Source organism: Bufo bufo, chromosome 8 (assembly GCF_905171765.1).
Source record: "Bufo bufo chromosome 8, aBufBuf1.1, whole genome shotgun sequence".
In the NCBI taxonomy this organism is placed as follows: domain Eukaryota; kingdom Metazoa; phylum Chordata; class Amphibia; order Anura; family Bufonidae; genus Bufo; species Bufo bufo.
Window position 1 is genome coordinate 170,402,231 of NC_053396.1, and position 144,179 is coordinate 170,546,409.

Genomic DNA, 144,179 nt, shown 5'->3' on the forward strand with positions numbered 1-144,179 from the left:
GGCTCAAGGAATCGAGAGAGTTTTCCTTCCCACCAGAAAGGGCGACCATAGGAGGAAATTATTGAATCGAGAGGCATACTGGATTTTCCAGCTGGGTTCAAGACAACCTCAAGGTCTTAACAAAAGGCATGATTTAATCCTACACTATTAGGGGAGTCTTTTTTCTTTCTTTTTTGTGCCTAGATGTTTTATCATTCTATACCTTTATATAGTGCACCTATAGTTTTGCCATTGTTCCTTTATATTTGTATTGACTGCATACCTGTACAGGTTTGTCTGTCAGCATCTGTGATTTTAATTCTCTTTGTATATGTTTAAAATGATTAGACATATTGCACCATGTGTGTTGCTTCTTATGATCATGTGATCGATTGATTGCATGGCCAGCTGTGTCAGTTGCTCATATGGTACGGTTTCATTAGAAGTTCGATATGTCCTGAGGAAGGACCGATATTTGTTTGTGGTCTGAAACGTGTAACCAAACTATTCCTGTTTTTGTCGAAGATTTTAATGCACAATAAAGCTACAATTTTTTCCACCATTCTTGAGCTGGATTTTCCTATTTTTCTTGAATCCACTATTATGCATCCGGGTGTGTCATCTGTGCTTGACTGGTGAAGGGGAAGGTGAGAGCTGCTGTGTGCTTAATGTAATAATAAATATAGGACCAGGCACTCAAATATGGAATCAAACCAAGGTATCTAATTTATTGATAAATACACCTAAAATGGCAGTAAAAATAAATAAATATTAAAATATAACATTAAAATCTAGTGTTCATAGACAGGTTGTTAACATGATAACAGATCACAAGTTCGCAACAGAAACTGAACGCAAGCTGAGCCACAAACGCATCCTGTCTATGCGGTCACATGATAGCAAACCTTGGAAATGTTAAGAATAACTCCCAAAATGGTGACATGGCTTCAAGAATATTATATATACCACAGTTTATATTGAAAAATGAAAAGCTTTGATTCTATAAAAATCTCATGTGCACAGTATAATTTCATAGTTGTCAAGAAGTAACATCAAATAAAAATGTATATATAGATTTATACATGTGCCAATAACGCTCCATTCCCAAAACAGGATTACCACACGGATGAGTATAACTCCAGTCACACCCAACCATGTAGAGAGGTTAACATGGAAGTCAGACCTGCTGTTCAGGATGACAGACAACACTATGTTAGAACCTAAATCCTGATTAAAACAAACAAAAAAATAATAAAATAATAACATTTAATTAGGGTCCTCAATCAGTCCTGTACAATGTGAACTGCAGAAGACCTTTTGAAAAGGGAAGCCTAGATGCGATCCCCACCTAATTTTAGTAAGAACCACACCAGGGCCGTCCAAAACCCAAGTAAAGCAAAATTATAACAGATAAAATAAAATAAATTAAAAAAAAACTATTTTTTGGGTGAATGAAGCGTAACACTGCATGATTGTATTTTATTAAAAAGAATATATATATATATATATATATATATAGAAGCATGCACACCAGTTTACGAGAATTCTAATACTCGATAGTTGATAAAGTCAAAGGGCGAATAAGTGGTCCATGATGGTAGTCCTCAGCAAGACCAGGACAGACAGCAGCAGCAGGTAATTGTTAGAGGTATAGTAAAAGGCCTACACCTAGCTAGACCAAACTCAGCAGGAGCAGGACAGACTGCCGCAGGTAAATAGTAACGCTGTAGTGTAATGCATACACATAGTTGGGCCTAACTCAGCAGGAACAGAACAGACAGCAGCAGGGAAATGGTAACGCTGTAGTATAGGGCATACACATAGCTGGGCCTAACTCAGTAATATCAGGACAGACAGCAGCAGCTTGAAAATAGTAACACTGTAGTGTCAGGCGTACACATATTTGGGCGTAAATGAGCAGGAACAGAACAGACAGCAGCAGGGAAATAGTAACGCTGTAGTATAAAGCATACACATAGCTAGGCCTAAGGCTACTTTCACACGAGCGTTCGGGTGTCCGCTCGTGCGCTCCGTTTGAAGGGGCTCACGAGCGGCCCCGAACGCATCCGTCTGGCCCTAATGCATTCTCAGTGGAGGCGGATCCACTGAGAATGCATCCGCCTGCCAGCGCTCAGCCTCCGCTCCGCTCAGTGAGCGGACACCTGAACGCTGCTTGCAGCGTTCGGGTGTCCGCCTGGCCGTGCGGAGGCGAGCGGATCCGTCCAGACTTATAATGGAAGTCAATGGGGACGGATCCGCTTGAAGATGACACTATATGGCTCAATCTTCAAGCGGATCCGTTCCCCATTGACTTTCAATGTAAAGTCTGAACGGATCCGCTCAGGCTACTTTCTGACTTAGAAAATTTTCTAAGTTATAATGCAGACGGATCCGTTCTGAACGGATGCAAACGTCTGCATTATCGGAGCGGATCCGTCTGATGAAACATCAGACGGATCCGCTCCGAATGCTAGTGTGAAAGTAGCCTAACTCAGCAGGAACAGAACAGACAGCAGCAGGGAAATAGTAACGCTGTAGTATAGGGCATACACATAGCTGGGCCTAACTCAGTAATATCAGGACAGACAGTAGCAGCTTGAAAATGGTAACACTGTAGTGTCAGGCGTACACATATTTGGGCGTAAATCATCAGGAACAGAACAGACAGCAGCAGGGAAATGGTAATGCTGTAGGACAAGGCCGACACATAACTCATCAAGATCAGGACAGACAGCAGCAGCAGATAAAGATAACGGTGGAGTATAAGTCCTACACATAACTTAACATGATCAGGACAGACAGCAGCAGCAGGCACATATTAATGCTTGAGTCTAAGGCCTACACATAGCTTGGCCTAATTCAGCAGGAACAGACAGCAGCAGGTTCTTTGCAGCAGGAATGTGTTCCCAGAAATGGGCCCCACCAGACATGGGCAACAACAGCAATAAACTTAGACACCTCTGAAAGCAGCAGCAGGTTCTTTGTTTGCAGCAGAAATGTGTCCCCATGAATAGGCCCCCACAACACCTGGGCAACAACAAAAATAAACTTAGACACCTCTTATAGCAGCAGGTTCATTGTCTAGAGCAGTAATGTGCTTCCGTGCATACAAAAAGCTATATTTCCCTTTGACAAAATTGTTTATCGATTGTATTTTAAGTTTGTACAGCCCACAATAAATTAGTACAACATTAGCTCCACACGCTGCCTGCACCGGTCTGCTCTCAGTTTCCATATCGGGCACATCGAGTCTAGAGAAGAACACTGCGGTAATGCAGCCTGCCGCCCCGTGTGCTGATTCCTCCAAGCCAGAGGGCAGCAGGACTGGCATGGTTTAGCAGCGGCTCTGTCATCCTGCTTTTGTCTGTGAAGAGGCATGGCTACCGCGGTTCGCATGACCCATACATGATCAGCGCCACACACATGCAGTGCTCCTCCAGCCATCGGCAGCACCCAGCCATCCTCTGCCCATCAGAGCATAGAAGCCAGTGAGGAACAAGCTTGCCTCAGCCCGGGTGTGGATGTGTCCCCGGCTCTGCCGCCAGGATCAGTTCCCCTCCCCTCGGTGATAACTCAGTCACGGTCCCTGGCTGCTTGCGGGGTCCTCGGCAGCTGCCCCCAGTGCGCAGCCCAGATAATCGATCGCAGGTCATGCTACAGAATAAGCCTTTAGCTGGGATGCTTGGCTACACACGGGGGGTAGTGTCACACAGCCCGGGGCAAACTTCACCAGGAAGGGGCTGACAGGCATCGGGGAGCACCTACACTGTCATCCAGCAGAGCGGATTTTGGAGTCTGTTTTGAAGGCACCATGTGCTCTCGAGTTACATCGAACAGCCGGTAAACTTACCCCACAAAACAAATGCAGCTTTGCTTCATCTTTGTGGACTTGACATAGAAATTCATATTCCTTTGAGTTCATGAAAAATGTACAGTAATCCGGTCCTATACAATGCAGAGGTCTGGAGGGGTAGAATAATGCAGGGCTTCCAGGGAGAGATGGGGTAGATAGATAAATACATGTTGTCCATCATATTAAAATATATCTATCTACCCCATCTTTCCCTGGAAGCCCTAAAACTTTCTCCCCCTACAGACATCTGCATTGTAGAGGACCGGATTTTCACAGACAAAAGACGATGACACTAATTACTACACACACAAAACCCTAAAATACTAACCCTAAAACACAGAAAAAGATGTTTTTATTTTTTATTTTCTTTTTGTTTTTCACAGACAAAGGATGCTTACACTAATCACTACCCACACGAAACCCTAAAACACTAACTCTAAAATACAGAAAAATTGTTTTTTTTTGTTTTTATTTCAAAGACAAAAGACGATGACACTAATCACTACCCACACAAAACACTAAAACACTAACCCTAAAACACAGAAAAAGACTCTTTTTTTGTTATCTTTGTGTTATTTTTTTTTTGCAGACAAAGTACGCTGACACTAATCAATACCGACACGAAACACTAAAACACAGAAACAAACTTTTGTTTCACAGATGAAACAGACAGCAAAAGCCGTGCTCCATTGGGAGGTTGCAGGTGAGAGCTGCAGTAACTTTCCTTCACTTCATTGACAAGTATCCTGGACAGCGTGCAGTCCCTGTACTGTTGCTATTATATTGAGGAATTAACTTCCTTGATACTGGGTGTGATATTGCGATCCGTGGATGAATATGAGGATCGGCTGAGAAAAATTGACAATATCTTCAACACACCAGATAACCCTGAGCTTGGCGAGATGGATCTTATCAAATCAAAATTACATCATTGGAGAGACTTTTAACTAAGGAATTGCATATGTGGTAGGATCTGACCTCCTTGAAAAGGTATTTAGATAAGAATATGATACCTTGGGGTTTACGCACAGTATATTAACTTTAAATTGATGCGGTTAATTGTTACCCATGAGGAGGCCTCATTAAAGGAAATCTATGATGAAATTAAAACAACAAGAAGGAATTGTTTTGAATTTGAACCGAACTTCATCAGTATGGATTTGAAATTGAAAGAGAGTCTCAATGAATTGGAGAAGAGCCTTATGGACTTTAAGCAAGGAAAATTCAACAGAGACCTTTTGCACTAATTAGCACTAATACAGTGTATACGTGGTCCAATGTGAGATCAGGTACCCCCCATTTTATTTTGAAGAGGTTAAATCGATCAAGAGGTAAAAGGGACTCTAGGGCAGTGATGGCGAACCTATGGCACGGGTGCCAGAGGCGGCACTCAGAGCCCTCTCTGTGGGCACCCGCACTGTGAAAAAGTCTATGGTGTACCAATATGCCTTAGACAATTCCTGCCATTCATCAGCGCAGGACGCACTATGAACAGCACAGGCAGGGCACTGAATGTAGGCAGGCTTTAATAGCTAAATGATAAAGTACATGGAATATATGCTATATTGAACTATAGTATTCAGGTTAAATTGCCGTGTTGGCACTTTACGATAAATAAGTGGGTTTTGGGTTGCAGTTTGGGCACTCGGTCTCTAAAAGGTTCGACATCACTGCTCTAGGGTATCTTTCAGTTCAATAGAGGCTGACTCTCATTATTCGGTTTCTAATTTGGTGGGAGATCCGGGAGTCTCCGATACTTCTATGGGAGAAGGATCAGCAGGTCATGGGCCAAAAGTACAGGACATTACAAGTCATAAGTAGAGTTGAGCGGACACCTGGATGTTTGGGTTCGGCAGGTTCGGCTGAACTTGAAAAAAAAGTTCGGGTTCGGGACCTGAACTTGACCCGAACTTGACCCCAAACCCCATTGAAGTCAATGGGGACCCAAACTTTTGGGCACTAAAATGGCTCTAAAATAGTCCTGGAAAGGGCTAGAGGGCTGCAAAGGCATCAAAATGTGCTTAAGAGCATGGCAACTGTTCTGCAAAAAAATGTGGATAGGGAAATGACTTAAAATAACATAAAATACAGAAAAATTAAAAATAACAATCGGGATCTAGGAGTAGGAGGTTGAGGAGGCGGTGGATGGGTGGATGTGGCGGTATAGGTTGACGTGGCGGTGTAGGTGGAAGCGGCGGTGAAGGAGGAATAGGTAGCCAACATTGATTTGTGTTATTTTTTATTTTTAAATTGGGGTATCCCCCAAAATATTGGGACATATAACAAAATAAATCTAAGAATAAGTGCACTTGAGTACAAGAATGGATGGTTGAGGCTGGTATAAATGTCTATTCTACAAGGTACGGAGAAGTCCTGTGGGATCCATGCCTGGTTCATTTTATTAAATGTAAGCTTGTCGACATTAACTGCGGCCTGTAATAATGCTCTCTGCTGTGCTAAACACACGTTCACACTATACACTGGCTGCAGGGCAGGTCAGCACCTTTAAGGCTGACAAAGCTTTTCCACATTTTAGCCATGCTAACCCTGCCTTCTCAGGTGCTGGTGGTGCCCCAGCTGCGTTGGCGACCTCTTCCCCCTCCTCTGCCTTCGCCTTGTGCTTCCACTGTGCCCCCGCTGTCAGGTGAGAATGCTATCATCAGCGTGCGCTTGTAGTCGCGCATCTTCCGATCAGTAACAGATGTTTTCACTAAATTTAGTTCCCTGTCAGCAATGCAGAGCAGGGGTTCATTCACGGCAAAAGGGGGTTCATGCCACCCAGCAATACATCAGAGGATTTGGAGAGATTTAGGCCCCTGTCACTCAGGCACAGCAGGGGTTCATTCACGGCAAAAGGGGGTTCTTGTCACCCAGCAATAGAACAGAGGATTTTGAGAGATTTAGGTCCCTGTCACCCAGGCAAAGCAGGGGTTCATTCACGGCAAAATGGGGTTCATGTCACCCTGCAATACAACAGAGGATTTTGAGAGATTTAGGCCCATGTCACCCAGGCACAGCAGGGGTTTATTCACGACAAAAGAGGGTTCATGTCACCCAGCAATACAACAGAGGAGTTTGAGAGATTTAGGCCCCTGTCACCCAGGCACAGCAGGGGTTCATTCACGGCAAAAGCGGGTTCATGTCACCCTGCAATACAACAGAGGATTTTGAGAGATTTAGGCCCATGTCACCCAGGCACAGCAGGGGTTTATTCACGACAAAAGAGGGTTCATGTCACCCAGCAATACAACAGAAGAGTTTGAGAGATTTAGGCCCCTGTCACCCACGCACAGCAGGGGTTCATTCACGGTAAAAGGGGTATCTTGTCACGCAGCAATAGAACAGAGGTTTTTGAGAGATTTAGGCCCATGTCACCCAGGCACAGCAGGGGTTCATTCACGGCAAAAGGGCGTTCATGTCACCCAGCAATACAACAGAGGATTTTGAGAGATTTAGGCTCCTGTCACCCAGGCACAGCAGGGGTTCATTCACGGCAAAAGGGGGTTCATATCACCCAGCAATAGAACTGACGATTTTGAGAGATTTAGGCCCCTGTCGGCCAGGCACAGCAGGGGTTCTTTCACGGAAAAAGGGGGATCTTGTCACCCAGCAATAGAACAGAGGATTTTCAGAGATTTAGGCCCATGTCACCCAGGCACAGCAGGGGTTCATTCACGGCAAAAGGGGGTTCTTGTCACCCAGCAATACAACAGAGGATTTTGAGAGATTTAGGCCCCTGTCACCCAGGCACAGCAGGGGTTTGTATACGCCAAAAATGGTAAAATGTCACCGGACAATTGAAAATAAGAATTTTTTCCATTTAGGGCACTAAAATTGGCACTTTTGTTAATTAAAATGGCTCTAAAATAGTCCTTGAAAAGGCTAGAGGGATGTAAAAGGCAGTAAAATGTGCTTAAGAGCATGGCAACTGCTCTGCAAACAAATGTGGATAGGGAAATAACTTAAAATGAAATAAAATAACTAAAAATTGCAAATTATTAACCTGCAACTCAGAGAAGGAGGTGGATATGGAGTCGGAGGTTGAGGAGGCAGTGAATGTGGTGTTGTAGGTGGAGGCAGCAATGGAGGAGGAGGAGGTAGCCAACAATGTTTTTTTTTTTTTTTTATTGGGGTAGGTAGCCCCCAAAATATTGGGACAAATAAAAAAAAAAGAAAACAAAGAATCATTGCACTTGACTTGAGTATAAGAATGTATGTTTGATGGTGGTATAAATGCCTATTCTGCACAAGGTACAGACAAGTCTTGTGGGATCCAAGCCTGGTTCATTTTAATGAACGTGAGCTTGTCCACGTTGGCTGTGGACAGGCGGCTGCGTCTGTCTGTAATGATGCCTCCCGCTGTGCTAAATACACGTTCAGAGAGTACACTGGCTGCAGGGCAGGCCAGCACATCCAAGGCATACAGGGCAAGCTCTGGCCATGTGGACAATTTGGAGACCGAGAAGTTGAATGGGGCAGAACCATCAGTCAGTACGTGTAGGCGTGTGCACAGGTACTGTTCCACCATGTTGTTTAAATGCTGCCTCCTGCTAACACGCTCCATATCAGCAGTTGGGGCCGGTTGTTGCGGCGAGGTGACAAAACTTTTCCACATGTCGGCCATGCTAACCTTGCCTTCTGAGGTGCTGGCGCTGACACAGCTGCGTTGGCGACCTCTTCCTCCTCCCCTGCCTTCGCCTTGTGCTTCCACTTGTCCCCCGGCGTCAGTCGGGAATGCTCTCAGAAGCGCGTCTACCAGCGTGCGCCTGTAGTCGCGCATCTTCTGATCACGCTCCAGTGAGGGAATTAAGGACGGCACATTGTCTTTGTAACGGCGATCCAGCAGGGTGGCCACCCAGTAGTCAGCACACGTTAAAATGTGGGCAACTCTGCAGTCGTTGCGCAGGCACTGCAGCATGTAGTCGCTCATGTGTGCCAGGCTGCCCAGAGGTAAGGACAAGCTGTCCTCTGTGGTAGGAGTATCATCTGCATCCTCCGTATCCCCCCAGCCATGCACCAGTGATGCTATGAACCTGCTTTATCCCCATCCTCCTCCTCCTCCTCCTTCTCATTCTCCTTATCCTCGTCCTCCAGTAGTGGGCCCTGGCTGGCCAAATTTGTACCTGGCCTCTGCTGTTGCAAAAATCCTCTTTCTGAGCCACTTCTAAAAGACTGGCCTGAAAGTGTTAGAGATGAGCCCTCTTCCTCCTCCTCGTCCTGGGCCACATCCTCTTCCATCATCGCCCTAAGTGTTTTCTCAAGGAGACATAAAAGTGGTATTGTAAGGCTGATAACGGCGTCATCACCACTGGCCATGTTGGTGGAGTACTCGAAACAGCGCAACAGGGCACACAGGTCTCGCATGGAGGCCCAGTCATTGGTGGTGAAGTGGTGCTGTTCCGCAGTGCGACTCACCCGTGCGTGCTGCAGCTGAAACTCCACTTTGGCCTGCTGCTGCTCGCACAGTCTCTCCAGTATGTGCAAGGTGGAGTTCCACCTGGTGGGCACGTCGCATATGAGGCGGTGAGAGGGAAGGCCAAAGTTACGCTGTAGAGCAGACAGCCGAGCGGCGGCAGGATGAGAAGGCTGGAAGCGCGCACAGACGGCCCGCACTTTATGCAGCAGCTTAGACATGTCGGGGTAGTTGTGAATGAATTTCTGCACCACCAAATTCAGCACATGCGCCAGGCAAGGGCTAGTCCCAGAGCTGCAACGAGATTTCGCCCATTATCGCACACCACCAGGCCGGGCTTGAGGCTCACTGGCAGCAACCACTCGTCGGTCTGTTGTTCTATACCCCGCCACAACTCCTGCGCGGTGTGGGGCCTGTCCCCAAACACATTAGTTTCAGAACGGCCTGCAGACGTTTACCCCTGGCTGTGCTGAAGTTGGTGGTGAAGGTCTGTCGCTGACCGGAGGAGGAGGTTGTAGAAGAGGAGGAGGAAGCCTAATAGGAAGAGGAGGCAACAGGCGGCAAAGAATGATGCCCTGCGATCCTTGGCGGGGGAAGGACGTGCGCCAAACAGCTCTCCGCCTGGGGCCCAACCGCCACTACATTTACCCAGTGTGCAGTTAGGGAGATATAGCGTCCCTGGCCGTGCTTACTGGTCAAATAAATGTATAGGTTTTATAACATCAAATAAAAATTTCTATGCTATGCAGTCTGGATCCGCTGCCCTCGATAGATTCCAGTAACTAGTGGAGAATGATCTCTGCTTTTTGAAAAATAATATTAGACAAAAATGTCATAATAGGAACCTATCTAGGGAAGAATATACAGCTCTATTGAATCTATCGAACATGAAGGATGTTGTTATAGATTGGGTTGATAAGGGGGGAGCAGTGGTGTTGCTAGATAGTGAGGTATACAAGATGCAAATCAACAGTATGTTGAAATATAATAATGCCTATTCATTATTGGCAACAAACCCCCTCCCCACTATCAGACTAAATTGTACAACATCCTTCAGGAAGGAGTTCATTTGGGTATTCTGTCTGAGAAAGAGAAGGAATTTATATATGTGGAATGCCCTACTACACCTATTTTTTATGCTCTCCCTAAGGTGCACAAGAAGGGTTTTCCTCCACTCTTAAGACCTATTGAGGCGGGGATAGGATCATACTCCGAACGACTTTCGGAGTGGGCTGATTCCCTACTGCAACCCCTTGTGCCCCTTATACCGGGATATCTTAAAGATACTTGCAACGTCCTTTAGAATTTTCATCAGTTTAAATGGCAAAAAGAATATATGTGGGTTACTGCCGACATTACTTCATTATATACCAATATTCCACACGATTTGGCTATTTTAGCTCTAAAATGGATTTTTGGATTTGTACAGCAATTACACCCTGGAACTCTGGGATTTTTTATGTATTTGTATTGATTAATCATAATTTTTTTATGTTTAATGGTTTATATTATTTACAATTATCCGGAGTTTCCATGGGTGCTAAATTTTCTCCTTCTGTTGCCAATGTGTTTATGGCATGGTGGGAGAGCTGCTATTTGTTTTCGGACAGTAACCCATATTTAACATCTGTGAAATGGTATGGGTGCTTTATTGATGACATGTTGTGGGTATGGCAGGGTGATGCAGAGGACTTGGCTCCTTTTGTGGAGTATTTAAATAATTGTGTTTCCTCTATTAAACTTTCCATGGTCAGTGATCCCCTTTCGGTTGTATTTTTGGATCTTTCACTGCGGGGGGATCCAGGTAATAATGCAGTTTATACCTGCAGTTATCGTAAAATTAATGCGGGGAACACCTTGCTCCATGCATCATCTTGTCATCCCCCTCATGTCGCCAGGAATATTCCTAGAGGGGAGATGTTGAGGGCCCGACGGAATTGTTCTACTCTTGACTAGGGTTGAGCGAACCCGAACCCGGGTTCGTACTGAACTTTAGGATTTTTGGACCCCGGACCCGAACCCGAACATTTCAGTAAAAGTTTGGGTTCGGGTATGGTGTTCGGCGATTTCTTAGCGCTTTTTGAAAGGCTGCAGGGCAGCCAATCAACAAGCGTTTTACTCTCTGACCTTAGAAGCCATTACAGCCATGCCTACTGATTACATGGCTATGACTGGCCAGTGCAGCATGTGACCCAGCCTCTATATAAGCTTGAGTCACGTAGTGCTGCATGTCACTCTGCTGTTACCAGTGTAGGGAGAGGATGCTGCTGGTGATTTCAGGGAGAGAATAGGAGAGAATCTTTGTTCAGAACTGGAGTTTAACTCAGCGATCTACATACATTTAGTTGTGTGGGTGCAATGCACAATCTTTTTACCCTGCCCTGAGCCCAGTGACAGAAAAAATTACTTTTATCTGTCTGTTAGTTAGGTGGGCGGCGGTGGCGGCCATTTTATGCAAGCTCAGTGCACCAGCACTGCATCTGAGCTTTTGTGACAATTCAAAGCTTGAAATAATGCACTAATAATATGGTTTTAAAAAATCACCCTTTTTTGGCAATATACAACATCTGGTGCATTTGCAGGATTAGTCAGTGTGCAATTTAAGCTAGAAATACAGCCATAATTTTCTGGGTTTTTAAAAACACACTTTTTTGCCAAAATACACAATTTTACAGATCTGCACGTGTAAAATTCAAGTTTAATATATACAGCTTTCATATTCTGTTACTAAAAAACACACTTTTTTGGCAATATACAACACCTGGATCAGTCAGTGTGCAATTTAAGCTAGAAATACAGCCATCATTTTCTGGGTTTTTAAAAACACCCTTTTTTTGGCAAAATCCACTATTTTACAGATCTGCACATGTGAAATTCAAGTTTAATATATACAGCTTTCATATTCTGTTAAAAAACACACTTTTTAGGCAATATACAACATCTGGATTAGTCAGTGTGCAATTTAAGCTAGAAATACAGCCATAATTTTCTGGTTTTTAAAAACACCCTTTTTTTTGGCAAAATCCACTATTTTACAGATCTGTACGTGTGGAATTCAAGTTTAATATATACAGCTTTCATATTCTGTTACAAAAAACACACACTTTTTAGGCAATATACAACATCTGGATTAGTCAGTGTGCAATTTAAGCTAGAAATACAGCCATAATTTTCTGGACTTTTAAAAACACCCATTTTTGGCAAAATCCACTATTTTACAGCCTTTGCAGCATCAGCACGTGTGAAATTCAAGGGTTATATACAGCTTTCATATTCATTTAGCAAAAAAAAACAATTTTTTTTTTGCAATATCCAACATCTGGATTAGTCAGTGTCCAATTTAATCTAGAAATACAGCCATAATTTTCTGGGTTTTTAAAAACACACTTTTTTGCCAAAATACCCAATTTTACAGCCCTTGCAGCATCAGCATGTGTGAAATTCAAGGGTTATATACTGCTGTCATATCCAGTTATTAAAAAAACACCCAGTTTGGGCAAAAAACTTAAATTGCGGCCTAGTCTGGATCAGTACGTGTGAGATACACCCTTTAGATACTGTGGTTCTATTCAGTTATTTGAAATACAGCCATTTTGGGAAAACAAATTTAATTGCGGCCTAGTCTGGGTCAGTCGGTGTGAGATACACCATTTAGATACTGTGGTTATATTCTATTAATAAAACACCCTTTTTTGGGCAAAATACACAATTTTTCTGGCCTTGCAGCATCAGCACGTGTGAAATTCAAGGGTTATATACTGCTGTCATATTCAGTTATTAAACAAACACCTGTTTTGGGCAAAAAAGTTTATTTTGCAGCCTTTGCTGCATATGTCATTGTGAGATACACCCTTTACATTCTGTGGTTCTATTAAGTTATTTGAAATACAGCCATTTTGGGCAAACAAATTGAATTGCGGCCTAGTCTGGATCAGTTGGTGTGAGGTACACCATTTATATACTGTTGTTATATTCTTCTATTAATAAAACACCCTTTTTTGGGCAAAATACACAATTTTTTGGGCCTTGCACCATCAGCACATGGGAAATTCAAGGGTTATATACTGCTGTCATATTAAGTTATTAAACAAACACCCGTTTTGGGCAAAAAAGATAATTTTGCAGCCTTTGCTGCATATGTCATTGTGAGATACACCCTTTACATACTGTGGTTCTATTCAGTCATTAAACAAACACCCATTTTGGGCACAAATCTTTAATTGCGGCCTAGTCTGGTTCAGGGCGTGTGAGATACACCCTTTATATACTGTGGTTCTAATCAGTCATTAAACAAACACCCATTTTGGGCACAAATCTTTAATTGCGGCCTAGTCTGGATCAGTGCGTGTGAGATACACCCTTTACATATTGTGGTTCTATTCAGTCATTAAACAAACACCCATTTTGGGCACAAATCTTTAATTGCGGCCTAGTCTGGATCAGGGCGTGTGAGATACACCCTTTACATACTGTGGTTCTATTCTGCTATTAATTAAACACCCATTTAGGGCAAGATCCTCAATTTGAGAAATATGAGGAGAGCGTCAAATAAGCGACGTGGCCCTGGTCATGGTGCTGCTGGTGGAGCTCTTGTTGCAGGGAGAGGACGTGGTCGATCTGTGCCACCTACACGCACAAGTGAAACCCCTTCCTCAGGTGCGAGTAGGCGACAGAACCTGCAGCGGTATTTGGTCGGGCCTAATGCGGCTCTACGAATGGTGAGGCCTGAACAAGTACAGGCGATGGTAGATTGGGTTGCTGACAGTGCCTCCAGTTCCTTTACATTGTCTCCCACCCAGTCTCCTTCTGAAAGATCAGAGTTGGCACCTGCAGTCGATGTCCATCAGTCTTTCACCTCAGCCCCTTGCAAATCAACCAAGCAGTGTCAGCCCCAAGTCATGCAGCAGTCTCTTCTGCTTTTTGATGACTCTGTTAGCAGGCTTCCCAGGGCCATCCACCTATCCCTGCCCCAGAAATGGAAGAGATTGAGTGTAAGGATGCCCAGCCACTTATGTTTCAAGATGAGTACATGGGAGGACGATCGCAGCACGTCTCGGATGATGACGAAACACAGGTGCCAACTGCTGGGGCTTTTAAAAGTGTGCAAACCAAAAAAGGAGGGCAGGGGTGAAGACTGGGTGGAAGATGATGTGGAGGACGATGAAGTCCTCGACCCCACATGGAATCAAGGTCATGCGAGTGACCTATGTAGTTCGGAGGAAGAGGTGGTGGTCACACAGAGCCACCAGCACAGCAGAAGAGGGAGAAGGGTGCAAAAGCAGAGTGGCTGTCCTCTAGACAGTACGCCTGCTACTGCCCACCGCAGCAAGGGACCGAGCACACCAAAGCCAGCTCCAAGGAGTTCCCTGGCATGGCAGTTCTTCAGACAATGTGCTGACGACAAGACACGAGTGGTTTGCACGCTGTGCAATCAGAGCCTGAAGCGAGGCATAAGCGTTCTCAACCTGAGCACAACCTGCATGACCAGGCATTTAAGTGCTAAGCACAAGATGCAGTGGAGTAGACACCTCAAAAACCAAGAAAGGTCTCTGGCTCTTCCTGCTTCCTCTTCTGCTGCAGTCGCAGCCTCTTCATCCACCTCTGGAGTGACAGTGCCACCTGCCACCCCGCAAACAGAGGATCTGCCAGCAACACCACCACCTGGGTCACCAAGCATCTCCACAATGTCCCACGGAAGCGTTCAGCTCTCCATCTCCCAAACACTGGAGAGGAAGAGGAAGTACCCCCTACCCACCCGCGATCCCTAGCCCTAAATGCCAGCATTTCTAAATTACTGGCCTTTAAAATGCTGTCATTCCGTCTGGTGGAGACAGATAGTTTTAAAGGCCTTATGGCAGTGGCTGTCCCACTATACGTCGTGCCTAGCCACCACTACTTTTCTAGACGAGCCATCCCTTCCCTGCGCAACCAAGTCGGGGACAAATCAGGTGTGCACTGCGCAACACCATCTGTGGCAAGGTGCACCTCACTACGGATATGTGGACCAGTAAGCACGGTCAGGGACGTTATATCTCCATAACAGCCCACTGGGTAAATGCAGTGGCGGCTGGGCCTGAGGCGGATAGCAGTTTGGCGCATGTCCTTCCACCACCGAGGATTTCAGGGCGCTTCAGTTTGCCTCCTGTTGCTTCCTCCTCCTACTCCGCTTCCTCATCCTCTACCAGCTCCTCGTCCGGTCAGCGTAACACCTTCACCACCAACTTCAGCACAGCCAGGGGTAAACGACAGCAGGCAGTTTTAAAACTTATCTGTTTGGGGGAAAAAACCCACACCGCGCAGGAGTTGTGGACGGGCCTTGAACAACAGATCGATGAGTGGTTGGTGAAAGTGAGCCTCACGCCCGGCCTGGTGGTGTGCGATAATGGGCCAAATCTCGTAGCAGCTCTGGGACTAGCTGGTTTGACGCACATTCATTGCTTGGCGCATGTGCTGAATTTGGTGATGCAGAGATTCCTTAAAAATTACTTAAATCCTTAAATAAGATATGTCAGAGCTGCTGCATAAAGTGCGGGACGTCTGTGCGCGCTTTTGGCGTTCTCACCCTGCTGCTGCTCGCCTGTCAGCGCTGCAGCGTAACTTCAGCCTTCCCGTTTACCGCCTTAAATGCGACATGCCCACAAGGTGGAACTCCACCTTGCACTTGCTGGCCAAACTGTGCGAGCAGCAGCAGGCGATAGTGGAGTTTCAGCTGCAGCACGCACTGGTGAGTCACTCTGCGGAACAGCACCACTTCTCCACCAATGACTGGGCCTCCATGCGAGACCTGTGTTCCTTGTTGCGCTGTTTTGAGTACTCGAGTATTACTGGGTGGCCACGCTGCTGGATCCTCGTTACAAGGACAACGTACCATCCTTAATTCCGTCAGTGGAGTGTGATCGTAAGATGCCCGAGTACAAGCGCACGCTGGTAGACGCGCTGCTGGTGGCATTCCCACCGGACAGCGGGGGCACAGGGGAAGCACATGGCAAGGCAAAGGAAGAGGAAGAGGTCGCCAACGCAGCTGAGGCACCGCCAGCGCCTCAGCTGCGTTGGCGACCTCTTCCTTTGCCTTCGCCGTGTGCTTCCCCTGTGCCCCCGCTGTCCGGTGGGAATGCCACCAGCAGCGCGTCTACCAGCGTGCGCTTGTACTCGGGCATCTTACGATCACACTCCACTGATGGAATTAAGGATGGTACGTTGTCCTTGTAACGAGGATATTTTGCATTCTTTTGGAGTGTACCCTAATAAAAAATAAAAATTTCAAATTAAAACTAAAAACCAGTGTTGGCTACCTCGTCCTCCTCCACCGCCACTTCCACCTACACCGCTACGTCCACCGCCTCCTCAAACTCCTACTCCATATGGAACGCCACCTCATAAATATATGCCGTATATTCCGGCGTATAAGACGACTTTCTAACACTAGAAATTATTTTCAAAAGTCGGGGGTCGTCTTATACACCGGGTATACTCAGATCCGATGGTATATTCTAACCCCCAGGCGTTCCCATGGTGACGGGGACACTTGCCTGGGGGTTAGAATATACAGGGACCTGCCGCTCACAGGAGTATATTTATAAACCATAATCAGTAACTTTAACTTTAATTATCGCTCATTTCTTTACTAGGATACCTTACTCTCAGCTCCGATAATAGCAGGCAGTGCGGGCGGCGCTCACTCACTGATGTCACGTGTCTGCTCCTCCCACTAGGCGGCGCAGGCACATGACGTCAGTGAGTGCCTGCTGTTACCGGAGCTGAGAGTAAGGTATCCTAGTAAAGAGATGAGCGATAATTAAAGTTAAAGGGACACTGACAGGCCTTCTGAGCATAATTAGCTCTTTATATGCCCCCCTAGGTCTTATAATAAGTTCCCAATTCATATAAGTATTATCCCTGTGCGCATTATAAAACGTTAAAAATAATCTTTATAATCACCTGTCCTTTCTGCCCAAGGGGCGTTCTTTGTGCCGCATTTGTGCCCAGCCGCGTCCCAACTGCCGGATCCTTAGACACGCCCATCTCATTAGTATTCACTTCGCTGGGCGGTATTTTCCAGTCCCCGACATTCGGAGATCCTGCGCATGCGCCCGGCACCCTCGCTCGCTGGGATCACATTGCGCCAAGTGAATACTAATGAGATGGGCGTGTCTAAGGATCCGGCAGTTGGGACGCGGCTGGGCACAAATGCGGCACAAAGAACGCCCCTTGGGCAGAAAGGACAGGTGATTATAAAGATTATTTTTAACGTTTTATAATGCGCACAGGGATAATACTTATATGAATTGGGAACTTATTATAAGACCTAGGGGGGCATATAAAGAGCTAATTATGCTCAGAAGGCCTGTCAGTGTCCCTTTAAAGTTACGGATTACAGTTTATAAATGTACTCCTGTGAGCGTCGGGGATCTGTGGATGGCACTGTTTAGGGGGGGGGGATCTGTGGATGGCACTGTTTAGGGGGGATCTGTGGATGGCACTGTTTAGAGGGGATCTGTGGATGGCACTGTTTAGGGGAGCGGGATCTGTGGATGGCAATGTTTAGGGGGGATCTGTGGATGGCACTGTTTGGGGGGGGTTCTGTGGATGGCACTGTTTAGGGGGGATCTGTGGATGGCACTGTTTAGGGGGGATCTGTGGATGGCACTGTTATGGGGAGGGGGATCTGTGGATGACACTGTCATGGGGTAGATCTGTGGATGACACATATAGCATAAGATGCTATATAGTGTCATCCATAGATCCCCCCCATATCAGTGTCATCCACTGATCCCCCTCCCCATAACAGTGCCATCCACAGTTCCCTGGACTGGAGAAGCTCGTCTTAAAGACAGGGAGGGCTGGGCATTCAGGGGTAGTCTTATACGGCGAGTATAGCCCAAAACCTTTATTTTAAATGGAAAAGTTGGGGGTCGTCTTATACGCCCGGTCGTCTTATACGCCGGACTATACGGTATATATTTTTTTATTTGTACGGATTTTATTTTATTTTATGTTATTTCACTACTTTGTCTGTTACATTTTCGGGGTGAAATTCACAAATTTTTAGGCTTGATGTACCACTGCTGTACCTACAGTAGTAGACAGGTAAAAAAATATAAAAAATTTGTCAGTTACATTTTCGGGTGAAATTCACCAATTTTTGGGTGTGATGTACCACTGCTATACCTAGATTATTGCAAATAGGTTACACAGAACATAGACATACACATAAACAGTAATTAAATATACTATGTTAAATAAACCCGCCGAAAAGCGCGTCGGGGTTACGTGGCTCTCCTGATGTGTATATCTCCATATCATGGGTATGTAGATATGCTATATTGTTGTGGACTTTGAGGGATGCGTTCATTGGCTCTAGGTGCTCAGCTATACCCACTTGGGTTATCCACATGTGGATGTTTACTGTGCACCTGAGCCAGATTCGTATGTATTTGGAGTTTTAAGCTGTCACCATAGTTACAATTGTGATACTTGACCATTGATATGGTGACTTCTTATGCACTTGCACTTCAACTTTTTGCTGGCTGTTATATGGTCCCATATTTTGGAGCCATTACACATCCACATGTCGCGGTGTAATCTGCAACCACTTATTGATATGGTGTTTTGCCACTCAATATTTGCACTTTAGCATCTTGAAGGGGTTTTGCCCCTATATTGAATATCTGTGGTTGCAGTTATACATACAGAAATCAGTGAGGTACTACACTTCTTTTTTCTACCTCCTTTTGTATATTGCATACTCCAATCCCCCCCCTCTCTATGTCTCATTTGTGTTAATACGCCTCCTCAGATGTAGACATTTTTTATCTGTTGTCTCATGTCTCGTTTATGTGTCAGTTATTCAATAAAGGATTTATTTTTGATGATATACCCGTTTAATCTCAGTTTATTCTTGTTGGTTGGTGCATTGCTATACCTAGTAGACAGGTTAAAAAAAAATTGGTCTGTTATATTTTCGGGTGAAATTCACCAATGTTTGCGTGTGATGTACCACTGCTATACCTAGTTGACAGCTTAATACATTTCAATAATTTTTCTTTTACATTTTCGGGTAACAATAAAAAAAAAAATTATGTCATAGACCCCTGCACTACCAAGTAGACAGGTCAATAAATTTCTGTAATTTTTGTTACATTCTTGGGTTGACATTTTACATTTTTGGACGTGAATAAACCCCTGCTCTGCATAGGTGACAGGGAATAAAATTTCAGAAATTCTTCTTAAATTGCGCCACCTTTCATTCAATGCTTAAACTACAGTATAACAAGTTGTCCCACATTTGCGCTTCAAGAATTTGTCCCACATTTGCGCTTTAATAATTTGTCCCACATTTGCACTTGATTAATTTGTTTGCGCTTTAACAGCTTTTTCCACATTTTCGCTTGATCCCAAAAAAATGTAATCCATTTATCTCCCTTGGATGCGGTCTCTCTTTCTCACGCTGCCTCTCCAGCGTGGAACCCTGATTCGCCGATAACCGTGATCAACATGATAGGCTCAGAAAAGAACATCGAAAGTTGATAGAGAAGATATCCAAATGGATGGTTGATGTCACAAGGGACACCTCTGCATAGGTAACAGGAACATAAATTTAAAAAAATCGTCTGTTACATTGTCAGGTGACATTTTTCTAATTTTGCCGGATAGAAACCCCTGCTCTGCATAGGTGACAGGGAATAAAATTTAAGAAATTCTTCATTAATTGATGTGCGCCACCTCCTTTTATTCAATGCTTAATCTTTAACAAGTTGTCCCACATTTGCACCTGAATAACTTTTCCCACATTTGCACCTGAAAAACTTTTCCCACATTTGCGCTTCAGTAATTTGTCCCACATTTGCACCTCAATAACTTTTCCCATATTTCCGCTCGATCCAAAAAAAAATTAATACATTTATCTCCAATGAATGGTGGATGTCACTGGGGCACCTCTGTATAAGTGACAGGAACATAAATTAAAAAAAATTGTCTGTTACATTGTCAGGTGACATTTTTCAAATTTTGCCGGATAGAAACCCCTGCTCTGCATAGTTGAAAGGGAATAACATTTAATAAATTCTTCATTAACCACTTGCCATCTGGGCCATTTGCCCCCTTCCTGACCAGGCCTAATTTTGCAAAACTGACATATCTCACTTTATGTGTTAATAACTTTGGAACGCCTTTACCTTTCCAAGTCATTCAGAGATTGTTTTCTTGTGACACATTGTACTTCATGATAATCATTAATTTGAGTCAATATATTTCACCTTTATTTATGAAAAAATCCCAAATTTACCAAAAATTTTGAAAAATTTGCAATTTTCTAAATTTTTATTTCTCTGCTTTTAAAACAGAAAGTGATACCTCATAAAATATTTATTACTTAACATTCCCCATATGTCTACTTTATGTTGGCATCATTTTTGAAGTGTCATTTTATTTTTTTAGGACGTTAGAAGGCTTAGAAGTTTAAAAGCAATTCTTCAAATTTTTAAGAAAATTGCCAAAACCCACTTTTTAAGGACCAGTTCAGGTCTGAAGTCACTTTGTGGGGCCTACATAGTGGATACCCCCATAAATGACCCCATTGTAGAAACTACACCCCTCAAGTTACTAAAAAACCGATTTTACAAACTTTGTTAACCCTTTAGGCGTTCCACAAGAATTAAAGGAAAATGGAGATCAAATTTTTAAATTTCACTTTTTTGGCAGATTTTCCATTTTAATCTAAATTTTTCTTTAACAGCCAAACAAAACTCAATATTTATTACCCAGATTCTGCGGTTTACATAAACACCCCACATGTGGTCATAAACTGCTGTATGGGCACACGGCAGGGCGCAGAAGAAAAGGAACTCCACATGGTTTTTAGATGCCATGTCCCATTTGAAGCCCCCTGATGCACCCTTACAGTAGAAACTCCCAAGAAGTGATCCCATTTTGGAAACTAGGGGATAAGGTGCCAGTTTAATTGCTACTATTTTTGGGTACATATGATTTTTTGATCATTCATTATAACACTTTATATGGCAAGGTGACCAAAAAATTGGTGGTTTTAGCACAGTCTCTATTTATTTATTTTTACAGTGTTCACCTGAGGGGTTCAGTCAAGTAACATTTTTATAGAGCAGATTGTTATGGACGTGGCGATACCTAATATGTATACTTTTTCTTGATTAATAAAGTTTTACACAATAATAGCATTTTTGAAACAGAAAATATATGTTTTAATGTGTCCATGTTCTAAGAGCTATAGTTTTTTTATTTTTTGAGAGATTTTCTTATGTAGGGGCTCATTTTTTGCGGGATGAGGTGACGGTTTTATTGGTGCATTTTTGTGGGACATACACGTTTTTGATCACTTGGTGTTGCACTTTTTGTGATATAAGGTGACAAAAATTGCTCGTTTTGACTTTTTTTTTTTTTATGGTGTTCACCCGAGGGGTTAGGTCATGTGATATTTTGATAGAGCTGGTTTTTACGGACGCGGCAATACCAAATATGTCTATTTTATTTTATTTTTTCTATTTTTAACATTTTTTTTTATTCCTTACTTGGGGAATTTTTTTTTTTACATGTGAAACATTTTTTTTTATTTTATTTTTTCAACCCTTTATTTTTTTATTTTTTATTTTACACTTTTCGTCCCCCATAAGGTCATACAAGACCTCTGGGGGACATTTACTTCACTTTTTCTTTTTTTTCACTGTTGATTTCTCCTGTAACTGGGGCTGACATAGTAGCCCCAGTTACAGGAGAAATACACCCCCCTCACACAGCTCCTGCACTCTCCGGTCACGGCGGTCACACGACCGCCGGGCCGGAACAGGAAGCGCATATCGCTTCCTGCTCTGCATACACAGCGCTCGGTGAGCGCTGTGTATGCAGCGATCCAGAAGGCAGGGACACCTGGGCACTGTCCCTGCCTTCTCTCTGGGTTGCCCTGCTGTCACTGACAGCGGGCAACCCGATCAGCAGCTGCGCGATTAGCGTGCAGCTGGAATTTCTGAACGAACGTTCTGGAACGTTTATTCAGAAATAGAGATCCACCTCCCGGACGTTTATATTCTATGGGCGGACGGGAGGTGATTAATTGATGCGCGCCACATCCTTTCATTCAATGCTTAAACTTTAAAAAGTTGTCCCACATTTACGCTTTAATACTTTAATACAATTTCCGCTCTATAATTTTTAATTTGAAACAATTAATCCTCCCTTGGATGTGGTCTCTCTTTCTCACGCTTCCTCTCCGGCGTGGAACCCTGATTCGCCGATAACCGTGATCAACATGGTAGGCTCAGAAAATAACATCGAAAGTTGATAGAGAAGATATCAAATTGGATCGTGAACATCACGGGGACGTGCGACATGGTGGGGCAGTAAGTGTGCACATGCCTACACGAACTGACTGACTGGGGTCCGCCCCTGCAACTTCTGGGTCTCCAAATTGGGCACATGGCCTGAGCTTGCCCTTTACCCCTTGGAAGTGCTGGCCTGCCCTGCAGCCAGTGTATTGTCTGAATGTGTGCTTAGCACCACTGGAGGGGGTTATCACAGGTTATATTTCCCAATGTTTTGGGGTGTACCCTAATTTAAAAAAATAAAAATAAATTTAAAACCAAAAAGCAGTGTAGCCTACCTCCTCCTCCTCCACTGACGCTTTCACATACACTGCCACATCCACCGCCTTCTCAACCCCCTACTCCATATGGACCTCGTCCTCCTAGATCAAGATTATTATTTTTTATTTTTACGTATTTTATGTTATTTAAAGTCATTTCCCTATCCACATTTGTTTAAAGAGCACTTGCCATGCTCCTAACCAGATTTTGATGCCATTTTCAGCCCTCTAGCCCTTTCCATGACATTTTTACAGCCATTTTAGTGCTCAAAAGTTCGGGTTCCCATTGATTTCAATGGGGTTCGGGGTCAAGTTTGGGTCCCGAACTCAAACTTTTTTGTGAAGTTCGGCCGAACCCGTCAAACCCGAACATCCAGGTGTCCGCTCAACTCTACTCTTGAGCTTTTTTCTAAGGAAGCTTCTGACATTACAGCAAGATTGCAGACCAGGGGATATCCAGTGGAGAGTATCCGTGTAGCTAGAGAATTTGCTAGACAAAAAGACAGGGACTCTCTTTTGTTTACTCAAACCAGAAATAATAAACAAATTAAACAAAGAAAATATAAGGCCAGAAAACGGAACCAATTTTATGCACAGGGTTTAAATGAACCAGTGACTTTTGTCACCAATTACAGCAAAGAATATCCCCTTATCTGCAATATATTACGCAAACACTTCCCAGTCATAGGCTATGATGAAGGTTGGGTAGATGTATATGTCACACCGGTGACAGGTTTTATAAGGTCTAAAAGATTATCTGCACATCAGTGATCTGACAGCCTCTTTTGGTTTTGGTTTCATTTTGTCTGTGTGTTGCTTGTTGTATGTCCACACCTCCTGTTCAGGTGTGGATCATGTGACCTTTACCTCCCCGTATTTAGTCTGACTTTACCCATCACTCCTTGCTCTGGATAGCTTCATTTGGTTTTTGGAAGAGCTGGAGTGTGGTTCTTGTTGAAGTCCTGTTCATCCATCATCCATCAGCCTCAGAAGTTAAGTGTTCCGCTTGTTGTATTTTGTATTCCCCCCCACCTTTGTTGTTTACTAGGCCTCAGCGAGATGCTGGTTCCTTCACCAGGGAATGAGCGGGTTGTCTCTGCCCTGTCATTACCATTAGGGCATCCGAGGGCCACCAGGGTTTTCTAGGTTCCTGTGTATGGGCATCTCTACCATCAAGAGGTGCCCATACGGATAGGAGTTAGGGCCAGGAGCAGGGTTTTATAGGTGGTGACCCTTTTCCTTCCCTAGCGGTGAGGCCTAGTGTCTTTTCCCTTCCTTCTGGATGTCTTTTGGTGTTCTCCCCTACTACATCCGTGACAGTATAGCAAAAAAAGCACCTTCTATTGGACAAAAAGTGAGTCCTTGTTTATTCCTTGATAATGCTCCCTGCCAAGCAGTTTGGCTTAGTACGAAGGGTAATTTTAAATGTGGAAGTAAGAGGTGCATTTGCTGTTTACATATGTCAGTTAGTAAAAATATTGTCTCTACGTCTAATGGTAGTACGTATGATTTGCGACAATTCATTAATTGTAATACTGAATATGTTGTCTATGTCATTACCTGTCGAGATTGCGCGTTGCAATATGTGGGATGCACCACAAATCAGCTTAAGGTCAGAATACGGAAACATTTGAACGACATCCCACATTTCTCAATGCGCAATGTATCAGCAGCGACATTACATTTTGCATCCGTTCACAAAGGGGATACCTCTGCGTTTTTTTGTGCAGGATATTGAAAGAGTTACTATACCGATTAGGGGTGGAGATCGCAGACAGAAACTCTTCAGCAGGGAAATCTACTGGATGTTCAATCTGGGAACATGTATACCGAATGGATTAAATAAAAAACATGATTTAACTTTACAATATAAATAATTTCCTTTATATGTATCGGGCCTCTGTTCCACTTGGCTGAAGTCTCCTCCTTCCTGTTGAACCCTATTTACCGTCTGGTGTGGGTCTACGGTGGAGGTGATTATTCAATCAAGTGGGAGTGTCATGTCAGTGTATAAAACTTGGGTTTTAAGTTTGTTTGTTTGTCTTGATGAAGGGCTAAAGATGTAATAGCCCAAAACACGTCACAGCAATTTGTCCTATTTGATGTCTGGATTTTAATGGAAGTCGATTAAAGTACATTTTATGTGGAGCTGGATTCCCTTTGTTTTCATTATATTCCGTACCTGACGAGTCCAGGTCTGATTTTCCGTGCTCCATTTGGAGGTTGCAGGTGAGAGCTGCAGTAATTTTCCTTCACTTCACAGACAGCAAAATCCTACACTATACTATATCTCTATCTAACCTACACTACACCCTGCACTGAACCCTATCAGCTACACTATTCACTCACTAACCTACACTGACTATCTACCACTAACTATATTATATATATGAGCTAACTATATAATGTCCCTAACACCCTACACTGGAACCTATCAGCTACACTATTCACTCACTAACCTACACTATCTAACACCATCTGGATTATATATATGAGGTATCAGAAGTCACAGGAATTCAGCACAGCACAAAGATCACACTGCTCTCTCTTTCACAACTGCATGAAACAGCACAAAATGGCTGTGGGGAAGTTCTATTTTATAGTAAGGAGTAGGCAACTTTCCTATTGGTTGCTAGGGAAGTTGCTAAGTTCTTCCAGCCTTCTGATTGGCCCACAAGCTAGAATCAGGAAGGAATCATGTGTACTGTGGTAAAAAAAACGAATATTCGAATTTACGAATATATAGCGATATATTCTAAATGTTCGCGAAATCTCAAAGTGCCGATATTCACGATTAAAATTTGCTATTCGAATATTCGCGTTCAACACTAGTCTTCTCACCTCCAAGATGTTTAAAGACTTTTGGTAAAAGAGGAGGGGATGCAACACAATGGTAGACATGGCCATGTAGCAGCTTTTTTTCGAGATGTGTTATAATCACTTTTTAAATGAGTTACTTTTTTAATGAAATAATAATACTTCTCACTTTCCACATCTGATATATGTGGTTTGATATATTGTGAATAACATATGGGCCTATTACATTCTGTTTTTATTTACCTTTATTAACTTTTTACATGGTGTCCCAGATTTTTGGGAATTAGGGTTGTACTAATATGTGGCTATAATCTTTTTTTTTCAATAGGTTTTTATTAAAATTGTTCATCAGTTTTGTTCTACAGCCTTCATTTCCAGAGTATAGGCAGACTATTGACTTCTGCTTTACAAAGAATTCATCAGGGAGCTACTGTGACAACTCGATCTGCAGCCCTTACCTCAGCTCATAAACACTCATTATAGCTAAATTCTTATCAAACTGATAACAATATGGTTTAAATGAGTGTTTGTGAGCTGACAGGACTTTAGAGAAGAGGGCTACAGAGCAACTCCCTGACGGAGTTGCTGTGAAGCAGAAGGAAATGGTTTGTACTGTATATATACTGAAAGTGAAGGCTTTCATAAAGGCTTTAATAAGACCAATTAAAAATGTTTTTAGCCCTAAATGAGTAAAATATAATCATAAAAAATGCACACAAAGATATGACCTTTAAGATAAGAAAAATTACCTTCTCTTGTTTTGCCATCTTTTGGAACAATGCTATAGAAATATATTTACACAAACAAAGGATAACTGAGACTAGACGGGTATAGTAGCAAAATATACATATACTTTATTAAACAATACATAAAAAAGTTTATTATATGTGATGTGTCACATCAGATAAAAAAGTGGACTACACCTGAGGGGACATAACATAGTTTCATAAATTCATGTATAATAGTCAGTTTTATGTTATAGAATCATACCCTTAAACCACATAATATTAACCACACAAATTACTGCTTTATAATTTGGAAAATATAAATTAATATATCTAAATCAACTGCCTTTGCTATCTTGTCTCATATCGAGCGAAACATGTTTTTTGGATGTTAAAAAAATCCTACTGGGAGATCAAGCTTGAAGAAGATTTTGAAGATCACTTCCTTTGGGTTTATAGTGTCTTCTTATTAAAGGAACACCTGAGGGTAGACTTATACACTGTGTTATGAACATAGGGTGGAGTATGACTATTTTTGGTCTTCTTTGAATGTTAGTGTCAAGTTATGCCCCCTGGGGCTTACACTAGGCGTACCACAGTGTATCAGTCTTGCCTAGAGTATTCTTTCATTGCTATCTGCTCTTACATCTCAGCCTTTCACTGTATGTGACTAGATACGTTGGTTAAATCATCTCATTTCAAGCATTATAGCACTTTATGGCTCCTCTCTGTATTTTGTACAAAACATTTGTTGACGTCTTCATAAAAATGGCCCCAAATCAAGTGTCCACCACATTTCATGATTATGCTTCCTCTGCCAAGTAAACCACTGCCTGTCTATCATGTATAATCTTCCTCTAAAGTTATTGCTTACTGATGTAATTAATTTGCATTCCATTGCCATCTCTATGCAGTGGTTGAAACAAATCTTTCCTGCAACCATTGCTGTGTTAATATTTCATTGTGTGCCATACAATCAATATCAAGCATTTCTGGTCAAAACACAACAAGTGGTGGAGTAGCTCCAGGATAATACATTCCTGAAATGCTGATGCCAGATACTTATCTGTAAAACACAAACGCTGCACACACAATCCCATCCTTTGCCTTGTATGTTATATTGACAGGCATGAGATACGAGATTTCTAAAACTGTCCCTCTTCCAAGCTGCAATTCAAGCACTAGATCAATTACAACATGGGGTACTGAGATAATGCACAGAGAAAGAAGTCAAGACTCAAGAACAAATGAATCAAAGTGTTTTGACCATTTAGGTACATAAAGGATATTGTATTTTCTTATTGATACATTTATTCTCTTTTTAGAATGTGTTTATATATAGATATGTAAAGTTTACATTTTAGGTTATTTTTTTTTTGTTTTGAGTTACAAATTGAAGAGAATGAATAGGGAGGATTATTTATAAACCTAATGCAATTAGATGAATTTTGTATTTTTTTTTGCATGTATACTGTATGGTTTACACAAAAAAAATACAGTCCATTCTAAGATTTGGAAATTTGACAAAAATTTTAATAAAATTCTGATTCATTAAGATTAGTGATGAGCAGAGAATTACTTCTTCACAAAGTGCATTTCCTTGTAAGTAGTAGGTGCAATGACAGGGTGTGGCGATTGCACCACTCCCCGTCATTGTACCCCTCAGATGCCGCATTCATACATGATCGTGTAGAGTGTACAATTAAAAAAAATATATAATAATAATACTTACCTGATCCATTTACTTGCGACAGGCCAGCCTTTGCCATCTTGCTTGAAGGTCTGTCACGAAATCTCACGTGCCCTGAGATGATGTCATCATGCCGGCTAGGGGAGGGGTTAAACATCACCGTGCATGGGATTTCAGCTGAGATCTTCAAGCAAGATAGAGGCTGCCAGCCCATCACGAACAAATGGATCAGGTAAGTATTTTTCTTTTTTTACACTATTTCAGGTTAAATTAATTTGTTACGGCAAAGCATGAGAAAATTCGGCTTCGCGGCAAATCAAATTAATCCTGAAATTCTCTCATCAGTAATTACAACCAGAATTTTGTGTGATTCAATTTGGGAGAATCGAGAGAGAGCGAAAGCGAAAAAGAGACTTTTGTAGGGAATCAGGGCTCTTTTGATTCAAGAAAAATGGTCAACTTGGCCGAAACTAATTGAAGGGGTTATCCAAGACAATAAAAATGTCCCCTATATGCCGGGCCCCTCACCTGCCATTGGCTGCTCCCCCCACACTGGATGTTTTCATCAGCACACGGGAAGAAGCTGCAGGAGTGGCGCAGGAAGCGGGGAGCCAGGTAAGTATATTCATTGTGAGGGGCCCGGCATGTGGGGGACATTTTTATAGTCTTGGATAACCCCTTTAACACAAGCATTTTGTGAGTATACTGTAACTAAAGTTTTTTGTATATCAACTTCCTCAGAATACTTCACCATATAGAAGTATCTATTTTTTAGATAGAAATCTGGTCTACTGGTGTACTGAAAGTTTCTGTGAGAATTACGCTGATAATTGGTTCTGTCAATAAGGAGGAAAATCTTCATGTGCCATGTGGAAATATAAAGAGGAGCAGCGTGGATCATATGAAAAATTTGTGAGATGTGAACTGAGATTTAGAGTTGAGCGAACCTGAACTGTAAAGTTCGGTTTCGTACCGAACTTTAGGTTTTTCGGCACCCGGACCCGAACCCGAACGTTTACGTAAAAGTTCGGGTTCGAGTTCGGTGTTCGGCGATTTTTATGCCGCTTTTTGAAAGGCTGCAAAGCAGCCAATCAACAAGCGTCATACTACTTGCCCCAAAAGGCCATCACAGCCATGCCTACTATTGGCATGGCTGTGATTGACCAACTGCAGCATGTGACCCAGATTCTATTTAAGCTGGAGTCACGTAGCGCCGCCCGTCACTCTGCTCGGATAAGTGTAGGGAGAGGCTGCAGCTGCTGTGAGGGAGAGATTATGGAGCGATTTTATCAATAACTGGTTTATGTACTCAGCAATCTACAGAAAAAGTGTTTTGTGGGTGCAGTGCACAATTTTTTTAAGCCTGCCCTGAGCCAACTACTACTGAAAACGAACTTTTTTTTCTTCATTTCATCAATATCAATACCTGATCGGCAGCCATTTTATGCAACGATAGTGCACCAGCATAGGCTAACTGCAAGTCCAGAAATACAGCTTTGGCATACTGGGGTGAAAAAACCCTCTAATATACTTCACATCTGGGGTTAGACAAGCATAAGTGACTGTCACATTTAAGACAGAAATACAGCTTTTTGGTTAGGGTGAAAAAAGCATAGAAATCACAGAAAAAATTCACCAAACGGATATGCCACTGACTATACTAGCTAGTCATACAAACAGATATTAAAAGCTGAGACTTTTGCCAATATATTCCTGTCAGGAACACATCGGAGCCCATCATGCACCACGTCACGGTCTCTCGGCATGGCAAGGGTCCTACCACTATGGTGTGAACACGGTCTGAAGGTGATGAAATGCAGCTCACAGCCAAGCTTCCACACAACCGCCTAGCAGGACAACTAGTGCAATGTGAACAAGGCAAGACTGTAAGCCACACCCATATCAGACCGTGTGATGGAGGTTACCAGGTGCAAAAGAATGTTTAAATGCCAGGTAAAGGCACATTCAATACATATAAAACAAAATCACAGAAATATAGTGGCAAATATGGGGGAACTGCTCAAACCCCACTGTAGCGTGTTTCTCATTGGGGGAGCAGTCCCACCGCATGTGGACTGCAGCAAACGACCATCCCCAGCAAAAAATGCGTACAATTGAGGATGCCGGCACGGTCCACATGCACCACAAAGGCATCCTACACAAAATGAAACATTGTGCGGATGAAAATATAATTATATAAATCACAGAAAAAATGCACCAAACGGATATGCCACTGACTATACTAGCTAGTCATACAAGCAGATATTAAAACCTGAGACTTTTGCCAATATATTCCTGTCAGGAATATATTGCAGGGTGAAAAAAGCCTCTAATATACTGCACATCTGTGATTACACGTGCATAAGTCACTGTCACATTTAGGACAGAAATACAGCTTTTTGGTTAGGGTGAAAAAACCCTCTAATATACTGCACATCTGGGATGTACTGCACCCCTGAGGAAGCCGGATTGCTCCGGCGACACGCTTTGGGCGCTTGTTATGTTTCCAGGTCCACTGCACCAGCTGGCTATGTAGGTTTGGTGCTTGACATGTGATCCTATGTTGGTCTGTCAGAATTTTTTATTCTAGTGGTCTTACCTTACCTTACATTTGCTACATGTGATTTATTGTATTGCTTTATATGCTGGTTGATAACGCATACATTTATATGTGACAATTCAGCGGACCTGTGTGTGTCGGTTACATATATTTTATTGCATACCTCACTTTGTTCTATATTGTATACAATTTTTTAATGCGTGTGTGTTGTTGTGTCTAATAAACTTTATATATATTTTTATATTCTTTATGGTTGGATCTGCATTTATGGGGTAGCGCTTTTGACTCTCTCTTGGGTCAGATCATGTGTCACATCTGGGATTACACGTGCATAAGTGACTGTCACATTTAGGCCATAAATACGGCTTTGGCATACTGGGGTGAAAAAAGCCTCTGATATACTGCACATCTGGGATTACATGTGCATAAGTGACTGTCATATTTAGGACAGAAATACAGCTTTTTGGTTAGGGTGAAAAAACCCTCTAATATATTGCACATCTGGGATTAGACAAGCATAAGTGACTGTCACATTTAGGACAGAAATACAGCTTTTTGGTTAGGGTGAAAAAACCCTCTAATATACTGCACATCTGGGATTACACGTGCATAAGTGACTTTCACATTTAGGACAGAAATGCAGAGCGTGTATATACTGTATATGGAGCGTGTTAGCAGGAGGCAGCATTTGAACAACATGGTGGAACAGTACCTGTGCACACGCCTACACGTACTGACTGATGGTTCTGCCCCATTCAACTTCTGGGTCTCCAAATTGTCCACATGGCCAGAGCTTGCCCTGTATGCCTTGGAAGTGCTGGCCTGCACTGCAGCTAGTGTACTCTCTGAACGTGTATTTAGCACGGCATGAGGCGTCATTACAGACAGACGCAGCCGCCTGTTCACAGCCAACGTGGACAAGCTCACGTTCATTAAAATGAACCAGGCCTGGATCCCACAAGACTTGTCTGTACCTTGTGCACATTTATACCACCATGAAACATACATTCTTGTACTCAAGTCAAGTGCAATGATTCTTTGTTTTCTTTTTTTTATTTGGCCCAATATTTTGGGGGCTACCTACCCAATAAAAAATAAAAAAAATAAACATTGTTGGATACCTGTTCCTCCTCCATTGCTGCCTCCACCTACAACACCACATTCACCGCCTCCTCAACCTCCGACTCCATATCCACCTCCTTCTCTGAGTTGCAGGTTAATAATTTGTAATTTTTAGTTATTTTATTTCATTTTAAGTTATTTCCCTATCCACATTTGTTTGCAGAGCAGTTGCCATGCTCTTAAGCACATTTTACTGCCTTTTACATCTCTCTAGCCTTTTCAAGGACTATTTTAGAGCCATTTTAATAAAAAGAAAGTGCCAATTTTAGTGCCCCAAATTGAAAAAATTCTTATTTTCAATTGTCGGGTGACATTTTACCATTTTTGGCATATACAAACCCCTGCTGTGCCTGGGTGACAGGGGCCTAAATCTCTCAAAATCCTCTGTTGTATTGCTGGGTGACATGAACCCCCTTTTGCCGTGAATGAACCCATGCTGTGCCTGGGTGACAGGGGCCTAAATCTCTCAAAATCCTCTGTTGTATTGCTGGGTGACATGAACCTCCTTTTGCCGTGAATGAACCCCTGCTCTGCATTGCTGACAGGGGCCTAAATCTCTCAAAATCCTCTGTTGTAATGCTGGGTGACATGAACCCCCTTTTGATGTGAATGAACCCCTGCTGTGCCTGGGTGACAGGGGCCTAAATCTCTCAAAATCCTCTGTTGTATTGCTGGGTGACATGAACCCCATTTTGCCGTGAATGAACCCCTGCTCTGCATTGCTGACAGGGAACTAAATTTAGTGAAAACATCTGTTACTGATCGGAAGATGCGCGACTACAAGCGAACGCTGATGATGGCATTCCCACCTGACAGCGGGGGCACAGTGGAAGCACAAGGCGAAGGCAGAGGAGGAGGAAGAGGTCGCCAACGCTGCTGGGGCACCACCAGCACCTGAGAAGGCAGGGTTAGTATGGCCCAAATGTGGAAAAGCTTTGTCAGCCTTGGAGGTGCTGACCTGCCCTGCAGCCAGTGTATAGTGTGAACGTGTGTTTAGCACGGCAGAGAGCATTATCACAGGCCGCAGCCAATGTGGACAAGCTTACGTTTATTAAAATGAACCAGGCATAAATCCCACAGGACTTGTCCGTACATTGTGCAGAATAGACATTTATACCAGCCTCAACCATCCATTCTTGTACTCAAGTGCACTTATTCTTAGTTTTATTTTGTTATATGTCCCAATATTTTGGGGGATACCCCAATTTAAAAATAAAAAATAACACAAATCAGTGTTGGCTACCTATTCCTCCTTCACCGCCGTTTCCACCTACACCGCCACGTCAACCTACACCACCACATCCACCCATCCACCGCCTCCTCAACCTCCTACTCCTACTCCTAGATCCAGATTGTTATTTTAAAATTTTCTGTATTTTCTGTTATTTTAAGTCATTTCCCTATCCACATTTGTTTTCAGAACAGTTGTCATGCTCTTAAGCATATTTTGATGCCTTTTGCAGCCCTCTAGCCCTTTCCAGGACTATTTTAGAGCCATTTTAGTGCCCAAAAGTTCGGGTCCCCATTGACTTCAATGGGGTTCGGGTTCAGGGTCAAGTTCGGGTCAAGTTCAGGTCCTGAACTCGAACTTTTTTTTCAAGTTCGGCCGAACCTGCCGAACCCGAACATCCAGCTGTCCGCTCAACTCTACTGAGATTCCTTCTTTCAATATTACACTTTGTTTCAGGATCAGGAACCATTCAATGTGACAAATGTGATATAATAGAGGACATCTGCTAGGGGATAAGTACGTTCCATTTATTCCATCATCCATACCTCTCCATTACCAGTTTACATTATATCTTTGTGTTAAATCATTGCTTTACATTGGATGCATAGAAAGTTGTGCTAATTGTATGTGAAATGCAAATGAAAGCATAATGACAGTGTTGTAGCTGAATGATCTGCTCCAGCAATAAAACACATTCACACTGCCATTAAATCGAATTATTTTCTGCATGGTCGAGTCACCTGATTACTGAATTACAAATAATTTTTTAAAATTATTATTATTCTTTTTTCATTATTTACAGTCGATTACCACATGTATTATTTTAAGGAGATTAAAGGGAAAAAAAAGTCTGTCCCTCTCCCCCCAGAAACAGCATCATTGATCCCCACTGACAGTGTATGGTTCTGCAGACTCGCTTTATAGAGCTGTGCTGCAACACCAGACATAAATGATGCTTTAAAGGCTATGTACACCTTTGGAGGCTGTTTATGATTGCGTTTTACTAATTTTTGGCTAAAAATCTTATTTTCAATTGGCTTTTATAAAAAATATTGAGCCGTTTTGTTAGAAAGGTTTAACTGTTTTTCTAGCTGTGTGACTGGTACTTTCACTTTGTGACGGTCATCTAATAAACCTTATCTCTAAATTGCTAAGAGATCATAAACACTTACTTAAGCCACATTCTTATCAGTAAGAACTGAGCTATAATGAGTGTTTATAATGTCAGAGAGCAGAGATAAGAAGCCCGTCAGCTCCCCAACTGACCGAAAAGAAAGAAAATGGTCCAAAAATGGTCCCTTTTTGGTGGGAGATGTCTTCTTCTCTGTCTTCTCAACTGCAAGACAGCGGCTGTCCTTTTGTGCAATTTGTATGGTATGGTAACTCCTCAATTGGATTAATTGGAAACTGAAGTTTTGGGGAAATTCTCAACAAATGTAATCAGTTTAGAATTGATTAACTCATTTAGAATGGAAGATTATACCTTTAGGATCATTTTCTCCAGTGGATCCAAGGCATCCCAACCTAACAGAGAACACTGTGATGTTCTGCAAATCACTTGCCAGCTTTGCTGTATAGACTTGGAGAAATGAGTAGAGCCATCTCATTATTTTCAATAGGGACTAATGTACTGTTGGAAGATTAAATAAAGCAGGATAGTAACATTATACTTTAGACACACAGTTAAAGAGGTTTACCCATCTCAGACATTAATGGCATATTGCTAAGATATGCATTAATGTCAGATAGGTGCGGGTCCCACCTCTAGGCCACCCACTTATCTGGAGAATGGGGTCCCCAAAGGAGAGAACACTATGCATGTATAGCGTGCTCTCCATTAATTTCTATGTGAGTTCCGAAAATAGCCAAATAAAGCGCTCGGCTGTTCTCGGAAGTCCCATAGACATAAATGGAGAGAACTCTGTCCAAGTGCAGATACTTCTTCATTCACCTCTATGGCTATTTTCAGAACTTCCATAGTGGTGAATGGAGGGCGGCTGCACTTATGCGGTGCACTATCCTTAACTTTGAGGGCCCTGTTCTAGAGATTGGAGTGGTTCCTAGAGGTGGAACCCACAGCTATCTGGCATTGATGGCATATTCTAGTGATAATCAATGTCTGAAATGAGACAACTCATGCAAACGACCATATGTATTTTGCGGTCCGCAAAAAACGGATCCACAAAAAATACGGATGGCGTCCGCGTGCATTCTATATTTTGCAGAACTGAACAGCTGGCCCCTAATAGAACAGTACTATCCTTGTCCGTAATGCGGACAATAATAGGACATGTTTTTTTTTTTTCCGGAGCGAAAATACGGACATACAAAAACGGAAAGCACACGGAGTACCTTCCATTTTTTTTGCAGACCCATTGAAATAAATGGTTCCGTATATGGTCCGCAAAAAAAAAAACGGAACAGACACGGAAAGAAAATACGTTCGTGTGCATGAGCCCTAAATGATCTATTTGGATTTCCCTTGTCACTCCCTGGTTAAGGCCTCATGCACACAAACGTATTTTCTTTCCGTTCCGTTTTTTTTGCTGACCGTATACGGAACCATTTATTTCAATGGGTCCACAAAAAAAACGGAAGTTACTCTGTGTGTATTCCGTGTCCGTATGTCTGTATTTCTGTTCCGTTAAAAAATAGAACATATCCTATTATTGTCCGCATTACAGACAAGGATAGTACTGTTCTATTAGGGGCCAGCTGTTCCTTTCCGCTAAAAACGTAATTCACATGGATGTCATCCATATTTTTTGCGGATCTGTTTTTTGCGGTCATGTGCATGAGGCCTAAGTCTACTCCACCAACCCTGAAAATTTGAATAATCTATGATATTTCTTCATCTTCTTTTGAACAGTACAGGAAGGAACTGTTTACTTCCAACATGGCCAATCCCAGATAAGTTAAAAAAAATAGCTTTATGGTATTAAAAAAGAACAAACATGTGATGTCATTACTGGACCTAATTATTGGACCTAAAATCATAGCACAATTATATTGGTTACTTCCAGTATCATTGTAGATAGATATGTGTTCTTTTACAACATATATTTTTTATTACATTTGTAACACTTCCCCTCTCAGCTGCATTTCTCGTTTATAACGTCCCCTGGTAAAGTTTATTTACAGTCTTAAGGTTTATGAAAAGGGTAACAATGTCGATAAGGGATCGATACAAGGAGAAAGCTCACCCACAGGATTTCTTTGGTTTTCTGCTTGAATGAAGACTTGAATGGGACAAACCAACATACCAGCCGGAAGGATCAGTTCAAAGGTTTTGTCAATTCCCTGCACATCTCCATTCATTCTTCAAGAGGGATTCCCAAGCCTCACTGGTAGAGGTTGAACAAAACTAGCCAAATATATTTGTTTTTGAAGATGTAGTCTTTTATTGTCAGTCAGATCCTGAATGGCATGAATAATACATTCAGTCTCAGATGATGATTACGACAGAGCCGACTGTAACACAATTGCTTCTGTTTAATATTGGAAAATAGAAGAGACTTTTAGAAAAGTTGAAATCCTTTCTAGAACGCGTTTTAGGCAAAATTTACTATTGCCAGTTACACAGATTTCTGAGTTACGGTAGTTTGAACCAGGATTCTGCTGCATATACCCTACACAACCTTAAGCCCTTATGCACAATACTGTATGTATTTTGCAGTTATTTGCAGCACAGAAGACATGAATGGGTCCGAAAAAAAACTGACCGTGCTTTGTCTGGCCTCCCACCAGGTTTTATTTATTTAAAGAATAGATTAAAAAGAACTGCGAAGGAATCTGGTGAGTGCCGCAATTTTATTTTTCTACACTTCCAAAGTGTCAATAAGTGATTCTAAGTCAAATACCTAAGTATGTAATGTATGGCAGTAACAGTGGACAGTAGTAAGTGTGCATCAGTTACTAAGTGTACGTTTCAATCATATCCCAAGCAGCCCCTACTTGTTTATCACCAGAAGCTGGACGGATAGATTTTACCTTTTTGGTGCATAATATATCTGGTATGTGCAACGGCGGAGAATGGTCAGGTTCTGGCTTGTATGCGGACGGCACACGGAGTGCTGTCCGCATCTTTTGCGGCCCCATTGAAGTGAATGGGTCCGCATCCGAGCCGCCAAAACGGCAGCTCGGATGCGGACCCAAACAACGGCCGTGTGCATGAGGCCTAAAATGCAGTGTTGCTGATCTTGAGGAACAGGGTAAGGGTTAGTGTTGATCGTGAATATTCTAATGGTGAATATCGGCACTTCGAGAATTCGCGAAAATTTAGAATAGAGTGCTATATATTCGTATTCTTGAATATTCTAGATTTTTTTTTTCATCAGTAACCTCCCTTTTTGCTTGTGGGCCAATGAGAAGGCTGCAATATCTGTGTTCGAGATTAACAACATCCCTAGAAACCAATAGGAAAGTTGCCTACCCCTTACTATGTAGGAAACTCCCCAGCAGCCATTTTCTGCAGTTTTTTTGCAGTTCTGAGAGAGAGAGCAGTGTCATTGCTGTGCTCTGTGCTTTCATCTGGATCCTATTCCTTATCCAATTACATTAGATAGTTAGTTAGCTCATATATATAATACAGATAGTTAGTGGGAGATAGTCAGTGTAGGTTAGATAGTGATATAGTGTAGCTGATTCCAGTGCAGGGTGTTAGGTAGTGTGATAGGTTCTGCTGTCCATACATACATGCTACAGACATAGTGCTGTGATAAAATTTGAATTTGCATATATTGCGCCAAAAATATGTGCATCATTAGTGCCGATTTGCGCAATTGAGAAAATAATGACTAGAGATCACAAATTTTAGAATTCACAAACTTATTACGAATATTATGCGAAAAATTTGGGAACTATCGCGAAAATGAATATTGCCTATGCCGCTCATCACTAGTAGGGGTAAGGGTAGGATGTGAGGGCACTGCTTCTTAAGATGGGCTTCAGCCCCCACCTTACATCCTTCTTTTTATTTGAAAAAATGTTTTTTACACTCTAATGTCAGTGGTCTCATTCATCAGGATATTGCACCCTACCATATTGAAAAAATTTGTCAGGAATCATTTGAAGTACATGACAAAGCATTCAAGGTGTTGATCCAACCTTCCAATTCCCCAGATCTCGAACAAGTTTAGCATCTGTGAGATGTGCTGTTTCAAACATGTCCTATCCACACCCCACCACGCAACTTACTGGATTTAAAGAATCTACTGTCAAGATCTTGATGCCAGATAACGCAGGACACCTTCCGAGGTCTTGAAGAGGACATAAGTTGCATGTTCGTTGTAAGGCTACATGCACACGAAAGTATGTGTTTTGCGGTCCGCAAATTGCGGATCTGCAAAAAAAAACTGATGATGTTCCGTATGGCATCAGTTTTTTTTGCGGATCCATTTTTTTTGCGGATCCATTGTAATAAGGCTACTTTCACACTGCTGTTTCTGGGTCCGCCTGTGAGATCCGTTTCAGGGCTCTCACAAGCGGCCCAAAACGGATCAGCTTAGCCCCAATGCATTCTGAATGGATAAGGATCCGGCTCAGAATGCATCAGTTTGGCTCCGTTCAGCCTCCATTCCGCTCTGGAGGCGGACACCAAAACGCTGCTTGCAGCATTTTGATGTTCGTCTGACGAAACTGAGCCAAACGGATCCGTCCTGACTTACAATGTAAGTCATAGGGGACGGATCCGTTTTTACTGACACAATATGGTGCAATTAAAAACGGATCCGCCTCCCATTGACTTTCAATGTAAGTCAAAACGGATCCGTTTGAATTATCATGAACAAAAAAAACAAAAACAAATAAATTATTATTTTTTGTTCATAGTAATGCAAACGGATCCGTTCTGAACGGATACAAGCGTTTGCATTATAGGTGTGGATCCGTCTGTGCAGATACCAGACGGATCCGCACCTAAACGCAGGTGTGAAAGTAGCCTAATGCTTATCCTTGTCCGCAAACTAGAAAGGCCTCATGCACACGACCGTTGTTTTATTCCGTGTCCGTTGTTCCGTTTTTCGTGATTTTCTGCGGACCCATCCGCGTCCGTGATCCGTGGTTCCAGTCCGTCCAAAAAATATAACCTGTCCTATTTTTTTCACGGAAAACGGTTCGCGGACCTATTCAAGTCAATGGGACCGTGAAAAAACCCGAAGGCACACAAGATTGTCATCCGCGTCCGTTTTTCTCCTATCATTTGCAAGGCAAACTTGACTTAGACTTTTTTTTACTTTCCTTCATGTCTGGTGATCCTCCAAAAATAAAGGAAGACACACGGAAACAAAAACGGAAACGGATCACGGAACAACGGAACCCCATTTTGAGGAACGGAACACAACAACGGTCGTGTGCATAAGGCCCAAAAAATAGGACATGCACAATTTTTTTTGAAGAGCAACGGAACGGACATACTGATGCGGACAGCACACGGTGTGCTGTCCACATTTTTTGCGGACCCATTGAAATGAATGGGTCCGAATCCTATCCGCCAAAAAAAACGGATCGGACACGGAAACAAAATACTGTTGTGTGCATGAGGCCTTCAGTAGGAGCTTCTGAAAGACAGACTCAGTGTAATAAAGTCTTAAAGCTGGTTTACTTTGCTAAACTGAGCAGACGATTGTTGGGAAGGAAGAGTTCCTTCCCAAAAATTGCCTGCTCATCAGTGAAGGAGACCATGTTTACATGCAGCGATCCCCTCCACAGTATAGGAAGATGTGATGACTAATGCCATTGTTCATATAGAATCATTGTTTGTCTGCAGCAGAGTGCTCTTTAGACGGCATTATCTTCTACTAGCAAAACATGATTTAGGTGTCCACACCAATGATCCTGATGAATGAGCGTTTTGCTCAGTGGCACTTTTAAACTGGCAGATTATCGCTAACGAGCGATAATCTGTCTGAACATGGAGCAGTGTAAAGGGGCCTTTTATCACTGCAGCAAGAAGGCTCTGTGAATTTTCAGAAACTATGCAGTGTCAGCTATCAGTATATCAATATATGTCATTCCAAGTAGAACAATAGGTGAACGACCGCTTGTTTACACTACATGCATTTTATTATATGAATTAATTACAGCGATATCATTCTATTCATTTCACACAACATTAAAGGATATTTCTATTGCAAACAATTTAAAAAACTGTGTTACTGCAGTAGCAGGTCATGCTCACATCTGGGCTAATTTCCAAGACAGCAATATCATCAGGAAAGTCAAGATTATTTAATACAGCCGTCGAGAACTTGGATATAAGCCTGTCTTAAGTACTACAAGAAATTAACTCCAAAACCCAAACACTACAGGGCTGATGAGAACGCTCAAAAATCGAGATAAACATATAAACTATTTAACCTAGTTCATAGTTGGATGTCCTCTTCTTAAATTTCATTTTTTGCATTATTTCTCTGACCTGTATAAAGTAGCCTTTCTAATGCAATCAGAGAGCTTTGGATGATGTGAACATTGCAGATCAAAGCACATGGAAAATGATATGTCACACTGTGGTAAAGCCAATGATCCTACACTTGAAAACCATTAGACTTTGTAGTTTCATAATGAGCTAATCTTGTAACGCTGCATCTATCTCCTTCGTTTTCCTTTGAACTTAGAAGGATGCCATATACATGACTAGGAGAAACTTGGTCAACTTTAACCCTGTGTATCTACAGATGTTACGCCTGGTTACCGAAGACTGATCTTCATGAACTTAAATTCACATCCATTGAATGGGTTGTACAATATTAAAGTGGCCTTCCTGGCATTCTGAAATAACGCATATTAGAATATGCGATAAATCAATAATCAATGGGATCTGAGACATCCCTAAATCACTGGAATAAAGGGCCACAATGCTATTAAAATATAGCGCCCTCTTCAGACTTTTTTGTGCAACTCACCTTTCAGTTCTGTGCATGTAGTACAATTCAATTGTCTGAATTCTACTGATGATTTTGGAGGTCTAACCAGCATTTATCAGAGAAGGCACATCTCAGAATACTTTTTGTGTATTGAAGTGAACCAGTCAAAAGATTGATGCTGTCCGAACCATGGGCAGCATGAAATCCTCACAGTTTCCCTCAATACAGACAGCTACAGTAAGTTTTACTCTGAAATACAATTTAAAAACAAGACAGGAACAGGAAGAAGAAGAATGCAGATGGATACCCACCAGCTCCCTCCTCTCCAGCTCAGTTTTATTGACAGCTCTACTTATCTGTGTATTGGAAGAGACTTGTCAATGAACTCAAGATGGTTATGTACAAGAAGCTTTACCACAGTAGGAAAGGAGTACCTAGCATCCTCCCTCCCCTACCATGTATGACTGTGTCCACAGGAATGTGGTTAGCAAACCAGTGCCTGTCTCACTTCTTTCTCCTGCCTCTTTGCAAGTGGCTTGATTAGGATACGTTGGAAAGCTATCATGATGTTCTGAAGTTTGGAGGAACCTAGAATGACAGGAGGGGCCCAAGCTCAAAGATTTTCCGCAGTCTCATCTAAGCACAGGAGTCACTGGAGTATCAGTAGTAATAAGTCAAAGCAATTGGAATTGTATTTTTTCTTGAAGAGGTTTCACTAGTCATCCGACTGGCCTTCTCAATTAGAATATCTTGTACAAAGAATCTCCAGCATTAAAGGGGGGGCTGTCAAGCCTTTTCTAACTGATGGTCTATCCTCAGGCCGGGTGCTGCTGATCAGCTGTTCTTTCATGCTCCATCACCAGCTAGAAAGTACTAGCAACATTTTAGTGGACATCACTAGTGTTGGTCGAGCACCAAAGTGCTCGGGTGCTCGAGTAGAACACCTCGGGATGCTCGAGTGCTCAATTAGAACACCTCGGGATGCTCGGGTGCTCGACCGAGCACCCGAGCTCAATGGAAGTCAATGGGAGAATCCGAGCATAAACCAGGCATCCCCTGCTCTGAAGAGGGGAGGGTGTATGGTTCACAAGAAAAGGTCAGAAATAGATGGAAACACCACTGAAATGGTTCGGGAACAGCATGGGGAGGATGTCTGGATGCATCTTGGACTCCCAGGTTGTTTCTTGTAACGATGTCGTCCGAGTAGTACTTTTACAGACTGACAATAATACGCACAAAACCGAAGATAAAATCGATTTTAGAGAAATAATTGTTAGGAAACATTCTTTCCTGTATATTTACTTGTATATAAAGTGCAAGTGCTGGCAAAAATTACAAGGAAGAGGCACTCTGATACAACCTGTATATCACATAAAAGAGGGCCTCATTCACATTGTGGTACAATTGTTCAGGTAGTGGGACTCCTACATTCATAAAGCCTATGCACTAAGTGAAAGAGCTGCAAAAATTACCGGAATCGGCACTACAATACACCCTTTATTACACATGCAGCGTCCCACTACGTGTGTGTGGGCACTGCTTAAAAGCACTTTTTACTTTATTAAAAGCACTAGGTTGTAATGTATGATTTTGTATGTATTTATCTGCAAAATCCCTGTTAACAGGCCTATTAGGTGTAATTTATACATCCAACCACTAGATGGGGATAAAGTTCAGGTCCTATACATATCCAGGCCAGGCCTAGTGAGACAGATCAGTTAAGGACAGGTTTAGTTCAGTTGAGACCAGGAGGGAGTTGAGATTAGTCAGATAAAAAAATGTAGTTCAGAAGAGAGCAGATCTGAGGTAGTTCAGATCAGATTAGTTGGGAGGAAAGGTAGAGTGAAGACTTCATGACACAGATTAGTGAGTGGAGCCAACTTCGCTAGTAGGTGATACTCAGATGTGAGGCGCAGAAGAGCGTTTTCCTTCCTGGCCGGACTATAGACTTGCATCCCTGACCAGTAGGAGAAGAGTTTGCCTCAATGGAAAAGAAACAAGATTTCCTAAGGAATCATCGGTGATAAGAGCCATTATTGAGGGGCCACAGACACCTTTGCATGGTGGAGGTTTTATAGCTTCTAGCAGCCACACCAAACTTAAGAGACAGTGGAGTTTTCCTGTCTAAAATATTCAGCTTGTAGGGAAAGACAAGGAATAGGATCCAACACATCTAAAAGAACCAGGTACACCTATCCCACTGCTCCAAAGCCACGAAACCTAAACAGCCTAAAACAGTGGATTTGCAGAATTAACTCTGTATCATCTAAAGACTGCATATTTGTACTGCTGCAACCAAAAGACATCCAAAGTAAAAGTTGTGAGTTGCATCTTACCACTGTCTACCTCATTATTACTACCTATGGTTGTACCACCATTAACGGTACTGGCATCACGACAAAAACCATCAAGGGACTCAGCCGCAACAAGCACCCTAAGCACCCCTAACATCAAGGGCACCTCAACCACCATCTTGGCTGATGCTTCCTAACACAGAGCGTGCCCCGGAGGATTTTGTGCTGTCTACCTCAACACTGTGCTGCCAGCCCAGGGAGGCTATCTGCTAACCGTGAATAAACTGATGAACTGTGTGTTATACTATTTGGCCCCTCATCGGTCCACCGTGCACCTCACGTGTTGCCCCTGCGACTGGCTGGCTGCACACATAAAGGAGGGCATCATACACACCCTTGAAAAATTATGATTGATGGCCTGCTGGTGACCCTCAAAAACTATTAGAGCAAGGGCCTGCTGATCTGATCATCTAAAACATTTTGGGCGAGGGCCTGCTGCTGAGCTGACTCTAAAACATTAGGGATGAGTGCCTGCTGCTGATCTGACCATCTAAAACATTAGGGTCGAGGGCCTGCTGCTGATGTGACCATCTAAAACATTAGGGGTGAGGGTCTGCTGCTGATGTGACCATCTAAAACATTAGGGGTGAGGGTCTGCTGCTGATCTGACCATCTAAAACATTAGGGGGAAGTGCCTGCTGCTGATCTGACCATCTAAAACATTAGGGGGTGAGTGCCTGCTGCCGAGCTGACCTTCTTAAACATTAGGGGTGAGTGCCTGCTGCTGATCTGACCATCTAAAACATTAGGGGCAAGTGCCTGCTGCTGATCTGACCTTCTAAAACATTAGGGGCGAGTGCCTGCTGCTGATCTGATCATCTAAAACATTAGGGGCGAGGGCCTTCTGCTGATCTGACCATCTAAAACATTAGGGGCAAGTGCCTGCTGCTGACCTTACCTTCTAAAACATTAAGGGCGAGGGCCTGTTGCTGAGCTGACCCTCTAAAACATTAGGAGTGAGTGCCTGCTGCTGGTCTGACCATTTAAAATATTAGGGGAGAGGGCCTGCTGGTGACTCTCTAAAACATTAAGAACAAGGTCCTGCTGGAGACCCTCTAAAACATTATGGTTGAGGGCCTGCTGGTGACCCTCAAAAACATTATGGGCGAGGGCCTGCTGGTGACCCTCTAAAACATTATGGGTGAGAGCCTGCTGGTGAGCCTCAAAAACATTATGATTGAGGGCCTGCTGGTGACCCTCAAAAAATTATGGCCGAGGGCCTGCTGGTGACCCTCTAAATCATTATGGGTGAGGACCTGCTGGTGAGCTGACCCTCTAAAACATTAGGAGCGAGGGCAGCCTAATAAGCATGTTGATATGATGGAGGAGGAGGACGAGAAAAGAAGGATTAAACCATATACCCTTTTTAACATAGTAACATAGTACATAAGGCCGAAAAAAGACATTTGTCCATCCAGTTCAGCAATCAGGCAATCAGAATAACTCCCTGGATCAACGGCCCCTCTTTAGTAGCTATAGACTGTAATATTATTACACTCCAGAAATACATCCAGGCCACTTTTTAATTACTTTATTGTACTCCCCATTACCACCTCCTCAGGCAGAGAGTACCATAGTCCCACTGTTCTTACCGTAAAGAATCCTCTTCTATGTTTGTGTACAAACCTTCTTTCCTCCAGATGCAGAGGATGTCCCCTCGTCACAGTAACAGTCCTGGGGATAAATAAATGATGGGATAAATCTTTCAGGGTACTGTAGTTGCCCAATTCCAGTTATTACTTTAGTTGCCCTCCTCTGGACCCTCTCCAGCTATGCTATGTCTGCCTTGTTCACAGGAGACCAGAACTATACACAGTAGTCCATGTGCTTTGGAGAAGTCCAGGTATACGACATCCATTGATTCGCCGCTGTCAAGTCTAGAACTTACCTCCTCATAGAAACTGATTAAATTTGTTTGGCATGACCGATCCCTCATAAAGCCATGCTGATATAGCGTTATTTGCTTATTTCCGTTGAGATGCTCTAAGATAGCATCTCTTAGAAAACCTTCAAACAGTTTACCCACAACAGATGTTAAACTTACCGGCCTATAGTTTCCAGGCTCTGTTTTTGGACCCTTTTTTAATATTGGCACCACATATGCCATGCGCCAATCCTGTGGGACATTCCCTGTCAGTATAGAGTCTGCAAATATCAGAAATAAGGGTCTGGCTATGACATTACTTAATTCCCTTAGGATACGGGGGTGTATGCCATCCGGTCCTGGCGATTTGTCTATTTTAATCTTTTTAAGTCGCTGTTGTATTTCTTCCTGGGTCAGACAGGACACTTTTAATGGGGAATTTATTTTTACATTCTGCATTTCATCTGACAGTTTATTTTCCTCAGCTTTGCTTTCTCCTCGTCGCTCTCTGCGACTCCCCCCTCATTACTCTTTAAAGGGCCGACACCTTCAGATTTATACTTTTTAACATTTATATAATTGAAGAACATTTTAGGGTTAGTTTTACTCTCTTTGGCAATTAATATCTCTGTTTGGCTGCTTTTATTCGTTTTTTACATGTTATATTTTTTTCCTTATAGTTTTTCAGTGCTTCCATGCTACCCACCTGTTTTAGTGATTTATATGCTTTTTTTTTTTTGTCATTTATTGCTTTCTTTAAAGTTCTATTTATCCACATTGAATTCTTTTTGTTCCTTAAAGAGGACCTTTCACCCATTATGACAATGTGAACTAAGCATACATACATGGAGAGCGGTGCCAGGGGATCTCACTGCACTTACTATTATCCCTGGGCGCCGCTCCGTTCTCCTGCTATGCCCTCCGGGATCTTCGTTCACAAAGTTATGGTAGGCGGAGTCTGCCCTTGTTCTGCTGTAGCGCTGGCCAATCGCATTGCAGAGCTCACAGCCTGGGAGAAAAGAACCTCCCAGGCTGTGAGCTCTGCGCTGCGATTGGCCAGCGCTACAGCAGAACAAGGGCAGACTCCGCCTACCATGACTTAGTGACTGAAATCTCCGCCTACCATAACTTAGTGACCGAAGATACCGGAGGGCATATCGGGAGAACGGAGCGGCGCCCAGGGATAATAGTAACTGCAGTAAGATCCCCGGGCGCCGCTCTACATGTATGTATGCTTAGTTCACATTGTCATAATGGGTGAAAGGTCCTCTTTAATCTTTTATTCCCATACGGTATGTACCTCTCACAAAGAGATTTTAGAATGCTTTTAAAGATATCCCATTTTGTGGCTGTATTTTTATTTTTGAGGACTTTGTCCCAGTTAGTTAGGCCTATGGCCTCTCTCAGTTGGCTAAATTTTGCTTTTTTTAAGTTTGGTATTTTTGTTCCTCCTTGTAGAAAAGCTCTTTTGAATGATAATTGGAAGGTTATTACTTTATGGTCACTATTTCCCAGGTGTCCCCCAACCTGCACGTCTGTTGTTCTGTCAGGCCTATTGGCTTATACTAAGTCCAGTATGGCCGTCCCTCTAGTCGGGTCCTGAACCAGTTGGGAGAGGTAATTGTCTTTGGTTATTTCAAAGAACCTGTTTCCTTTATTAGATATACAAGTTTCAGTTTCCCAGTCTATATCTGGGTAGTTGAAGTCCCCCATAATAACCACCTTATTATGATTTGCTGCCTCATCTATCTTGTTTAGTGGTAGATTTTCTGTGGACTATGGTATATTAGGTGGTTTATAGTAAACTGTTCTAGTCCCTCCTTCCATTCCTCCCCCAGTCCCGCTACCTTGCCCCCAGTCTCTATCTGCACTATAATGTAATTTCCCTTCCCCCAGTCCCTAGTTTAAACACTCTTCCAACCTTCTAGCCATCTTTCTCCCCAAAACAGCTGCCCCTTCCCCATTGAGGTGCAGTCCGTCCATACGATATAGCCTGTAACCGATAGAGAAGTCGGCCCAGTTCTCCAGGATCCCAAACCCCTCCTTCCTACACCAGTTCTTGAACCACTTGTTAACCTCCCTAATCTCCCGCTGCCTTTCTTGTGTGGCCCGTGGTACAGGCAGTATTTTGGAAAATACTACATTTGAGGTCATTGCCCTAAGCTTTTGACCTTAATCCCTGAATTTTTTTTTATAGACTCTGCACTAGAGTTGAGCGAACCCGAACATTTACGTAAAAGTTCGGGTTCGGGTTCAGTGTTCAGCGATTTTTATGGCGCTTTTTGAAAGGCTGCAAAGCAGCCAATCAACAAGCGTCATACTACTTGCCCCAAAAGGCCACCACAGCCATGCCTACTATTGGCATGGCTGTGATTGGCCAACTGCAGCATGTGACCCAGCCTCTATTTAAGCTGGAGTCACGTTGCGCCGCCCGTCACTCTGCTCGGATTAGTGTAGGGAGAGGCTGCAGCTGCTGTGAGGGAGAGATCAGGGAGCAATCTTATCAAGAACTGGTTTATGTACTCAGCGATCTACAGAAAAAGTGTTTTGTGGGTGCAGTGCACAATTTTTTTAAGCCTGCCCTGAGCCAACTACTGCTGAAAACAAAAAAAAAATTTCTTCAGTTAGTCAATATCAATACATGATCGGCAGCCATTTTATGCAATGATAGTGCACCAGCATAGGCTATCTGCAAGTCCAGAAATACAGCTTTGGCATACTGGGGTGAAAAAAACCCTCTAATATACTGCACATCTGGGATTAGACAAGCATAAGTGACTGTCACATTTAGGACAGAAATACAGCTTTTTGGTTAGGGTGAAAAATACTCTAATATACTGCACATCTGTGATTGCATGTGCATAAGTCACTGTCACATTTAGGCCATAAATACGGCTTTAGCATACTGGGGTGAAAAAAGCCTCTAATATACTGCACATCTGGGATTACACGTGCATAAGTCACTGTCACATTTAGGCCATAAATACGGCTTTGGCATACTGGGGTGAAAAAAAAACTCTAATATACTGCACATCTGTGATTACACGTGCAAAAGTCACTGTCACATTTAGGACAGAAATACAGCTTTTTGGTTAGGGTGAAAAAACCCTCTAATATACTGCACATCTGTGATTACACGTGCATAAGTCACTGTCACATTTAGGACAGAAAAACAGCTTTTTGGTTAGGGTGAAAATACATGTGCATAAGTCACTGTCACATTTACTCCATAAATACGGCTTTGGCATACTTTGGTGAAAAAAGCCTCTAATATACTGCACATCTGTGATTACACGTGCAAAAGTCACTGTCACATTTATGGACAGAAATACAGCTTTTTGGTTAGGGTGAAAAATACTCTAATATACTGCACATCTGTGATTACACGTGCATAAGTCACTGTTACATTTAGGCCATAAATACGGCTTTAGCATACTGGGGTGAAAAAAGCCTCTAATATACTGCACATCTGTGATTACACGTGCATAAGTCACTGTTACATTTAGGCCATAAATACGGTTTTAGCATACTGGGGTGAAAAAAGCCTCTAATATACTGCACATCTGTGATTACACGTGCAAAAGTCACTGTCACATTTAGGACAGAAATACAGCTTTTTGGTTAGGGTGAAAAAACCCTCTAATATACTGCACATCTGTGATTTAACGTGCATAAGACACTGTCACATTTAGGACAGAAAAACAGCTTTTTGGTTAGGGTGAAAATACATGTGCATAAGTCACTGTCACATTTAGGACAGGAATACAGCTTTTTGGTTAGGGTGAAAAAACCCACCAATATACTGCACAACTGGGATTACACGTGCATAAGTCACTGTCACATTTAGGCCATAAATACGGCTTTGGCATACTTTGGTGAAAAAAGCCTCTAATATACTGCACATCTGTGATTACACGTGCAAAAGTCACTGTCACATTTATGGACAGAAATACAGCTTTTTGGTTAGGGTGAAAAAACCCTCTAATATACTGCACATCTATGATTACACTTGCATAAGTCACTGTCACATTTAGGACAGAAATACAGCTTTTTGGTTGCTGGGGTAAAAAAAAGTCTCTAATATACTGCACATCTGTGATTACACGCGCATAAGTCACTGTCACACATGCTCTTAAGCACATTTTACTGCCTTTTACATCCCTCTAGCCTTTTCAAAGACTATTTTAGAGCCATTTTAATTTTAAAAAGTGCCAATTTTAGTGCCCTAAATTTAAAAAAATCTTATTTTCAATTGTCGGGTGACATTTTACCATTTTTGGTGTATACAAACCCCTACTGTGCCTGAGTGACAGGGGCCTAAATCTCTCAAAATCCCCTGTTGTATTGCTGGGTGACATGAACCCCCTTTTGTCGTGAATGAACCCCTGCTGTGCCTGGGTGACAGAGGCCTAAATTTCTCAAAATCCTCTGTTGTATTGCGGGGGGACATGAACCCCCTTTTGCCGTGAATGAACCCCTGCTCTGCATTGCTGACAGGGGCCTAAATCTTTCAAAATCCTCTGTTGTATTGCTGGGTGACATGAACCCCCTTTTGCCGTGAATGAACCCCTGCTGTGCCTGGGTGACAGGGGCCTAAATCTCTCAAAATCCTCTGTTGTATTGCTGGGTGACATGAACCCCCTTTTGCCGTGAATGAACCCCTGTTCTGCATTGCTGACAGGGGCCTAAATCTCTCAAAATCGTCTGTTCTATTGCTGGGTGACATGATCCCCCTTTTTCCTGTGAATGAACCCCTGCTGTGCCTGAGTGACAGGGGCCTAAATCTCTCAAAATCCTCTGTTGTATTGCTGGGTGACATGAACCCCCTTTTGCCGTGAATGAACCCCTGCTGTGCCTGGGTGACAAGGGGCCTAAATCTCTCAAAATCCTCTGTTGTATTGCTGGGTGACATGAACCCCCTTTTGCCGTGAATGAACCCCTGCTTTGCATTGCTGACAGGGGCCTAAATCTCTCAAAATCCTCTGTTGTATTGCTGGGTGACATGATCCCCCTTTTGCCGTGAATGAACCCCTGCTCTGCATTGCTGACAGGGGCCTAAATCTCTCAAAATCCTCTGTTCTATTGCCGGGTGACATGAACCCCCTTTTGCCGTGAATGAACCCGTGCTCTGCATTGCTGACAGGGAACTAAATTTAGTGAAAACATCTGTTACTGATCGAAAGATGCGCGACTACAAGCGCACGCTGATGATGGCATTCCCACCTGACAGCGGGGGCACAGTGGAAGCACAAGGCGAAGGCAGAGGAGGAGGAAGAGGTCGCCAACGCAGCTGGGGCACCACCCGCACCTGAGAAGGCAGAGTTAGCATGGCCCAAATGTGGAAAAGCTTTGTCAACCTTGGAGGTGCTGACCTGCCAATTAAAAGCACACAGCCCTATAGGACAGATATATTGCGGACATGCTAGCAGTAATCTAGCTGTGCATGTCCGCATCTCTATAGCCCAAAACTTGGTGACAGAATCCCTTTAAAGTCTCCGTCTCCACCAGAATGACAGCATTTCAAAGGCCAGGAATTTTGAAATGCTGACATTCAGGGCCAGTGATCGCTGGTGGGTAGGGGGGTACTTCCTCTTTCTCTCCAGTGTTTGGGATATGGACAGCTGAACGCTTCCATGGGACATTGTGGAGATGCTTGGTGACGGTGATGGACGTGGTGTTGCTGACACATGTTCTGTTTGCGGGGTGACAGATGCCACTGTCACTCCAGAGGGTGAGGAAGAGGCCGAGACTGCAGCAGAAGAGTGACCAGGAGGAGCCTGAAATATTTTGTGGTTTTTAAGGTGTTTACGCCACTGCAGATCATGCTTTGCATTTAGATGCCTGGTCATGCAGGTGGTGCTCAGGTTTAGAACATTTATGCCTTGCTTTTAGCTCTGATTGCATAGCTTGCAAACCACTCTCGTTTTGTCGTCAGCACATTGTCTGAAGAACTGCCCCGCCAGGGAACTCCCTGGAGCTGGCTTTGGTGTGCTCAGTCCCTGGGTGCGGTGGGCAGTAGCAGGTGTACTATCTAGGGGATGGCCATTTTTATTTTGCACACTGCTCTCTCTTTTGCTGTGCGGCTGGTGCTGTGTGACCACCACCTCTTACTCCGAACTGCACATGTCACTCGCATGACCTTGATTCCATGTGGGGTCTAAGACCTCATCATCCTCCACATCATCTTCCACCCACTCTTCACCCCTGCCCTTTTTACCGGTCTGCACACTGCAGAAAGCCGCAGCAGTTGGCACTTGTGTTTCGTCATCATCAGAGATATACTGCGGTGGTCCTTCTATGTCCACATCCTGAAACATAAGTTGTTGGGCATCAGTGCACTCAATCTCTTCCACTTCTGGAGCAGGGCTATGTGGACGGCCCTCGGAAACCCAGCCAGAAGAGTAATCAAAAAGCATAAGAGACTGCTGCATGACTTGGGGATCAGACTGCTTGGCTGATTTGCAAGGGGTTGAGGTGAAAGACAGATGCCAATGGGCTGCAGGTGCCAATTCTGCGCTTTCAGTAGGGGACCGGGTGGGAGACAATGTGAAGGAACTGGAGGCACTGTCATCCACCCAATCTACTACCGCCTCTACTTGTTATAGCCTCACCATTCATACATCGGTATTTGGGCCTACAAAATAACGCTGAAGGTTCTGTCGCCTACTCGCACCTGAAGAAGGTGTTTTATTTGGGCATGTAGCTGGCAAGGATCGACCACGTCCTCTCCCTGCAACAGGAGCTCCTCAACACAAGCAGCACCACGACCAGGGCCACGTCCCTTATTTGATGCTCTCCTCATTCTTTGAGGTCACCCACTGAACTAACAGACAGATTAACTATATTATTTTCCCTGTCACGTATGCAGTGCAGGTGTACTTCACGCAATAAATGGGTATATGTCGTGCATCTATCTAATTAACAGACGGATTAACTATTATATTTGAGTGTCAGGGGTACAATGTTGTATTGCACCCACAAAGAAAAATCGCTGTAGGTCACCCACAGAATTAACAGCCAGATTTATGATTATATTTCTGTGTCAGGGGTGCAAAGATGGTGCATTGCACCCACAAAAAAATCGCACCAACACTGTCCCTCACTTCAGCCGCCTGCTTTCTGTCCCTTGACTACTCAGATCTGATAGGCGGTGCTACACGTGATCCAGCTTTTATATAGGCTGGCTCACATGATAACCTGGCCAATAACAGCCATGCCATTAGTAGGCATGGCTGTGATGGCTTCTAAGGGCACACAGCTTAAAAGCTTGTTGATTGGCTGCCCTGCAACCTTTCAACAAACTTTTTTAAATGCCCGAACACCGAACTCTAACTTTTACGGCAAAGTTCGGGTTCAGGTCCGGGTACCAAATATCTTAAAATTCGGTACGGACCCGAACTTTATAGTTCGGTATCGCTTAACACTACTAGCGGAACGTCTTCAAGAAAAAAAAGTCCATTTGCTTTATTACATTACTACCATGATCTGAATGAGTAAGAACCTTCACAGACAAGTTAACGGATTATATTTTGGGGTTCTCTGCTGCCACAGCTAAGACTGCTGGGGAGAACGTTCTAGTAGGTTGACCAATGAGCATAAAGTACCTGAAAACTTTCATGCATGTCTGTGTACTATTCAATAACAGGTACTACCTGAGGTGCCCATTCATTGAGTAAATGCCCTTGCATATCTTTTGGCATTGCCATTTGTGCATGCCCTGTTGCATGTTGTGGACAATTAACTCAGATATTCTGCTCCTAGGAGCAGCCATTTGCACTTTCAATTTTCCCTGGGATACATGCTCTCTAGTAAAAAGCATCGTTTTTTTACAGGGGTGTAACTAGAGAAGGGTAGGCTCCATAGCAAATTTTAGTACCACTTTCTGTGGCTAGTCAAGACTGCCCACGCTCACAATACAAACCCCCACCCATTCAGTCATGTAAAAAATATGAAAATAAAATTCTTACTAGTGCTGGACAGGAGGATGAGTAAAGAGTTTACTTTACAGTATGCCGCCCAGGCCCTGTATGCCCCCTTAGTGCCCACAGAATAGTAATACACCCTTAGTGTCCCATTCACAGTAGTAATGTCCACTTCAGAGAAGTTATACCCCCCTAGTGCCCCCTCACAGTAGTTATACCCCTTTAGTGTCCCCACACAGTAGTATTCCCTCTTAGTGCCCCCACACTGTAGAATATCCCCTTAGGGCCCCCAAACAGTAGTTATGCCACTTTAGTGACCCCCTTAATGTAGTGCTTCCCTCTAAGCGCCTCCAGACATTAGTTATGCCTCCTTACTGCCCCCCTTATATTAGTTATGCCCCTGTGGTGTTAATAATATAAAAAGCAGTAATACTCACCTAGCCCCGCTCCATTGATGAACAGAGCACATCATGCTTTCCCCAGCAGATACAATGAGGTGGCATCATCATACTTACTGGGCTGAGTGGGAAAGTGCACATGCCAAGGACAGGCACTGAGCGCAGAAGGTGCAATGCTGTCACTGCATTGTGTCTGCTGGGGAGAGCACAGCCCAAGAATTGAGGACTGGTCTGGAATAGAAGACAAACAGACAACTACTGCTGGCCCTGTATCTAGCTAAGGCTGGGTTCACACGAGCGTGTCCGGATTAGTTCCGGATGCGTCCCGGTGTGTTGCGGCAAACCCGCGCGAGTAGGAATGCAATTGCAGTCAGTTTTGACTGCGATTGAGTTCCGATGTTCAGTTTTTATCGTGCGTGTGCAATGTGTTTTGCACGCGCGTGATAAAAAACCGACTGTGGTACCCAGACCCGAACTTCTTCACAGAAGTTCAGGTTTGGGTTCGGTGTTGTGTAGATGTTATTATTTTCCCTTATAACATGGTTATAAGGGAAAATAATAGCATTCTGAAAACAGAATGCTTAGTAGGTGATCAGTTGAGGGTTAAAAAAAATAAAAAAAATTAACTCACCTTCTCCTGTTGTTCGCGTAGTTCTCCCGGTCTTTAGTTCTTTAAAAGATAAACTATGGGCTAAAGGACCTTTGGTGACGTCAGATCACATGCTCCAATCACATGGTCCATCACCGCGGTGACGGACCATGTGATTGGAGCATGTGATCTTACGTCACCAAAGGTCCTTTAGCCCATAGTTCATCTTTTGAGAAGTAAAGAAGAGACCGGGACTTACGCGAACAAACGGAGAAGGTGAGTTAATTTTTTTTATTTTTTTCAACCCTCAACTGATCACTTACTATGCATTCTGTTTTCAGAATGCTATTATTTTCCCTTATAACCATGTTATAAGGGAAAATAATACAGTGAATAGACTGTCACCTAGCAACCATGCGTGAAAATCGCACAGCATCCGCACTTGCTTGCGGATGCTTGCGATTTTCACGCAACCCCATTCACTTCTATGGGGCCTGCGTTGCGTGAAAAACGCAGAATATAGAGCATGCTGCGATTTTCACGCAACGCACAAGTGACGCGTGAAAATCACCGCTCATCTGAACAGCCCCATAGAAATGAATGGGTCAGGATTCAGTGCGGGTGCAATGGGTTCACCTACCGCATTGCACCCGCGCGGAATACTCGCCCGTGTGAACGCAGCCTACGGGTGGTTTTTAAGCGTCTGGCAAAGTTGTCAGATGTAACAGACAATGCTAATGCTTGAACACAGACACATTTTCTCTAAATGGTCCATGACTCTTTCAGAGCATTCTAGCTTGAACATGTTTTGTGATGGATTGCATCTGAAGTGGGACCTTTCTATTGTGGCTCTTTGGATAAAGAAGCAACAAAAGAAAATTCCTTTCATCCATATCTACTGTATTTTTCTCACTAGATCTCAGAGTGTATTTTTTTCAATTTTCGAGACATTCTACAGCACAGCTTTTCTGGTCAATGGTCATTCAGCAATGGTCATTAGGTCCTCTCAGCTAATATCAGTAAAGCAGACTGATGCCAAGTGTTATGAATGATCCTGTTAGCCAACTTTCACTTTCTTCACTCAAAACACATCAGTCATTTAGAAGCCAATGACCTTTATTTTAGTGATAATACTCTGGACATATACAAGGATATACCAATTCCATCCCTGGAAACAAAAAAAGAAAAGAAAAATTATTAAGTCACCATTTTGCTGTACAATTGTGTTTTGTCTCCCTAAGATTATCACGTTTCCTTAAATGAAAAAGAAAAACATATTTATTTGTGTTTTCTAGATCTCAAGAGTGGCCATTAAATATTTCAAGAAAAATTGAGGTTTATTGATCTGCTGTCAAAGTAAAATTGCTTTCTGTTGGCATAGCACTTTTTGTGATTCTGTAGATGTACTTTGTTATGTGCTTTCTTACCCCTGAAGACTTTGCTGTCTCTATGACAAAAATGCAGCAGTTCCTTACCATGCATAATTATGTCTCTCTCTGGTTGGAACATAGATGCTGACTTTCATGATCTTCTAGGCTGTCATTATTTGTCAAACAGAAGAAATAACTATTACAAGGACATATTCATATTCGATTACTGAGCTCTAATAATGCAGTCAAGTGACTCAAATGTCTTGCTGCAAAGATGTGTATCCATATATATATACTTTCGTTTCTGTGATTTCATGTACGGCTTACCAAATCAAGACATAAAGGTGTAGGTGTTGCTTCTCCAGATTGAAAGATATTTATAGATAAAAGCAAGCTAAGTGCCTGAAATGAGAGCATCTTAGGTTATGAGGGACTTTTTTGTGTATTTAATAGTGATGGACGAACATCTACCGGGACAGTTCGCGAACGCGATTGCCCAAAAGCGATCAAATGTTCGCGAACCACAAGTTCGCGGCGGGTCCCATTCATTTTAATGGCAGGCGAACCTGAAAAACCGTCAGCTCATATTTGCAGCCAAGAAATAATTACTAGAAGTGCACAAATAGTCCCACAACATGGACAGTGACATACCAGATGTATTATTCAAATTTGCGATCTCCATTCATTATTTTTTTCAATGCGAAATATCGGCAATATAACTTTCGCGTACGCGCATGCGCAAATGCACTATACAGTACACAAATACACTATAAAGAAAGTATATTGGTATATAACACCCTGCCTCAATCAGTTTTTTTGTCGGACGACTCGTATATCACACCAGTAGAAATTATTTGTTCCAATAACGCTTGTCCCTCTATATATCTGCAGTATCGCAGCAGAACCGCACACAACTGCCGCACAATACAAATGCACTATAATATACTTTCTAACATAGAAAGTATATTATAACATTGTACAAGGAAGGCAATCCATTAGAATATACATGAAGATAAAACGTAACCTTTAATAATGTTACTATGAGGGTCCATTCACATGTCCGTAAGTGTTTTGCGGATCCGCTAAACACGGACACCGGCAATGTTTTTGCGGACTGCACATCGCTGGCACTATAATAGAAAATGCCTAATCTTGTCTGCAATTGCGGACAAGAATAGGACATGTTCTATTTTTTGGCGGAAACGGAAGCACGGATGCGGAAGTGCGGATCCGCAAATGCGGATGTGGATCTGCAAATGCGGATTCGGACAGCACATTCCGGCCCCATTGAAAATTAATGGGTCTGCACCCGTTCCGCAAAATTGCAGAACGGATGTGGACGTGTGAATGGAAAAGATATCCTTCAAAATGAAAATAAATACAATTATTAAAGTTAAGCAAAAAGCATAGATGTGGTAGGCAATAACAAGTGCTCGGCGGCACCAAATCAGAAACCATATGTCCTACCACAATCCGGGGGGTTCCAGTGCACATCCATGAATCCCAGAGGGAAAGCAAAAAACATCCATCTCTGGGCTAGATGATGATGTGGTATTGAAGGACAGGGTGGGCAAAGAACTGTCCCTGATATTGCCCTACATGGGGGTGCTATTCTGGCCCTGATAGCCTAACCACAGACCACCCGCCCTGATAAGAGCGCCCCCGTCCGGAACCTTACCCTAAATAAAAATGGCCCTAGTAAGCCCCTAGGCCCCTGACTTCCAGGTGATCACTATATAGATCTATGTGTTTTTGACTCATTATAAAAGTATATTATAAGTATATCGCACCCCTCTGTGTATCACACCTATCAATAGAACACCTATATCAGTCCTTAAAAAGACTTTTGTGGCCCTATTAGCTAGCGTTTGGTGTCCCTAACAGTCTGTCCCTGCTCCACACAGCAACCTCTCCTTACACTGGCAAAACACTGAATGTAAAATGGCGGCCAGATCAGGTTTATTTATACGGTAGGGGGTATGTCCATGTGCTGAAACATCTCAATTGGCTGTCCTGTACCACCTAAAGGATGTGTCATGGGTCAAAGTTCCTCACAATGTAAAAGAATATGGCGGGCGCGAATAGCTCCATATGTTCGCATGTTCGGCGAATCGCGAACATGCAAAGTTCGCCGTGAACCGCAAGGCCGTCTCTAGTATTTAATGTAGCATCTAGTGTTGGTCGAGCACCAAAGTGCTTGTGTGCTCTGGTGCTCGAGTAGAACACTTTGCGATGCTCGGGTGCTCTACAGAGCTCTATAGTGTAGTGGTTAAGGTTCTTGGCTGTAATGTAGAAGGTTGTGAGTTCAAATCCCTTCAGAAATAGAGGCTAAATTTAATTTAAACATATACATATAAGTTTTTAGCCATAATATATTTACATAAATTATTCTATATTTAGAATAAAAAGTGCATACAGGTCAAGCACACCTCTGGCTGAAGGGAAGGGGTTAGGTCAAGAATTTGACATGATAGGGTGGGGGAGGGGGTGCCGTTTCAATTTTTGCCTCAGGCAGCATGAAGGCTATGTTCTTCCCTCCTCCCTGGCCACAATCCAAAGCGGAACTCTTGCACCAGGGCCCATGAGCCTTTAGCTACGCCCCTGGGATAATCCCTTTAAGCACAGCTTTGAGTGCTCACAGCCAGTTAATGGACTCCTTATCATCAGTACTATTCATTTAGTATTACAGATAATTCTCTAGAATCATGGTGATAGATTCAGCAAAGACTGTTGAACCTGTTGAACCTACAAGTTACATAGTGTCAAACCCGATCTGTCAGCTGAATATGCTGCCCTATGTAGCAGAAGAAAATTTCCGACGCAGGTCCTGTCTCCTATTAGCCAAATGGTGCATCTTATGGTAGAAGTGATAAAGGCATACAGTGGACTTATATATATAAGTCCCTCTATATACATGAGGGAAGACCTATGTCGATATCTGCATTGACTGACAAGCTAAAATATATTCACTGCGGCCTGTCAATTACTGCCACAAGGGTTGGGGGGGAGGATTCTTCCTTTATGCATACAGTGAAATCATAACAATAAGCCTCTGTATCCACAGAAATCTGTATCTGTAATATACTGTAACTGTAATATGGGAATATGTCATCAGAAAATGTCCTAAGGTTCAAATCAAGTTGTTATGTGAAACATATTGTTAAAGGATTTAGGGTTATGTTATTTTTAATTGTCCACATCACTATCTAAAGTATCTTTATTTAAAAAATTCTGCAGAATTCCACATGGACTGTTCAGGTCACTTTTCAGCCTATCAACCCAGGTGGGATTACAACGACAGGTAACACCTCTGTATTGATAACACAGGATCCACCCTTCATAATAGGTGATATCACAGCTTATCTACTCCCTACTAGTACCGGCACAGGTCACACAGCAAGTCTACAAAAATCTCCCATAGCTGCTGTAAAGCATACCTCTAAATGCTGTTAAAGAGGACCTGTCACCACTCCTGTTCACCACTTGCCTGTTTTAATAGTGTCATGCATTCCCCATGTAATAACAATTCTGGAGCATCTGTTCATATGAGTCTATGTTGTGCCATTCCTTTATTATTTCTACTAGATGTTTTGAATGAATTGCTCTTGAGTAAGGGTACAGAGGGGTGGTAACCAATTGGGGATGTGCACCTGCACAGTCTGACTATCCAGTCAGTGCTGCCATTGTCAAGTACAGGCAGTTACTCACCCAACTGGTTAACACCCCTCTGTACCCTTACTGCAGTCTGCTTGAGAAGGTCCATTCAAGACAGCCTGAAGCTGGTTCAGTCTGCTCAGAGATTACTTATCATGAACACTCCTGACGCTGATGAAGAACAGGATTGATACCATTCTCCTTCCTCCTCTTTCCTTCTTATGTCTGGCTTCCAACAGTGTAAACAACATTTGCCACTCGAGCAACAATAATCTCGAATGCTGCTGGGCATTCAGGCAGCGTCCAGCAGTGCCGGATCCGACAGGCTGTTCCTGGTACAGCCTGTTGGATCTCTGAATGCTAGTGTGAAACTAGCCTAATTCATAATCCATCCTAAGCATTTTTCTATTTGGCAGGGCCTTATGTACGTTCTTATGGAGAGTCTAGTGCTTTGTTATTGGGACTCTAGGGGAGAAAAAACTAAAATTTTGGGCTATACTAGAAGTGGGGGCAGCAACGTAGAGAGATGCCAGAACGCATAGAGGGAGATTCATCAAAACCAGCACTTTCTGTGCTGGTCTTGATATCCCATGCTTTTGCAATGAGCCCCCCCCCCCCCCTAGGGCCCTCTCTATCGCATCCCAGGTGTAGGAATGCAGAGTGGTATAGTGCAGTCTAAAATGTCTCTTTATGTGCGTGACAGTGTTCCTACCTGGATACGGCTGGACCCCAGGCTTTGGCCCTGAAGCAACAAATAGGGGGAATAATTGAGGGATTTGAAGAAATAACTTGAGTCCAGACCTTGAGATGAAGTTCATCAGCAGCTTTACTTGTATAAACGTTTCTTCCAATAGTTTACAGGCTTTTTCTTGGTTCCAGCAGGCTTTAGCATTAAACTGGCAGGCAAACTCAACTATGCTATATCTTTCTCTCACTCTGCTGTACTGACAAGCTGACTGAATAACTTTGCTTCTTCTGTATGCTGCACTTCTTCTGTAGTCTTATCTTCAGCCGAGGAACTAGGCTCTTGATGCTTTAGGCTTTTGTCTTCATGGCCAGTAGAGCTTAGGGTGCTCTGGCTGGCGTGGGCACATCCAGAAGAGACGTGCCCCTGCACACCCTTCCCTTGTTTAGGGAAGACCTAAACTGGAACTCACTGGTCCCCAGACTCCCCACCCTTCCTGCAGGAAGTAGGGCTAGCCCACTTCTCTCCAGAAGGAGGTTAGAATAAAATGGAGAGTTCCATTCTACCTAACTACATCTCTGCCATGTTTGCTGCCATCTGCTGGCGAACCAGGTATATTACATGAACATAAAAGTTGCAAAAAGATTAGGAATGCACAGTGTGAAGGACCTGGAAATAAATACATAAGATGACATTCAGGTTAGCCCATTAGAGATAGTAGCAGAGTGCAGTAGTGGTAACACCACTCTGGGTAGTGTGGGGATTTTCTCTGGTAGACAGGCTTGTGGACGCAGTATAGAGGCAACAACATCTTTAACTTAATCAGTTTGGTGTTTATTCACACATAATGATAAGCAAAACAAAAAGTCATTTTCAATAAAAACAGTCAGCTTGAGTCTGGTGTTTGTTCACACCATGCAGCAATGCAGAAGTCCTTGGACATAGCAGAAACCCACCTGCTCTCACACCAACAAGGTAGCAGGCCTTTACCCAGGCTCAAACTCCCAGGTCCCAACACAGAGACTGACAGAGCTTTACTGTCAGAGAGGAGTAAATTCCTTCAACCTGACAGTGCTGCCTGTGTTTTATAGCCCAAACCAAGACCCGGCCTGGAACGTGGGGAGAAGCCATGCACCCTGCACTTTGGCTGCTTCCAGTAAGAGCCGGCCTGGATCGGCTTTACAGCCATACTAAATAGCAAAACCATGTCAGCCAGCACTAGCTGCTGCTGACACATGAAATTACTGGCTCTTACCTCACCGAGGCCAGGAATCTCGGTGACACATTCCTTCCATCACTTACGGAGCCTTGCGCCTTCTTACATACCTCCCCCCTTTGTTCAACCCTGAGGGGGTGAACACTTGCCAGACAATGTACTCGGGACAGGGCATCCGCCTTTTTGGGCATTTGTGTTGCAAATAGAGATGAGCGAATCAAAGTTGCCGAAGTTTGTCAGGAAAAATTTGATTCGCACCCAATCCAAATTTCCTCACGCTTTATGGTAACGAATGGCATTTTTTCCTAAAATGGCTGCTGCACTTGTGAGGACATGGAACAAGGAACTCTGGGAACGCGGCATCCCTCATAATGCCATGCATGCAGCCAATTTTTTGTCGTGTATAAGTGTAAAAAAGAAATATATATTTGACGTTCAGCGGTGCAGTTATTTATTCTAAAGCCTTTTGTGGAGTGTATAAGTGCAAAAAAGAAAAATATATTTGATGTTCAGCGGTGGAGTTATATATTCTAAAGCCTTTTCTGGAGTGTATAAGTGGAAAAAAATAAGGGCCTATTGTCACGACGGGGAATGGGGATAACCCCCACCGTGCAATGACAGTGGCTGCAACGCTAGATAGCAGGGAACAGGGAGCAGGTCACCTCCTAATGTAACCCTGAGCTCTCCCTAGACTCCTAGCGCATGAGCCGCCTCAGAAGGTAAGGGGGCTCATGCTCACCAACCTAGGACCCTGCTATCCCTGCTATGCCCTAGGCCTGATGGCAGAGCAGAGACCACCCATTCATCCTTCACCACGGATGAATGGTGTCTCCAGAGACCCAGTAGCAGACAGGATGCAAGACCATGGGATTGTCACGGAACCATGAACCAGACGTACAACAAGAGATAAGTGAAAATAAGAAGGCTTTATTGAAAATAAAGCTGTAAAGCAAAAGTCCAAACGGATGGTGAAACCGAGCAGAGTCTTTGCGAAGCCAGAGGTCAGGAACCAGAAGGGTAGCAGACGAAGCCAGGATCAGGAACCAGCAGGGTAGTCAGACGAAGCCAGGATCAGGAACCAGCAGGGTAGTCAGACGAAGCCAGGATCAGGAACCAGCAGGGTAGTCAGACGAAGCCAGGATCAGGAACCAGAAGCAGCAGCAGTCTTAGAAGCATGTGAACACAAGAGGACCAAGCAAGGAACTGAAGCCACAGACCTCCTATATACAGGGAGTGCAGAATTATTAGGCAAGTTGTATTTTTGAGGATTAATTTTATTATTGAACAACAACCATGTTCTCAATGAACCCAAAAAACTCATTAATATCAAAGCTGAATATTTTTGGAAGTAGTTTTTAGTTTGTTTTTAGTTTTAGCTATTTTAGGGGGATATCTGTGTGTGCAGGTGACTATTACTGTGCATAATTATTAGGCAACTTAACAAAAAACAAATATATACCCATTTCAATTATTTATTTTTACCAGTGAAACCAATATAACATCTCAACATTCACAAATATACATTTCTGACATTCAAAAACAAAACAAAAACAAATCAGTGACCAATATAGCCACCTTTCTTTGCAAGGACACTCAAAAGACTGCCATCCATGGATTCTGTCAGTGTTTTGATCTGTTCACCATCAACATTGCGTGCAGCAGCAACCACAGCCTCCCAGACACTGTTCAGAGAGGTGTACTGTTTTCCCTCCTTGTAAATCTCACATTTGATGATGGACCGCAGGTTCTCAATGGGGTTCAGATCAGGTAAACAAGGAGGCCATGTCATTAGATTTTCTTCTTTTATACCCTTTCTTGCCAGCCACGCTGTGGAGTACTTGGACGCGTGTGATGGAGCATTGTCCTGCATGAAAATCATGTTTTTCTTGAAGGATGCAGACTTCTTCCTGTACCACTGCTTGAAGAAGGTGTCTTCCAGAAACTGGCAGTAGGACTGGGAGTTGAGCTTGACTCCATCCTCAACCCGAAAAGGTCCCACAAGCTCATCTTTGATGATACCAGCCCAAACCAGTACTCCACCTCCACCTTGCTGGCGTCTGAGTCGGACTGGAGCTCTCTGCCCTTTACCAATCCAGCCACGGGCCCATCCATCTGGCCCATCAAGACTCACTCTCATTTCATCAGTCCATAAAACCTTAGAAAAATCAGTCTTGAGATATTTCTTGGCCCAGTCTTGACGTTTCAGCTTGTGTGTCTTGTTCAGTGGTGGTCGTCTTTCAGCCTTTCTTACCTTGGCCATGTCTCTGAGTATTGCACACCTTGTGCTTTTGGGCACTCCAGTGATGTTGCAGCTCTGAAATATGGCCAAACTGGTGGCAAGTGGCATCTTGGCAGCTGCACGCTTGACTTTTCTCAGTTCATGGGCAGTTATTTTGCGCCTTGGTTTTTCCACACGCTTCTTGCGACCCTGTTGACTATTTTGAATGAAACGCTTGATTGTTCGATGATCACGCTTCAGAAGCTTTGCAATTTTAAGAGTGCTGCATCCCTCTGCAAGATATCTCACTATTTTTGACTTTTCTGAGCCTGTCAAGTCCTTCTTTTGACCCATTTTGCCAAAGGAAAGGAAGTTGCCTAATAATTATGCACACCTGATATAGGGTGTTGATGTCATTAGACCACACCCCTTCTCATTACAGAGATGCACATCACCTAATATGCTTAATTGGTAGTAGGCTTTCGAGCCTATACAGCTTGGAGTAAGACAACATGCATAAAGAGGATGATGTGGTCAAAATACTCATTTGCCTAATAATTCTGCACGCAGTGTATATGAGCTAGGCATCCAGCTCCTCCCAGGGGAAGGAGGAGCCGCAGGGTGGAAGGCTACAAGAAACCCAGAAACCAAGATGGCCGCCAGCACATGTCAAACGAAGGAGAGCAGCAAGCAGGTAAGACCATGACAGTACCTCCCCCTCAAGGGCCCCTTCTCCGCGGAGCACAAAACGGTTTCTGAGGGAAGCGTGCGTGGAAGGCTCGGAGCAAGGCAGGAGCATGGACATCTGCGGAGGGAACCCAGGAACGCTCCTCTGGACCATAACCACGCCAATGGACCAAAAACTGCAACCGACCGCGGACCAGGCGTGAGTCCAGGATATTGCTCACCTCATATTCCTCACGATTGCCCACTTGGACCGGACGAGGCCGAGGAACCGAGGAAGTGAAACGATTACACACCAGTGGCTTCAACAGGGAGACATGAAACACGTTGGAGATCCGCATGCCAGGAGGAAGCGCAAGGGCATAGGCTACCGGGTTTACCCTGCGAAGCACTCGGAAGGGAACAACAAAGCGAGGCGCCAGCTTGGGAGTGGGCACTCGAAGGTTGAGGTTGCGGGTGGACAACCATACACGGTCTCCGACCTGGTAGGAAGGAGCAGGCGCTCGTCTGCGATCAGCCTGGAGTCTCTGGCGCTGCACAGAGACCTCAAGGGACTTCTGGATCTGTACCCAAGAAGCACGTAGGACGGAAAGGTGATCCTCCACAGCCGGAATATCCTGGGGAGAGAATACCTCCGGTAACACGGCAGGTTGGAACCCATAATTGGCCATGAAGGGAGACGTCCCAGAGGAAGAGTTCACCGCCGTGTTCCTGGCAAACTCAGCCCAAGGCAGGAGGTCAACCCAATTGTCTTGGTGATCGGAGACATAGCAACGAAGGCCTGATTGGATCGTTCTGCGGCCCCATTGGACTGAGGGTGGTAGGCCGAGGAGAAGGAGAGATGAATCCCCAACTGGGAGCAAAAGGCGCGCCAGAACCTGGACACAAACTGACTCCCCCGATCCGACACAATCTCCTTAGGCAAACCGTGCAACCGGAAGACCTCCCTGGCAAAAATCGTGGCCAACTCTTGTGCAGAGGGTAACTTCTTGAGAGGAACACAGTGGCACATTTTGGAAAACCGATCCACAATCATGAGAATGACCGTATGGCCTCGGGATGCAGGGAGGTCCACAATGAAATCCATCCCCAGGTGTGACCATGGGCGCTCCCCGGTGGCTATGGGTTGCAGAAGGCCCAACGGAAGGTGCCGAGGGGACTTACTCTGGGCACAAACGGAGCATGCCGCTACATATGCGGCGATGTCGGAACGTAGGGAAGGCCACCAGAAAAGACGTGAAACAGCCCAGGACAGCTGATTCTTTCCAGGATGCCCCGCGGTCTTGGAGTTATGGTAGGTTCGCAACAACCGAGTGCGCAACTCCTCAGGCACAAAACATCTGCCGTTGGGTCTCCCAGAGGGAGCACCAGATTGAGCCGCCAAAATCTGCTCACCCAGGGGAAAGGTCAGGCTGGTGCGAATGGCGGCCAGGATCTGATTCGGAGGTATGACCGAAGTCGGAATCGACTCCTCCCTGGACAGCTCGGAGTACTGCCGTGATAAGGCATCCGCCCTGATGTTCTTGGAACCGGGTAGGTAGGAGACCACGTAATTAAAACGTGACAAGAACAGAGCCCATCTGGCCTGACGTGGTGTCAATCTCTTGGCCTCAGAAAGGTAGGTCAGATTCTTGTGGTCCGTCAGGATGAGAACCGGAACCACCGAACCCTCGAGCAAGTGCCTCCATTCTTTAAGGGCCTGCACGATGGCCAATAACTCCCTGTCACCAATCTGATAGTTGCACTCCGCGGAAGACAGTTTCCGGGAGTAAAACCGACAAGGAAGCAGAGGACCCTCTGGTGTTCTACGCTGAGACAGAAGGGCGCCTACTCCCGTCTCAAACGCGTCCACCTCGAGGACAAAGGGCAACCCAGGGTTGGGATGCGACAGAATCGGAGCCGACACAAAGGCGGACTTTAGGGCCTCAAAAGCTCGGATGGCCTCGAGCGGCCAGACCTGGGAATTACTGCCCTTCCTGGTCAGATCCGTGAGAGGCTTGGCCAGCATGGAAAAGTCCCTGATGAACTTCCGATAATAATTGGCGAAGCCCAAAAAGCGCTGCAGGGAACGAAGACCACTGGGCTGGGGCCACTGTAAGACAGCCGAAACCTTCTCAGGATCCATGGAGAACCCCTCAGCGGAAATGATGTAACCTAAGAAGGTTACCTGGGATCGGTGAAATTCGCATTTCTCAAGCTTACCGAACAGCTTGTTCTCTCGTAACCGTTGCAACACTCGTCTGACATCCAGAATGTGGGCCTCCATGGATTCAGAATATACCAAGATGTCATCCAAATAGACTACCACACACTGCTGCAACAGGTCACGGAAAACATCGTTGATGAATTCCTGAAAGACTGCGGGCGCATTGCACAACCCAAAGGGCATAACCAAGGATTCGTAATGACCGGTCCTGGTGTTAAACGCGGTCTTCCACTCGTCGCCCGCCTTGATCCTTACCAGGTTATATGCTGCCCTCAGGTCGAGTTTGGTAAAGACCGTGGCCCCTTTAAGGCGATCGAACAGCTCGGAAATCAAGGGTATCGGGTAAGCGTTCTTGATCGTGATGCGATTGAGACCCCTGTAATCGATGCAAGGCCTCAACTCACCGCCCTTCTTTTTCACAAAGAAAAATCCAGCCCCTGCCGGGGACGAAGATTTGCGAATGTGTCCGCGTGAAAGCGCCTCCCTCACATACTCCTCCATGGCCTCATTCTCCGCTACCGACAGTGGATAGACTTTGCCACGAGGAGGAACGGCACCAGCTTGTAACTCTATGGCACAATCGTATGGGCGGTGCGGAGGTAGGGCAACCGCGCGCACCTTATCGAATACATCCCGGTACTCCTCGTATTCAGGAGGCAACAGAGAGTCCGAGGAAGTACACAGCAACTTTACAGACCCATGGATGCAACTAGCCCCACACTGCGGTGACCACGAGAGGATCTCGACCGATCTCCAATCGAAAGTCGGATTATGCTTCTGAAGCCAGGGGTACCCCAAGACCACCGAGTAGTGTGGAGACGAAATAACCTGGAGGCAGACCGACTCTCTGTGAACGGCACCAATGGCTATCCCCACTGGAAGGGTCTCATGAGTCACGTGTGGCGGCAGAAGGGGTCTGCCGTCTATCGCCTCAAGAGCCAGTGGGGAACCTCGAGCCTGCAGAGGAATGGAATTGGCGGCAGCGAACACACTATCAATGAACAAACCACCAGCACCAGAGTCCACCAACGCCTGGGTCGTCACCGAGCCCCCGACCCAGGAGAGGACAACAGTGATCAGTGGTTTGTCAACACGGGAAACCGGGGACGAGGAGACTCCACCCAAGATCTGCCCCCGACAGGATCTCAGGGTACGAGCGTTTCCCGGACGGTTCGGACATGCCAACCGAAAATGCCCACCGAGACCACAGTACATGCATCGGCCCTCGTGTCTCCGGAGTGCCCTCTCCCCCTCGGACAGGCGAGCAAACCCCAGCTGCATGGGTTCACCCCCAGACAAGTCATCCCCAGGAGGCGTGGGAGGAGAGGGAGGCACGGGTGGGACAGCAAACGTAGGCACCAATCTGTTAGAAGACCTCCGCAGGTTCTCCTTAAAGGAAGGTCTCTCCCTGAGTCTGGTGTCAATCAAAATCAGGAAAGAAATAAGAGACTCGAGCTCAACTGGTAGGTCCTTAGCTGCAACCTCATCCTTCAAGGCATCCGAGAGACCATGAGAGAAAGCAGCGACCAGAGCCTCATTATTCCAGCCCACCTCTGCTGCCAGGGTACGAAACTCAATGGCGTATTCAGCTACGGATCGTGAACCCTGTCTGATGGACATAAGGAGCTTCGCAGCAGAGGCAGCACGAGCCGGCACATCGAATACCTTCCGAAGAGAAGCAACAAAACCGGAAAACTCGGCAACCACCGGATTGTTGTTCTCCCATAAAGGGCTGGCCCAGGCCAAGGCCTTGTCCGAGAGCAGCGAGATCAAGAAGCCCACCTTTGATCTCTCAGTAGGAAAGGCATGTGGCAGCAACTCGAAATAAATGCCCACCTGGTTAAGGAAACCTCGGCACTGAGTTGGCTCTCCCCCAAAGCGCTGTGGAAGAGGGGCAGAACCGGTCATACCCCGAAACACCGCAGGCGCAACAACAGGTGTCGAGGTAGACTCTGGCGCAACAACCGGAGCGGCAGTAGGAGCGAGCCCAGGAGCGACAACCGACCCATCGGCAACGGGAGCGAAATGAGCCGTGCGTTCAAGCAGGGTTTGCAACGCCACAGCGAACCGACCCAACAGGTGATCCTGCTGATCAAGTCTGGCAACCAGCGTGGGTAGCGAGGATGGCCCTGTACCGTCAGAATTCATGGCTTGGTCCTAATGTCACGGAACCATGAACCAGACGTACAACAAGAGATAAGTGAAAATAAGAAGGCTTTATTGAAAATAAAGCTGTAAAGCAAAAGTCCAAACGGATGGTGAAACCGAGCAGAGTCTTTGCGAAGCCAGAGGTCAGGAACCAGAAGGGTAGTCAGACGAAGCCAGGATCAGGAACCAGCAGGGTAGTCAGACGAAGCCAGGATCAGGAACCAGCAGGGTAGTCAGACGAAGCCAGGATCAGGAACCAGCAGGGTAGTCAGACGAAGCCAGGATCAGGAACCAGAAGCAGCAGCAGTCTTAGAAGCATGTGAACACAAGAGGACCAAGCAAGGAACTGAAGCCACAGACCTCCTATATATATGAGCTAGGCATCCAGCTCCTCCCAGGGGAAGGAGGAGCCGCAGGGTGGAAGGCTACAAGAAACCCAGAAACCAAGATGGCCGCCAGCACATGTCAAACGAAGGAGAGCAGCAAGCAGGTAAGACCATGACAGGGATAAACAGTACGGCAGGTAAGTTACACAGCAACATAACAATGCTATCCACACTTACCTGCCGCAGTCGTGATGGAAGGAGGCTCCAGGCTGGGAAACCCACAGTCTTGTCTTAACTTAAACCCCTCCGGGAAAGCAAGCCCCTTCCGGAGCAACACACCACAATCAAACCTCCAGGCAAGAACCACACCATTACTACATACAACAGGTGGGGGGGAGGAGTGACAGAAACACACCAGAGGGGACAAACAGACAACGCAAGGTAAACAAAATAATAAATAAGGGAGGCTCACACATACCAAGACATTCAGCCAGGGAGCAGAGCTCCAAAACAGACTGACAACAAAATCAAACTGACCTCAATCTCCACCACACCAACATATAAGGAGGCCTGAGGTCACACCCAGCAAACAAACCTTAACCCCGTGCATACCAAAATGGGGAAACACCACATCCAAGGAAAAGTGCCTCACATGAAAACAAAGTTGCCAAAGGCAACCGCACGTGCAGACACAGAGTCACGACCTAGCCAAGGGTCGTGAGTCGTGACACTCCCACCCCTCAAAGGCCCCCCCAACCGAAAAGGGGAAGCTGGTGGGGACAAACAGGGAGGGGGGAGGGGCAATGCCTGATAACCGCCAGTGTCTCTCTCCAGAACTGCCGCCAACAAACCTGGACCGAACAAAGGTCCCAGGTCGCCAGCCACCAAAGCAGACTGGAGGAAAGAACAACTGGAGGCTCTGCCAGAAAGGTGCCAGTATATCCCTCCAGAACTACCGCCAACCTACCTGGACAGACACCTAGGTCCGAGGCAGCCAGCCACCAAAGCAGTCTGGAGTAGGAACACTGGACACCGCGTCCAACTCAGGAGAACATTCCTACTCCAGGTCACTGCCAGCAGACATTCTCAAACTGGTGCCGAGCAGGTATACGAAGGAATACTGCCAGCAGCCGACCAGAGCAAGGAACCCTGAGAGGAACGAGGGGATACCAACACGGACAACGGTTAGCAAGGTGGCGGGGAAAAAGCCACCAACCGCGCCGTTAACGGTGAACCCCTTGACGCTCTCCCTCCGGAGAAATCGCACATGTATGCCGAAAACGGCAGGCAATATATGCTGCACCCTCTTTCGAAGGGAAACGACTGCAGAGCCATTATTTATTATTATGTCACGGCGGGGAATGGGGATAACCCCCCACCGTGCAATGTCAGTGGCTGCAACGCCAGATAGCAGGGAACAGGGAGCAGGTCACCTCCTAATGTAACCCTGAGCTCTCCCTAGACTCCTAGCGCATGAGCCGCCTCAGAAGGTAAGGGGGCTCATGCTCACCAACCTAGGACCCTGCTATCCCTGCTATGCCCTAGGCCTGATGACAGAGCAGAGACCACCCATTCATCCTTCACCACGGATGAATGGTGTCTCCAGAGCCCCAGTAGCAGACAGGATGCAAGACCATGGGATAAACAGTATGGCAGGTAAGTTACACAGCAACATAACAATGCTATCCACACTTACCTGCCGCAGCCATGATGGAAGGAGGCTCCAGGCTGGGAAACCCACAGTTTTGTCTTCGCTTAAACCCCTCCGGGAAATCAAGCCCCTTCCGGAGCAACACACCACAATCAAACCTCCAGGCAAGAACCACACAATTACTACATACAACAGGTGGGGGAGGGGAGTGACAGAAACAAATCGGAGGGGACACACAGACAACGCAAGGTAAACAAAATAATAAATAAGGGTGGCTCACACAGACCAAGACATTCAGCCAGGGAGCAGAGCTCCAACACAGACTGACAACAAAATCAAACTGACCTCAATCTCCACCACACCAACATATAAGGAGGCCTGAGGTCACACCCACCACACCTAGCAAACAAACCTTAACCCTGTGCATACCAAAATGGGGAAACACCACATCCAAGGAAAAGCACCTCACATGCAAACCAAGTTGCCAAAGGCAACCGCACGTGCAGACACAGAGTCACGACCTAGCCAAGGGTCATGACACCTATTTGCCGTTCAGCGGTGCAGTTATATGTTCTAAAGCACATATGTGGAGTGTACACATTTGTGGAGTGTATAAGCAGAAAAAATAAAAATATATTTGCTGTTCAGCGGTGCAGTTATATGTTCTAAAGCCTCTTGTGGAGTGCATAAGTGGAAAAAAGAAATATATATTTGCCATTCAGCGGTGCAGTTATATGTTCTAAAGCCCTTTTGTGGAGTGTATAAGTGGAAAAAAATATATATTTGCCGTTCAGCGGTGCAGTTATATGTTCTAAAGTCTTTTGTGTCGTGCATAAGTGGAAAAAAAAGGGCCTATTTGCCGTTCAGCGGTGCAGTAATATGTTCTAAAGTCCTTTTGTGGAGTGTATAAGTGGAAAAAAGAAAAACATATTTGCCAATCAGTGGTGCAGTTATATGTTCTAAAGCCTTTTGTGTCGTGTATAAGTGGAAAAAAATAAGAGCCTATTTGCCGTTCAGCGGTGCAGTTATATGTTCTAAAGTCCTTTTGCGTAGGGTATAAGAGGATAAAAGAAAAATATATTTGCCGCTCAGCGGGGGTTGGGGGTAAAATCACCTACTCGGCAGTGTGCACTGCGTCAACATATGCAGCGTCACTATAAAGTGACCTGGGAGAACCGTTGCACCAATGTTGTGGTCCGGCCTGCCGCAGCAACAGCTGCATCACCCAGTGGCACGCATTTGATTTTAGGCAGTCAAGGCTCCACCTCAGCCGAAGGGAGCTGTCTGTGCTTCTCATCATTTGCTGTTCATGATGATCCTCCTCCTACTTCTCGTCAGTCATTCCATCAGCAATCGATCACCAAGCGATTGCCAAGAGACAACAGTATGCGTGCACTCATCCAACGGCACAGAAGCTGAATGTGCTCCTGTCCAAGTTGCTGGTGCTGCAGTCCCTCCCTTTCCAAGTGGTGGACTCTGCACCTTTCATAGAACTGATGGTTTGTGCTGAGCCGAGGTGGAGAGTTATTTATTTGCCAAAAAGGCAGTACCAGCCCTGCACAAATATGTAGAAAAGAAGGTGGGCAAGTCCTTGAGCCTGTCGGTGTCTGACAAAGTGCTTGTGTGGAGCTGAGTCAGGGACAATACATGTCCTTTATGGCCCACTGGGTGAATGGTTCCTGCACAGCCACACCAGCAACTTGGCCAGGTGACGCCGCTTCTGCCTCCACGTTGTCACGCCATTGGTCCTGCGACAATGTCCGCCTCTGCCTCCTCATCCTTCACTGTGTCCTCAGCCTCCACTGCAGGGACAATTCACAGTGCCCCTCCAGCATACCACATGTGCAGGGCACGGTTGTGTCACGCTTTTCTGCACCTTGTTTGTCTAGGCGAACAGAGTCACACAAGGGAGAAACTGCTCCGTGTCCTTCATCAAGAAATCGAAACCTGGCTTTCTCCGCCACAAATTAAAACTGTAACCATGGTAACCAACAATGGGAAGAACATGGTATCGTCCCTGCGTCAAGGGGGGCTGAGCCATGCGCCCTGCATGACACGTGTTCAATCTGGTTGTCAAGCGGTTCCTAAAGTCTTCCACCCATCTGCAAGACATCCTAAAAATGGCCAGGAAACTTTGCATGCACTTCAGCCACTCGTACACCATGAAGCACACCCTCCTTGAGCTGCAGCGGAAGAACGGCATCCCCCAACACAGGCTGATATGCGACATTTCCACCTGTTGGACCGACTATACAAACAGAGAAAGGCCGTAAATGATTTCATGATGATCGAAGCGGACAGGAGCACTCCCCTGTGTAACTTCGATGTCAGCCAGTGGCATCTCATGTGTGACTCCTGCCATTTGCCCAGGCCCCTTGAAGAGGCCACATTATTTGTCAGTCACCAGGACTATGGGATGAACAATGTCATTCCACATGTCCTGGAACAGATGCTGGTAACAGATGCTGGTCAGGGGACTGGAGACATGGCACCTAGATCTCACAGCCACATGAGCCCTGTGGGGGCTGAACTGGAGGAGGAGGACATTGGAGCACAAGCAATGTGTAGCGAAATGGGTGTTTTTTAAACACAGGTGACAGGAGAGGAGGAGCAGCCATAGGAGCTACAGGGCGATGAGGAAGATGAGGCAGAGGACCCAGACACACCATGGCAGTATGCAGTGGAGATGGAGGCAGGGAGTCCCTCTGAGTCACTTGCACAAATGGCCCGATGCATGCTTACTTGCTTGCGTAGTGACAACCAAATTGTCAGCATTCGGCAGTGGGATGACTTCTGGTTCTCCACCTTGTTGGACCCTCGTTAACGGCCCAAATTGGGGGCCTTTTTTACACCTGCTATAGAGACTAGTGTTGGGCGCGAATATTCGCGATGCGAATATTTCGCGCGAATATCGCATATTCGCAATTTCGCGAATATTTAGAATATCGTTCTATATATTCGCGAAATCGAATATTCGTTTTTTTTCTTTTTTTTTTTATTATATTTTTTTCTTTCCCACTACCCTAAAGTTGTTCTTACCTGTCCTTTGGATTCCTGGCTTCCTGGCTGCTCCAGTCAGTGGTGTTTTCAACTTACTGCTATATTCCATATTAGCTAAATTACAATCTAATCTATATGTGTATTTTACGAAATTTCGCAATAGTCGCAATTGCGATGCGAGTAATATAACACGAAATATTCGCATGAAGATTTCAACTTAGCACTGCTATACTCCATATTCTAGCCTAATATGGAATATAGCTGTGCTAAGTTAGCACTGCTATATTCCATATTAGGCTAGAATATGGAGTATAGCAGTGCTAAGTTGAAATCTTCATGCGAATATTTCGTGTTATATAAGTCGCATCGCAATTTCGACTTTTTCAAATGTTCTTAATATTGCTCTAACTTCGTCTTTTAGAAATTTCGTAATATTGCTCTAACTTCGTCTCTTAGAATATTACGAATATTCTAAAAGACGAAGTTAGAGCAATATTACGAAATTTCGTAAAATACACATATAGATTGTAATTTAGCTAATATAGTGCTATAATCCCTTTTTTTTTCCTGTAATTTTTTTTTGCCTCTTCTGAACTTAAGTTTTGTAAAATATGTACACTATTAAAAATTATTACTATAGCAGTATATTAGCTTAAATACAATCTATGTGTATTTTACGAAATTTCGTAATATTGCTCTAACTTCGTCTTTTAGAATATTACGAATATTCTAAAAGACGAAGTTAGAGCAATATTAAGAACATTTGCAAAAGTCGAAATTGCGATGCGAGTAATATAACACGAAATAGTCGCATGAAGATTTCAACTTAGCACAGCTATATTCCATATTCTAGCCTAATATGGAATATAGCAGTGCTAACTTAGCACAGCTATATTCCATATTAGGCTAGAATATGGAATATAGCAGTGCTAAGTTTAAATCTTCATGCGACTATTTCGTGTTATATTACTCGCATCGCAATTTCGACTTTTGCAAATGTTCTTAATATTGCTCTAACTTCGTCTTTTAGAATATTCGTAATATTCTAAGAGACGAAGTTAGAGCAATATTACGAAATTTCGTAAAATACACATATTAGCCTAGCCATAGTCAAGTCATTAGCATAGGAACGTTGCCTTATACTATCAAGATAAATTTTCGCAATATGCGAAAAAATAATTTCGCGATAATTGGAATAATTGCGAATATTCGATTTCGACGAATATAACACGAATATTCATGCGAATATTCGCGAAATATCGCGAAATCGAATATGGCACCTCCCGCTCATCACTAATAGAGACATCCTATGTAGTGAGTTGGCCGCTGCCTATCTGCGTCATCGTCCATCCTCTCGCAGGTCTGACCTGGGGGGCCCTATGCTGTCATGTTCTTCTTTTTTCTGCCATGGCTGCTGTGGGGTGGGGGTAGGAGCAGTTCCAGCTCCATCAGCAGCAGCTTGAGTCTAGAGTCGCTGATGAGCAGCTTTCTTCACCCGCCTAATGAAGAAAATACTCACCAGCAGCAGCAGGTAGACCTGGAGCAGGACCTGAACCAGCAGGTGGTGGCATATTTGGACAGTACCCTGCCACCCCACATTGAAGATCCGCTGGACTACTGGGCAGCCAAACTGGATTTGTGGCCGCAACTAGCAGAGTTTGCCCTGGAAAAGCTGTCCTGCCCAGCCAATAGTGTGGAATTAGAGCGGGTTTTTAGTGCGGCAGGGGCCATAGTTACCCTAAGAAGAACTCGCCTGTCCACCCAAAATGTGGAAAGACTGACTTTTGTCAAGATGAATCAGGCGTGGATCTGCAAAGGATTTCCACCCACCAATGCCTGATGCATCAGACTAGATCATCCATGGTGCCAAACCAACACTTTGACAAAAGAGACCGGTTTCTTCTGGCTACCTGCCTTAGCTACTATTTGGAAGCTGCCACCCGCCTGATGCCAAAAATCTGATGCCAAGTGCTCCTTCTTTCACCCATCATCTTCAGCTGGTACTGGTATTGCCTCCCACCTCCTCACTTTGTCACCTTGCCACTCTGTGGTCTCTTGATGCTGCTGCTGCCACCGCCCTACTCTGTCACCAGGTCACTTTGTGGTCTCCTGATACTGCTGCCACCTCCACATTATGTCACCTTGCCACTCTGTGGTCTCCTGATGCTGCTGTCCCCTCCACACCATGTCACCTTGCCACTCTGTGGTCTACTGATGCTGCTGCCACCTCCACACTATGTCATTGTGCAGCTCTATGGTCGCCTAATTCTGCCACCAACTCCACACTCTGTGGCCTCCTTATGCTGCTGCCACCTCCACAATCTGTCATTGTGCCACTTTGTGGCCTCCTGATGCTGCTGCCACCTCCACACTATGTCACCTTGCCACTCTGTAGTCTCCTGATGCTGCTGTCACCTCCACACTATGTTACCTTACCACTCTGCGGTCTCCTGATGCTGCCACCTCCACACTGTCATTGTGGCCTCCTCCTGTAACGGGGCACCGAAGGCACACTCGGTCTCCTATCAGCCGTAGACCTGCTGCTTAGCTTGGGGAGCGCGGATCTGTGTTCGGCCTCATTCCCAGGGAATCATTGCTAGCTGGGAGGCTCCCTGCTCCTAGGTCTGCCTTGAGCGTGAGCTGATCACTCGGTGCTCAACTTGTCTGTCTGTTGGTCATGTGACGCTGGCCACGTCACATGACCCTCACTCCCCACTATAAATACAGGCAACCTGCTGGCTACAGGTTGCCTGAGATACTGGTCCATTGGTGCTTCCTTGTTCCTTGGTTCTAGTCTGCGCTGCTTGTTCTGATTGACTTCCTGACCTTGTGACCTCGGCTCGTTCTTTGACCTCGACTTCATCTCATCCTTTGTACATATTTGATCTCCTGGATTGACCTCGGCTCTGACTGTTGACCTTTCATTTGCCCACTCCATTTGTACTCCCGCTTCTCCTGGTTCTGACCCTTGGCTTGTTGACCTTCCGTATCTTTCCTCTGTGCACTTACGTAAGTAAGGGACCGTCGCCCAGTTACGCCCCGTCACCTAGGGCGGGTAGTTTAAGTAGGCAGGGACAGGGGTTGAGGGTGGAGTCAGAGTGCACCCTCTTTCCTTCCTCTCTGATCCCTGACACCTCTGGTTGCTGCTGCTGCCACCTCCACGCTGTCATTGTGCCACTCTGTGGTCTCCTCCTGATGCTGCTGCTGCCACCTTCATACTCTGTCTTTGTGCCACTCTGTGGCCTCCTGATGCTGCCGCCACCTCCACACTCTGTTATTGTGCCACTCTGTGTCTTCCTGATGCTGCTGCCACCTCCACACTGTCATTGTGCCATTTCTGTGGCCTCCGCCTGAAGCTGCTCCCACCTCCAGACTCTTTCAGTGGGCCACTCTGTGGTCTCCTCATGCTGCTTTCACCTCACCACTATGTCATAGGGCCACTCTGTGGACTTCTCATGCTGTTTCCACCCTTCCCAGTTCATGAGTGGGCCACTATTTTCCTTTTTGCCTGGCTGACATCATCATTTATTTCACCCTTCTTCTGATCTGTCAGAATGAAGGGAAAATGAGATGCACAACGAATCCTGTCTGTGTAGCAGCTGTAAGGCCTGTATGGTCCCATCAGAATTGGCTTGTGATTTGCTAGCCAAAAACAGGAGTGGGTACAAAACACAGAAGACATGCAAATATTCCATTCACGTGTAATTTCTGTTTTGTATCCACTCCTGTTTTTTTTGGGCATTAGCAATAATGATGTATTACTGACCAAATGCTGACCGAGTGAAGGCAGATGCTCAACAGACAGGATCAATTTTTTGTGGGTTATTGTTCTGACGGATCAGAGGAAGGGCAAAATAATCAGTGACGTCAACACAAACTTACTGCTGACACCCTCTCCACTCTGTCGGGGTGCTCTACTTCTATAAGCATTTAATAGAACAGGTTCTGTATACATCTATGTGGAATCAGCTGACGACGGTGTAAAAGGAGTGCGCTTCTTCTTGACGCTAACATCGACCTGTAAGGCTGAGTTTATATTTAAGTTATTTGGTCAGTTTTGGCCCCGTGACTGCCCAAATAAGTGAAGTGTGCAGTGATTCTAAGAGCGACGCCTGTCATCTGCATTAGCAATAGGTAAGGGGGCACACTATAATAAAGATAGGGTTCACTGGCAGTTCAGCACATATATATCCCACAAAAAAGGCCACTTGGCCCAAGAAAACCCTAATAAGGTGCACATCCATTTGATATGAAACCAATGCATGCATTTTATTAGACTGCAAAAGACACACAGACAAAGTTAAAAATGGTATACAATGTAACATGTGCTGGTACAAAATAATACCAGACACCTACACAGCTCCCAGCAAAAACCACAAATATGGGCACAATGTACACTGCTCAAAAAAATAAAGGGAACACAAAAATAAAACATCCTAGATCTGAGTTAATTAAATATTCTTCTGAAATACTTTGTGCTTTACATAGTTGAATGTGCTGACAACAAAATCACACAAAAATAAAAAAATGGAAATCAAATTTTTCAACCCACGGAGGTCTGGATTTGGAGTCACACTCAAAATTAAAGTGGAAAAACACACTACAGGCTGATCCAACTTTGATGTAATGACCTGGACTAAAGCATCTGCCAACTCCTGGACAGTCTGTGGTGCAACGTGACGTTGGTGGATAGAGCGAGACATGATGTCCCAGATGTGCTCAATTGGATTCAGGTCTGGGGAACGGGCGGGCCAGTCCATAGCATCAATGCCTTCGTCTTGCAGGAACTGCTGACACACCCCAGCCACATGAGGTCTAGCATTGTCTTGCATTAGGAGGAACTCAGGGCCAACCGCACCAGCATATGTTCTCACAAGGGGTCTGAGGATCTCATCTCGGTACCTAATGGCAGTCAGGCTACCTCTGGCGAGCACATGGAGGGCTGTACGGCCCTCCAAAGAAATGCCACCCCACACCATTACTGACCCAATGCCAAACCGGTCATGCTGGAGGATGTTGCAGGCAGCAGAACGTTCTCCACAGCGTCTCCAGACTCTGTCACGTCTGTCACATGTGCTCAGTGTGAACCTGCTTTCATCTGTGAAGAGCACAGGGCGCCAGTGGCGAATTTGCCAATCTTGGTGTTCTCTGGCAAATGCCAAACGTCCTGCATGGTGTTGGGCTGTAAGCACAACCCCCACCTGTGGATGTCGGGCCCTCATATCACCCTCATGGAGTTTGTTTCTGACCGTTTGAGCAGACACATGCACATTTGTGGCCTGCTGGAGGTCATTTTGCAGGGCTCTGGCAGTGCTCCTCCTGTTCCTCCTTGCACAAAGGCGGAGGTAGCGGTCTTGCTGCTGGGTTGTTCCCTCCTACAGCCTCCTCCACGTCTCCTGATGTACTGGCCTGTCTCCTGGTAGCGCCTCCATGCTCTGGACACTACGCTGACAGACACAGCAAACCTTCTTGCCACAGCTCGCATTGATGTGCCATCCTGGATAAGCTGCACTACCTGAGTCACTTGTGTGGGTTGTAGAATCCATCTCATGCTACCACTAGAGTGAAAGCACCGCCAGCATTCAAAAGTGACCAAAACATCAGCCAGGAAGCATAGTAACTGAGAAGTGGTCTGTGATCACCACCTGCAGAACCACTCCTTTATTGGGGGTGTCTTGCTAATTGCCTATAATTTCCACTTGTTGTCTATCCCATTTGCACAACATCATGTGAAATTGATTGTCACTCAGTGTTGCTTCCTAAGTGGACAGTTTGATTTCACAGAAGTGTGATTGACTTGGGGTTACATTGTGTTGTTTAAGTGTTCCCTTTATTTTTTGGAGCAGTGTATATAGTCCGGAGTAACAATAAGGAGTACAATAAGGCAAATGTGCAACCTAAGATGAGCAATAAATAAATAGTAAGTTATAATGTGGCATCAAAACACCTAATGCCTGAATAACTTATAAATTGAACACTCAGGACTATCCTGGTGGGCCTGGGTAAGAGAAACTGACGCCCCACGCGTATCGCCGGTACTGTCCGGCTTCCTCAGGGGTGAATGACTGTGTGGCCTAAGGTCCTTTTTATGTGTGCAATAATAAACAGTAATAAATGAATTATGCAAGTCACCTGTAAATAAAGAAAATCAGCTGAATAAAATCCTGCTGCATACTTGGCGTCTGTAACAACCCACGGCGCATGTGCCAGTGGCACTATAGAGAATGTGGAAGATCACATGAGGCAGTGAAACAACCTGGCAGTGGAACGCAAATGCGCTCCACAAGCATTTGCCTTTTCACTGCCTCATGCGCCGTAGGCTCTATTCACAGAATCTACAACTGGGGTCACGAATGAAGCCTCCAATGCAGATGTGAACACGCCCTAGTATCATTTTATATTTATATAAGTGAAGAGTATTAACTTAAATTTGTTTTTAATGTTCAGTGGAGCAGGTGGAGTACTGTAGCTTTTATTTTTTCAGATGACTGGCACAAACCAGTGAACCTAACAGCAGAATAGGCCTGTCAGATGTAATTTAGTCAACAAGCATACGTCACAGTATACAGGAGTGAATTAAATCACCTAGTCAGAGACAAACACTGTGTTCTCCCTCGTATATGAGTATTCACAAAAGTAGAAGAACTTAGATTGCTGAAACTAATAATAATATTAATAATATAAAAAATCATGATGATGAATTCTCCATAAAGCTAACCTAAAGATGTATAGACTATCTCTATAGCATTGTCTTCAAGAGTTGTTGCTTTTTTAATAGATTTCCTGAAAGATAAAAATGTTTTTGACATTACCGTAGAAGGTGGCACTATATTAATACACAGGATAGGATTAGAAAATTAGTAGCTCAGCACCATTCAAGGAATTAGGGCAGCAATACCAGACACAACCTGCAGGACAGATGTGGGACTGTTTTTGATTTGATCTGTCTCCATACAGTATTAGAATGTATGGGCCCCGATGAGCCGAAGTAAGTCATTCACAAAGTCACGCGTGACTTCGTTGAATAACTTTGGTGGTTGATTATTAAAGTGGAAAACCACTTTGAAACTTGAAACCGAACTCGGCTTCGGTTCCAAGGTAGTAGTCGAGCCAAGTTATACTGTATAGAGACGGATCTCCGTACAGTATTATTCCAAAGTGTTGAACGAAGCGACTTCGGATGAAGCATCCGAAGCTCGCCTCGCTCAACTCTAATTTTAAAGGTGAATACACCATTTCAAGAGTTCTTTCAGCTCCTCTTTCATACATTTTTTTCTATTTTGCGTTACGTTGGATCAATCTTTCAAAGCAGGAGTTCAGACATCTTGTATCACTGCATCTACCATGGTAATGTACACAAAACTTTTCACCAATTTTAGGGGAGTTATGATAGATTTGGTGTAACTCTCTAGCTACCATCTTTTTTTAGACCATCTCATAGCTGGTGTACTTTACACCAATATGTTGCACCAAAAAATGGCACATTTCTTTAATAAATTGGGTGTATTGCTCTTAGTCCCACCCTTTTTTTAAACACTTTACAAACTGGGCGCAAAATCAGGTATGTGTAATATGGAGTGAGTATCTACAGCCTAAAATCATTTGGAGTCATTTATCAAACTTGTATAAAGTAGAATAGGCTTAGTTGCCCATAGCAACCAATCAGATTCCACCTTTCATTTTTGATAGCTCCTTTGGAAAATGAAAGATGGAATCTGATTGGTTTCTATGGGCAACTAAGCCAGTTCTACTTTACACCAGTTTGATAAATTACCCCATTGAAGTAGTAAAAACATGAAAAATGGAGTCAGCCGAGGTTTGACAGATGCTCTTCACATTATATTAATGAAACACTGTTGAAGTTTTCCTTTAGGAAATGCTTCTGACATTTACACAACATCTAATGTGCCTATAGAGCTCTGTTAGATGTATGAGTGTCCTTTTAGCATATGTATGTCATCTGTGTAGTCCACTACTCTACTTCATATACAGTAAATTTATGCAACACACAGTATATGCTTTATTCACAATGGGAGTCAATGGCAAACAGTAGCATACATCTGGGGCATACAGTATGTACAGGCATACATCTAAATTGAAACCAAACATGAGGTGACCAGAAGCTATTCCTACTGATCAAACAGTACAGATATGTCCTTCCTTACTTTTCCTCTTGACTCAGCAATACAGTTTGTATGGTGCAGGATGACTAGATGAAAAAAACTTAAAAAAACTAAAAAAAAAATTTCACAATACTCGGCCATGAGACGTCTACCCTATTTGTGCTTACGTGTGGCCACCTAATGGTCATGATGTGAATTGCAGATGGCTTGCTAGCAGGTATCGATATTGTATTGTAATTACCTTTCAACATACAGTATGTGTGTTGCAGTGTGACCAGCTTTTAAAAAAAACATGATCTCACAATACTCTGTCACAAGATGTCTATCCTATATGTGTTTATGTGTTGCCACTCAGTGGTCATTATGTGGATTGCAGAAGGACAGGGGTCTTGATAGCATGTTGTGAAATTGTTGGTTGTGCTGTGAAATATTGTAGGTTTTTCAAACCAGCACCTGGATCAGAATGATTTAGTAATTGCATGTCATTCAAAATTTTGTATAGCCACTGAGTTTTTCAATAAAATCTATCTGTATAATGGCACATGCTTTTTTTTCTTGTCTTCATCTCTCTGTCCACCTTAGTAGCATAACTGGGGCGGTCGCACATGCTCAGCTCTGTCATTCAACTGCCAATAGCTATATCTTCTCTAACAGCCTTTGACAGTTATTGTACTTTCACACTTGCGGCAGAGGATTCCGGCAGGCAGTTCCGGCAAAACGTATGCAAACTGATGGCATTTGTCAGACGGATCTGGTTGCGGATCCGTCTGACAAATGCATTGAAATGCCAGATCCGTCTCTCCGGTGTCATCCGGAAAAAACGGATCCGGTATAATTTTTTTTTTGCTTTTTTTTCGGTCTGCGCAATGCCTGATCCATTTTGCCAGAACACTTAATGATGGATCCGGCACTAATACACTTAAATGTAAATTAATGCCGTAACCGGCATACCGGCAAGTAACATAGTAACATAGTACATAAGGCCGAAAAAAGACATTTGTCCATCCAGTTCGGCCAGTCATCCTGCAAGTTGATCCATAGGAAGGCAAAAAAAAAACAACCCTGTGAGGTAGAAGCCAATTTTCCCCACTTTAGGGGAATAAAAAATTCCTTCCCGACTCCAATCAGGCAATCAGAATAACTCCCTGGATCAACGACCCCTCTCTAGTAGCTATAGCCTGTAATATTATTACGCTCCAGAAATACATCCAGGCCCCTCTTGAATTCCTTTATTGTACTCACCATCACCACCTCCTCAGGCAGAGAGTTCCATAGTCTCACTGCTCTTACCATAAAGAATCCTCTTCTATGTTTGTGTACAAACCTTCTTTCCTCCAGACGCAGAGGATGTCACAGTCACAGTCCTGGGGATAAATAGATGATGGGAGAGATCTCTGTACTGACCCCTGATATATTTATACATAGTAATTAGATCTCCCCTCAGTCGTCTTTTTTCTAAAGTGAATAACCTTAATTTTGATAATCTTTCAGGGTACTGTAGTTGCCCCATTCCAGTTATTACTTTAGTTCCCCTCCTCCGGACCCTCTTCAGCTCTGCTATGTCTGCCTTGTTTACAGGAGCCCAGAACTGTACACAGTACTCCATGTGTGGTCTGACTAGCGATTTGTAAAGTGGTAGGACTGTTCTTAAAACTGGCATCTATGCCCCTTTTGATGCAACCCATTATCTTATTGGCCTTGGCAGCAGCTGCCTGACACTGGTTTTTGCAGCTTAGTTTGCTGTTTATTAAAATTTATTTATATGCTTTCTTTTTGTCTTTTATTGCTTTCTTTACAGTTCTATTTATCCACATTAGTTTCTTTTTGTTCCTTAACCTTTTATTCCCATACGGTATTTACCTCTCACAATGAGATTTTAGGATGCTTTTAACCACCTCATCTCCCCTAGCTTAAACCCCCTTAATGACCAGACCACTTTTTACAATTCTGCACTACACTACTTTCACGGTTTATTGCTCGGTCATACAACTTACCACCCAAATAAATTTTTCCTCTTTTTCTTCTCACTAATAGAGCTTTCATTTGGTGGTATTTCATTGCTGCTGACATTTAAACTTTTTTTGTTATTAATCGAAATTGACCGAAATTTTTGTAAAACTCTTGCACTTTTAGTTGTAAAATTTTCCAAACAAAACTACATTTCTATATAAAATTTTCTCAAAATGTATTGTTCTACATGTCTTTGATAAAAAAAAATGCAATAAGTGTATATTTAAATAAAATGTGCCCTTCACGAAATACCTTGGGGTGTCTTCTTTCCAAAATGGGGTCACTTGTGGGGTATTTATACTGCCCTGGCATTTTAGGGGACCTAAAGCGTGAGAAGTAGTCTTGCCTAAAAAATGCCCTGTGAAATCCTAAAGGTGCTCTTTAGAATTTGGGCCCCTTTGCGCACCTAGGGTGCAAAAAAGTGTCACACATGTGGTATCGCCGTACTCAGAAGAAGTAGGGCAATGTGTTTTGGGGTGTATTTTTACATGTACCCATGCTGGGTGAGAGAAATATCTCAGTAAAAGTCAACTTTTTCCATTTTTTTATACAAAGTTGTCATTTTAGAGAGATATTTCTCTCACCCAGCATGGGTATATGTAAAAAGACACCCCAAAACACATTGCCCAACTTCTCCTAAGTACGGCGATACCACATGTGTGACACTTTTTTGCAGCCTAGGTGCACAAAGGGGCCCAAATTCCAATGAGTACCTTTTAGGAGGGCATTGTTAGACATTTGGATTCCAGACTTCTTCTCACGCTTTAGGGCCCCTAAAATGCCAGGGCAATATAAATACCCTTCTTGGAAAGAAGACACCCCAAGGTATTCCGTGAGGGGAATGGCGAGTTCAAAGAAGATTTTTTTTTTTTGGCACAAGTTAGCGGAATTTTTTTTTTTTTCTCACAGTCTCCCTTTCCGCTAACTTGGGACAAAAAGTTCAATCTTTCATGGACTCAATATGCCCTTCGGCGAATACCTTGGGGTGTCTTCTTTCCAAAATGGGGTCATTTGTCGGGTGTTTGTACTGCCCTGGCATTTGAGGGTCTTCGCAATGTGAATCGCAATGTGAATGGAGGAGAGCATGTAAACGTCACACTTGTCTCTCCATTTAACTGCAAGCAGTTCTTCGTTACACAAGGCAGCCCTCTCCCCCCTTGCAAGACGGGTGGTAACGAGCCGTTGGGGGAAGCCCCGGCGACTAGGTCGTGCGGTGCCACAGCAGCCAATCTGTTCTAGAAACAAATGCCTGAAGAGGGGCACACTTGTGTAGAAATTGTCCATATAAAGATGGTACCCCTTGCCAAATAAGGGTGACACCAAGTCCCAGACTGTCTTCCCACTGCTCCCCAGGTAGTCAGGGCAACCGACCGGCTCCAGGGTCTGATCCTTACCCTCATAGACTCTAAATTTGTGCGTATAGCCTGTGGCCCTTTCACAGAGCTTATACAATTTGACCCCATACGCGCTTGCTTGGAATGTATTGTTTGAAGCCAAGGCGCCCGGTAAAATGTATCAGGGACTCGTCTATGCAGATGTTTTGCTCAGGGGTTAAAGTGGTCTATGAGGGGCCGAATTTTGTGGAGCCGGTCAAAAGCTGGGTGGCCTCTGGGACGAGAGGTGCTGTTGTCACTAAAGTGCAGGAAACGCAGGATGGTCTCAAATCGTGTCCTGGACATGGCAGCAGAGAACATGGGCATGTGATGAATTGGGTTTGTGGACCAATATGACCGCAATTCATGCTTTTTTGTCAGGACCAAGTTGAGGAGAAGGCCCAGAAAAGTTTTAAATTCAGAAACTTGGACAGGTTTCCACCGGAAAGACTGGGCATAAAAGCTTCCCGGGTTGGCGGCTATAAATTGAGTGGCATACCGATTTGTTTCTGCCACAACTAAGTCCAAGAGCTCCGCAGTCAAGAACAGCTAAAAAAAAAAACAGTGCCGACCCGATCTGAGCTGTCTCAACCCGAACTCCAGACTGGGCGGTGAAAGGGGGAACTACTGGTGCGGCTAAAGTTGGGGGTTGCCAATCAGCCACCGTACCAGCTTCACCTGCCCTTCTGGTGCTCACCACTTCACCATGTTCTACGGCAGTGCTGGTACTAGGTCCAGGATGGGCTGCGCTGCTGGTGTATGCCTCACCACGTAATCCGACAGTGCCAGCCCCACTCTGCTGACCTTGAAGCGGATACTGCGCAACCTGTGGTCTAGCAACACGGGGCCGGGTATGCCTGGTGGTATCAGGGACCTCAACCTCATCGTCCGAACTTTGGGTCAGACTGCCACTGCTTTCTACAGGTTCATATTCTGACCTGCTAGATTCGTCAGATGAGGGTCCCCATTCCTCATCCGACTGGGTCGGAAGCCTGTAGGCCTCTTCTGAAAAATATTCCTTACTTGCCATTTGAAATGGGAGGCTAGCAAAGTACAGGAAGCCGCTGTGATTGATAAAAAATATCAAAACTGATTTTTTTATCGCCGCAGCGCTTGTGAAGTGATTGTGCAGTGATAAAAAATAATTGTCACTGCGGCGGGGGGGGGGGGGGAGTGGGTGAACGCACGTGTGGGCGACCGATCAGGCCTGATCGGGCAAACACTGCGTTTTGGGTGGAGGGCGAGCTAAGGTGACACTAATACTATTATAGATCTGACTGTGATCAGTTGTGATCACTTACAGATACTATAAAAGTACCAATGCTGATTAGCGATACGCTAATCAGCGAATCAGTGACTGCGGTGCGGTGGGCTGGGCGCTAACCAACGCAAACTACCTACCAAAAGGGCCTAAACTAACCTAAAACCTAACAGTCAATACTGGTGAAAAAAAAAGTGACAGTTTACACTGATCACTTTTTTCCCTTTCACTAGTGATTGACAGGGGCAATTAAGGGGTTAATTCGGGTGATGGGGGGGTGATCTGGGGCTAAATGAGTTGTGTTTTGTGTACTTACAGTGATGTGTGCTCTCTGCTGGGACCAACCGACGAAAAGGTACCAGCAGAGAGCACAGAAGCCATTTAACACATTATATTTATAAATATAATGTGTTAAATGGCTTCTGATTCGATTTTTTAAAAGTCACCAACCTGCCAGCGATGATCATTGGCTGTTAGGCTGGTGACGAACTTCTCCTGCGGGCCGGCTATGCTCGAAATCTCGCGTCTCGCGAGAGGACGCATCGGCGCGTCAAGGAGGAATAACCCTGCCGCCGCCAGGACGCAATCCTGCGTTCGGCGGTCCTGAGGTTGTTAAAGATATCCCATTTTGTGGCTGTATTTTTATTTTTGAGGACTTTGTCTCAGTTTGTTAGGCCTATGGCATCTCTTAGTTGGCTAAATTTAGCTATTTTTGAAGTTTGGTATTTTTGTTCCTCCCTGTAGAAACGCTCTTTTGAATGATAATTGGAAGGTGATTACTTTATGGTCACTATTTCCCAGGTGTCCCCCAACCTGCACGTCTGTTGTTCTGTCAGGCCTATTGGTTAATACTAAGTTCAGTATGGCCGTCCCTCTAGTCGGGTCCTGAACCAGTTGGGAGAGGTAATTGTCTTTGGTTATTGCCAAGAACCTGTTTCCTTTATGAGATATACAAGTTTCAGTTTCCCAGTCTATATCTGGGTAGTTGAAGTCCCCCATAATAACCACCTCATTATGATTTGCCGCATCGTCTATCTCGTTTAGTAGTAGATTTTCTGTGGACTCTGGTATATTAGGTGGTTTATAGTAAACTCCTATTAGTAATTTATTGTTGTTTTTAGCTCCATGTATCTCTACCCACAGTGACTCCACATGTTCATGTCCCTCACTTATATCTTCATGGAGTGTGGGCTTTAGACAAGACTTTACATAAAGGCCAACCCCTTCCCCTCTCCGGTTTTGACGATCCTTTCTAAACAGACTGTAACCTTGTACATTAACTGCCCAGTCATAGCTATCATCCAGCCATGTCTCAGTTATTCCCACTATGTTATAGTTCTCCTCACACATCACTAATTCCAGCTCCCCAGTTTTATTAGTCAGGCTTCTGGCATTAGTATACATACAGTACATTTGAGAGGTTTATGTATATTTTTTACCCTACACCTTTTCTTCTGAACTGTTCTAGTCCCTCCTTCCATTCCTTCCCCATGCCCACTACCTTGCCCCCGGTCTCTATCTGCCCTATCTTCCCCTCCTATAATGTAATTTCCCTCTCCCCCAGTCCCTAGTTTAAACACTCCTTCAACCTTCTAGCCATCTTTCTCCCCAGCATAGCTGCCCCTTCCCCATTGAGGTGCAGCCCGTCCCTACGATAGAGCCTGTAGCCGATAGAGAAGTCGGCCCAGTTCTCCAGGAACCCAAACCCCTTTTTTCTACACCAGTTCTTGAGCCACTTGTTAATTTCCCTAAACTCCCGCTGCCTTTCTTGTGTGGCCCGTGGTACAGGCATCTTTGAGGTCCTTGCCCTAAGCTTTTGACCTAAATCCCTGAAATAATTTTTAAGGACTCTCCACCTACCTCTAACTTTGTCATTGGTTCCGATATGGTCCATGACCGCTGGATATTCTCCAGCCCCTCCTAGTAATCTGTCAACCCGATCCGCGATGTGTCAAACTCTAGCGCCAGGAAGACAGCACACTGTTTGGCGATCATGGTCTTTGTGACAGATTGCCCTATCTGTTCCCCTAATAATGGATTCTCCCACTACCAGCACCTGTCTGGCCTGCCCTGCTCTCCTGGTTCCCTGCTTACTGGAGCTGACATTCCCCTGAGTGGCAGAGGAAGTGTCCCGCTGCAGCAGTGCTGTCCCTGGACTGACATCCCCCTCATCGGCCAAACGTGCAAACTTGTTGAGGTGTGTCAGATCAGGGCTAGCCTCCCTGGCACTCTTCCCTCTACCCCGCTTTCTAACTGTTACCCAGCTAGCTACCTCACTTTCCTCAGCCTCCTCTCTGTCACCCTCCCCCTCATCTACCCCAAAGAGTGTTTGCTCGGTGAGAAGCAAACTCTTTTGCAAATTGTCAATGCCTCTCAGTGTTTCAGTGTTGCAACTTGCCTGTTTAGAGACTCGATTTATGATTCCAAATGGGTAATTTGCTCACATCTTGAACAAAGATATACACCCTTGAACGGCTGTTCCAGGACTGCATACATCATGCAAGATGTGCACTGGACTGTGTTGTAAATTGTGCAACACATACTAAATGGGGATTACAACAGTAAAAAAGTAAAACAGACCCTGTCTGCTGTAGTTGAAGGACTACCTAGAATTAAGCCAACAACATACAAGGAAATTATATCCAACTTTAGTTTCCTGCTCCTTGTCTTAAACTCCTTGTCTTAAACTCCACTTAATAAGAAGCCCACTTAGTAGAGCAAGCCTCAGGAAGAGCAAGCTCTGGAGAGTTCAGTGGTTCAATTTCTAGAACCTGGTTGCCCAGGCCACTCCCCTTAAGTGTTAAGTCTTTTTGGCTGGAGAGAAAACTGCAGCATGCTGCATTATTTTCTATGTCTTGAAATGGCAAAAAGACTGAACTGAAGACATCCTGGTGCATACTGAACGGATTGCTCTCCATTCAGAATGCATTAGGACAAAACTCATCAGTTCTTTTCCGATATTGAGTCCCTAGGACGGAACTCAATGCCGGAAAAGAATAACGCTAGTGTGAAAGTGCCCTAACGGGAGAGAACTTCAGCAGAAAGGACAAATACCCTAAAAAAGGTCACCCCCCTAAGTTGTGATACAGAGAGAGCAGTAGCAGAAAAGACACACCTCCTGATAAAGGACACTCCCCCGAGCTACCAGCCTGAAGAGAATGCAGCAGAGCAAGTGGGGCAATGACTGGGGGGTAATAGATTGGTTGTAGCTTTGTTTCAAAGAGATCGTCTATATAATGTCTGATTTTCGTTAATAACCCCTTTATTGGAGTAGCTCTAAAGACACACACAACATACCATAATAGCCAAACTTCTGGTAAAGAAATGGTTGTATAATTTTTTATTTTATTATATAATGATACAAAGATTGAAATTGAAGAAGCTTTGGTCTACGACAGGGTCATATCTATAGGTATTTAATGGAAGCAGTTGCAGACGAGGCCTGGTGCCTAGTGGGAATAGCAGAGAGCATATAGTAATAGGTTTTCCATTTTAATAATTTATTCTCTAACATACACTATACATCTTGACAGTGACATCTGTCAGAATATTCAGGGAATCAGGAATATGATTATTTGTGTATAACTGATGTTATTTAGGAACAGTGAAGAAATGCAAAATGTGTAAATTAGATTACAAGCTATATTTAATGTAGCCCAATTTAGTACCAGTACCCTCAATTCAATTGTGGCAAAAGCCGCTATGACTTTGATGCATTTATAAGCCTGATTTTTACATCCCAGCCAGATTGTGCTAAAGTCAATAGAGCCCATGGAGAATACTAAGAGAAAGAAATGTAAATGAAGTAAAATAAGCTAGGGACAAAGAAAGATTCCGTAAAATAGACTGGATAGCGGAAGTACATGGAAGGAAATTATCAGCTTAAATTTTATATATCCAATCCTGATATCACTGAAAAGTCTCTGTAAAAAATCATATGATCCAAAAAGTCACACTACTGTATGTCCAACTTTCTGAGCCTCATGTACAGAACCGTATACGTTTTTCGGTCTGCAAATCAAGGATCCGCAAAATACGGATGCTGTCCGTGTTGCATCCACATTTGCTATGGACCCATTGACTTACATTTTGCGGACAAGTGAAGGACATGTTCTATCTTTTTGTGGATTAGACATACGGATGCAGAAGGTACATGGATCATCCATGTGCTTTCCACATCCATATGTCTGTTACGCAAAAATATAGAATATGTCTGTAAAATGCAGACCATAGACCCTTTGAAAACAACAGGTCTGCAAATAAAATGCAGACGGCATGTGAAACACAACCATATTTTGCGGTTCTGCGATTGACAGATTGCAGAACGGCTACAGTCATGCAAACCTTTTTTTTCTTTGGTGCCACAAATCTTTCTTAATAAGAGGGATTCTACCTCTACAAGGCTGATTTGCTAAAAAAAAAAAGTGAAAATTGCACATTCATGATGAATTTCCATCTGTGAATATTCTTTTTAACATCAAAATATCTAAAGAAATTTAAATAATGATTCATTTATTACTATATAATTATTGGAATCTCAGTTCTGTTTTTCTGATACACAGTTCCAAATATTATATGAAAAAGTCACAAGCAACCCAGAAAAATTGTTTTGCAAATACTTCCTATTGCAGCAAAGGTCAACTCGTGATGTGAACCCTCTAAGTTAGGCTTCTTTTACATCGCCGTTAGTCTGTCAGAAAAAAAAACCCACATTCTTTATTTTGAGCATCAGTTGTGTTCATTTTGCATCCGTTTTTTTCTGTTCCATCAGAGATCGGCTATTTTTGACGGGAGGAAACCCCCCGTCATTTAACCCCTCAGATGCCGTGATCAACACCGATCGCATCTGTAAGGTAAGACAGAGAAATGCGTCTCCTTCTGCCTTCCGATCAGAGCCCCCGCAGTTAAATTGCAGGACTCTGATCAGTTACCATGGCAGCCTGGACGCTTTTGAAGCTTCCCATGGCTGCCATGGTAACCTCCCTACTGAGCTGTGTATGAGGCACAGCTCAGCAAGGAGCAAGTCATCCTATTCAGCCTAATAGATATCTATTAGGGTAATTAGGACAGGGGTTCAAAAGATCCCAGGTTCTAGCCCCCTAAGTCTGTTACCCCCCTTTGCCTATTTCACGTATAAAAATATATAAGCAAAAAAAATAAATTCAGGTATCGCCTTGTCTGAAAATGTCTGAACTATTAAAATATTAATAAAAATTTCCTGTGCGCTGGTTGTTATAATGAAAAAAAAAATTTAAAACTTCACCTCCCCCCCAAAAAAAATAATAATTGAGTAACAGTGGTCAAAAAATCACATACCACAAAAATGGTACCAATAAAATCAAAAAATTTTCCTGCAAAACAAGCCCTCATACAGCTCTGTAGACCAAAATATAAAAAGTTGGAGGTCCTAAAATGGTGATTTAAAATTTAGATTTTTTTCAAAGGTTTTTATTATTTAAGTAGTAATACAAAAAATATATATATACAAGTTTGGTTTTGTCATATTCAAATTGAGCTGCAGAATAATGACGTTATGTCATTTTTAGTGCACAATAAACGCTGTAATGTAAAAAAAAAAACTTTGGTGGAATTGTATTTATTTATTTATTTTTCAATTTAACCCCACAAATAATTATTTTCCCATTTTCAAATAACAGACATTGAATAGTGCTCTTACATAGTATAAGTAGAACTTATTTTTTAACAATATAGATATGAATCCCTTTAAAAAAAAAGGAAGGATTGGCTAGCCGCGTCAGGAAATGGCCGCTTGAGCTGAGAGCTCCTCACAGCAGCACACTGTTTATAGCTAATTGACGGGTTCCCACCCTGCTTTATTATGGGGAAACCTAATAAAGACAAGCCTAAAGAGACACAGATGACGCCCAAACACGCCAGAGGACAATCCGACCTGGATAAGTTCCTAAAAAAGAAGTTATCTTCTCCGGCAGTCAGATCCAAGATGGCGCTGGATGCCGCCGCTACATGCACTGAAGACTCTGACAATGAGGTCTCCTGCGCTATGTCCGAGACATGCAGCGAGCGGGGCTCGACACCTATCACCAGAACCTTCCTCAAGGAGTCACTGGCCCTCGCTTTTGAACCAGTGCTGAGAGAACTATCCGCTATCAAAACGGAGTTTAAACAGACAGGGCACAGAGTAGCAGCCCTAGAAGACTCCCAGCTCGCCATAACTAAACACAGCCGTGCGATGCAATCGACAGTGGAAGAGATCCGCGAACACCTGAATACCACCTACCTGTACCTGGAAGATCAGGAGAACAGGAGTCGTAGAAAGAACGTTCTCATCAGGGGAGTTCCTGAAAGCGTGCAAAGAGAGGACATCTTAGACACGGTCAGTCAACTCTTCTCCTCCTTACTGGGACAGGAAAGGGCAGAGAAAATAGTCATAGAGAGAGCCCATAGGGCCCTCAGACCCAAGCCACCGCCAGAAGCACCACCACGAGAAATCGTATGCGGCCTACTAAGTTTTGTCGACACGGCCGCCATCTTAACTGCCGCCAGACATAAAGGCGAACTTACAATTGAAAACGTCAAAATACAGCTATACCAGGATCTCGCAGCAAGTACCCTGGCGAAGCGCAGGCAACTCAAGCCACTCACCGACCTCCTTAGGGAGAGAAGACACCCTCTGCGCTGGCTCTTTCCTTTTGGCCTCTGCGCTACCATTAATGGTAAGCAGGTCACTGTCCGGCACCCAGTGGACCTCACCAAAATGTGGGACGCTTTGCAGATTGATCCACTGGATATCCCCTCCTGGCTACCTATGACAGGAGACTTAAAGGTGCCTTCGCTACCCGCACTTGAAGAATGGAAGTTAGCTAAAAAATTCAAGTCGCCGCAAGCGAAGAAACGACAAGCGGAACTTCAGGACACTTGAATGTTCTCACCATCAGTTAATAATATTTAACCTCCCTCAAGAGATGTCCAGAGGTTAAGCCGGTTTCTATACCAGTCCCAAGAGCAGTTAAATGGACTTTCAAGTATCGTCTGTGTTTTCTTGTTTTAATTTGTCTTAAGTTGCTATATTGTGGCCCCTACCACTACCATTACCTTCTTACCTAATACCTACCACCTATGGTAAAGTGCCTCCTGAGTCGACAATCCCATTAGACCCTAGTTAAGGCACATCTCAATCCTAGTGAGGGGGTAATGGTACGTTGCATATATCTGTTCTTCTAAGGACTTCAGTATACCACATTAATATGTCTCTGTATGACAGTACATCACTTGCGGGGGAGACCCATATTTAGGATGGGTCACCCAGCTTTTACTACTGTGGAACCCCACTGCCTTGATAATATGCCTGTGCTGTGAGAGGTCCATACAGACTTTGTGTATTTCACAGTTTCTCTCCCCCCCCTACCTCCTTTTCCTAACTTTCTCTCTATCCTTTTCTTACATTGAATACTTATTTCTTGCTATTCACCCTCTCCCCCTTCCTGCTCACCTCCTCCTCTGAGTACCCTCCCCTACAGGAGGCCACCAATTGCCTGCTCTATCTGAGTATTAACATGCTTAATCTCGTTTTTATATGTTTTGTTTATAGTTTTCCAAGATGGGTACTGTTTTCAGCAATTTTTGATCCTCTGGGATGCAACTTCTGGCATGGTCGCATAACCTACCACACCTCATGGATTCCTTGAAGGTAACTTCACTAAACGTAAATGGGCTTAATATTCCACAGAAGAGAAGCCAGGTCTATCAGATGCTTAAGAGAGAGAGGGCAGACCTCCTGTTCTTGCAGGAGACACATTTCAGACACAACCATATCCCAACCCTTTTCACTAAACAATACCCAAAATGGATTCACAGCTCCCACTCTTCTGCCTCCAGGGGGGTGTCCATTGGTATTGGAGCCAATATCCCTTTTCAAATCCAGGCGCAGTATGTAGATCCTGAGAGCAGATTTTTATTCCTGAAGGGTACGCTCTTTGGTAATAAGCTGACCTTAGTCAACGTATATGCTCCTAATGCCAAACAAATTCCCTGGTTACTTAGAGTATTAAAGCTACTTAAAGACTTCAGAGAGGGAATATTGATTCTTGGAGGTGATTTGAACCTTGCTTTGGATCACCCCTTGGACTCTACCTCGGGGGCCCCCAAACACTCTGCTGCACAACTCTGTAAATTGCGGAGGTCACTCTCTGATCATCAAATTACAGATGCTTGGAGATTGGCTCACCCTAGTGACAGAGACTTTACGTTTTTCTCAGCTGTTCATGGGTCTTTTCAGCGCCTTGACTACCTTTTTCTCTCTAATCACGTCCTGGAGAGGATTAAATCCTCATCTATTGGGCAGATTACAGTGTCTGACCACGCCCCTGTCTCTCTGGTGTTCCAGTTGAAAGGCCTCCCTCCTAAAGCATGTCATGGAGACTTAATGAGACCCTCCTGGAGAATGACAGAGACAGACTTAAGCTAGAGAGAAAACTTGAGGCCTTCTTTGAACTGAACTGTACCACTCTTATGGATAAGGCCATGATATGGGAGGCACATAAGGCGTATATAAGAGGAGAGCTTATATCCTTAGGCACATGGGTGCGCAAACAAAGAACGCTTCAAGTGGACTCTGTTTTGACCCAAATCTCTGTCTTGGAAAACATCTCTAAGAGGAATGCCACAGATGCCCATTATAAGGAACTCACTGAACTAAGAACGCAGCTGAAGGATTTATTAAACATTAAATCAGCCAGGGCCCTCAGGGCTGCTAAATACAAGATTTATATGCATGGTGATAGAGGCTCTAAGCTACTCTCCCAAATGATCAAAGGACAAAGGGAGAAAACCTTTATACAGGGAATCAAGTCCGAAAAGGGTCATCAGCTTACCAACACACCTGCGATTGCAGAAGAATTCACCAAATTTTATTCCTCCCTCTATAACCTAGAATCCAATAGCCCAGAACTTACATTGGCCAATATCAAGTCCTTCCTTGAGACGACTAAAGTTCCGACCCTAGACTCAATAGAAAAATAAATGTTACTGACTCCAGTTACGGTAGAGGAGATATTAGAGGTCTTAGCAAGTACTCCATCAGGGAAATCCCCAGGTCCAGATGGGTTACCTATAACCTACTACAAAAAGTTTAAGAAAACCCTTGCTCCACAGTTAGCAGACTTATGCAATTCCCTATTAAAAGGTACTTCCCTCCCTCCGCAATCGCTAATCGCTAACATAACAGTGATTCCCAAAGAAGGGAAGGATCCCGCTAAATGCAGCAGCTACAGACCAATATCCCTACTTAACGTAGATGTTAAACTATGGGCCAAACTTTTAAGTTGTAGAATAGCAAAGCTACACCCCAAACTAATTGGCGAGGAATAAGTGGGTTTTGTAAAGGGACGGGAGGGAAAACATAATGTTAGCAGAGTTTTACATGCCATATACTACGCGAAAAAACACAAGATGCCATTGACCCTGTTAGGAACTGATGCTGAAAAAGCATTTGACAGGGTAAATTGGACTTTTATCGAAAGTACCTTGCGCCATTTTGGTTTTCCCCCTCTGTTTGTTTCTGCCGTTTTCTCACTTTACTCACATCCCTCAGCCAGAGTCCTAATCAATGGCACCCTATCTCCGCCTTTCAGCATATCCAATGGAACGAGGCAGGGCTGCCCTCTCTCTCCGGCTCTGTTCATTTTAACTCTTGAGCTTCTCCTTTGTAAATTAAGATCTTCTGAGATCATCAAGGGACTCCAAGTGAAGGGGAAAACACATTCATTGGCAGCCTTTGCGGACGATCTGCTCCTCTTTATTACAAATCCAGCAGTTGCAATCCCAGAGGTGATAAAAATTTTCACGGACTTCGGAGTAGTTTCTAATTTCAAGGTCAATTATGACAAATCTGAGATACTTAATATCTCAGCACCGGAAAAACACATGATAGAAGTTAAAAAGCACACTTCTTTCCAATGGCCCAAAGAAGCTATTAAAAATTTGGGAATCATGATTCCGGCAAACCCCTCACATCTATTTAGACATAACAATGTCCCCTTATTTAGTAAAATCAAAACCTTCCTGGCCTCTATCAAGCTACCTTTTCTGTCATGGTTGGGCAGGAAAAATCTATTGGCTACCTATGTTCTCCCGCAGATCCTTTATACCCTGAGATGTCTACCCATTCCGCTGACAAACAAGTTCTTCTCTGATTTCAGGTCCCTTTTCAGTAACTTCCTCTGGTCCAATAAAAAGCCACGACTAGCTTACCCCTTACTTGTTAGGAGAACAAATAGAGGAGGTTTATCCTTACCGGATCTTAAAACCTATCTTCACGCTATCCAGTTGGAGAGATGGATTGAATTGGCCAGACCCCATAGCGGTTCATTACATGTAGCTTTGGAGAAAGCTTTATTAGGTGAGGACGTTGCCCATAATTTTTGGGTTGCCTCCCCAACTAAGAAGAAAAAATATCCTCTTAGTGCCCTAACGTACTGCATGCTCCAATACTGTAATAGCTCGGCGGCCCTATCAATGTCTGCTAACAAACTATCCCCTGTAGCCCCACTTTCTGTCCTCCCGTTTTTTCTTAACAGAAATGGAAGCGACTTTCATAAAGCCTGGTCGCATCTTTCAGAACTTAAAATATCTGACCTGGTTAAAGCCAAAAACCTCCAGGAGTTTCTCACCAAGATTCAAACTTATATTCCCGAGCACCTCCGTTCTAGACTAGTTGAATTAGACCTGGAACTCAGCTGCAAAAAATATAGGAAGATACATATGGAGACCCATGTTGATCCCTCCTGGCTTGAAAATTACATTCTACTTCCCTACCCTCCCACAAAAACCCTCTCCAAGCTGTACTCCCAACTTATATTAGACTCTTCAGGTGAGAAACCCACATACTTAAAAGCTTGGGAACGAGAGCTGCAGTTGACTCTCTCAGACGAAGACTAATATAATTTTAAAGCACTCCCACGGATTTTCGAGGTGTATCCGTATCCAAGAGAATTCCTTTAAAATTGTATCTAGGTGGTACAGAACTCCAGACTTTCTATATAGAGCCCACCTGTCGCCCTCAGATAAGTGTTGGCGCTGTCAAGATGAGTGTGGAACCATCTCACACATCTGGTGGTCCTGTAAAGCCATTTCCAACTTCTGGATAGAAGTGGAAACAATTATTAACAGAGTCTGTAGTTCCCGTATCTCTTTAGCACCAGCACTCATACTTCTGTGGCTGCCACACGGAGGCTTCAAACCCTCCTCCAACAATTTAATCACGCACATGATAGGAGCAGCTAAATTTGTTGTCCCCACCAAATGGAAAAATACTGAACCACCTACCATTAAAGAATGGTTAGAAAAAGTGCACCAGATCTGCCTCATGGAAGAGATGGTTGGTTGGGAAAAGGGAAACAGGAAAAATTTTCTGAAAACGTGGCAACCATGGCTGGATTTCTATAAGAACTATAATTAGATCGAATGCTCCCTCTCTTTATGAGTACATTAATCAGCACCCTCTCGCTGATTCAATATTTAGACCCACAAGAATCTATACATAGTGGAACATCCTTTCTCTACCTCAAAATATCACGTTTAGTGTACCACCTCCTGCTTATATGTGCTACAACAAGTACACTCTAGTGTGGCTTCGGTTAATTGAACCTGCAATTTACCTTATGCATTTGATACAAGATTGCTCCCATGCCTTATATTTCGAGCTGAAACAACCCATAAGTTAAGTTCTATATGTTTTGTTTTGGTTGGTCTATACAGATACTCACTGTTAGACAATTCAAGTGATGCTCCCTATATGATCAAGCTTTGGTCTGACAGCCAGATTCACATTGTGCCTTATAAGATTGGGTCTATGAGAAAATAGTCAAATTTACTTATTTCATGCTTTTACTATTCTCCTTCACTGCACTCAGATTTATGCTTGTATCTACCAAACGGTGACATGACTATCCTATTGCGTCTACGGCATTTCATGTGTCTTATGTGCTTTATTATTCTGTATAGATCTTTTCATGTTTGTTATCTATTGAAAATTCTTCAGAAATAAAGAATTTACAAAAAAAAAAAGGAAGGATTTCCATATTCCAAGTGTAAAATAAAAAACTATACAAATATTTATTATGAACCGGGTAGTATTTTGCTGTATTACAGTTAATACCAGATGGGCCGAACATGGCCGCTGGATTATTGCCATAAGGGACAGGAGCCTTAAAACTAGTAGCTGCCATATAATATGGTGGTTGCTGGTATGGGGTTTGGCTGGTTAGATGCACAAATTATTACTGTTGTGGCCTGCAAACTCCTGAGAATGCCCCTTTTGTATGACAAGTACATTATGCGGCCACATGGGGCCAATAGTTAACCATTATATACATTTTACCTAATAATTAAAGTTATATTTACATTTAAGGGCTCTTTCACACTTGCGTTCTTTTCTTCCGGCATAGAGTTCCGTCGTCGGGGCTCTATGCCGGAAGAATCCTGATCAGGATTATCCCCATGCATTCTGAATGGAGAGAAATCCATTTAGGATGCATCAGGATGCTGCGCTTTTTGCTCCGGCCAAAAATCCTGAACACTTGCCGCAAGGCCGGATCCGGAATTAATGCCCATTGAAAGGCATTAATCCGGATCCGGCCTTAAGCTAAACGTCGTTTCGGCGCATTGCCGGATCCGACGTTTAGCTTTTTCTGAATGGTTACCATGGCTGCCGGGACGCTAAAGTCCTGTTTGCCATGGTAAAGTGTAGTGGGGAGCAGCATACTTACCGTCCGTGCGGCTCCCCGGGCGCTCCAGAGTGACGTCAGGGCGCCCCACGCGCATGGGTGACGTGATCACATGGACACGTCATCCATGCGCATGGGGCACTCTGACGTCATTCTGGAGCGCCCCGGGAGCCGCACGGACGGTAAGTATACTGCTCCCCCGCTCCCCACTACTACTACGGCAACCAGGACTTTAATAGCGTCCTGGCTGCCATAGTAACACTGAACGCATTTTGAAGACGGATCCGTCTTCAAATGCTTTCAGTTCACTTGCGTTTTTCCGGATCCGGCGGGCACATCCGGCAAATGGAGTACACGCCGGATCCGGACAACTCAAGTGTGACAGAGCCCTAACCCTTGCATTCTGAAACTACATATGAAGATTACCTCGTAGTGCAGCAGGTGACCAGCAGTTGGATCCAATGAACTGTTAAAAGAGGACAAAAAAATTGTCGGGGGATTCCCGGAGTGACACAAGAAGAAAGCCCCTGTGTTCCCCCCCACCACCACCTGGTTTCAAACCCACTTCTCCAACCCCAACCACTCTCCTACCCTAAAGGTCATCAGGAATATCCAGCTCCTCCGCTCATTGCATCTTGCTGACTTTTCTCGAACATGAAGACCGCAAAGGATGATTTGGAAGAAGTAAAGCCAACAAAAGATGAGGATGGTCATCATTAAGACCTGGCTTCTCAAAGGGGTGCATAAAAAAAATATGATTTCCATATTCTACTATATACTACTTCCATAGTCAACTACATGGAAAGGGAGGACTATAGTACCAGCAACTTGGCCAGGTGCACGTTCAGCTTCTGCACGGCTGGACGAATCCATGCATATTAATGTCTTTTTGCAATCACCTCAGTGATCGATTGCTCTCAAAACAAGTGACGAGGAGAAAGGATCAGGAGCAATAGACGACATTAAAGTCAATAGGAAGGAATGACAGCTTCCTTCTGCTGATGTTGACGAGCCCTGACTGCTGGACAGGTGGTGCTGGCTGGTGGAAGATGCAGCGGTTGCTACATTAGGTTGTAATACTAAATAATTGGTATGGTTGTCCCACCCCACTTTAAGGTGACACTCCCCATGTTGATGCAGGGCCATCATGCCTACATTAGCACCCTAGCTGAGCCTCACCTTATGCCCACATATCTTGCATACCGCCATGCTAACGTCCCCCAGTGACTTGGTGAAAAATTCCCATACTGGCGAGTATGGCATTTTCCCTTCCCCACTGCGTGAAGCCTGCCTGCCGCTGCTTTTATGAACCCATGCACTGCTAGTGTGTTCCTCACAGGTAGTCTCCCGAGTAGCAGATGGCATACCCCTCCCGCATTTGGCTGCAGATCTCCTACTGCTTCCACCCTGCTGTCTCATGGGCATGCTTCCAGCCTGCTGTCTCATGGGCACGCTCCCACCCTGCTTTCTCACGAGCATGCTGCCACCCTCACCAACTGATGATGATGCTCCAACTTCATCCGGCTCCCACATACAATCAGCTACATCATCATCTATATCTGTTTGGTCATCACAGAGGAACCCACCGACTGCTAGCTGTGTGTATCTGTTATCACTTGAGATGATGTTGAAGAGTGAGTCAACCATTCCAGTACAGTTGGATTGTTGGTTAAAACACGACTACTGAATGACAGTGGCAGGTCTGTCCTATTGCTGCGGCTGCTGCTTCCACCACCCCTTCTTCTGCTACTACTTTTGCGGTCTACAGCAACATTTTTGCCACTGCTCATTCCTTTGTAGGCCCCAGGCAACTGTCTGTTGGCCATTGTGTACAGTAACTGTATCAGTAATGTAGCAGATTAAATAGGAATGTCGCAGCAGTTGAACAAGATAAATGCAGTAATATATTAGACCGCCCTTTAATACTGAGTTATGATGCAAAGTAAATCTATATGTAAAATTATAGATTAACTGTGAATTTTGCAGCAGTTGAACAAGATAAACGTGGTGATATATTAGACTGCCCTTTAATACTGAGTCTGACGCCTAGTAAGTCTATGTGTAAAGTGACAGATTAACTATGAATTCTGCAGCAGTTGAAAAAGATAAATGCGGCAATTACACTGAACCTGCAGTCTTCCTACAGTCTCAAAATGCTCTCCCTATAATCTCCCTGTACTGTCCCTGCACTGCCCCTGCACTCTCCCTATTAAATATTCTGTTTTCAACTCTTTGCAGCAACACTGTTCCTAGTGCATTTGCGTTTGTCACGTCTCTCCCTATGCTCGACTCACAGTGAAATGACGGAGGTTTTTATAGGGCTGTGACATCACAGGAGATGGCTATCGGCGGATTGGCTGACTGCATGGTATTATGGGTGATCTTGCTTTCCCAGGCTTCATACTTTCACTTTTTAACACATGCAGCTGCCATTTTAGAAAAAAATAAATATGTTACCACGAAGGACGAGGAAATTCAGGTTCATGGAGAACAGAATTTTTACAAAATTTTGGATCAAATTCCACTTCAGATGCTTTGATTCTCTTAACTCTACTTCTGATGGATCAAAAGAACAGAAAACAGAAAACTAAACAGTGACTTTATCCTGACCTTACTAATGGATTTGATTTATTTTATGCATTTATATAGTGCTGCTATATTCAGCAATGCTTTACAGACATTCGCATCACACTGTCCCCAATGGGGCTCGCAATCTACAGTAAGTTCTCTATCAGTATGTCTTTGGAGTGTGGAAGAAAACTCACGCAAACACGGGGAGAACATATAAACTCCATGCAGAGGCTGTCCTCAATATACTCAGAGATTCCTACCTAAAATATATCTGGAATAAATAACTGTAAAGAATGAAACTAGTATTTTAATGAACAAACAAAACCTTGGATATGCACAAGGCAGGGAACAGTTACTAATGGATTGTGATTAGAGTTGAGCGGACACCTGGATGTTCGGGTTCGACCGAACTTCGGAAAAAAGTTTGAGTTCGGGACCCGAACTTGAACCGACCTTGACCCAAACCCGAACCCCATTGAAGTCTATGGGGACCCGAACTTTTGAGCACTAAAAAGGCTATAAAAATGTCATGGAAAGGGCTAGAGGGCTGCAAATGGCGTCAAAATGTAGTTAAGAGCATGGCAAGTACTCTGCAAACAAATGTGGATAGGGAAATGACTTAAAATAACATAAAATACGTAAAAATAAAAAATAATACTTTTGCTCTAGGAGGACCAGGTCCATATGGAGAAGGAGGTTGAGGAGGCGGTGGATGTGGCGGTGTAGGTGGAAGTGGCGGTGGAGGAGGAGGAGGTAGCCTACACTGCTTTTTGGTTTTAAATTTATTTTTTATTTTTTTAAATTAGGGTACACCCCAAAACATTGGGAAATATAACCAGTCGTGCTAAACACACATTCAGACAATACACCGGCTGCAGGGCAGGCCAGCACCTCCAATGCGTAAAGGGTAAGCTCAGGCCATGTGCCCAATTTGGAGACCCTGAAGTTGCAGGGGCTGACCCCTGTCAGTTAGTTTGTGTAGGCGTGTGCATACTTACTGCCCCACCATGTCACACGTCCCAGTGATGTTCACGATCCAATTTGATATCTGCTCTATCAACTTTCGATGTTCTTCCATGCGCCTACCATGGTGATTATGGGTGGCGGGGAATCAGGCTTCCAGGCCGGAGAGGGAGCGTGAGAAAAAGAAACCAAATTTAAGGGAGATAAATTTATTTAAAAAATTTGGGATCAAGAAGAAATGTGGGAAAAGTTATTGAGGCACAAATGTGGGACAGATTACAGAAGCCCAAATGTGGGCCAAAAGAGTCAAGCGGGATTGTGGAAAAAGCTATTGAGGCTCATATGTTAGCCAAAAGAGTATAGCGGAAATGTGGGACAAAGTATTGAAGCTTAAATATGGTACAATTTGCTTAAGTTTAAGAATTGAATCAAAGGAGGTGGCGCGCATCAATTAAAGAAGCATTTCAGATTTTTTTTTCCCTGTCACCTATGCACAGCAGGGGTTTATTCACGTCTAAAATTGTATAATGTCAACCCAAGAATGTAACAGAAAAATTACAGAAATGTATTAACCTGTCTACTTGGTAGAGCAGGGGTCTATGACAGAAAACAATTGTTTATTGTCACCCGAAAATGTAAAATAAAAATTATTGAAATTTATTAAGCTGTCAACTAGGTAGAGGAGGGGTATATTACACCCAGAAATTTGTGAATTTGACCCTAAAATGTAACTGCCAAATTTTTTTTTTTTTACCGGTCTACTAGTTATAGCAGTGGTACTTCACACCAAAAAATTGATGAATTTCACCAGAAAATGTAACTGACAATTTTTTTTTTTGTTAACCGGCCTACTAGGTATAGCAGTGTATAGCTGCTAGGTATAGCAGTGGTACATCACACCCAAAAATTGGTTAATTTCACCAGAAAATGTTAATTACTATTTTTTTTTTTTTTACCTTCAAACTAGGTATAGCAGTGGCACTATACACCCAAAAATTGGTGAATTTCACCATAAAATGTAAGAGAATTTTTTTTTTATTGTTTAACCTGTCTACTAGGTATAGCTTCACACCCAAAAATTGTTGAATTTCAACTGCAAATGTAACTGACAAATATATTTTTTTTGTTAACCGGCCTACTAGGTATAGCAGTGGTACTATACACCAAAAATTGGTGAATTTCACCTGAAAATGTTAATGACAATTTTATTTTTATTTTTTAACCGGCCTACTAGGTAGAGCAGTGGTACTATACACCCAAAAATTGGTTATTTTCACCAGAAAATGTTAATGACAATTTTTTATTTTTTTTTAACCGTCATACTACCAATAGCAGTGGTACTATACACCAAAAAATTGGTGAATTTCACCCGAAAATGTAAATGACAAAGTAGTGAAATTATATAAAATAAAACAAGTACAAAAAAAATAAATGGATTTATGAGGTGGAGTTCCATATGGAGTAGGAGTTTGAGGAGGCGGTGGACGTAGCGGAGTAGGTGGAAGCGGCGGTGGAGGAGGACGAGATAGCCAACACAGGTTTTTGGATTTAATTTAATTTTGTAAAATTAAGATACACTCCAAAAGAGTGTGAAATATCCAAAATACAAACATGCTTAGTGCCGGTATACATGTCTATTCTGCACAAAGTACAGACAAGTCCTGAGGGATCCATGCCTGGTTCATTTTAATGAACGTGAGCTTGTCCACAATGGCTGTGGACAGGCGGCTGTGCTTGTCTGTGATGACGCCCCCTGCCGGGCTAAACACACGTTCAGATAATACACTGGCTGCAGGGCAGGCCAGCACCTCCAAGGCGTAAAGGACAAGCTCAGGCCATGTGCCCAATTTGGAGACCCAGAAGTTGAAGGGGGCAGACCCGTCATTCAGTACGTGTAGGCGTGTGCACACATACTGCTCCACCATGTTGGTGAAATGCTGCCTCCTGCTAAGACGTTCCATATCAGATAGTGGTGCTGGTTGATGTGGCGTGCTGACAAAGCTTTTCCACATGTCGGCCATGCTAACCCTGCCTTCTGAGGTGCTGGCGGTGCCCCAGCTGCATTGGCGACCTCGTCCTCGTCCTCTGCCTTCGCCTTGTGCTTCCACTGTGCCCCCGCTGTCAGGTGGGAATGCCACCAGCAGCGCGTCTACCAGCGTGCGCTTGTACTTATGATCACGCTTCAGTGAGGGAATTAAGGACGGTACGTTGTCCTTGTAACGGGGATCCAGCAGCAATGCCACCCAGTAATCAGCACAAGTTAGAATGTGGGCAACTCGGCGGTCGTTGCGGAGACATGCAATCGCTCATGTGTGCCAGGCTGCCCAGAGGCAACGAAAAGCTGTCCTCTGTGGGAGGTGTATCATCTGTGTCCTCTGTATCCCCCCATCCTCGCACCAGTGATGGCCATGAGCTGGTCTGGGTGCCACCCTGCTGTGAACATGGTTCCTCCTCCTTCATCTCCTCATCCTCCACCTCCTCATCCTCCAGAACTGTGCCCTGGATGGACAATTGTGTACCTAGGGTTTGTGGGTGCAGGAACCCACCCTCGGAGCCACTTGGGAATGACTGGCCGGAAACCCTACGAAATGATCCCTCTTCCTCCTCCTCCTCCTGTGCCACAACCTCTTCCATCATCGCCAGGAGCGTTTTTTCAAGGAGGCATAGAAGTGGGATAGTAATGCTGAGAACGGCGTTATCGGCACTGGCCATGTTGGTGGAGTACTCGAAACAACGCAACAAGGAACACAGGTCTCGCATGGAGGCCCAGTCATTAGTGGTGAAGTGGTGCTCTTCAGCCTAGCGACTCACCCGTGCGTTCTGCAGCTTAAACTCCACTATCGCCTGCTGCTGCTCGCACAGTCTGGCCAGCATGTGCAAGGTGGAGTTCCACCTTGTGGGCATGTTGCATATGAGGCGGTGAGCGGGAAGGCCAAAGTTACGCTGAAGCGCTGACAGGCGAGCAGCAGCAGGGTGAGAACGCCTAAAGTGCGCACAGATGGTCCGCACTTTATGCAGCAGCTCTGACATGTCGGGGTAATTTTTAAGGAATATCTGCACCACCAAATTCAGCACATGCGCCAGGCAAGGGATGTGCGTCAAAACGGCTAGTTCCTGAGTTGCTACGAGATTTCGCCCATTATCGCACACCACCAGGCCGGGCTTGAGGCTGACTGGCAAAAACTACTCATCGGTCTGTTGTTCAAGGCCCGTCCACAGCTCCTGCGCGGTGTGTGGTTTGTCCCCCAAACAGATACGTTTTAAAACTGCCTGCTGTCGTTTACCCCTGGCTGTGCTGAAGTTGGTGGTGAAGGTGTTACGCTGACCGGATGAGGAGCTGGTAGAGGATGAGGACACAGAGTAGGAGGAGGAAGCAACAGGAGGCAAACTAAAGCGCCCTGCAATCCTCGATGGTGGAAGGACATGTGCCAACTGCTATCCGCCTCAGGCCCAGCCGCCACTGCATTTACCCAGTGTGCTGTTATGGAGATATAACGGCCCTGACTGTGCTTACTGGTCCACGTATCTGTAGTCAGGTGCACCAGGTGGAGAACGTTTATGCCTCGCTTCAGGCTCTGATTGCACAGCGTGCAAACCACTCGTGTCTTGTCGTCAGCACATTGTCTGAAGAACTGCCACGCCAGGGAACTCCTTTGAGCTGGCTTTGGTGTGCTCGGTCCCTTGCTGCGGTGGGCAGTAGCAGGCGTACTGTCTAGAGGACGGCCACTCTGCTTTTGCACCCTTCTCTCTCTTCTGCTGTGCTGGTGGCTCTGTGCGACCACCGCCTCTTCCTCCGAACTACATAGGTCACTCGCATAACCTTGATTCCATGTGGGGTCGAGGACTTCATCGTCCTCCACATCATCTTCCACCCAGTCTTCACCTCTGCCCTCCTTTTTTGGTCTGCACACTTTCGAAAGCCCCAGCAGCTGCCACCTGTGTTTCGTCATCATCCGAGACGCGCTGCGATGGTCCTCCCATGTACTTATCTTGAAACATAAGTGGTTGGGCATCGGTGCATTCAATCTCTTCCACATCTGGGGCAGGGCTAGGTGGTTGGCCCTGGGAAACCCTGCTAACAGGGTCATCAAAAAGCAGAAGAGACTGCTGCATGACTTGGGGCTCAGACTTCTTGGCTGATTTGCAAGGGGGTGAGGTGAAAGACTGATGGACATCGGCTGCAGGTGCCAACTGTGGTCTTTCAGCAGGAGACTGAGTGGGAGACAATGTGAAGGAACTGGATCCACTGACAGCAACCCAATCTACTATCGCCTGTACTTGTTCAGGCCTCACCATTCGTAGAGCAGCATTAGGCCCGACCAAACACAGCTGTAGGTTTTGTCGCCTACTCGCACCTGAGGAAGGGGTTTCACTTATGCGTGTAGCTGGCAAAGATCGACCACGTCCTCTCCCTGCAACAGGAGCTCCATCAGTAGCACCACGACCTGGGCCACATCCCTTATTTGACGCTCTCCTCATATTTTTTTAATTTTGGATCTTGCCCTAAATAGAAAAAGAGAAATGTAGCAGCTCTCACCTGCCCTTCCTTTAGTTGTGAGCACGGATGGCCCGTGTCAGGTGCGGGCAGCAAATGCAGAAAGAAGTTGAGAAAAATCCAGCTCCACTTTAAAGGAATGTGCGTTTATTCAGCTTGCGGTTAAAAACTCATCCATGAAATACAAAATTTAGCAGTCTTGTCTACATGTTTCGGGCTACCAGAGACATTTCCAGCCCTTCTTCATGACACAGAAAGACATTAAAAGTGAGACCTTTTAAAGGGGAGGGTGCACCTGTGTTCACTAATTGTTTCCACAGGCCTGTAACCGCCCCCAAGAAAGGGTGCCACACCTTCAGTTAACTCTTCTCATGAAAATTAAGTGAAAGAAAAAACAAATATAACCATATGTATGCATAGAGAAAATAAAAGTATAATAACTATGAAAAAAAACTATGTCATACAAGGGTATACATATAAAGAGGATACATGGGGTATGAGCCGGATATGTAGCAATATTTTAGCAAACTATGGTGGAATGTGATGGAAATCAGATCATCAGAAATTTACTGTAGCATTCTCAGGAAAGGAAGAAATTCACATGCCAAATTTGTTAGTGTGTGGATTATTGCTGCAAAATCAGATCTAGGCGTTTATTAAAGAGGACCTTTCACCGATTCTTACCCTATGAACTAAGTATACATACATGTGGAGCGGCGCCCGGGGATCTCTCTGCACTTACTATTATCCCTGGGCACCGCTCCGTTCTCCTGCTATGTCCTCCGGTATCTCCGTTCACTAAGTTATGGTAGGCGGAGTCTGCCCTAGCGCTGGCCAATCGCATTGCAGAGCTCACAGCCTGGGAGAAAATAACCTCCCAGGCTGTGAGCTCTGCGCTGCGATTGGCCAGCGCTAGGGCAGACTCCGCCTACCATAACTTAGGGACTGGTATCTCCGCCTACTATAACTTAGTGAGCGGAGATACCGGAGGGCATATCAGGAGAACGGAGTGGCGCCCGGGGATAATAGTAAGTGCAGTGAGATCCCCGGGTGCCGCTCCACATGTCTGTATAGTTAGTTCATAGGGTAAGAATCGGTGAAAGGTCCTCTTTAAGCCCCTCAGGTTGGCGTGTGTTCAGTGAAAAAATCCAAAAAGATTCCCTGTTTAATAATTTTCTTCTATAGTCTCCTCCACGTTTAGGCAGGAAAACTTTTTCTATGCCTTGTACTATCATATCTGATGTGTCCCCACCATGGCAGACAGCAAAATGCAGAATAGCTGCAGACACATTGCGACTGCCATGGTGGGGCACATCAGAGATGTGTTTGCGTATTCTAGATTTTATTGCATTAATAGTACAACCCACGTATTGCAGTTTGCACTTTGTGCAGGTGATCAAATATACAGCATGGGTTGTGTTGCAGTTAAGATACGCTTTCATTGGAAAAACTCTGTTGTTTGCAGTTGAGGAAAAGGTTTTGGATTTCATCATATGTGTGCAACAAATGCATCTGTGGTGTCCACACCTATAACTCCCCTTGGTCCTAAGACACACAGGTTGCGACTTTTTGTCTTCTTGGTATAGACTAGGGCTGACATAGTTTGCAATTGTGGGCGCCCTTCTGGCTGCGCATTTAACCCCATCTGCAACTATGTCAGTCCATTCTCTGTCATAAGACAGGACAGGAAAATGTTTTTTTATAATATGACATGTGTTGATACTCTGTACTATATTGTGTTACAAACAGATTCCTTCTGTCCTTGTCCTTGATAATGTTGTTTGTGTTTCTATTTTTGTTTTCACTATTAGTGCCTATGTCCAGTAGTGGAACCTCCCTATGCAAAGGATTTTGCTGTTTAGGATAAAGGAGGGATCCCCTTTCAATGGTTGAGACCTGAGCTATAGCATCTTTTACATGTTTAATGTTATAGCCTCTTTTACCCAGTCTATGGCAAATGTGTCCAGCTTCCTCCAAAAGCTAATTTCTTCCGTGCAGTCATGAAGAAGGGCTGGAAATGTCTCTGGTAGCCCGAAACATGTAGACAAGACTGCAAAATTTTGTATTTCATGGATGAGTTTTTAACCGCAAGCTGAATAAACGCACATTCCTTTAAAGTGGAGCTGGATTTTTCTCAACTTCTTTCTGCATTTAATTAATAGTAGAATAAAACGACAGTATGTAAAGGGTGTATATCACACGGCCTGAAACAGACTAGGCCTCAATAAAATATTTTTTTGCCCAAAATGGATGTATTTCAAATGCCTAATTCAAACCCCTGTATGTAGAGGTAGTATCTCAGAGAGCCTGAACCTCTGTAGGCCTGAAGTAAATATATCTTTGCACAAAAAGGCTGTATTTCTAATGGCTGTATTTTAAATGCCTACTTCAAACCCCTGTATGTAGAGGTAGTATCTCACAGGGCCTGAACCTCTGTAGGCCTGAAGTAAATACACTGCTCCAAAAAATAAAGGGAACACAAAAATAACACATCCTAGATCTGAATTAATAAAATAAATGTGCTGACAACAAAATCACAAAAAAAAAAAAAATGGGAATCAAATTTTTTAACCCATGGAGGTCTGAATTTGGAGTCACACTCAAAATTAAAGTGGAAAAACACACTACAGGCTGATCCAACTTTGATGTAATGTCCTTAAAACAAGTCAAAATGAGGCTCAGTAGTGTGTGTGGCCTCCACGTGCCTGTATGACCTCCCTACATCGCCTGTGCATGCTCCTGATGAGGTGGCGGACGGTCTCCTGAGGGATCTCCTCCCAGACCTGGACTAAAGCATCTGCCAACTCCTGGACAGTCTGTGGTGCAACGTGACGTTGGTGGATAGAGCGAGACATGATGTCCCAGATGTGCTCAATTGGATTCAGGTCTGGGGAACGGGCGGGCCAGTCCATAGCATCAATGCCTTCGTCTTGCAGGAACTGCTGACACACTCCAGCCACATGAGGTCTAGCATTGTCTTGCATTAGGAGGAACCCAGGGTCAACCGCACCAGCATATGGTCTCACAAGGGGTCTGAGGATCTCATCTCGGTACCTAATGGCAGTCAGGCTACCTCTGGCGAGCACATGGAGGGCTGTGCGGCCCTCCAAAGAAATGCCACCCAACACCATTACTGACCCAATGCCAAACCGGTCATGCTGGAGGATGTTGCAGGCAGCAGAACGTTCTCCACGGCGTCTCCAGACTCTGTCTAGTCTGTCACATGTGCTCAGTGTGAACCTGCTTTCATCTGTGAAGAGCACAGGGCGCCAGTGGCGAATTTGCCAATCTTGGTGTTTTCTGGCAAATGCCAAACGTCCTGCACGGTGTTGGGCTGTAAGCCCAACCCCCACCTGTGGACGTCAGGCCCTCATATCACCCTCATGGAGTCTGTTTATGACCGTTTGAGCAAACACATGCACATTTGTGGCCTGCTGGAGGTCATTTTGCAAGGCTCTGGCAGTGCTCCTCCTGTTCCTCCTTGCACAAAGGCGGAGGTAGCGGTCCTGCTGCTGGGTTGTTGCCCTCCTACGGCCTCCTCCACGTCTCCTGATGTACTGGCCTGTCTCCTGGTAGCGCCTCCATGCTCTGGACACTACGCTGGCAGACACAGCAAACCTTCTTGCCACAGCTCGCATTGATGTGCCATCCTGGATAAGCTGCACTACCTGAGCCACTTGTGTTTGTTGTAGACTCCGTCTCATGCTACCACTAGAGTGAAAGCACTGCCAGCATTCAAAAGTGACCAAAACATCAGCCAGGAAGCATAGGAACTGAGAAGTGGTCTGTGGTTACCACCTGCAGAACCACTCCTTAATTGGGGGTGTCTTGCTAATTGCCTATAATTTCCACCTGTTGTCTATCCCATTTGCACAACAGCATGTGAAATTGATTGTCACTCAGTGTTGCTTCCTAAGTGGACAGTTTGATTTCACAGAAGTGTGATTGACTTGGAGTTACATTGTGTTGTTTAAGTGTTCCCTTTATTTTTTTGAGCAGTGTATATCTTTGCACAAAAAGGCTGTATTTCAAATGGCTGTATTTCAAATTCCTAATTCAAACCCCTGTATGTAGAGGTAGTATCTCAGAGGGCCTGAACCTCTGTAGGCCTGAAGTAAATATATCTTTGCACAAAAAGGCTGTATTTCTAATGGCGGTATTTTAAATGCCTACTTCAAACCCCTGTATGTAGAGGTAGTATCTCACAGGGCCTGAACCTCTGTAGGCCTGCAGTAAATATATCTTTGCACAAAATGGCTGTATTTCAAATGGCTGTATGTCAAATGCCTAATTCAAACCCCTGTATGTAGAGGTGGTATCTCACAGGGCCTGAACCTCTGTAAGCCTGAAGTAAATATATCTTTGCACAAAAAGGCTGTATTTCAAATGGCTGTATTTCAAATGCCTAATTCAAACCCCTGTATGTAGAGGTAGTATCTAAGAGGGCCTAAACCACTATAGGCCTGAAGTAAATATTTCTTTGCACAAAAAGGCAGTATTTCAAATGCCTAATTCAAACCCCTGTATGTAGAGGTAGTATCTCAGAGGGCCTGAACCTCTGTAATCCTGCAGTAAATATATCTTTCAACAAAATGGCTGTATTTAAAATGGCTGTATTTAAAATGCCTAATTCAAACCCCTGTATGTAGAGGTAGTATCTTACAGGGCCTGAACTTCTGTAGGCCTGCAGTAAATATATCTTTGCACAAAATGGCTGTATTTCAAATGGCTGTATTTCAAATGCCTAATTCAAACCCCTGTATGTAGAGGTGGTATCTCACAGGGCCTGAACCTCTGTAGGCCTGAAGTAAATATATCTTTGCACAAAAAGGCTGTATTTCAAATGGCTGTATTTCAAATGCCTAATTCAAACCCCTGTATGTAGATGGGGTATCTCATAGGGCCTGAACCAGTGTAGGCCTGAATTCAATATTGGTGCACCAAATGGTGGTATTTAAAATCTCTGAATGTAACCCAAATGTATTAAGGGTGTATCTCACAATGACATCCCCACCATGGCAGACAGCAAAATGCAGACTAGCTGCAGACACATTGCGACTGCCATGGTGGGGCACATCAGAGATGTGTTTGCGTATTCTAGATTTTATTGCATTGATAGTACAACCCACGTATTGCAGTTTGCACTTTGTGCAGGTGATCAAATATACAGCATGGGTTGTGTTGCAGTTAAGATACGCTTTCATTGGAAAAACTCAGTTGTTTGCAGTTGAGGAAAAGGTTTTGGATTTCATCATATGTGTGCAGCAAATGCATCTGTGGTGTCCACACCTATAACTCCCCTTGGTCCTAAGCCACACAGGTTGCGACTTTTTGTCTTCTTGGTATAGTGTGTTTTTAAAACTCCAGAAAATGATGGGTATATTTCTAGCTTAACCCCTTCAGGACCGGGCTCATTTTCACCTTAAGGACCAGGCCATTTTTTGGAAATCTGACCAGTGTCACTTTAAGTGCTAATAACTTTAAAACGCTTTGACTTATCTAGGCCATTCTGAGATTGTTTTTTCGTCACATATTGTACTTCATAACACTGGTAAAATGAAGTCAAAAAAATTATTTTTTTTGCACAAAAAAATACCTAATTTACCAAAAATTTGGAAAAATTTGCAAATTTCAAAGTTTCAGTTTCTCTACTTCTGTAATACATAGTAATACCCCAAAAAATTGTGATGACTTTACATTCCCCATATGTCTACTTCATGCTTGAATTGTTTTGGGAATGATATTTTATTTTTTGGGGATGTTATAAGGCTTAGAAGTTTAGAAGCAAATCTTGAAATTTTTCCGAAATTTACAAAAACTCAATTTTTAGGGACCAGTTCAGGTCTGAAGTCACTTTGCGAGGCTTACATAATAGAAACCACCCAAAAATGACCCCATCTAAGAAACTACACCCCTCAAGGTATTCAAAACTGATTTTGCATACATTGTTAACCCTTTAGGTGTTGCACAAGAGTTATTGGCAAATGGGGAGGAAATTTGAGAATTTCATTTTTTTGTCTAATTTTTCATTTTAACCCATTTTTTCCACTAACAAAGCAAGGGTTAACAGCCAAACAAGACTGTATCTTTATTGCCCTGACTCTGCCGTTTACAGAAACACCCAATATGTGGCCGTAAACTACTGTACGGCCACACAGCGGGGCGTAGAGTGAAAGGTGCGCCGTTTGGTTTTTGGAAGGCTGATTTTTATGGACTGGTTTATTTACACCATGTCCCATTTGAAGCCCCCTGATGCACCCCTAGAGTAGAAACTCCATAAAAGTGACCCCATCTAAGAAACTACACCCCTCAAGGTATTCAAAACTGATTTTACATACGTCATTAACCCTTTAGGTGTTGCACAAGAGTTATTGGCAAATGGAGATGAAATTTGAGAATTTCATTTTTTGCCTAATTTTCAATTTTAACCCATTTTTTCCACTAACAAAGCAAGGGTTAACAGCCAAACAAGACTGTATCTTTATTGCCCTGACTCTGATGTTCACAGAAACACCCCATATGTGGCCGTAAACTACTGTATGGCCACACAGCGGGGCGTAGAGTGAAAGGTGCGCCGTTTGGTTTCTGGAGGGCTAATTTTGCTGGACTGTTTTTTTGACACCATGTCCCATTTGAAGCCCCCCTGATGCACCCCTAGAGTAGAAACTCCATAAAAGTGACCCCATCTAAGAAACTACACCCCTCAAGGTATTCAAAACTGATTTTACAAACTTTGTTAACCCTTTAGGTGTTGCACAAGATTTAATGGAAAATAGAGACACAATTTCAAAATTTCACATTTTTGGCAGATTTTCCATTTTAATATTTTTTTTACAGTTACAAAGCAAGGGTTAACAGCCAAACAAAACTCATTATTTATGGCCCTGATTCTGTAGTTTACAGAAGCACCCCATATGTGGTCGTAAACCGCTGTACGGGCACACGGCAGGGCGCAGAAGGAAAGGAATGCCATACGGTTTTTGGAAGGCAGGTTTTGCTGGACTGTTTTTTTTGACACCATGTCCCATTTGAAGCCCCCCTGATGCACCCCTAGAGTAGAAACTCCATAAAAGTGACGCCATCTAAGAAACTACACCCCTCAAGGTATTCAAAACTGATTTTACAAACGCTGTTAACCCTTTAGGTGTTCCACAAGAATAAATGGAAAATAGAGATTAAATTTCAAAATTTCACTTTTTCGGCAGATTTTCCATTTTAATATTTTTTTTCCAGTAACAAAGCAAGGGTTAACAGCCAAACAAAACTCTTTATTTATGGCCCTGATTCTGTAGTTTACAGAAACACCCCATATGTGGTCGTAAACTGCTGTATGGGCACGCGGCAGGGTGCAGAAGGAAAGGAATGCCATATGGTTTCTGGAAGGCAGATTTTGCTGGATTGTTTTTAGACACCATGTCCCATTTAAAGCCCCCTGATGCACCCCTAGAGTAGAAACTCCAAAAAAGTGGCCCCATTTTGGAAACTACGGGATACGGTGGAAGTTTTGTTGGTACTAGTTTAGGGAACATATGATTTTTGGTTGCTCTATATTACACTTTTTTGTGAGGCAAAGTAACAAAAAATAGAAATTCAGAAATTTCATCTCCATTTGCCATTAACTCTTGTGGAACACTTAAAGGGTTAACAAAGTTTGTAAAATCAGTTTTGAATACCTTGAGGGGTGTAGTTTCCAAAATGGGGTCATTTTTTGGAGTTTATACTCTAGGGGTGCATCGGGGGGGCTTCAAATGGGACATGGTGTCAAAAAACCAGTCCAGCAAAAACTGCCTTCCAAAAACCATATGGCGCTCCTTTCCTTCTGCGCCCTGCCGTGTGGCCATACAGCAGTTTACGACCACATATGGGGCATTTCTATAAACTAAAGAATCAGGGCAATAAATATTGAGTTTTGTTTGGCTGTTAACCCTTGCTTTGTTATGGGAAAAAATGAATTAAAATGGAAAATTTGCCAAAAAATAGCTGTTTTGGCACTGTTTTTATTTTTTAATATTTACAACGTTCATCTGACAGGTTAGATCATGTGCTATTTTTATAGAGCAGGTTCTTACGGACGTGACGATACCTAATATGTATACTTTTTTATTTATTTAGGTTTTACACAATAATATCATTTTTGACACAAAAAAAAAACATGTTTTAGTGTCTCCATAGTCTGAGAGCCATAGTTTTTTCAGTTTTTTGGCGATTGTCTCAGGTTGGGTATCATTTTTGCGGGATGAGATGACGGTTAGATTGGTACTATTTTGGGGTGCACATGACTTTTTGATCGCTTGCTATTACACTTTTTGTGATGTAAGGTAACAAAAAAATAGCTTTTTTGACACCGTTTTTTTTAATTTTTTTTTACAGTGTTCACCTGAGGGGTTAGGTCATGTGGTATTTTTATAGATCAGGTTCTTACGGACATGGCAATACCTAATATGTCTACCTTTTTATAATTTATCAGGGTTTTACACAATAATATTTTTGAAACAAAAAAAAAATCATGTTTTAGTATCTCCATAGTCTGAGACCCATAGTTTTTTTATTTTTTGGGCCATTGTCTCATGTAAGGGCTCATTTTTTGCGGGATGAGGTGACGGTTTGATTGGTACTTTTTTGGCGTACATGCGACTTTTTTGATCACTTTTATTACCTTTTTTGGGAAGTAAGGTGGGCAAAATTTCAATTTCCTCATAGTTTTTATTTTTTTATTTTTATGGCGTTCACCGTGCGGGGAAAGTAACATGACCGTTTTATAGATCAGGTCGTTACGGACGCGGCGATACCTAATATGTGTAGTGTATTTTTTTATTTTATTTTTTATTCAGTGATAAATGTGTTTTTTTGAAACTTTACTTTTTTCACTTTTTTTTACTTTTTTTTTGACCCAGACCCACTTGGTTCTTGAAGATCCAGTGGGTCTGATGTCTGTATAATACAGTACAGAACAATATATATTGTTCTGTACTGTATTTTACACTTGTCTGAACAGATCTATGCTTTTAGCACAGATCTGTTCAGCACCATGGACAGCAGGACGCCTGAGAGGCGTCCTGTTGCCATGGGAACCTTCCCCGTCTGCTCAGTACTGGTCAGAACTGCGCAGACGGGGAAGGGTAAGTACAGGGCTGAGGGGGGCTCTCTGGGGGCTCTCTCCCTCTCCCATCGGGGGGCTGCAAAGGCACAGCAGCCCCCCGATGAGAGAGGGAGAGAGCTCCCTGCGCTGTTAACCTTTTCCATACAGCGGTCCGTACGGACCGCTGTATGGAAAGGGTTAAACGGCTGACATCGCATCGCAGATGTCAGCCGTTTATACCAGGGTGCCAGCAATGTGCTGGCACCCTGGTATCCCCACTAGAAGCCAACGATCATTGAAAGGGAGGCGGGCGGGGGATCGCGATCCCGCCTGCCGCACCGCCCGCCTCCCGCAGCTTACCGCACCTCCCCACCGCCTGCGACACCCCCCCTGCACCACCCGCCCACATAACATCATTCAGGGGTGCAGGGGGGGTGAAAAAGCTTTATTTTGGGCATAGTAAAGTTTCTGATCCCCGCGGTCAGGGACCGCGGCGATCAGAAACCGCTACAAACCGCAGGTCTGAATTGACCTGCGGTTTGCAGCGATCGACGACATGGGGGGGTCACAGGACCCCCCTCGGCATTGACCTAAGGTGCCCGGCTGTGTGTGACAGCCGGGATCTCAGCGCTGTCACCATGTCTGCAGACATGGTGACAGTTTATGCCATGACGTGTATACTCATCATGGCGCGCTAAGTAGCAGTGCGCCATGACGAGTATACTCGTCATAGGTGGGGAATATTTTCACACTATCTCCTTCTCTGATCGCTTCCCTGACAGGAATTGGGGCGATCAGAGAAGGAGAAGCACATAGTCCCTCCCTAACCCCCTCTTACCTGCCCCGATGCGCTGTGATTGGTCCCTCTGCAGTAATGGACCAATCACAGCGATCGCGGGCGGGTCAGAGCTCCAATACAGCTCCTGCCGGCTTCTCTGGTTGCCTAGCAACCCCAGCACGCCGGCTTCACTGGAGCTTCAGCGCTTCGCTCCCTGCGCTGACAGTGAAAGCCGATCACGTACATGCACGTGGGAATGCGGTGAGGCACCACATTCCCCCACGTACATGTACGTGATGTTGCGTGAAGGGGTTAAATTGCACACTGACTAATCCAGATGTTGTAGTTTGCCCCCAAAAAATGGTGATTTGCAATGTCCCAAAAGCTCAGATGCAGTGCTGGTGCACTGAGCATGCATAAAATGGCCACCGCCGCCACCCACCTAACTAACAGAATTCTAAAAGTTAGTATTTTTTGGTCAATGAGCTCAGGGCAGGGTAAAACGATAGTGCCCTGCACCCACACAACTATTTGTCTGTAGATCGCTGAGTTAGATTCTCTCCTATTCTCTCCCTGAAATCACAACTCCAGCAGCATCCTCTCCCTACACTTGTAACAGCAGAGTGACGTGCAGCGCTATGTGACTCAAGCTTATATAGAGCCTGGGTCACATGATGCTCTGGCCAATCACAGCCATGCCATTAGTAGGCATGGCTGTGATGGCCTCTTGGGGCAAGTAGTATGACGCTTGTTGATTGGCTGCTGTGCAGCCTTTCAAAAAGCGCCAAGAAAGCGCCGAACACCGAACCCGAACTTTTACGGAAATGTTCGGGTTCGGGTCCGGGGTCCAAAAATCCTAAAGTTCGGTACGAACCCGAACTTTACAGTTCAGGTTCGCTCAACCCTAATTGTGATTGTCCATATTGACTCCTTTGCTGGATTGATCCTTTTTCGATTAAATTATAAACTTCTCGTTTCCAGGGATTATGGCCACCACTGCACTCCTTGCGCATTATAGAAAAAGCTAGAGACACTCTAGTGGCCGGGACCGTGGGAACACGTACGGGCATGCATGTGGAGGAACTCCTGTCCCGGTCACCCGGCGCTGCAGTGGTGGCTGTAAACCCTGGATTCAAGCAGTGCATAATGTAATGGAAAATAAATCAAGCCAGCAAAAGAGTAACTATGGACAATCACAATACAGTCGTGGCCAAAAGTTTTGAGAATGACACAAATATTAGTTTTCACAAAGTTTGCTGCTAAACTGCTTTTAGATCTTTGTTTCAGTTGTTTCTGTGATGTAGTGAAATATAATTACACGCACTTCATACGTTTCAAAGGCTTTTATCGACAATTACATGACATTTATGCAAAGAGTCAGTATTTGCAGTGTTGGCCCTTCTTTTTCAGGACCTCTGCAATTCGACTGGGCATGCTCTCAATCAACTTCTGGGCCAATTCCTGACTGATAGCAACTAGAGATGTCCCGAACTATTCGCCGGCGAACATAGCTTGTTCGCGTTCGCCACGGCGGGCAAACATATGCGATGTTCGGTCCGCCCCCTATTCGTCATCATTGTGTAAACTTTGACCCTGTACCTCACAGTCAGCAGACACATTCCAGCCAATCAGCATCATATCCTCCCTCAGACCCTCCCACCTCCTGGACAGCATCCATTTTAGATGAATTTGGAAGCTGCATTCTTAGTGAGAGGAGGGACAGTGTAGCTGCTGCTGATTTAATAGGGAAATCGATAGCTAGGCTAGTGTATTCAGTGTCCACTACAGTCCTGAAAGACTCATCTGATCTCTACTGTAAGGACAGCACCCCAAAAAGCCCTTTTTAGGGCTAGAACATCAGTCTGCTTTTTTTTTTAAATCTAATCTAATTGCAGTTTCCTGCCAGCGTGTGTGTCAGGCTCACAGTGTATACTGTGCCCACTTGCCCAGTACCTCCACTAATATCTGATGTCACAGTAGCTTGCATTTGAAAAAATAATAATAATTTTTTCACTGTAATATAATAGCAGTCAGTTGAGGGCACGCGCGTGTTTTTCATGCCCTGCAAGTGCATAGTGTCACCAGCGCAACTCATATCTGGTGTCACAGTAGATTACATTTAAAGAAAAACAACAATTTTGACTGTGAATAAATAGCAGTCAGTTGCACACACGTGTTTGTGTGTTTAAGGCCCAGCTGCAAGTGCATAGTGTCACCAGCGCTACTCATATCTGGTGTCACAGTAGATTACATTTAAAGAAAAACAACAATTTTGACTGTGAATAAATAGCAGTCAGTTGCACACATGTGTTTGTGTGTTTAAGGCCCAGCTGCAAGTGCATAGTGTCACCAGCGCTACTCATATCTGGTGTCACAGTAGATTACATAAAAAAAATTATATATATTTTGACTGTGAATAAATAGCAGTCAGTTGCACACACGTGTTTGTGTGTTTAAGGCCCAGCTGCAAGTGCATAGTGTCACCAGCGCAACTCATATCTGGTGTAACAGTAGATTACATTTAAAGAAAAACAACAATTTTGACTGTAAATAAATAGAAGTCAGTTGCACACACGTGTTTGTGTGTTTAAGGCCCAGCTGCAAGTGCATAGTGTCAGTGTCACCAATGCAACTCATATCTGGTGTAACAGTAGATTACATTTAAAGAAAAACAACTATTTTGACTGTGAATAAATAGCAGTCAGTTGCACACACGTGTTTGTGTGTTTAAGGCCCAGCTGCAAGTGCATAGTGTCAGTGTCACCAGTGCAACTCATATCTGGTGTAACAGTAGATTACATTTAAAGAAAAACAACAATTTTGACTGTAAATAAATAGCAGTCAGTTGCACACACGTGTTTGTGTGTTTAAGGCCCAGCTGCAAGTGCATAGTGTCACCAGCGCTACTCATATCTGGTGTCACAGTAGATTACATTTAAAAAAACTAACAATTTTGACTGTGAATAAATAGCAGTCAGTTGCACACACGTGTTTGTGTGTTTAAGGCCCAGCTGCAAGTGCATAGTGTTACCAGCGCAACTCATATCTGGTGTAACAGGAGATTACATTTAAAGAAAAACAACAATTTTGACTGTGAATATATAGCAGTCAGTAGCACACACATGTTTGTGTGTTTAAGGCCCAGCTGCAAGTGCATAGTGTCACCAGCGCTACTCATATCTGGTGTCACAGTAGATTACATTTAAAGAAAAACAACAATTTTGACTGTGAATAAATAGCAGTCAGTTGCACACACGTGTTTGTGTGTTTAAGGCCCAGCTGCAAGTGCATAGTGTGACCAGCGCAACTCATATCTGGTGTAACAGTAGATTACATTTAAAGAAAAACAACAATTTTGACTGTAAATAAATAGCAGTCAGTTGCACACACGTGTTTGTGTGTTTAAGGCCCAGCTGCAAGTGCATAGTGTCAGTGTCACCAGTGCAACTCATATCTGGTGTAACAGTAGATTACATTTAAAGAAAAACAACTATTTTGACTGTGAATAAATAGCAGTCAGTTGCACACACGTGTTTGTATGTTTAAGGGCCAGCTGAAAGTGCATAGTGTCACCAGCGCTACTCATATCTGGTGTCACAGTAGATTACATAAAAAAAAAAAAAACTATTTTGACTGTAAATAAATAGCAGTCAGTTGCACACACGTGTTTTTGTGTTTAAGGCCCAGCTGCAAGTGCATAGTGTCAGTGTCACCAGCGCAACTCATATCTGGTGTAACAGTAGATTACATTTAAAGAAAAACAACTATTTTGACTGTGAATAAATAGCAGTCAGTTGCACACACGTGTTTGTGTGTTTAAGGCCCAGCTGAAAGTGCATAGTGTCACCAGCGCTACTCATATCTGGTGTCACAGTAGATTACATTAAAAAAAATATATATATTTTGACTGTAAATAGATAGCAGTCAGTTGCACACACGTGTTTGTGTGTTTAAGGCCCAGCTGCAAGTGCATAGTGTCAGTGTCACCAGTTCAACTCATATCTGGTGTAACAGTAGATTACATTTAAAGAAAAACAACTATTTTGACTGTGAATAAATAGCAGTCAGTTGCACACACGTGTTTGTGTGTTTAAGGCCCAGCTGAAAGTGCATAGTGTCACCAGCGCAACTCATATCTGGTGTAACAGTAGATTACATTTAAAGAAAAACAACTATTTTGACTGTGAATAAATAGCAGTCAGTTGCACACACGTGTTTGTGTGTTTAAGGCCCAGCTGAAAGTGCATAGTGTCACCAGCGCTACTCATATCTGGTGTCACAGTAGATTACATTTAAAAAAACTAACAATTTTGACTGTGAATAAATAGCAGTCAGTTGCACACACGTGTTTGTGTGTTTAAGGCCCAGCTGCAAGTGCATAGTGTTACTAGCGCAACTCATATCTGGTGTAACAGGAGATTACATTTAAAGAAAAACAACAATTTTGACTGTGAATATATAGCAGTCAGTAGCACACACGTGTTTGTGTGTTTAAGGCCCAGCTGCAAGTGCATAGTGTCACCAGCGCTACTCATATCTGGTGTCACAGTAGATTACATAAAAAAAATAATATATATTTTGACTGTGAATAAATAGCAGTCAGTTGCACACACGTGTTTGTGTGTTTAAGGCCCAGCTGCAAGTGCATAGTGTCACCAGCGCAACTCAAATCTGGTGTAACAGTAGATTACATTTAAAGAAAAACAACAATTTTGACTGTAAATAAATAGCAGTCAGTTGCACACACGTGTTTGTGTGTTTAAGGCCCAGCTGCAAGTGCATAGTGTCAGTGTCACCAGTGCAACTCATATCTGGTGTAACAGTAGATTACATTTAAAGAAAAACAACTATTTTGACTGTGAATAAATAGCAGTCAGTTGCACACACGTGTTTGTGTGTTTAAGGCCCAGCTGAAAGTGCATAGTGTCACCAGCGCTACTCATATCTGGTGTCACAGTAGATTACATTAAAAAAAATATATATATTTTGACTGTAAATAGATAGCAGTCAGTTGCACACACGTGTTTGTGTGTTTAAGGCCCAGCTGCAAGTGCATAGTGTCAGTGTCACCAGTTCAACTCATATCTGGTGTAACAGTAGATTACATTTAAAGAAAAACAACTATTTTGACTGTGAATAAATAGCAGTCAGTTGCACACACGTGTTTGTGTGTTTAAGGCCCAGCTGAAAGTGCATAGTGTCACCAGCGCAACTCATATCTGGTGTAACAGTAGATTACATTTAAAGAAAAACAACTATTTTGACTGTGAATAAATAGCAGTCAGTTGCACACACGTGTTTGTGTGTTTAAGGCCCAGCTGAAAGTGCATAGTGTCACCAGCGCTACTCATATCTGGTGTCACAGTAGATTACATTTAAAAAAACTAACAATTTTGACTGTGAATAAATAGCAGTCAGTTGCACACACGTGTTTGTGTGTTTAAGGCCCAGCTGCAAGTGCATAGTGTTACCAGCGCTACTCATATCTGGTGTAACAGGAGATTACATTTAAAGAAAAACAACAATTTTGACTGTGAATATATAGCAATCAGTTGCACACACGTGTTTGTGTGTTTAAGGCCCAGCTGCAAGTGCATAGTGTCACCAGCGCTACTCATATCTGGTGTCACAGTAGATTACATTTAAAGAAAAACAACAATTTTGACTGTGAATAAATAGCAGTCAGTTGCACACACGTGTTTGTGTGTTTAAGGCCAAGCTGCAAGTGCATAGTGTCACCAGCGCAACTCATATCTGGTGTAACAGTAGATTACAGTTAAAGAAAAACAACCATTTTGACTGTGAATAAATAGCAGTCAGTTGCACACACGTGTTTGTGTGTTTAAGGCCCAGCTGCAAGTGCATAGTGTAACCAGCTCTACTCATATCTGGTGTCACAGTAGATTACATTTTAAAAAAAACAACAATTTTGACTGTGAATAAATAGCAGTCAGTTGCACACACGTGTTTGTGTGTTTAAGGCCCAGCTGCAAGTGCATAGTGTCAGTGTCACCAGCGCAACTCATATCTGCTGTAACAGTAGATTACAGTTAAAGAAAATCACAATTTTGACTGTGAATAAATAGCAGTCAGTTGCACACACGTGTTTGTGTGTTTAAGGCCCAGCTGCAAGTGCATAGTGTCACCAGCGCAACTCATATCTGGTGTAACAGTAGATTACATTTAAAGAAAAACAACAATTTTGACTGTGAATAAATAGCAGTCAGTTGCACACACGTGTTTGTGTGTTTAAGGCCCAGCTGCAAGTGCATAGTGTCACCAGCGCTACTCATATCTGGTGTCACAGTAGATTACATAAAAAAAATATATATATTTTGACTGTAAATAAATAGCAGTCAGTTGCACACACGTGTTTGTGTGTTTAAGGCCCAGCTGCAAGTGCATAGTGTCAGTGTCACCAGCGCAACTCATATCTGGTGTAACAGTAGATTACATTTAAAGAAAAACAACAATTTTGACTGTGAATAAATAGCAGTCAGTTGCACACACGTGTTTGTGTGTTTAAGGCCCAGCTGCAAGTAATAATAATTTTGACTGAATAAATAGCAGTCAGTTGCACACACGTGTTTGTGTGTTTAAGGCCCAGCTGCAGGTGCATAGTGTCACCAGCGCAACTCATATCTGGTGTCACCGTAGCTTGCACGCATAGTACAACTAAACTAATCTAAAAAAAATGACAGGCAGAGGCAGGCCACCCCGCAGGGGCTGTCGTGGTCGTGGTGCTGTGATTCCCTTTGGCCCTAGAATAATGGCCAGTGTTCAGAGGCCAAATACCCTGAACTCGAAAAGTTCTGAGGACATAGTTGACTGGCTAACACAGGACACCCAATCTTCTACAGCTTCCGCTCGGAACCTTGACGCACCATCCTCCTCCAGCTCAGCTTCATGCACCTCTCAAGTTACCACTCATCCGCCTGCCGCCACCACCAACACTAGCACCACAGCTGCGTCACTTGATCTGTCAGAGGAGTTATTTACACATCAGTTGGAAGAAATGAGTGATGCGGAACCATTATTGCCAGAGGATGTAGATAACAGGGATATGTCTCAGCAGGCAGCATTACACACATGGACGTATGGTGTGATGATGATGATGTTGTACCTGCTGCTGCTTTCTTTGCTGAGTTGTCAGATACAAGTGAAGCGGTTGATGATGACGATGTGTCCGTGGATGTCACGTGGGTGCCCGCTCGAAGAGAAGAAGAACAGGGGGAAAGTTCAGATGGGGAGACAGAGAGGAGGAGGAGACGGGTTGGAAGTAGGAGGAGGTCGTCGCAAGGAGCTAGTGGCACAGTCAGACAGCATGTATCGGCACCCGGGGTCAGCCAGACAGCACGTCAATCAACACATGCTGTTGCCACCACCAGAATGCCATCATTGCAGAGCTCAGCAGTGTGGCATTTTTTTTGTGTGTCTGCCTCTGACAACAGCGATGCCATTTGCAACCTGTGCCAAAAGAAACTGAGTCGTGGGAAGTCCAACACCCACCTAGGTACAACTGCTTTGCGAAGGCACATGATCGCACATCACAAACGCCTATGGGATCAACACATGAGTACAAGCAGCACACACACTCAAAGCCGCCATCCTCCTCCTGGTCCAGCATCTTCAGCTTCGTCAACCACTGCTGTCCTCCTTGCCCCCTCTGAACCATCCGCCACTCCGTCTCTCGCCTTGAGCAGTTCCTGCTCATCTGCTCACAGTCAGGTGTCTGTCAAGGACATGTTTGAGCGTAAGAAGCCAATGTCACAAAGTCACCCCTTGCCCGGCGTCTGACAGCTGGCTTGTCGGAACTCTTAGCCAGCCAGCTTTTACCATACAAGCTGGTGGAGTCTGAGGCCTTCCAAAAATTTGTAGCTATTGGGACACCGCAGTGAAAGGTACCCGGCCGAAATTTTTTTTGCACAAAAGGCAATCCCCAACCTGTACTCGATTGTGCAAAAGGAAGTAATGGCATGTCTGGCACACAGTGTTGGGGCAAGGGTCCATCTGACCACTGATACCTGGTCTGCAAAGCACGGTCAGGGCAGGTATATCACCTACACTGCGCATTGGGTAAACCTGCTGACGACTGCCAAGCATGGAATGCGTGGCTCTGCAGAGGAGTTGGTGACACCGCCACGACTTGCAGGCAGGCCTGCTGCCACCTCCTCTACTCCTCCTACTCCATCCTCTTCCATAACCTCCTCGGCTGAGTCCTCTTCTGCTGCTGCGTCTTGCTCCACATCAACGGCACCCCCCCAGCTCCCCAGGGGCTACTCCACATCCCGGATACGACAGTGTCACGCCGTCTTGGGGTTGACTTGCCTGAAAGCAGAGAGTCACACCGGACCAGCACTCCTGTCTGCACAGAACGCACAGGTGGATCAGTGGCTGACTCCGCACCAACTGGAGATCGGCAAAGTGGTGTGTGACAACGGAAGCAATTTGTTGGCGGCATTGAATTTGGGCAAGTTGACACATGTGCCGTGCATGGCACATATGTGTAATCTGATCGTACAACGCTTTGTGCTTAAGTACCCAGGCTTACAGGACGTCCTCAAGCAGGCCAGGAAGGTGTGTGGCCATTTCAGGCGTTCCTACACGGCCATGGCGCACTTTTCAGATATCCAGCGGCGAAACAACATGCCAGTGAGGCGCTTGATTTGCGACAGCCCGACACGTTGGAATTCAACACTCCTAATGTTCAACCGTTTTGCCACATTACTGGACGCTCATGCGCAATGCCTGTAGGCTCATGCGTCCTTTTGAGGAGGTGACAAACCTAGTTAGTCGCACCGAAGGCACCATCAGCGAAATCATCCCATTTGTTTTCTTCCTGGAGCGTGCCCTGCGAAGAGTGCTGGATCAGGCCGTAGATGAGCGTGAAGAGGAACTGGAAGAGTTGTGGTCACCATCACCACCAGAAACAGCCTTATCAGCATTGTTTGCTGGACCTGCGGCAACGCTGGAAGAGGAGTGTGAGGAAAAGGAGTCAGAGGAGGAATGTGGCTTTGAGGAGGAGGAGGAAGATCAACCACAGCAGGCATCCCAGGGTGCTCATTGTCACCTATCTGGTACCTGTGGTGTTGTACGTGGCTGGGGGAAGAACATACCTTCAGTGAGATCACTGAGGACGAGGAACAGGACATGAGTAGCTCGGCATCCAACCTTGTGCAAATGGGGTCTTTCATGCTGTCGTGCCTGTTGAGGGACCCTCATATAAAAAGGCTGAAAGAGAACGACCTGTACTGGGTGGCCATGCTACTAGACCCCCGGTATAAGCAGAAAGTGCCTGAAATGTTACAGAATTACCGCAAGTCGGAAAGGATGCAGCAGTACCAAAATAAATTAAAAAGTATGCTTTACACAGCGTATAAGGGTGATGTCACAGCACAATGGGTATCTAACAGTGGAAGAGGTGAAAGTAATCCTCCTCCTACCACGACCACGCCAGCAAGGACAGGACGCTTTACAGACGTGTTGTTGATGGAGGATATGCGGACCTTTTTAAGTCAACCCTCAGAGAACGACTCGACTGACAGGTAGCTCGCCTTAACTGCAGATATCGACACTCTGAGGAGCGATGAACCCCTTGACTACTGGGTGTGCAGGCTTGACCTGTGGCCTGAGCTATCCCAATTTGCGATAGAACTTCTGGCCTGCCCCGCTTCAAGTGTCATGTCAGAAAGGACCTTCAGTGCAGCAGGAAGTATTGTCACTGAGAAGAGAAGTCGCCTAGGAAAAAAGTCTAGATTACCTCACCTTTATTAAGATGAATGAGGCATGGATCCTGAAGGGACTGACAGTGGGCGATACATTCGACTAAAAAAAGGCCTGATGAGATGAGCTGCCTTGGGCTAAAAATGGTCCACATGCTGCTGTATTTTATCTCGGAATGCTGGATGACTTGCGTGAATTATCCGCCACCAACTAGGGTTCAAGCCGCAATGTTTTAGGGCACTTTCTGCCTGGGAAACATAAATTTTTCTGGCCGCTGCTACAGCAGCGGCTGCAACAATACCTAAATTTTCAGGCATGTGTACATGCCTAATTTTTCTGGCCTATGGTGCTGCACTGTGGCTGCAAAAACAAAACAAAAAAAAGGCACATACATGTGTCAATTCCCCTTCGTGATCGTTACCTTGTTGTGGTGAAGGGGCTTGCGTATTACAATGAAGCGACCACCTCTATGAGTGTGTTGGCAATTGCAATGTTGGCACACCCCAGATGATAAGGTCGTTGCTTCATTGTGAACAGACCAAAAGCGATCGGCTGGATAATTTTGCATAGAAAAAACATTATTTTTCTTTGTGATCATCTAAGGTGATCATTAAAGCCTACTAGGCCAACAATGGGCCCACACTGCAGAATCATTGTTTTCTGGGTCACTTAACTGTCACTGAACTACCTCAGCATGACTATAGGCTTTGAAAAACCCCCATCGCCTGCAATCTCCCAAACGTGCGCACGAGCACAGTCATCACTACACCAAGATTGACGCATAGAGGAATAAAATTTATTTCATGAGTGTGTCAACTATTGATAACTCTTTGCGGTTGTCTAAAATCTATTCCATACATGTCCCCTGATAGGGGACGTATCAGGAATTAAACTGATAGGAATAGTACTACTTAACACACCACTCCTATCTGGTGGCACAGTAGATTGCACGCGCAGTGCCCCAAATTGGAAGTAGGAGGACCGACCAAGCATCTTTTTCCATCTCCCGGTTCCTAAAATCTATTCCATATACACGTCCCCTGATAGAGGACGTAACAGGGATTAAACTGATAGGAATAGTGCTACTTAACACACCACTCCTATCTGAGTGGCACAGTAGATTGCACGCGCAGTGCCCCAAATTGGAAGTAGGAGGACCGACCAAGCATCTTTTTCCATCTCCCGGTTCCTAAAATCTATTCCATATACACGTCTCCTGATAGGGGACGTGACAGGGATTAAACTGATAGGAATAGTACTACTTAACACACCACTCCTATCTGGTGGCACAGTAGATTGCACGCGCAGTGCCCCAAATTGGAAGTAGGAGGACCGACCAAGCATCTTTTTCCATCTCCCGGTTCCTAAAATCTATTCCATACATGTCCCCTGATAGGGGACGTAACAGGGATTAAACTGATAGGAATAGTACTACTTAACACACCTTATAATAACGCAGAGAGAGGCAACGCAGAGAGAGGAGTCTGAAGAAGAGGAGTCAGAGGAGCAAGGTGGCTTTGAGGAGGTGGAAGACCAAACACAGCAGGCGTCCCAGGGGGCTTGTTGTCACCTTTCGGGGACCCTTGGTGTTGTATGTGGCTGGGTGGAGAAAGAGACCTTCAATGACATCAGTGAGGACAAGGAACGGGACATGGCTAGCTTGGTATCCAACCTTGTGCAAATGGGGAGTTTGCGGTTGTGCAAATGGACTGTTTGCGGTTGTTTGTGGTGCGTTAAACAGGGAGTTTGGTCTGTCATAGTTTGGTCTGTCACTGTGAAGTGGGCGTAACCCTTACACTACCTGATCGATACAACATCATACCTGATGTTTTAAAGCACGTTATTCCAAACAATTTAGGAATGTTAGGTGATTTATGCCATTTATGGATTAAAACATGACTCTGCGTCAACTACGTAATTTTCCATGGGAGTTTTGCCATGGATCCCCCTCCGGCATGCCACAGTCCAGGTGTTAGTCCCCTTGAAACAACTTTTCCATCACTATTGTGGCCAAAATGAGTCCCTGTGGGTTTTAAAATTAGCCTGCCTATTGAAGTCTATGGCTGTTCGCATGTTCGTGAACATTTGCGAAAATTTGCGTTCTCCGTTCGCTAACGGAAAATTTTATGTTTGCGACATCTCTAATAGCAACCCATTCTTTCATAATCACTTCTTGGAGTTTGTCAAAATTTGTGGGTTTTTGTTTGTCCACCCGCCTCTTGAGGATTGACCACAAGTTCTCAATGGGATTAAGATCTGGGGAGTTTCCAGGCCATGGACCAAAAATGTCAACATTTTGGTCCCCCAAGCCACTTAGTTATCACTTTTGCCTTATGGCACGGTGCTCCATCGTGCTGGAAAGTGCATTGTTCTTCACCAAACTGTTGTTGGATTATTGGAAGAAGTTGCTGTTGGAGGGTGTTTTGGTACCATTCTTTATTCATGGCTGTGTTTTTGGGCAAAATTGTGAGTGAGCCCACTCCCTTGGATGAGAAGCAACCCCACACATGAATGGTCTCAGGATGCTTTACTGTTGGCATGACACAGGACTGATGGTAGCGCTCACCTTTTCTTCTCCGGACAAGCCTTTTTCCAGATGCCCCAAACAATCGGAAAGAGGCTTCATCGGAGAATATGACTTTGCCCCAGTCCTCAGCAGTCCATTCACCATACTTTCTGCAGAAGATCAATCTGTCCCTTTTTTTTGGAGAGAAGTGGCTTCTTTGCTGCCCTTCTTGACACCAGGCCATCTTCCAAAAGTCTTCGCCTCACTGTGCGTGCAGATGCGCTCACACCTGCCTGCTGCCATTCCTGAGCAAGCTCTGCACTGGTGGCACTCTGATCCCACAGCTGAATCCTCTTTAGGAGACGATCCTGGCGCTTGCTGGACTTTCTTGGATGCCCTGAAGCCTTCTTAACAAGAATTGAACCTCTTTCCTTGAAGTTCTTGATGATCCTATAAATTGTTAATTGAGGTGCAATCTTAGTAGCCACAATATCCTTGCCTGTGAAGCCATTTTTATGCAATGCAATGATGGCTGCACGCGTTTCTTTGCAGGTCACCATGGTTAACAATGGAAGAACAATGATTTCAAGCATCACCCTCCTTTTAACATGTCAAGTCTGCCATTTTAACCCAATCAGCCTGACATAATGATCTCCAGCAGATCAACATTCTCACCTGAGTTAACAAGACGATTACTGAAATGATCTCAGCAGGTCCTTTAATGACAGCAATGAAATGCAGTGGAAAGTTTTTTTTGGGATTAAGTTCATTTTCATGGGAAAGAAGGACTATGCAATTCATCTGATCACTCTTAATAACATTCTGGAGTATATGCAAATTGCTATTATAAAAACTTAAGCAGCAACTTTTCCAATTTCCAATATTTATGTAATTCTCAAAACTTTTGGCCACGACTGTACATTAGTAAGTGCCTTATATTCACTTTCTCTACATTATAAATGCTATCTGCTGAAGTGAGACATCCTCTTTAAAGATTTGCTCAATATTAAGGAAGCAAAGTACTGTAATTTCAGTAGGTTTTTCTCTTTTGGAAAGTTGTCGGCAGATTTGTAGAATACATTTCATGTCTTTTCTTAATAAGAGCTCAGTGCCTGTCCTTGTATTCTGTGTTTTGGTAAAGTTCCACCAACAGTAGGAAATGTTCTGTACATTTCGACACATCATTGCTTCTGCTATCCATGGATTTCTCTGCACTCTGCATATCTCTACAGACATTATGTCCCTTCAGGAACACTGAATATTCATAATTAGGGTTGAGCGAACACCTGAAAGTTCGGGTTCACCAGGTACGGCCGAACTTCGCCATAAAATTCAGGTTAGGGACCCAAACTTGACTCAAACTTGACCCCAAACCCCATTGAAGTCAATAGGGACCCGAACTTTGGGGCACTAAAATGACAAAAAAAAGTCATAGAAAGGGCTATAGGGCTGCAAAAGGAAGCAAAATAGGGGTAAGAGCAGGACAATTGCCCTGCAAACAAACGTGGATTGGGAAATAATGATCTTGAACTAGGAGACTGAGGTCAAAGTGGAGTAGAAGAGGAGGAAGTGGATTAGGAGGAGGAGGCAACAGGAGGCAAAGAGAAACGTCCTGCAATCCTCGGTGGCGGAAGGACATGCGCCAAACTGCTATCCGCCTCAGGCCCAGGCGCCACTGCATTTACCCAGTGTGTAGTTAGGGAGATATAACTTCCCTGCCCGTGCTTACTGGTCCACGTGTCGGTGGTTATGTGGACCTTGCCACAGATGACGCTGCACAGTGCACACGTAATTTTGTCCGTCACTTGGTTGTTCAGGGTGGGGATGGCTCGCCTGGAAAAGTGGTAGCGGCTGGGAACCACGTACTGTGGGACAGCCACCACTATAAGTTTTTTTAAAGTTTCCATCTCCACCAGACGGAATGACAACATTTCAAAAGCCAGGAATTTTGAAATGCTGGCATTCAGGGCCAGCGACCGCGGGTGGGTAGGGGTGTACTTCCTCTTTTTCTCCAGTGTTTGGAAGATGGACAGCTGAACGCTTCCATGGGACATTGTAGAGATGGTTGGAGACGGTGAGGGACGTGGTGGCATTGCTGCCACATCCTCTGTTTCCACTGTCACTCCAGAGGGGGAGGAAGAGGCCGAGACTGCATCAGAAGAGGGACCAGGAGGAGCCTGAGATCTTTTGGGGTTTTTGAGGTGTTTACTCCACTGCAGCTCCTGCATTTAGATGCCTGGTCATGCAGGTGGTGCTCAGGTTTAGAACATTTATGCCTCACTTCAGACTATGATTGCACAGCATGCTCGCGTTTTGTCTTCAGCACATTGTCTCAAGAAATGACACGTCGGGGAACTCCTTGGAGCTGGCTTTGGGGTGCTCAGTCCCTGGGTGCGGTGGGCAGTAGCAGGCATACTGTCTAGGGGACAGCCACTCTGCTTTTGCTCTCTCTTTTGCTGTGCAGCTGGTGCTGTGTGACCAACACCTCTTCCTACAAACTGCACACGTCACTCTCATGACCTTGATTCCATGTGGGGCCTAGGACCTCATCATCCTCCACATGATCTTCCGCCCACTCTTCACCCCTGCCCTCCTTGCTGGTCTGAACACTGCAGAAAGCTGCATCAGTTGGCACCTGTGTTTCGTCATCATCAGAGATGTGCTGCAGTGGTCCTCCACGTTGCTCCAGAAGGCAGGAAAATCACCACTTTAGACTCCTTCAAATAATCCGTGGATATAGGGAAGCAATAAGGCCACAGAAAGCAGCAAAGCCTCCACTCATTCGCCTCTGTCAGAGACCAAAGGATAGCCACAATAGTGAAGCACCATCACATTAACGGAATAAATTGTATTTATTATATTCACAAAGATGAATAGAATACAAGCGGTATAAAAATTCCAATTGCATACACCCGACCAGGGTTTCGCTCCAAAAAGCTTTGTGTCTGAATTTTTATACTGCTTGTATTCTATTCTTTGTGAGTATAATAAATACTATTTATTCCGTTAATATGATGGTGCTTCACTATTGTGGCTATCCTTTGGTCTCTGACAGAGGCGAATGAGTGAAGGCTCTGCTGCTTTCTGTGGCCTTATTGTTTGCCTATATCCACGGATAATTGGAAGGAGTCTAAAGTGGTGATTTTCCTGCCTTCTGGAGCAGCGCGGTCCAACCTGAAAAGCATTGCTGTATGACTTGGGGCTCAGACTGCTTGGCTGATTTGCAAGAGGGTGAGGTGAAGGACAGATGCCCATGGGCTGCAGGTGCCAACTCTGCAGTTTCAGCAGGGGACTTGGTGGGAGACAATGTGATGGAACTGGAGGCACTGTCAGCCACCCAATCTACTACCGCCTCTACTTGTTCGGGCCTCACCATTCTTACACTGGTATTCAGACCTACAAATTAGCGCTGAACGTTCTGTCGCCTACGTACACCTGAGGAAGGTGTTTCATTTAGGCGTGTAGCTGGCACTGATCGACCACGTCCTCTCCCTGCAACAGGAGCTCCACCAACCCGAGCAGCCGCACGAGCAGGGCCACACCCCTTTATTTGATGCTCTCCTCATTCTTTGAAGACTCCCACCGAATTAACAGACGGATTAACTATATTATTTTCCCTGTCACGTATGCAATGAAGGTATACTTCACGCAATAAATGGGTATATGACGTGCACCTAACTAGGAGATGGATTAACTATATCAATTTCCCTGTCACGTATGCAATGAAGGTATACTTCACACAATAAATGGGTATATGATGTGCACCTAACTAAGGGTCTATTCACACATCCGTGTGTGTTTTGCGGATCCACAAAACACAGACATCGGCGATGTGCGTTCCGCATTTTGCGGACCGCACATTGCCGACACCTAATATAAAATGCCTTTGCAGACAAGAATAGGACATGTTCTATTTTTTTGGGGAACGGAATTGCGGACCCGGAAGTGCGGGACCGCAATTCCGTATCCGGGCAGCACATCGTGCTGCCTCATAGAAATGAATGGGTCCGCAACTCCGTTCCGCAAAATACGGAACGAAATTGCGGACGTGTGAATGGACCCTAACAGACAGATTAACTATATCAATTTCCCTGTCACGTATGCAGTGCAGGTGTACTTCACGCAATAAATGGGTATATGACGTGAACCTAACTAACAGACGGATTAACTTTTATATATGTGTCAGGGGTCCAACGTACAATCTTGCATTGCACCCACAAAAAAAATTGCTGTACGTCCCCCACAGAATTAACAGCCAGATTTATGATTAGCATTCTGTGTCAGAGGTGCAAAGATGGTGTATTGCACCCACAAAAAATCGCACTAACACTGTCCCTCACTTCAGCTGCCCGCTTTCTGTGCTACACGTTATCCAGCTTATATAGAGGCTGGGTCACATGATGCACCAGCCAATCACATCCATGCCATTAGTAGGCATGGCTGTGATGGCTTCTATGGGCACACAGATGCCCGAACACCGAATTTGAACACAAACTTTTCTGGCAAAGTTCCAGGTCCGGGTATCAAAAATCGTCATGTTCGATACAGACCCGAACTTTACAGTTCGGGTTCGTTTAACACTATTCATAATCTGATTGAAGTTTTGATGCTGCGTTTTTTTACATGTAATAAGACAACTTATGCATATAATATTAATTATATTAACTCTTATTTGTTCTTGTCATCAATTACATGAAGTCTCATTATTTGCTGAAAGACCACTAGAGCTTATTAGTAATGGTACAACTACTTTACGTGCTATGTCCAGATCACCTGCCAGCCACTGACAGGCTCAGCCTTGAAATCTTGTAATTTTTTATTAAAAATCTGGGATCAAAACAAAAAATGCTCACTCAGATGCCGCCTATCAGAAGCGCTCACAAGAAGGATCCCATACCCTTCAAGCTAGAGGGACTTGCAACAGTCAGGAAGCAATGGCTCACCTCACCATAACTTAGGGTAAACCCTTCTGTTTTCAATCATTTGTATAGGCTGCTACCTACACATGCACTACAACATGGGGGATGAACAACTTGATATAAGTAGATAACCAGAAGGGCACAGCACCCTGAGAAATCGAAACACAAACATGCAAAGTGCACACAGTTTAAAAAATAAAAAAGATTGTCACACATAGCTCAGAGTGCACTCAAAAGAGCAACTGAAGAAGACCATGTGCAAGTGAACCCTACCAATCAAGGGAGTCACCCATCGCGGGTTTCCTCCTAATTCACCACCAAAGACATTTTGCACCTTGAGCTTTCAAACTACTTGAACAAAAGGCATGGATCAGGAGGCCCTTGCCTACTAGGTAACTTATGCACAAGGAGGTTTAAACCTCCTTGTGCAGAAGTTACCTCCTTCACTTCAATAGCCCCATTTAAACCATTAATACACACCTTAATCTCTTGGCCAAAGGAGATAAAGGTTCTTAAATTATGAAAATTTCTGGTACATAGGGTTACTTTCGTCTGGTGGCTGGATATTGATTTTCATTGTTTATAATGTAAAATAATATATGAAAGATGCTGATGGTTGGTAAGCTATAACTCACAAGCAGTTTGGTCCAGGGGATAAAATAACCGCTCTCATAATACATTTGTCAAGAAATGTGAGCAATTAAGGAAATATGGCCTCCATATTAGTCATAGGATACTCTTTTGCTATTAATGTGCATATCTGCAGGTTTGTAGGCAGATCATCTGAGCATGCACCGCAACACGCAGTAGTTTTTAGCCTTATATATGTCTATTAGAGATGAGTGAATCGAAGCTGACGAATTTGAATTCGTTCCGAATTTCAGGAGAAATTAGATTCTGAACGAATGCAAATTTCTTCGTGGTAATGAATCGCAATTTTTTACCTAACATGGCGGCTAGCCGGCTACAATGGCGGCTACACGTGTGAGGACATGGGGCAAGGAACTTTGGGAAGGCGGGATTGCCCATAATGCCATGCATGCAGCCCATCTCCAGCCAGTCAGCCCGGTGATGTCACAGCCCTATAAATATGGCGGCCATCTTAGAGTCTGCCATTCACTATCGTACTTTTTTTAGGGACAGACGTGTATGCAGGCGCTATGGAAAGTGAAAAAAAAACAAATTGTTAAAAAAAAAAGGAAAGAAGCGATTTACTAGTGCAGGGAAAGGATAGTGAGAGGAATCATTTCACAGTCAGGGAGAGATGTGAGCAGATGCTAGGGAGAGTCATAGGAAAATCCTCATTGTGAAAACAATTGATTTACAAGTGCAGGGAAACATTACATGGGGATCCAGATAGTCTCATAATACAGCTCTGTCATTCCAGCAATTAGTTATTGGGGTGCAAGTGCTATGTTAAAAAGCCTTTAGTGGCTTTTATCTGTGGAAAAAGATAAATATATACGCAGGTCACTTTTGCTGTTAACTCCGCTGATATCATTTAGTGGCCTATTTCAATACAATACAAGAAATATTTACGCAGGTCACTTTTGTTGTTATTTGCGCTAAAAGCGCTTATTGCCCTATTTCTAGAGAAAAATAGACTAAGTTCATATTTGCTGTTATTTGCGCTAAAAAGCGTTTCTTATCATATTTCACTACAATACGAGAAAAATAGACGCAGTTCACATTTGGTGTTATTTGCGCTAAAAGCGTTTATTGTCATATTTCTAGAGAAAAATATTCACAGTTATTTACTTAAAAATCGTTTAGTGGCCTATTTTAGTCCAATACGAGAAATATATACGCAGTTCACTTTTGCTGTTATTTACGCTTAAATCCACATGTTAGCTAGTGGCCGTGTCTTGACCAGCAACCCAGCGGTTCTTGATTGGTTAACTGGATCTTCAACTTCGTCATAAGTGACAGCAGCACCAGCAGCCTAAGTCTAGAGTCGCTGATGAGCAGCTTTCTTCACCCGTATAGTGAAGAAACTACTAACCAGCAGCAGCAGGTAGACCTGGAGCAAGACCTGAACCAGCAGTTGGTGGCATACTTTGACAGCACCCTGCCAGCCGTCATAGAAGATCCGCTGGACTACTAAGCAGCCGAACTGGATTTGTGGCCGCAATTGGCCGAGTTTGTCCTGGAAAAGCTGTCCTGCCTGGCCAGTAGTGTGGCATAAGAGCGGGTGTTTAGTGTGGCGCCCCCATAGTTACCTCGCCTGTTCACCCAAAATGTGTAGAGACTTACTTTTGTCAAGATGAATCAGGTGTGGGTCAGCCAGGATTTCCACCCACCAATGCCTGATGCATCAGATTAGATCATCCATCTCCACATTATGTCACCGTGCCACTTTGTGGTATCATGCTGCTGCTGTTGCTGCCATGTCCACACTAAGTCACCATGCCACTCTGTGGCCTCCTGATGTTGCCATCTCCACACTATGTCACCGGGTCCACTTTGTGGCCTCCTGATGCTGCCATGTCCACACTATGTCACCTTGCCACTCTGTGGTATCATGCTGCTGCTGCTGTTGCTGCCATCTCCACACTATGTCACTGTGCCACTTTGTGGCCTCCTGATGCTGCCACATCCACACTAAGTCACCATGCCACTCTGTGGCCTCCTGATGTTGCCATCTCCACACTATGTCACCGTGCCACTTTGTGGCATCCTGATGCTGCCATGTCCACACTATGTCACCTTGCCACTCTGTGGTATCATGCTGCTGCTGTTGCTGCCATCTCCACACTATGTCACCGTGCCACTTTGTGGCCTCCTGATGCTGCCATGTCCACACTATGTCACCTTGCCACTCTGTGGTATTATGCTGCTGCTGTTGCTTCCATCTCCACATTATGTCCCTGTGACACTTTGTGGCCTCCTGATGCTGCCATGTCCACACTATGTCACCTTGCCACTCTGTGGAATCATGTTGCTGCTGTTGTTGCCATCTCCACACTATGTCACCTTGCCACTCTGTGGCCTCCTGATGCTGCCATGTCCACACTATGTCACCTTGCACTCTGTGGTATCACGCTGCTGCTGCTGTTGCTGCCATCTCCACACTATGTCACCTTGCCACTTTATGGTATCCTGATGCTGCCATGTCCACACTATGTCACCTTGCCACTCTGTGTTATCATGCTGCTGCTGCTGTTGCTGCTATCTCCACACTATGTCACCTTGCCACTCTGTGGCCTCCTGATGTAGCCATGTCCACACTATGTCACCATGCCACTCAGTGGTATCATGCTGCTGCTGTTGCTGCCATGTCCACACTATGTCACCTTGCCACTCTGTGGCCTCCTGATGTTGCCATGTCCACACTATGTCACCTTGCCATTCTGTGGCCTCCTTATGTAGCCATGTCCACGCTATGTCACCATGCCACTCTGTGGTATCATGTTGCTGCTGTTGCTGCCATCTCCACACTATGTCACCTTGCCACTCTGTGGCCTCCTGATGCTGCGATGTCCATACTATGTCACCTTGCCACTCTGAGGCCTCCTGATGCTGCCATCTCCACACTATGTCACCGTGTCACTCTGTGGCCTAATCATACTGCTGCTGTCACCTCCACACTTTGTCATTGTGGTCTTCTGATGCTGCCGCCACCTCCAGACTCTTTCATTGTGCCACTCTGTGGTCTCCTCATGCTGCTTCCACCTCACCACTATATCATAGGTCCACTGTGGACTTTTCATGTTGTTCCCACCCTCCCCACTTCATAACTGGCCACTATTTAGCCTTTTTGGCTTTGCTGACATCATCATTTATTTGACCCTTCTTCTGATCTGTCAGAAGGAAGGAAAAATGAGACGCACAACGGATCCTCTCTATCTAGCAGCTGTAAGGCCTGTATGGTCCCATCAGAATTGGCTTGTGATTTGGTAGCCAAAAGCAGGAGTGGGTACAAAACACAGAAAACATGCAAATATTACCTTCACGTGTCATCTCTGTTTTAGATCCACTCCTGTTTTTTGGCATTACCAATACTCATGGATTACTGAGCAAATGTTGACCGAGTGAAGGCGTATGCAAAATAATCAGTGACTTCAACACAAACTTACTGCTGACACCCTCTCCACTCTGTCGGGGGGGCTCTACTTGTATAAGCGTTTAATAGAACAGGTTCTGATAACATCTATGTGGAATCAGCTGGCGATGGTGTAAAAAGAGTGCGCTTCTTCTTGGTGCTAACATGGACCTGTAAGGCTGAGTTAATACTTGAGTTATTTGGTCAGCTTTGCCCACGTGACTGCCCAAATAAGTGAAGTCTGCAGTGATTCTAAGAGTGGCGCCTGTCATCTGCATGTCATACTGACTCACAGTATTATTTCACTACACGAGCACACTCCCTATGCGTGTTACTGCAAGGCACAGTGTTCTACACCCATATAAAGGCTCTCTGCAGTCCATAAATAGCGTTTTTTATCATCGCGAATATATTCGGATTGAAGCAAATTTTGGGGGAAAATTCGGTGAACCGTCCGAATCGATTTTTTGAGAAATTTGCTCATCTCTAATTTCTATGTGGAAAGAGTTATGGCACTTAGTTCCAGAACGCTAGCAGTTACCTTTCATGTTCTTCCTCTAATGAACAAGTGAATCCACAGGGCTAAAGAATCGGAATGGATTTTCCACCATGCTGATAAAGGGGTTGTGTGTAGTGTTGGGTGCGAATATTCAAATCACAAATTTAAATCGCGAATATCTGCACTTCGAGAATTCAATAAGAATAAGAATATAGTGCTATATATTCGTGTTTGTGAATATTCTAGATTTTTTTATCTGAACCCATGATCCCTCCCTGCTTCTTGCTTGTGGGCCAATGAGAAGGCTGCAATGTCTTTGTCAGAGCTTAGCAACATCCCTAGCAACCAATAGGAAAGTTGCCTACCCCTTACTATATAAGAAACTCCCCAGCAGCCATTTTCTGCATTTTTTTGCAGTTCTGAGAGAGAGACAGCAGTGACATTGCTGTGCTCTGTGCTTGGCTGAGTCATTACATTAGATAGTTAGTTAGTTAGTTAGTTAGTTAGCTTATATATATAATACAGATAGCTAGTGGGAGATAGATCGTGATATAGTTTAGCTGATAGATTCCAGTGCAGGGTGTTAGGTAGTGTGATAGGTTCTGCTGTCCATACATACATGCTACAGACATAGTGCTGTGATGTCACAAGTTAACAACAATACTTAGTGCACCAATCAGTAATATGTAGTCAGACCTGCTAAAATGTGAAGTTGCATGTATTGCGCCAAAATATGTGCATCATTAATTGCCGATTTGCGCAATCGCAAATATATTGGAGCACTCTATCTGCATATAATGTTCTGCCATGCCAACCATTTTCTGCAGTCTCAGGAAACTTCTAGCAGCTTGAAAAATTTAGCAAAAGTGACCCACGTCTGTATTGCACACTCAATACACGCATATTGCATTGGCGATTTTCGCAGTCAAGAGAATAATAATAATTCATGACGAACATTCGCCCATATATTCGCATAATATCGCAAATTTGAATATTGCCCCTGACGCTCATCACAGGTTGTGTGTAGGAATGAGCAAACCTGAACTTTTTCCCTAAAGTTCGGGTTCGGTGTTCGGGTAATTTTATTATTTTCCGTTATAACATGGTTATATTGGAAAATAATAGCCTTCTTAAGACAAAATGCAAAAGAATATGGCCAATTAGGGGTAAAAAAAATTAAAAAATTCATCAACCTGATCGAGCTGTAGCAGTCTGCTCTATTTTTATTCAACAGGATCTGCCAAAGGACCTGCGTTGTGGAGGTGGCAGCAGCATGAGGAGGCCACAGAGTGGCAAGGTGACATAGTGATGACATAGACGATGGTGCATATAGGCAGCGGCCAACTAACTACATAGGATGTCTCTATAATTGTTCAGTTTGTCCTTCCTCTCAGCGGGTGTAAAAAAGGCCCCTATTTTGGACCAGCGAGGGTCCAACAAGGTGGAGAGCCAGAAGTCATTCCTCTGCCAAATGGTGACAATTCGGCTATCACTACGCAAGCAAGTGAGCATGCATCTGGCCATTTGTGCAAGTGACTCGAAGGGACTCCTTGCCTCCATCTTCACTGCATACTGCCACGGTGTTCTGCCTTATCTTTCTCATAGCCCTGTAGCTCCTCTGCCTGCTCCTACTCCTACTTTCCTGTCACCTATGTAGAAAAAACTCCCATTTCTCTACACATTGCTTGTGCTCCAATGTCCGTCTCCGCCTCCTCCTCCAGTTCAGCCCCAACAGGGCTCATGTGGCCATGAGATGTAGGCGCCACGTCTCCAGTCCCCTGACCAGCCAGATTTATCAGCATCTGGTCCAGGACACAAAGCAGTGAAATGACATTGTTTATCCCGTAGTCCTCCTGGCGACTGACAAATAATGTGGCCTCCTCAATGGGCCTGAGCAAATGGCAGGTGTCACGCATGAGCTGCCACTGGCTGACATCGAAGTTACTCAGGGGAGTACTCCTGTCCGCTTGGATCATTAAGAATTCGTTCATGGCCTTTCTCTGTTCATGCTGTCGGCCCAAAATTTGAAGGGGGGAATTCCAACGGGTGGAAATGTCGCATATCAGCCTATGTTGGGGGATGCTGTTCTGCCGCTGCAGCTCAAGGAGGATGTGATTTGCGGTGTACGAGTGGCTGAAGTGCATGCAAAATTTCCTGGCCATTTTTAGTATGTCTTGCAGATGGATCAAAGACTTCAGGAACCGCTTGACAACCAGATTGAACATGTGTGCCATGCAGTACGCATGGCTCAGCCCTCGTTGACTCAGCCGACACCATGTTTTTCCTGTTTTCAGTCACCATGGTTTCAATTTTGAGATGTCGCAGAGAAAGCCAGGATTCAATTTCTTTCTGAAGGACACGGAGCAGCGTGAGAGTGATGAGAGGGGTCGCACATGGCTTGCATAAACTGCATGCCTCCAACATAATTCTTGGATCTCTACATGAAAATAATGTATTTGCTATAAATCGTGAGAGGGGCATAGTTGAAGACATTGACTTTACAAGAGATACAGAGCAGCAGAGTTCAGCCACCTCTATCTGCTTCCCGCTGTTTACTGCTCTTGAATTAAAATTGGGGCAACCTGCTTCAATTTCCTCTGATGTGTATGCCTACGGAGTCCTTTTGTTATGGCTTTTCACAGGGAGCAAGAATGTTATGGACAATTCTGATGGAACTCCTGATCTTAAAAAACTGGACTTTGATTCCAAAGCAGAGGCTCTCCTGTCATGTCTTGTGTGCTTTGGAGATCGAATGCAGACGGAGCAGATAAAAACACATGAATATTTTTAACTTACAGAAGCTGCTTGATTTAATTGTGAATAAACAGTAGATGGTAAAGGCAAAGTCTGCTGGTGGGTTGTCATCAGCATCTTCATTATGTTTACTGCATGACCCACGAGGATATTATTTGGCCCATACAGCAAAAGGAGGTCTACAATCACCCATCAATTTTCCCCAAAAAAAACATGTTTGAAATAAAAAATGTCACCACTACCTAATTCCGTCCATACAGCAAAAGGAGGTGTACAGTCACCCATCAATTTTCCCGAAACAAACATGTTTGAAATAAAAAATTTCAACACTATGTAATTTGATCCATACAGCAAAAGGAGGTGTACAATCACCTATTAATTCTCCAAAAAAACCATGTTTGAAATAAAAAATGTCACCACTACATAATTGGGTCCATACAGCCAAAGGAGTTGTACAATCACCCAGCAATTTTCCCCAAAAAGCCTGTTTCACATAAAAAATTTCAACACTGTAATTCGGTCCATACAGCAAAAGGAGGTGTACAGTCACTTTTATAAAATTTCCTAAAAAAAGCCTGTTTCACATAAAAAAATTTCACCACTACGTAATTCGGTCCATACAGCAAAAGGAGGTCTACAATCACTCATCAATGTTTCCGAAAAAAACATGTTTAATTTGCTTCCAGCTGTTTACTGCTCCTGAATTATAATAGGGGCAACCAGCTTCAGCTTCCTCTGATATGTATGCCTACAGAGTCTTTTTGTTATGCCTTTGCACAGGGAGCAAGAATGTTGCGCACAATTCTGATGGAACTCCTGATCTTAAGAAACTGGACTTGGACTACAAAGCAGAGGCTCTCCTGTCATGTCTTGTGTGCTGTGGAGGTCGAATGCAGTCGGAGCAGATAAAAACACATGAATATTTTCAACTTACAAAAGCTGCTTGATTTAATTGTGAATAGATGGTAAATGCAAAGTCTGCTGGTGTGTTGTCATCAGGGTCTTCATTATGTTTACTGCAACACCCACGAGAATATAATTCAGTCCATACAGCAAAAGGAGGTCTACAATCACCCATCAATTTTCCCCAAAAAAGCCTGTTTTACATAAAAAAAATTCACCACTACGTAATTCAGTCCATATAGCAAAAGGAGGTGTACAATCACCAATCAATTATTTTAAAAAAAAAACTGTTTCACATAAAAAATTTCACCACTACGTAATTCGGTCCATACAGCAAAGGAGGTGTACAATCACCCATCAATTTTCCCGAAAAAAACATGTTTGAAACAAAAAATTTCACCACTACATAATTCGGTCCATGCAGCAAAATGAGGTGTACAGTCACCCTTCAATTTTTCCAAAAAAAGCCTGTTTCATATAAAAAATTTCACCACTACGTAATTTGGTCCATACAGTAAAAGGAGGTGTATAATGACCCATCGAATTTCTCCAAACCACTACGTAATTCGGTCCATACCGCAAAAAGGGCTTTACCACATATAACTGCACCACTGAACAGCTAATAGGCCCCTATTTTTTTTCCACTTTTACTCTACACAAGGCTTTTCAACATATAAGTGCAATGCTGAACGGCGAATATATTTTTCTTTGCCACTAATACATGGCAGAAAAGGCTTTAGAATATATAACTGCACCGCTGAACGGCAATTAGGCCCTAATTTTTTTCCCACTTTTCCACTACACAAGGCTTTTCAACATATAAGTGCAACGCTGAACGGCGAATATATTTTTCTTTTGCCAATAATACCAGGCAAAAATAACTTTAGAGTATATAACTGCACCGCTGAATGGCAATTAGGTCCTCATATTTTTTTTTACTTTTACTCTACACAAGGCTTTTCAACATATAAGTGCAACTCTGAATGGCGAATATATTTTTCTTTTGCCACTAATACAGGGCAAAAAGGTGCTTTAGAACATATAACTGCACCGCTGAACGGCAAATATATTTTTTCTTTTTCCACTAATACACGCCTCAAAAGGCTTTATGTTTTTCTTTTTCCACTAATAAATGCCAAAAAAGGTTTTACAACAAATAACTGCACCGCTGAGCGGCAAATATATTTTAATTTTGCCACTAATACACAACAAAAAGGGCTGTTATTTTAGCATTTCACCACACAACAGCTAATAAGCCCTTTTTTCCCCACTAATACAAACCAAAAAATGCTTTAGAACATATAACTGCACCACACGAGGGCAAATAAGATGCAAAAATATTTCCTTGTAATAAATCCTGTTACTACCTGTTTCAAACAGGACTTGCACCCTAATTAGAACGGTTTGCTGGAATTAGAGAGCTGTATAATGGCAATTTGGATCCCCAGTCAGTGCAGCACAGTGTAATGGGATTGTTCCTATTAACCAGGCTATAACCTCCCCTACTGAACCCTGTTCAACATAAATCCTGTGGAATGATTCCTCCCTATCCTTTCCCTACACCTTGAATAATCTTTCCCTGCACTTGTAAAAAAATTTTTTAGCACAATAACGTTTTTTTTAACACTGTCCCTAGCGCCTGCTGACGTCTCTCCCTGCACTAAATACACTGGTAAATGCCAGAATCTAAGATGGCTGACGCTATTTATAGGGCTGTGACATCACAGGGCTGGCTGCTGATTGGCTGCATGCATAGCATTATGGGTGATCCCGCCTCCACAGAGTTCCTCTCTCCATGTCCTCACACATGCAGCAGCCATTTTAGGAGAAAATGCGATTCGTTACCATGAAGCAAAAGGAAACTCAGCTTTTTCCTTGAATTCTGAACAAATTCCACTTCGTCAGCTTCTATTCGCTCATCTCTACTTGCAAATTAATGCCTAGTGTCAAGGACACAACCTTTTTACTTTAATTAAAAAGAACAGTATTTCTACAAACATGAACCTGACATATTTATCTACAAACAATATAACAGGTAAACTATACTGATGCAACAACAGATAAACCTGGGAAAAAGCTGTCCTTCACAGAGCTCAGTGTGATACAATAGTGTTACTGGAGCCCATTGGCTAACATTACCTTCTTCTGACCGAAAGTGTAAATGCCGCTCAGGATAACAGCAGAGCATAAAAGAGCAGCAGGGTTTTTAAGTACATGGAGCAGTGAAATACGTGAAGTCTAAGGATGGTGGTAGCAGGGGGAGGGGGAGACACAAAACCAAGTTGAAAAGAAATAGAAGTATTTAGCCCCAACGAGCAAACCTGAGGTAG